The sequence below is a fragment of the Hypanus sabinus genome, chromosome 5 (genome assembly GCF_030144855.1).
Source record: "Hypanus sabinus isolate sHypSab1 chromosome 5, sHypSab1.hap1, whole genome shotgun sequence".
NCBI lineage: Eukaryota > Metazoa > Chordata > Chondrichthyes > Myliobatiformes > Dasyatidae > Hypanus > Hypanus sabinus.
Window position 1 is genome coordinate 155,199,739 of NC_082710.1, and position 136,359 is coordinate 155,336,097.

General features: G+C 43.2%; 3 protein-coding genes across 5 annotated transcripts; 2 read left to right on the plus strand and 1 right to left on the minus strand.

Annotated features, from left to right (window-relative positions):
* Nucleotides 1-9,710: 9,710 nt before the first annotated feature.
* LOC132394485 (uncharacterized) lies at nt 9,711-106,613 on the minus strand. Of its 3 annotated transcripts, XM_059970695.1 has the most exons (10): nt 106,381-106,613; nt 105,024-105,329; nt 54,618-54,878; nt 48,274-48,384; nt 33,502-33,594; nt 30,294-30,413; nt 30,121-30,204; nt 21,730-21,828; nt 12,304-12,350; nt 9,711-9,850 (listed from the first exon to the last, which is right to left on the minus strand). In XM_059970695.1, the coding sequence occupies exons 1-10, from the start codon at nt 106,427-106,429 to the stop codon at nt 9,827-9,829; spliced, it is 1,194 nt and encodes a 397-aa protein (XP_059826678.1). In that variant the 5' UTR covers nt 106,430-106,613; the 3' UTR covers nt 9,711-9,826. The 3 variants fall into 3 exon arrangements, with proteins under 3 accessions (XP_059826678.1, XP_059826680.1, XP_059826679.1); XM_059970697.1 differs by lacking the exon at nt 54,618-54,878; XM_059970696.1 differs by lacking the exon at nt 21,730-21,828.
* A 451-nt stretch (nt 106,614-107,064) lies between these two features.
* Nucleotides 107,065-109,867, plus strand: LOC132393795 (uncharacterized). Its single transcript, XM_059969190.1, has 2 exons — nt 107,065-107,543; nt 107,712-109,867. Exons 1-2 carry the CDS (start codon nt 107,444-107,446, stop codon nt 108,707-108,709), a joined length of 1,098 nt encoding a protein of 365 aa, XP_059825173.1. The 5' UTR covers nt 107,065-107,443; the 3' UTR covers nt 108,710-109,867.
* Nucleotides 109,868-110,067: 200 nt separating this feature from the next.
* On the plus strand, nt 110,068-114,079 carry LOC132393796 (general transcription factor II-I repeat domain-containing protein 2-like). The gene is made up of 2 exons (XM_059969191.1): nt 110,068-111,327; nt 111,726-114,079. The coding sequence occupies exon 1, from the start codon at nt 110,111-110,113 to the stop codon at nt 111,047-111,049; it is 939 nt and encodes a 312-aa protein (XP_059825174.1). The 5' UTR covers nt 110,068-110,110; the 3' UTR covers nt 111,050-111,327; nt 111,726-114,079.
* Nucleotides 114,080-136,359: the final 22,280 nt, after the last annotated feature.

Here is a 136,359-nt window from a genome sequence, read left to right on the forward strand (position 1 = left end):
CAAGCAATGAAACACCTCCCCCTCTTGACCCTCCGATTCAATCACACCTGAAGCAATGAAATCCAGGAATATTTAGTTGCCAATCACACCCCTCCTGCAACCATTTAAGCTTCTCCATCTCAAACTGCAACATGCGTTCAATCAGATTATGATCACTGCCTCCTAAAGGGTTTCTTTACATCAAGCTCCCTAATAAGATCTGGGTTATTACACAAAACCCAATCTAAGAGAGCATTTCCCCTAGTAGGCTTGAACACAAGCTGCTTTAAAAAGCCAGTGATTGAATAAATTTCCTCTCTTGCGATTGACACCAACCTGATTTTCCCTATCTTCTTGCATATTGAAGTCCCCATTGTGACATTACCCTTATTATATGCTCTTTCTAGCTCCTGTTGCAATCTCAACCCCACATTTTTGCTACTATCTGGAGGCCTATATACGATTCCATTAATTGTTTTTTACCCTTGCAGTTTCTGAATTCCAGGTACAAAGATTTGACATTCTCTGACCCTATGTCACGTCTTTCTAATAATGTAATTCCGTCTGTTACAAATAGAGCCACACCACCGTCTACACCTTACTGCCTGTCCTTTCAATGCAAAGTATATCCTTTGATGTTAAACTCCCAACTCTGACCTTTCAGCGACAACTCAGTGAGGTGCACAACTTCATACTGAGAAATCTCTAATTGCACCATGAGTTCATCCACCTTATTCTGAATGCTACGTGCATTGAAATACAGTCCTGCATTCTTCACCCTTATGAATTTTGCCTCTGTGGTATAACTTAACTCTTTGCTCTGTCTGGAGTTGTACCCAATCATTGGCTTGTCCTTCCTTACATTCATATTACATCATCTACTTGTAAATCTGCTGCTCATCCTCAGCTCTGTCATACTTGTTTCCACCCCCCTAGTCATAAAGACATTAAGGAATGGTTTAAATGCATTAATTACTGATAAAATGTGGTCTGATCTTCATATAAGTCACAATAATAGACAAACACAAATCTGCCTAAACTAATAACACACAAATAATTGTACCTCTTGCTAATACTGAGTATACCATTTAAACAATCACAGTCTAGGTTCAATAATTATGTGACCCTCCGGGGTAATAGCTGCTACAAAAGCTATTTGCAGTCAGGTGTTACAGTCAATGAGATGAGATTATAGGTGTAGGTTGTAGAAGTGATCTGCCATATAAAAAAAGACATACAAAGTCAGGTTCATGACAGAGCCTGCTCTTCTCAAAAGGATCTGTTTGTGTCCCATGCCTCGACTGAAACAATTTTCAGAATACTTAAGGAAAAAAAAGCTATAGAGAAGCATGAAGCTGGAAAGGCTAAAAAAGCATTTCTGAAGACCTGAATGTTCATCCATCCACAGTATGAGAATTTGTCTACAAATGGAAGAAATTTAGTACTGTTGCTACTCTCCCTAGAAGTGGGTATCCTGCAAAGATCGTATCAAGGCCACAAAATGCAAAGCTGAAGGAGGTGATAAAGAACCCACAGGTAACAGCAAAAGCTCTTTAGAGATATCTATAACTTGCCAAAGTCCTTCTTCACGTCCACAGTAAGAAAAACTCCGAAGCAGAATGGTGTTCATGGAAGGACACCGCAGAGGAAACCACTGCTCTCCAAAAGAAAACAACTTTGCTGCTCATCTCAAGTTTGCAAAAGACCACTTGGATGTTTCACAACACTTCTGGGATGATGTTCTGTTCAACCTTTTGGCAGAAATGAACACCACTATGTTTGGAGGAAAAAGGGCACTGCACACCAACTCCATAAATGCATTTCGACTGTGAAGCATGGTAGAAGGAGCGTCATGGCTTGGGGCTACTTTGGGGTCTGGACAGCTTGCAATTGTTGAGGCAATACTGAAATCAATATTGTATCAAAACATTTTACAGGAGAATGTCAAGTTAGCAGTCCATCACCTGAAGCTTAATATAAGTTGGATGATGCAACAAGACAATGATCTTAAACATAAGAGTAGATCAACAACAGAAGGGCTTAAAAAGAAGAAAATTCTGGAATGGCCAAGTCACAGTCCAGATCTTAACCCAGTTGAGATGCTGTGGCATGACCTGAAGAGGGCTGTTCATGCAAGGTATGCCAGAAATATTGATGAACTGGGAGTTTTGTAAGGAGAATGCTCTAAAATTCCTCCTCGCCATTGTGCGAGTCTGATTAGCAGCTACAGGAAATGTTTGGTCGAGGCTATTGCTGCTAAAGGAGGTTCTGCCAGGTATTAAATACAAGGGTTCACATACATTTTCCAGTCTGGACTGTGAATGATTAAAAATGTGTTCAATAAAAGACATGAAAAGTACAATTGTTTGTGTGTTATTAGTTTTGGGAGATATTGTTTGTCCATTATTGTGACTTAGATGAAGATCAGACCACGTTTTATGAGTAATGAATGCAGGACACAAGTTAGGGTTCACAATCTTTTTTTTGCAACTGTATATACTGTACACTCAGTGGCCACTTTATTAGGTACATATGTACACCTGGTTGTTCATGCAAATATCTAATCAACTAATCATGTAGCAGAAACTCAATGCATAAAATCACGCAGATTTTGTGACTGTCAATGAAAGGCACAGACATGCAGCTGGTAGTACAAGAGTCTTTATTTGGCACACAAGTTGGCAGAGTTTGGAATCACACTGGCGAACTGCCCACTGACCCCAAAACACATCACTTTTTATATGCTAGAGATCTTGTAGTAGTGTAATGTTGAATCAGGTTCAGCAAGTGAGGCAGAAAATATACTGGACTGTCGATGGGTTATGCTATTCAATAACTTAGAAGCAGTAAAAATTCAACCAAAGATTACAGACACTACAAAATTGAATATTTGACATACATCCATATAAATATATTTAACTTAAAAACAGAGCATTTTCCTTGTCCACAGTTTCTGTTAAAGGGAGAGACAGAACTTCCAACATGTGCCGCTTATATATCCAGTGACTTCCCATCAATCAGAATAAAGCACCAACCCTCCTATTGGACATGTAGGAGGATAATTTCTTAGCTACAAAATATTCATAATGCCTCCTTTGAATTCAATGTACTACTGTCCAAGTGCATAGGCAGGTCAAACAATTTAGTCTAGGAAGATCATTGTCAGAGGTAAATACAAATTTTGTAATTTAATAATAACTTTCCTATTGCTACAACATGGGTTTTGGTGAGGATTGCACACCATTAAGAAGGTGTGTACTTTAAAGATCAGCTGGCAGACTACAATAGGGCAACGTATGTCAGAGGAAAAAAATTTCGAAGAAGTGCTATAATACGGAAAAAAAGCAAAATAACAAAAATTGCTAAACAGAAAATACATATAAATAGACTTTAAGGACTTCTGCTCCAAACCGTATGCCTGAAGCCAAAGTCTTTCATGGGGATGATGTCCAATAATTATAATATGAGATGAGGTAAAATAAAACTATTACATTAAGTCCCCACGTTCAGAAAGTCTGACTTAAAGACAACTCGTACTTACAAAAGACTGCCATAAAGCCTTGACGAAGGAGAGCACCATCCGCTAATTTAAGTCGGATCAGATTGCTGTTAACACTGTGTTGAGTGTGTAACTTTGTATTTGGTTCACATTTTTCTCTTATTTACCCTTGTAACCATGCCTCCAAAGCATAAATCCTATGCAAGAGCTGGTGATGCATTAAAGAAAAGGAAAATGATCACAATTGCAAATAAAGTGGAAATAATAAAGTGATCAGAAAAAGGTGAAACGTCATTGGAAAAGCGTTAGGCTACAGTCGGTCAACGATCGGAACAATTTTAAAGGATAAAGTGAGAATAATGGAGCATGTGAAAGGCCTTGCCCTGATGAAAGGTACACTTATTACTAAACAATGCATTGGTTTAATTATTGAAATGGAAAGGCTATTGATAATTTGCTTAGACGATCAAAATCAGCGTAATATGCCAATTAGCCTTACTATACTGCAAGAAAAGGCTCAAAGCCTATTCAATGATGTAAAAGTTGCACATACAGCAAGTGAAGGTGCTTGTGATGAAGAATTTGTTGCGAGGAGGAGTTGGTTCAATCGTTTCAAAGTGAGGGCAACTTTACATAATATTAAAAGTGCAAGGTGAAGCAGCGAGTGCCGACGTAAGTGCTGTGAGTGATATTCCTGAAATGTTGAAAACAATTATTGAGGAGGGAGCTTATTTGCCAGACCAAATATTTAATGTAGATGAGACTAGCTTATTTTGGAAAAAAATGCCTGAAAGGGCCTACATTTCGATAGAGGAAAAAAGTGCACCAGGGCATAAGGCTTCGAAGAATAGGCTAACGTTATTGCTTGGGGGTAACAACTTCAAGCTCAAGCTTTTGTTTGTGTATCACTCCCTAAATCCGAGGGCACTTCACCGTATCATTAAGGCATCTCTTCCTGTTATTTGGAAGGCAAATGCAAAGGCTTGGGTTACAATTGCCATCTTTTGAATGAATGAATGAAATTTTGGTCAGTACAAATGTAACAAAAAGCATCATTCTCAACAATGATTTCATAAAACAACAAAAACAGAGATATTCTTTAAAATAGACCAAAAGGGTGTAGGCTGAACTTACAGCTTATTTGCCTACCTACCCTTCTTACTTATACAACAACATATTTGGCATCAATTTTCACATCAAAACAAAAATCTTCATAATCTTTTAATACAAAAATCTAATTTCAAGTACCATTTATTTATATTACTCCCATTCATTTTAAAGCATGTATTTTATACCTGTTCATTAAATTATTTTTAAATAATTTTTTAAACTTGTTAAGTGTGGTACATGTTTTTAAATTCTCACTACAACTGGTCCATAGATTCAACCCTCTGACTGAAATACAATGATTTTTTTACATTTGTTCTTATGCTTTGTTTTTGTTCCTCTCAAATCATGTTGACTTTGTTTCATTTTAAACAACCTTTGGATACTTCATGGTAATTGTCCATTTTTACTTTATACATAATTTGAATTATTTTAAAATCTACGAAATCTCTGAATTTTTAAGTGCTTACTGAATAAATAGTGTATTGGTTGGCTCATAAAACTCGTCTTACTTACTCGTCTTTCTTTTGGAGTAGAAAAACAGAGTTTCTATTTGTTTTGTATGTATTTCCCCATGCGATTAAGAAATCTTGTGCATTGCACATTTTTGCAATAAATTTTGAAGATTGATTCTTGAGCCATTTGTTCCCTGCTGTTGAAAGTTATTGCTTGGCTAAGAAAGATGTCTCAGTGTATTTGGAAGTGTTTCTTAAGTTTTACATAGGCACAGAAAGATAAAAAATATACTATATAAGACAAACATTTGACTAACTGATACTAAAGTATCAGTGGATACTGTAAAGTATCAGCGGAGTCTGTGGAAGCAGAGTCCTGGGCTTTGGCTAAGTGGGCTTCGGCGTAAGGGGACTTTGGTAAGCCTGTGTGATTGCTCGCTGAGGGGAAGAAGGTAAGGTCGCTAGGTGCTTTTTAGACTTATTCTATTAATCCAGTTCAGGTATGGGGGAGACAGTCAGAGCAGTGGTGTGCTCCGTATGCAGTATGTGGGAGGTCAGGGTCAACACAGTTGTCCCTGATGACCACACCTGCAAAATGTGCGTCCAGCTGCAGCTCCTATCAGACCGAGTTAGGGAGTTGGAGCTGGAGCTGGATGAACTATGGATCATTCGGGAGGCAGAGGCAGAGATAGGTAGGAGTTATCAGGAGGTAGTCACACCAAAAAACCAAGAAGTAGGCAGATGGGTGACGGTCCAGAGAGGCAGGGGGAGCAGGCAGAGATAGCAGAGCACCCCTGCGGCCATTCCCATTAACAATAAGTATACCGTACTGGATACTGTTGATGGGGATGACCTACCAGGAATGAGTTGTAGTGGTCCTGCCTCTGGCACAGAGGTTGAACCCACAACTAGAAAGGGGAGGAGGGAAGAGAAGAGAGCGATAGTTATAGGGGATTCTATACTTAGGGGGGCAGATAGGAGATTTTGTGGGGCAGATCGGGAGTCTCGGATGGTATGTTGCCTCCCTGGTGCCAGCGTCCGGGACATCTCAGATCGGGTACAGGCTATTCTTGAGAACGAGGGCATGAACCCAGATGAAGTGGTCCATGTAGGGACCAACGATGTAGGTAAGGTGAGTGAGGGGGTCCTGCTTAGAGAGTTCAGGGAGTTAGGAGTGAAGCTGAAAGGCAGGAAGGAAGGGTTCAGGTTTTTGGATAATTGGTCTTTGTTCCAGGGACATTGGGATCTGTTTTGAAGGGACGGTCTACATCTGAACCGGAGGGGTACTAACATTCTTGCAGGAGTGCTGCTCAGGGGGGTTTAAACTAGATGTGCAGGGGGCAGGGATCCAGATCCAGAGGGTTGGTCAGAAGGAGCATGGGGTTAAATGTGTAGAAGGTTTGGGTGATCTTGAGAAGGTCATCAAAATTCAGGGTGCAATTAGCCCGATGGAAGTTCAAGGAGCTGGGTTAGGTACAGTAGACAGTGTTTTAAGCAAAGAGAGGAGGAATGGGCTAAGAATTCCATACTTGAATGCGCGTAGTGTCAGAAATAAGACAGATGAGCTTGAAGCTCAGATGAAAATGGGGAACTACGATATTGTTGGGATAACGGAGACATGGCTGCAAGGGGATCAGGCCTGGGAATTGAGTGTACCAGGGTATACGTGCTATCGTAGAGACAGAAATATGGGAAGAGGGGGTGGGGTGGCCCTGTTGGTGAGGAATGAGATTCAGTCCTTAGCAAGAGGTGACTTGGGAACAGGGGAAGTAGAGTCTGTGTGGATTGAGCTGAGGAACAGTAAGGGTAAAAAGACCCTAATGGGTGTTGTGTACAGGCCCCCAAACAGTAGCGTGGATATTGGGTACGTTGATTAGGGAGTTAACATTGGCATGTGCTAAAGGTTATGCAGTCGTTATGGGAGATTTCAACATGCAGGTGAACTGGGAGAATCAGGTACGTGCTGGACCCCAGGATAGGGAGTTTGTGGAGTGTCTAAGGGATGTATTTTTGGAACAGCTTGTGCTTGAGCCAACCAGGAACGAGTCTATTTTGGACTTGGTGATGTGTAATGAACAGGAATTGATAAGTGATCTTGAAGTAAAGGAGCCATTAGGAAGTAGTGATCATAACATGATAAGTTTTTATCTACAATTTGAGAGGGATAAGGGCAGATCAGAGGTGTCAGTGTTGCAATTAAATAAAGGAGACTACGGAGCCATGAGGGAAGAGCTGGCCAAAGTTAAATGGGCGGATGCCCTGGCAGGAAAGACAATGGATCAGCAGTGGCAGATATTCTTGGGCATAATACAAAAGATGCAAAAGCAGTTCATTCCAATGAGAAGGAAGGATTCAAAGAGGGGGAAGGGGCCACAGTGGTTGACAAAGGAAGTCAGAGATTGTATAGCATTAAAGAAAAAGAAGTATGACAGGGCTAAGATGAATGGGAATACAGATGATTGGGAAAGTTTTAAGGAACAGCAGATCTTAACTAAAAAAGCAATACGGAGAGAAAAAATCAGGTATGAGCTCAGTCTAGCCAGGAATATAAAAGGGGATAGCAAAAGCTTTTTTAGCTATGTGAAGAGAAAGAAGATAGTTAAGAACAATGTTGGCCCCTTGAAAAATGAATTGGCAGAAATTGTTATGGGAAACAGGGAAATGGCAACAGAATTTAATGCGTACTTTAGATCTGTCTTCACCAGGGAGGACACAAGCAATCTCCCAGATGTATGGATGGGCCAGGGTCATAAGATATCAGAGGAATTGAGACAGATTGACATTAGGAAAGAAACTGTGATGAGTAGACTGGTAGGACTGAAGGCTAATAAATCCCCGGGTCCAGATGGTCTGCATCCGAGGGTTCTAAAAGAGGTGGCTCAGGAAATTGCGGATGCATTGGTAATCATTTTCCAATGTTCCTTAGATTCAGGATCAGTTCCTGAAGATTGGAGAGTGGCTAATGTTATCCCACTTTTCAAGAAGGGAGGGAAGGAGAAAACGGAGAACTATCGCCCTGTTAGCCTAACGTCAGTCGTGGGGAAGATGCTTGAGTCCATTATTAAGGACGAAATAGTGGCACATCTAGATGGCAGAAATAGGATTAGGCCGAGCCAGCATGGATTTACCAAGGGCAAATCATGCTTGACTAATCTGTTGGAGTTTTTTGAGGGTGTAACAAGGATGTTAGACGAGGGTAAGCCAGTGGATGTTGTGTACCTAGATTTTCAGAAGGCATTCGATAAGGTGCCACATAGGAGATTGGTGAGTAAAATCAGAGCTCAAGGCATTGGGGGCAGGGTTTCAACATGGATAGAAAACTGGTTGGCAGATAGAAAGCAAAGGGTAGCAGTGAATGGGTGTTTCTCGGACTGGCTGGAGGTGACTAGTGGGGTACCACAGGGCTCTGTATTGGGACCACAGCTCTTTACGATTTATGTCAACGATTTAGATGAGGGCATTGAAAACTATATCAGCAAGTTTGCTGACGATACTAAACTGGGTGGCAGTGTGACATGCGAAGAGGACGTTAGGAGAATACAGGGAGACTTGGATAGGCTGGGTGAGTGGGCAGATACTCAGATGTCATTCAATGTGAATAAATGTGAAGTTATCCACTTTGGAAGCAGGAACAAGAGGGCAGAGTATTGTCTGAACGGTGTAGAGTTAGGTAAGGGAGAAATGCAAAGAGACCTAGGAGTCCTAGTTCACCAGTCAATGAAGGTGAATGAGCAAGTGCAACAGGCAGTGAAGAGGGCAAATGGAATGTTGGCCTTTGTTACAAGGGGAATTGAGTACAAGAGCAAGGATGTCCTTTTGCATTTGTACAGGGCCCTGGTGAGACCACACCTGGAATATTGTGTACAGTTTTGGTCTCCAGGTTTAAGGAAGGACATTCTGGCAATTGAGGAAGTGCAGCGTAGATTCACTAGGTTGATTCCTGGGATGGCAGGGCTGTCTTACGCAGAGAGATTGGAGAGATTGGGCTTGTACACGCTGGAATTGAGGAGATTGAGAGGGGATCCGATTGAAATGTTTAAGATAATTAAAGGATTTGATAGGATTGAGGCAGGAAATATGTTCCAGATGTTGGGAGAGTCCAGTACCAGAGGGCATGGATTGAGAATAAGAGGTCAGTTATTTAAAACAGAGTTGAGGAAGAGCTTCTTCTCCCAGAGAGTTGTGGAGGTGTGGAATGCACTGCCTCGGAAGACGGTGGAGGCCAATTCTCTGGATGCTTTCAAGAAGGAGCTGGATAGATATCTGATGGATAGGGGAATCAAGGGATATGGGGACAAGGCAGGGACTGGGTATTGATAGTGAATGATCAGCCATGATCTCAGAATGGTGGTGCAGACTCGAGGGGCCGAATGGTCTACTTCTGCACCTATTGTCTATTGTCTAAATAAGAACCGTATGTACCCGTTCCAACTTAGCTACAAATTCAATTTAAAGACAGACTTAGGAGTGAATCTCATTTGTAACCCAGCTTCTGCATGTATCCCAATTGAAATTATTGCCAAGATTATACTTTGAACTACAAAATGTAAACATTTGAAAAAACAGGTGTGCAATGAAACAATACACTTATATACTTCAGGAGGAGAAGTTGTAGATTCTTATAGCCACAGAGAGAAAGGATTTTCTGCAATGTTCAGTACTGCAACTTGGTGGAATCAGTCTGTTACTAAAGGTGTTCCTCTGTGTGATGAGCAAGCAGCTTTTCAATGTCGGTCTTTCATGCCAATTTCAAAGATTGGAGATAAATGCAGGAATCTGTACAATGCTAGCTTTGCAATGCTCCGTTATCCTAAAATGAATAAAGCACATATGTTTTATGCAGTAATGAAAATTTTACACAAAAAATACCTGCAGCAGGAAGACAAAATGAACATCACTGAAGAAACTGCAAATGGACAGAGCAAATGAGCTAAAGAGATAATAATAAGCAAATTCCTGGAGGAGTAAAGGGAGGGAATGCAAGAGCAAACTCAAGGAGGAAATCAGGAAGGACAAAACAGGGCATGTGATAACTTTGGAAGAGAAGATTAAGGAGAATGCAAAAAGATTTTATGTATATTAAGGGAAAAAGTAATGAAAGAGAAAGAAAATAGATCCCCTCAAAGTGGAGAAAGAAACATCTTTCCTCTGTTTCTATCATAGAGAAAGACAGGAAAACTTCAAAAAGTATGTGGGAATAGGCTGGACATCTTAAAATGTGATAAAGTACACAAATGGGCATGTCCTGACAAATTATATCCAAGAATACTGTGGGAAGCTACAGAATACATTATATGAACCCTGGCTGAGATATGTACATCATCATTATCCATAGGTGAAGTGCTAACAGAATGGAGGATAGCAAATGTTAAGAAGAGTAGCAAAGAAAAATTGGGAATTATAGCTCAGCAATTGTATCTGTGCTATGTATGTTACTGGAAAGGATTCTAAGGTACAAGACAGATTCACATCTGGGAAGTCAAAGAAAGCAAGGAGATAATGCTAATCCTTTATAAGTCACTGGTCAGGATGCACTTGGAGTATTGTCAGCAGCTTTGGGCCCCACATCTCAGGATGTGTTGTCATTGGAGAGAGTCCAAAGGAGGTTCACGAGGATGATTTTGGGAATGAAGGGGTTAACATGAGGCACATTTGGCAGTTTTGGGGCTGTACTCACTGGAATTTAGAAGGATGAAGGATGAATTTAGAAGGATGAAGGTTGACCAGAAATTGAATTCATTCTACCCTCTACCAGTGAAATGTTCCCCCTGCCACTGGCTGCAACACAAGCCCAAAGCATGATCGATCCACCCCATGCTTTAACAGTTGGAGAGGTGTTCTTTTCATGAAATTCTGCACCCTTTTTTTCTCCAAACATACCTTTGCCCATTGCGGCCAAAAAGTTCTATTTTAACTTCATTGGTCCACAGGACTGGTTTCCAAAATGCATCAGGCTTGTTTAGATGTTCCTTTGCAAACTTCTGACGCTGAATTTTGTGGTGAGGATGCAGGAAAGGTTTTCTTCTGATGACTCTTCCATGAAGGTCATATTTGTGCAGGTGTCACTGCACAGTAGAACAGTGCACCACCACTCCAGAGTCTGCTAAATCTTGCTGAAGGTTTTTTTGCAGTCAAACAGATTTGCCTTCTAACAATCCTATGAGTAGTTCTCTCGGAAAGTTTTCTTGGTCTTCCAGACCTCGACCTCCACCATTCCTGTTAACTGCCATTTCTTAATTGCATTACAAACTGAGGAAACGGCTACCTGAAAACACTGTGCTATCTTCTTATAGCCTTCTCCTGCTTTGTGGGCATCATTTATTTTAATTTTCAGAGTGCTAGGCAGCTGCTAAGAGGAGCCCATAGCTGCTGATTGTTGGGACAAGGTTTGAGGAGTTAGGGTATTTATAAAGCTTTGAAATTTGCATCACCTGGCCTTTCCTAATGATGATTGTGAACAAGAGAAAGCCCTAACAAGCTAATTAAGGTCTGAGACCTTGGTAAAAGTTACCTGAGAGCTCAAATCTCCTAGGGTGCCCAAACTTTTGCATGGCGTTCCTTTGTTTTTTTTTTCACTTTAAAATTGTACAAAACAAAAATAATACACTAATCTTGCTTAAAATGTTGAAAAGAATGTTTCATCTTTAACTTTATGACTTTTGGAGATCAGTTCATCTTCTACTCACTTAACTATTCACAGTAACAGAAATTTTGACCGGGGTGCCCAAACTTTTGCATGCCACTGCATGGACCACACTCCTCCGGCTGTTCACCCTCCCACTTCAGAATGCTGAGGACTCAATCCTAGATGTTTCGGACCTGGCACCCGGGGAGGGCAACCTGCCATCCAGAAATCTCATTTTCATCCATAGAACATGCTTTTTGTACCCCTAACTAACAAGCCCTCTATCACCATAGCTCACTTCTTCTCTCCCCCCACTTCCCTTCTGAATCAGAGTCAGACTCAGTGCCAGAGACCCAACCACAGTTACTGTCCTCTACTAGCTGACTCCCCCCAACAGCATCTGAAGCAATGTACAACTTGTTTATAGGGATGGCTACAGGGGTACTCTGCACTGGCTGTTTAATCCCTTTTTCCTTACATTGTCACCCAGCTTCCTGTGTCCTGCACTATTGGTATAGTTACCTCTCATATGTCCTATCAATTACCCCCTCAGCCTCTGGCTTGAGTCAATGACTTTCTAAATACACTAAATTATACTTAAAATACTTTTCAAATTAACTAAAAAATTAATAACATACCCCCAGTCTTTCAGCATCAGCCATGTTGCTTTCATTGTTCCTTATGCCTGTAATAAATAATATAACAGCTTATAAATTCTGACAGTTTATTTGTGACTATTGCTTTTCACTACCAGTTTCTGTTGAAAAGTCACAGTTAACTTATTTGCTGTGATAATTTAGTACAGTTCATTGTGTTTTCCTATAGTTGCAACTGAACATCGTGATGGTATATATCTCTGCAGAAAGGGCTAAACCAGCCTTCTATTTGCAGGAGACTAGCACAGAAAATTAACTTTCAAATGTCAATACAGAGGTTGATAAAATACATGCCTTCAATGTTAATAATATTCCAGCTATGCAACTACACTACACATTATCAAAAGATGAAATGCATGCAAGTTCAATTTTACAATTATGACATCTGCTCCCAATATGTGTTATTTTCTTCAGTACCATTATAACCCTTACCTACACCTTGAGCATTACTAGGGCTACTGTAATGGGAACATTTCACTGAATTATGTCACTTGACCGTCTAAAGTCTCCTTCAGATCATGTTCCCAGAGATCCTTACCAATTTATCACAGAAATCAGCTCTTTAATATGTCCAGTAATGTGGCATTTGTGGAATGAAACACCTTCTAATCAAGAATGGGATTTTTTTTTTCTCTAGATCAATGATTATGATTGGCATGAGGATGTGGTTGAAGTAGATTATCTGCACCACAAAATGCGGAGGAAGACGTTTGGCAGTTGTTCTATGGGAGAAGATTGAGTGAGGGCCAAAGAGTAAGTTTGAAGGTCACTATTACTGAAGGATGAAGGTGGGGTCATGTTAAAAGGATATGGATATTTGCATAACACACACAAAATGCTGGAGGAACTCAGCAGGCCAGGCAGCATCTATGCAAAAGTGTAAACCAGGGGTCGGCAATCTTATTGCCTCTGTTGGCTGGATCGCGTATTAATGAGCGGACAGTGGGTGTATCCAGAGATACTGGCCACGTGACAGTTGCACTGCCACCTGGCTGGTCGGAGGACACACCACACGCCAATCAACATTTGGTCCCTCCCAACTAATCAATGCACACCTAAATTATTGGTCACCTTAATTGGATTATCGCGCCCAGCCCCATGCTATAAAAGGTGAGACTTGTGCCTGGCTCGGTCTCTCTTCCAGACCACCTCATTGAAGGTTAGTGCATTGATTTATGTTTGGAAAGGTCTATTGTTTGTCATGGTAAGGGAGCCGCAGCTATCCAAGGTCAAGGGGGATAGCTGTAGTAGTGTTTTTCCCTTGTTCTTTGTCTGTGTAACCGTACCCTGTCCCCACACCGCTTCCTGTGTATTGTAGTTGCTTGTGTTGACCCGACTTCCTCTTGTAAATAAATTCCTTATTATTAAAACTGTGTGTCCAGGCCTCTACTGTTGAGACTCAAAGAACCAGTTATTTTCCATCACAACAGTGGGCCAGATAAATGCCATAAAAAACTTGAAATATGGGAATTATCCACTTAAATACATCTAGTTATGTTTTGCCTCAAATTAATGAATATCGCATGCTGGTAAATCATTTGTGCTTAACCAAGGATGCCAATTAGTAATCAAAGAACTCAGTTTAGTTGCAATTTATTTCAATCTAGGCATCTTTTGATTTTATTAAAAGGACACAAAGAATCTTTAAATGTAAAACATATGAACATGATGCATTGAATGGTAGTAAATTAAGTATAATAAAAAAGAAAATTTTAATGCAACCAGTCGATAAATCAATGTGAAATTTGATGTTGTTTGTTGCTTGAAAGCTTCTCAATATCGGGTGTCAGACTTGTTGATGCCAAGAGCAAGACATTATCCAGATGGGCATCAGTCAATCTTGTTCTCAAATGGTTCTCGGTATGCTTCATTTTTGAAAATAATCACTCACACAGATAAGTGCTGCCAAACAATGATGCCATTCTTTTTGTATGGTCCACTAAGTTAGGATACTTCCTAATCACTTGGATGAATATATTTTCTATGGAAGTCAAGCACTGACACATCTTTAGAGTGAAATTTCAATCTTAATATGTCGTCACACTGCATCTCAAACAATTCTACTTGAAAAATTTCTGGTGCAGTGTCCACTTCCACATCAAATGGAGTAGGAAACAGCTTGAACTCATTTGCATGCAAGTGAAAATCAGCAAAACGAGATGAAAATTCTTTCCTCAATTCTTGGACCATATTCACAAAAATGCCTGGAACTTGTGCTTTACTTTTATTGAAAGTGGGAAAATGTGCACAATTTCCTTTTTGAAGCTGGTACTCCCACAATTGCAGCCTTCTTTCAGAGGCCACAATATGACCATACGTCTCAAGTATCAGCAATTTTTTTTTTTCCTTTTAGTTGTAAATTCAAGATATTTAAATGAGATGTAATATCCACAGAAATGCCAAGGTTGCAAGCCAATCAGGATCACGAAAATGTGAAGCATCCTCATTTTTGCTTTAAAGGTAGATTGTCACCTCTTCATGCAATGCAAATACTCCTTCCAGCATTGACCCTCGGCTAAGCCAGCATACATTGCAGAAATAAGCCGGGTTCCCATATTCTGCCTCTGTATCCAATAAAAATTGCTGAAACTGGCGATGATTCAATGCACGAGATAGGATCAGATTCACTGCCTTCACAAAATTGTTCATAACATCCTTTAGTTTCAAAGACTTGGCACATAATGCTTCTTGATGGATAATGCAATGAATTTTAACCAGTTTCTGTGCGATTCCAAGGTTTTCCATTTGTCCTTGCAGCAATGAGATGATGCCATTTTTCTACCCCACTATTGCTGCTGCCCCATCAGTTGTGATGCCAATTAGCTTCGACAAATTAAGTTTCATTTCTGACATCATTTTCAACAATGGTTCAAAAATGTCTGCTCCAGTAACCGTGTCCTTCATAGGAATTAATTAATAAACTCTTCAAAAATTTGAAAAGTTGAGGTCACTCCTCGTACAAACACTGCAAGTTGAGTACTGTCTCTCTTAAGTCTGTGCTCTCATCAAACACAATTGAAAAAAATTGTAATTAATTGCAGGCATCCCATAAACAACTTTTAACATCTTCTGACATTTCTTCAACTCGCCGTGTGATTGTTCTTGCTGACAGGCTGATAGATGCAAATAAAGATTTCTTTTCAAGACAAACAATATCCACCACTGCCAGTAAACATTCTTTGACAAACTCTCCATCTGTAAAAGGCTTAATCTTTTCTGCAATATGTTTTGAGACTTCATAGCTAGCACAGGTATTTCCTTCATTTTCACTGCTTTTCTTGGCAAAAAATGATGGTTGTTTTCCAAAACTAGCCTTCATACACTGAACTTCATCTTTCCTTTTTTGCCCAGTAAACTCGTTAAAATTTGCACTACGGCGGGTCTTGTAATGTCGCCTGATATTTGCCACCACCTTCACAGGAATATTTTCTAGGCAAATGAGACAAACTGGTTTCCCAGCTTGCTCGATGAAGAAGTAATCTAGTGTCAAGTGTCTTGGAAATTTCGGCACTCAGTGTCTACCTTCCTGCATTTTGCATTCATTGCCATTGGAACTTTTTTCTTCAATTTTATTTCAAAACGCGAGTTATTCAACAAGTATCACAGCACAAGTAAATATCTGGATATTTAGTGTGGATTTCTTGTTAAAACACAATGATGCTGTTTCCGTTTACAAATTTGAATGATCCCATCTGAAAACCTGCGCACGCACGGAGAGCATCTAATATATTAATAAGGTAGTCTGCCTTCCTGTCATTTGTATATACCAGTGTTTGGTTTGAAACAAAATGGGAGCTGGGGCCAGTGTAACATCAGTGTGGTTGCGTGAAACACTCAGAATAAGGAAAAACTGCTCACGGGCCGGATAAGAACAGTATCCCAATACGTGCTCGCAAGCCAGTTCTGACACACCTGGTGTAAACAGTCAACGTTTCGGGCCGAGACCCTTCATCTGAGGAATCAGACTAAGAAGGTGGGGGAGGGGAGGAAGAACCACAAGGTGACAGGTAAAGCCAGGAGATGGGGCAGGATGAAGTAAAGAGCTGGGAAGTTGGTTAGTGAAAGAGTAACAGGGCTGGCTGGAGCAGGAGAGTCTGACAGGAGAGGACAGAAGGCCATGGAAGAAAGGGAAGGGAATGGAGCACCAGAGGGATGTGAATGGCAAGTAAGGAGATAAGCTGAGGGAAGGAAATGGGAATGGGAAATTAAGGTGCGGGAGGGCAATACTAGAAGTTCAAGAAATTGATACTCAAGCCATCAGGATGGAGGCTTCGCAAGTGTTGCTACTCCAGCACATAATTCTACGTATCATCCGCCATCTCCAAGCACATCTCCCCCCGCAACTTTCTCCCTATGTGATTAACTTGTCCATTCATCCCTCCCCACTAATCTCCCTCCCGGCACTTATCCTTGCAACACCTGCCCCTACACCACCTCCCTCACTACCATTCAGGGCTCAAAACAGCCCTTCCAAGTGAGGCGACACCTCACCAAAAAGTCTTTTGGGATCATCTATTGTATCCAGTGTGGCCTCCTGTATAATCAGTGAGATCCAACGTAGATTGAGAGAGCACCTACACTCAGTCCATCAGAAAAAGCAGGATCTCCTAGTGGCCACCCATTTTAATTCTACTCCTCATTCCGACATGTCGGTCCATGGCCTCCTCTACTGTTGTGATGAGTGCTCACTCAGGTTGGAGGAGCAACACCTTATATTCCGTCTGGATAGTCTCCAACCTAATGGCATGAACATCGAGTTCTCAAAATTCTAGTGATGCCCCCCACTTCACCAGACTGATTTCCCACTCTCATCTGATCTCCTCACCTACCCACCACCTCTCTCTGGTGTTCTTCCCCCTTCTCTTTTTCCATGGTGTTCTGTCCTCTCCTATTTTTTCTTCAGTTCTGATGAACAGTCTCAGCCAAAAACATTTTGTGTGTGTTGTATGGATATTGTTGTAGGACTTTAAGGCAGATACCCGAGTAGTTCCACTTTAGCTTTCAATAATGGATCACAAGCAACACGAAAATCAATATAGGGATAGAGATAAAGATGAGGAAGAGGTTGGGAGTATTAATGCAGTACTATGTAGTGAGTCAAACTGCGGTCCTTCTTTCATCTCCCCATTTTTTTGTAATGCAGTAAGTCTGATATGCAAGATATAGAATTACAGAAACAGTTAGAAATAGGCAGGGTTGGCAGCTGAAATGTTACGGGGTACAGAAACTTGAGGCATGATAAGAGTTGGAGGTGACAAAGTGGTATGGGTTGGGGTAAAGAATTGAAATATTGATTACGAAGAACGTTACAGCTATACTTAAAGAGATGGTGTTCTAGGAGAACTTGTGGTGACACTACACGAGAAGAACTTAAAAATAAGAAGGGAGTGATCACTTTGGTGGGATTGTACTGTGAGTCTTCTAATAACAAGAATTTATGCACAGACATGTATGGAAAATTATAGTAATAGCAAGTTCTTTTAACTTACCTAATCTTAACTGGGATTGTCTTAATTATGAGACATTAGACAGGGCTGAAGTTGTTAAGTGTGTATAGAGATTACATGGAATCAGAAGGTGTAGAAAATTTGTGGGTAGATTTAAGAATTTGCAAGAGTTAAAAGACCTTGATGAGAGTTAGAGGTATATACAGACCTCCAGACAGTGGCCAGGATGAGAGGTACAAATTAGAATGGGAGATAGAAAAGTCATGTAAAAAGACAATGGTCATGGGGGATTTCAAAATGCAGGTAAATTAGGAAAAAAGAAATTTGTGGAATGCCTATGAGATGGCTTTTCAGAGCATCTTGGGTAGGGCATCTATAGAGATTGTAGAGGCATCAGTAGTGGTCTTTCCAGAATCACTAAATTCTGAAATAGTTCCAGATGCCACGAAAATTGCAAATGCCACTCCACTCTTTAAGGGAGGGACAGAGGCAAAAGAAAAAAAAATTGTAAACCAGTCCATCCTGATGAAGGGTCTCAGCCCGAAACGTCTTTTCCATAGATGCTGCCTGGCCTGCTGAGTATCTCCAACATTTTGTGGGTGTTGCTTGGATTTTCAGCATATGCAGATTTTCTCTTGCTTGAAATTACAGATCAGTTAGCCTGACTTCAATACTTGTCAAGATGTTACAGTCCATTATTTAGCAAATCCTTTGAGTACAAGGGAAGTAGATGTATACTTAAATAACACATTAGGAGAGCAAAAAAAATATACGAGATAACCCTGGCAAATAAGGTAAAGAAGAATCTATCAGCAATCTATAAGTATGTTAAGAACAGGAGGAAAAAGGTCCCCTTATGGATCATTATGCTTTATTGTATGCCCTCTCTTTTGCTTTTATGTTGGCTTTGATTTCCCTTGTCAGCCATAGTTGTATCATCCTGCCTTTCAAATACTTCTTTGGGATGTATCTATCCTGCACCTGCTGAGATGCTCCCAGAAATACCAACTATTGCTGCACTACCATCATCCTCTTCCAATCAACTTTGGCCAGCTCCTCTCTCATGCCTCTGTAATGCCCTTTACTCCACTGTAATACTGAAATATCTGACTTTGGCTTTTACCTCTCAAAATGCAGGGCGAACTGCTTCCTAAGGGTTCCACTACATTATGCTCTCTCATTATGCTGTTCAGAGGCCTGTCTTAAACTCCCATCAAGGTCTTTTTACCCACTAATTCCCATAGTTATCTCGACTATAACTCTTCCCACTGTATCTTCTGCAAAACGCTTTTCTCAGTTTCTTCGTCTCTGCCACATCTGTTCCCAGGATGGTGCTTTCCATTCCAGGACATTAGAGACATCCTTATCCTTTAAAGAAAGAGGTGATCCTTCCCTCCAATATCAATGCTGCCCTCACCTGCATCTTCATGTCCTGTAAATCCATGCTCACCCTATCTTACCACGCCGTAATAGTGATAGAGTTCCTCTTGTCCTTGTGTACTACCCTATCAGCCTTTGCATTCAATACATATTCCTCTGCCACTTCTGCCATCTGTTAATTGATCTTACCAATAAACATATCTTTATCCCCTTCCCTCCTCCCCTGCTTTCCACAGGGATTGTCTCCTCTACAACTCCCTTGTCCATTCATCCCTCCTCACGAGTCTCTTTCTTGGCACTAACCCTGCAAACAGCCAAAGCAGCCAAACCTACCCAATAACCACCTCCCTCGCTTCCTATCAGAACGCCAAACATGTCCTTCAAGGTGAGGCAACACTTTAGATTCTATAAGGGGTGATTGATGAGTTTGAAGGAACTCAGCAGGCCAGGCAGCATCTATGGAAAAGAGTACAATTGATGTTTCAGGTCAAAAACCTTTGGCAGGACCCATTTCCAAAGATGTTGCCCGTGCTGAGTTCCTCCGGCATTTTGTGCGTGTTTCTTAGGTTTACAGCATCTGCAGATTTTCTCTTTGTGATTGAATTCCAATTCCCATTCCCTTTCAGGTGACCCTTGGGGTGAAGGAGCAACACTTTATATTCCATGTCAGGAATACCGATTTCTCCTCCTGGTAAACAAATTTCACCCCCCCCCCCCATTCTGCAGTCTGACTTTTCATTTCTTTTCACCTACCTATTACTTCTTCCTGGGTCCAACTCCTCCTTCCCTTTCTCCTATAGTCAACTCTCATTATCGGATTCCTCCTTTGCCAGCCCTAGACCTTTTCCACCCACCTGACCTCACCTATCATCTTCCAACTAGCATCTTTACCCTCTCCCTATCTTATTATTCTGGCATTTTCTCCCTCCTTCCCAGTCCTGAAGAAGGGTCAACCTGAAACGTCGACTGTTTACTCTTTTCCATAAATGCTGCCTGACTTTCTGAGCTTCTCCAGCATTTTGTGTGTGTTACTTTAATTTCTAGCATCTGCAAACTTTCTAGTATTTTCTTAAACCCTTGCAGTAACTCCACTCGCAAGGATTCTCCATCTGCCGATCCTATGTCACCTCTTTCTAAGGATTTGATTTCATTTTTTATCAGAAGAACGACCCCACTTCCTCTGCTTCCCTGCCTGTCCTTTCAATACAACGTATATCCCTGGATATTAAGTTTCCAGCTATAACCTTCCTTTAGCCACAATTCAGTGATGCCCAAAACATCATGCCTGCCAATCTCTAACCATGCTACAAGATGATCTACCTTAAACACATATTGCATGTATTCAAATATATTAGTCCTGTATTTGTCACTTTTCGATTTTGTCCCTGTTGCACTACAACTCATCTCACTGACTGCAATTTTGCCCTGTCATTTGCCTGTTGACAGTCTCAATACACACTGCCTCTGCTTGTACACCAACTGCCCCCATCCTCAATCATACCACTCTGGTTCCCATCCCATGCCAAATTACTTTAACCTCTTCCCGACAGTTCTAAGAAGCCTGTCCGCAAGTATATTAGTCCTTCGCAGGTTCGGGTGTAACCTGTCCCTTCTGTACAGGTCACATTTTCCTCAGAAGAGATCCCAATGATCGAGAATATGAAGCCCATCCCCACAGCACCAGTTCTCCAGCCATGCATTCACTTGCCAAATCACCCTATTCTTACCCTCACTGGCGTGTGGCATGGGCAACAATCCTGAGATTTCTACCTTGGAAGTCCTGCTTTTCTGCTTTCTACCTAGTTCTCTGTATACTCACTTCAGGACTTCCTCCTTTTTCCTACCTTTGTCATTAGTACTAAGAATTCTGGCAGCTCCCCCTCCCCCTTAAGCATGCCTGGGATCTGACCCACTATGTCCCTGACCCCAGCACCCTACGGATAGATCTAGGGATACAAATGCATAATTGCTGAAAGTGGAAACACATAGATGGGTTGGTAAAAAACATACGGCTCATTTTTCTTTATTACTTGTGGTAATGAGTCCAAGAGTTGGGACGTCATGTTACAGCTCTACAGGATGTTGTTGAGACCATACTCAGAGTTTGTTTACAGTTTTGGGAGCAACACTATAGGAAGGATGTGATTAAGAATGTGCAGAAATCATTCACAAGATGTTACCTGGACTTGTGGGCTTGCGTTATAAGAAAAGACCTGAAAGGCTGGAACTGTTTTCCCTTTGGAGGGGTTATCTCATAGATGTTCACAAAATAATAAAGAGCATAGATAGGATTGATAATCAGAGTTTCTTTTTTTTGATGGTAGGAGCCACAGGCTTGAGAGGCAAGATTTAAGACAATCTGAAGGACATCTTGTTTTCCCCAACAAAGGACAATGGTATATGAAATGAGCTGCCACATTCTTGTCCCAACCCACCCACCCTCATTCTTCCCAAGTTCTTCTTTCTCTCCATTTCTTTCCGTTTTTAAAATAAATATTTACAATGGGGAGATTCATATAAAATAATTCAACTCTATTAGATTCTCCAGAAAGTGAAAATGGTCAAATGATTTAACACTTACTGCGACATAATGGAAGGCAGCCACAACCAATGATGACACAGCAGCAGAGAAAGGAAACAGTGATGGTCCAGGTTAAATCACTGGTGTAACAACCTTGACCTAAAAATATACAACAATGAAACCTTTGAACAATGAATATCTTCCAAGGCTAAAATAAAACAACACCCTGATTTCCCATTGCACCTTTACTAGCATTGGACAACAAAAGGCAATTTCTAGGATAATGCTCAATACCAAGCTCCGTAAGAAAATGTTATTACATATGTTCAAAGTTTGCAGAAGGCATATGGGCAACTGAAGTAATCTGGAATAAGGTTCTATGGTCTGATGAAGCTAAAGTTTGAGCTTTTTGACCATCAGACTAAATGCTATGTTTGGCGTAACACTGCACAACATCAGAAATACCCCATCTTTACTGTGAAGTATGGTGGAGGCTGCATCATGCTGTGGGGATGCTTCACTGCAGCAGGCCTGGAAGGCCTGTGAAGGTAGAGGGTAAAATGAATGCAGCAAAATACAGGAAAATCCTTGAGGGAAACCTGAAGTAGTCTGCAAGAGAACTGCAACTTGGAAGAAGATTTGTTTTCCAGCAAGATAGTAACCCCAACCATAAAGCCAAAGCTACATAGGAATGGCTTAAGAACAACAAAGTTAATTTCCTGGAGTGGTCAAGTCAGAGTCCAGATCTCAATCCAATTGAAAATTTTTGGCTGGACTTGAAAAGGGCTGTTCACTCATGATCCCCATGCAATCTGACTGAGCTTGGGCAGTTTTGTAAAGAATATATGGAAAGATTACAGTGTCCAGATTTGTTAAGCTGATAGAGACCTCTCCACGCAGATTCAACGCTGCTATTGCTGCCAAAGGTGCATCTACTAAAGACTGACTTGAAGTGGGGGCAGTGAGTAATCAATTATTTATGTTTAATAATTGTAATAAATTTAGACTAATTTGTAGAAATTTGTTTTCACTTTGACATGGAAGAGGTTTTTTTCTGTTGATCAGTGTCAAAAAAGCCAAATTAAATCCACTGAGTCAATGTTGTAAAGCGATAAAATATGAAAACTTCCAAGTGGGATGAATACTTTTTATAGGCACTGTATATCAATGATCTAGATGATAATGTGGTAAACTGCATCAGCAAATCTCTGGGGATGTAGTGGACAGCCAGGAAGGCTATCAAAGCTTGTAATGGGATCCTGGATGAGCTAGAAAAATTGGCTGAAAAATGGCAGATGTAGTCGCGCGCAAAGTGCTACTAAAGAGAAACACAGAGGCAAAGAGTGCTGAACTCAGAATGCCTTTACTAATTCAAAATCGCGCCCTTAAATCTCCCTTCCCATGGGCCCCTGTGGGTACCCTCACTGGTTGCTCAATGTCCAAGTGCGCCGGTTTGAGGCAGTCCACTGTAAAAGTCTCTTCCCGACCACCCACCTCCACGACACACGTGATTCCGTTGTGCTGGATCACCTTGAAGGATCTCTCGTACAGCCACTGTAGAGGTGACCTGTGCATGCCCCTGCGAATAAAACATACTCACATTCTCAGAGGTCTTTAGGGGTGAAGGATGGTGTGGGACCATGCCTGGAGGTCGGGCCGACACAAAATCTAGGCCGCGTCCCACCGAATCAATGAGCCTTTGGAAAGTTTGGGCTGCATTCTTGAGACCGAAAAGCATCCTCAGGAATTCGAACAAGTCAAACAGGGTGATGAGGGCTGCCTTGGGCACGTCGTCGGGGTGCACTGGGATCTGATGGTATCCCCTGACCAGGTCGATTTTCGAGAAGATGGTCACTCCGTGCAGGTTCGCTGTGAAGTCCTAGATGTGGGGTACCGGGTATCTATCGGTGGATGTGGTGTCATTGAACCTTCTGCAGTCTCTGCAGGGGGGGGGGTATTAAGCTGACATCGGCCCCAGTGTCTACCAGGAAGTGCCACCCGGTGTGTTGGTCCCAGTGTACAGGAGGCTGTTTCAGTGGCCAGCCGTCATAGCCATTAGCGAAGGCTGGCCCCAGAATTTCCCAGAAAAGCACATGGTGGACGGCTGCAGCGCGTACCTGAACCCCACTTTTGGTGATAGAAACACCATTGCTCCGAACTTTCATCTTTTTCCCCCGTGGGTCTTGACAGCTTCGGTTGTGGGGCCTGGGCTTTGAGGCGCGTGATCGTGGCTAGGCCAATGAAGGCTGCTCACGTTGCTTGCTCTGCCAAAAGACGTCTGCTTTAGCCGCGACACTGCGTGGGTCACTGAAATTCTCACTTGCGAGGAGGAGGCGAATATCCTCTGGCATTTGCTCAAGGAACAACTGTTCAAACAAAAGGCACTATGGACGTCCATTAGCGCCAACATATTGTTCATGAGCTCGGATGGTGTGCGGTCGCCCAGGCTGTCCATGTGTAGGAGCCGTGTGGCCCATTCGTGGCGGGAGAGCGAAGGTACGGATCAGGAGCGCCTTAAGCTTAGTGTACCTGTCCTCCGTTGATGGCTGGCGTAGGAAGTCGATGATCCAACCTGCCATCTCCTGGTCGAGCATGCTGACCATGTCGTAGTACCGCGTGGCGTCGGCTGTAATGTTTCTGATACTGAACTGGGCCTAAGCCTGCTCGAACCAAACGTGGGGCTGAGTGGCCCAGAGAGACTGCACTGTGCGAGTTGCTCGAACTCATGGCTGGTTGCTGAGTCACCAGCTCTAGATGCCGTCTGGAACGTCGGGGGTCACCAATGTAGTCACACGCAATGCGCTACTAAAGAAACACATGGAGGCAGAGAGTGCTAAACTTGGAATGCCTTTACTGATTCAAAATTGCACGCTTAAATCTCCCCTGCCATGGGCCCCGTGACCCGCGGGACGGACATGACGTCACTGTCCCCGGGAGGTCCGCCCCGAGCGGGTAGTTCCAAACGTGCTACCGTGTGTCTGCCCGCAGTTCCTGAAGGTGGTTCGAGTCCCACGTGTGTGGGCCACCACAAGATGGAATTTAATTCAGACAAGTTCAAGCTGTTGCACTTTGAGAAGATAAATCAATATGGGACTTGCACAGTGAACAATGCAGTAGAACTTAGGACTCCAGGAATACAGTTCCATAATTTCTTGGAAGTGGCTTCACAGGTATATAGGGTTATAAAGAGAACTTTTGGGACATCGGCCTTCATAAAACAAAGTCCTGAGTACGTGTATTGGGATGTTATGTTCAAGTTGTATGAACTGATACTGAGACCTAATTTGGAATATTCTGTGCAGTTCTGATCACTTACCTACAGGAAAGATATTAATAAGATTGAGAAAAATTACAAGGAGGAGATGCCAGAACTTGAGGACCTGAGCTATAGGGAAATGTTGAATAGGTTGGGACTTTAATTGATAGTGGTATACAAAATTATGAAAGGTACAGATAAGGTAAATGCAAGCAGGATACTTTTCCCCCCACAAAGGTTGAGTGAAACTAGAACGAGCAGTCATGGGTTAAGGGTAAAAGATGAAAAATTTTAAGGGGAACATGATGGGGAACTTCTTTGCTCAGAGGCTGGTGAGAGGTCGAGCAATATGCAAATGGAAGCAGTGGATGCAGGTTCAATTGCAACCTTTTTGAGAAGATTGGATGGGCATTGGATAGTAGGGAAATGAAAAGCTATGGTCTAGATGTAGGTCAATGGTGCTAGGCAGAATAATGTTTTGACATTGACAAAAGATCATTTCTGTGCTGTAGAGGTCTATGACAATGACTCTATGACCGCTCATCATTGATCTGAGATCCCATGACTTTCAGGACACCTGATTACAACTGTAAAAGGATATTTCCAGTTTACAATCAGGCCCTTCACTCAGCTGATGAATAAAGATTCTTCCATGTCAAAGGTTTTATAAAGATTATAAAGATTTTATAAAGTATTATAAAGATTAGCTTATTGAAACATGAAAAAAATACAGTGAAATGTGTTGATTTTTGTCAACATCCAACACAGTCCAAGGATTGTGCAAGTGTTGTGTTTTCAACAGCAACATGACATGCCTTCAACTTAACAATTCTAACTTGTATTTCTTTGCAATACGAGAGGAAACTGGAGCACCTGGAGAAAGCCCATGTGGTCATGGGAGAATGTAAAAACTCCTTGCACAGAGTGGTGGGAATTGAATCCCAAACATCAATTGCTATATCTGTAAAGTATTCCCCTAATAACTATACTAGCATGTTGTCCCACACCACTACTTCCTCTTCATAGTGCTATGATTAAGTAGTATTAAAAAGAGCAAGCTGACAATTTGGTGGGAATGTCACTGTTCTTCACCAAGAAAGTTTTATTGTTACAGCTATCTGTGTTGTAAAGTTCAGAATGACAGAGCTTATACCAGGTCTCTAACAGATGTAAAGAAAACTTCTGTGATGCATTATTATATCTGCTGTTGGTATATCTAGATCTGACATTACCAAGAAGAATAACCACCTCATGTACTTAAAGAGTACAGATGGCCCCCGTTTTTTGAACGTTCACTTTATGACAGCTTGCTGTTACGACAGACCTACATTAGTACCTGTTTTGCTAACCAAAGAGGATTTTCACTTTTACGAAGAAAAGATGCCTGCTTTATGTGTGTTTACCCCGAGAAAGACTACCATGACCGTGAAGCCTTGTGCGAGCGGTTGCGTGCGCATGCGCGTACGTGCCGATTTTTTTTCCCTCCAAATCAATCTTGGCTTGCCGTCTTCCCGTTTCTCATCAGTGAAACTACACCGTGCGTACAATATTTCAACTTTATATAGGCTGTATATTTATCATATCATTCCTGCTTTTACTATATGGTACCATGGTCAGGGATGTCTCTGATTGGGTGCTCAGCATTCTGAAATGGGAAGGTGAGCAGCCAGATGCCATGGTACACATCGGTACCAATGATGTAGAAAGAAAGAATGAGGAGGTCTTGAAGAGTGCGTATAGAGAGCTTGGTAGGAAGTTAAAAAGCTCGAGGGTGGTAATCTCAGGATTGCTGCCTGTGTCACGTGCCAGTGAGGATAAGAATGAGATACTCTGGAGGATGAACACGAGGCTGAGGAACTGGTGTAGGGGGCAGGGTTTCTAATTTCAGGATCATTGGGACCTCTTCTGGGGCAGGTGGGACCTGTACAAGAGAGACGGGTTACACCTGAATGACAGGGGAACCAATATCCTTGCAGGGAGGTTTGTTAGTGCTATTGGGGGGGGGGGGGGGTGTTTAAACTAGATTTGCAGGGGGATGGGAACCAGAGCAAATAGTGGAGCAGGGATGAAAATAAATGATGATAAAGGTTCATGCAAAGTCACAAATAGAAGGGTTGTGTATGGTGGTAATAATCTTCTGAGGTGTGTATATTTCAATGCAAGGAGTATTGTGAGGAAGGCTGACGAGCTGAGGGCGTGGATTGACACGTGGAGTTATGACATCATAGCCATTAGTTAAACTTGGCTACAGGAGGGGCAGGACTGGCAGCTTAATGTTCCAGGGTTCCGATGTTGCAGAGATGATAGAGGCAGAGTGATGGGGGGGGGGGGGGGGGCGGTGGTGGTGGCTTTGCTAGTCAGGGAAAATGTTACAGCAGTGCTCAGGCAGGACAGATTAGAGGGCTTGTCTACCGAGGCCACATGGGTGGAGCTGAGAAACAGGAAAGGTATGACCACATCTATTATAGACTACCCAATAGTCAGCAAGAATTGAAGGAGCAAATCTGCAGAGAGATAACAGACAACCACAGGAAACAAAGTTGTGATAGTAGGGGTTTTTAATTTTCCACATATTGATTGGGACTCCCATACGGTTAAAGGTCTAGATGGGTTAAAGTTTGTAAAATGTGTTCAGAAAAGTTTTCTAAATCAATATATAGAGGTACTGACTAGAGAGGATACAATATTAGATCTCCTATTAGGAAATGAGTTAGGGCAGTTGGAGGAAGTGTGTGTAGGGGAACACTTTGGTTGCAGTGATCATAACACCATTAGATTTCACTTGATCATGGATAAAGATAAATCTGGTCCTCGGGTTGAGGTTCTAAACTGGAAAAAGGCCAAATTTGAAGAAATGAGAAAGGATCTAAAAAGCGTGGATTGGGACAGGCTGTTCTCTGGCAAGGATGTCATTGGTAAGTGGGAGGCCTTCAAAGGAGAAATTCTGAGAGTGCAGAGTTTGTATGTTCCTGTCAGGATTAAAGGCAAAATGAATAAGAATAAGGAACCTTGGTTCTCTCCTGATATTGGAACTTTAATAAAGAAGAAGAAAGATGTATGACATGTATAGGAAACAGGGAGCAAATAAGGTGCTTGAGGAGTATAAAAAGTGCAAAAAAAATACTTAAAGAAATTAGGAGGGCTAAAAGAAGACATGAGGTTGCTTTAGCAGTCAAGGTAAAGGATAATCCAAAGAGCAAAAGGATAGTAAGGGATAAAATTGGTTCTCTTGAAGATCAGAGTGATCGGCTATGTATGGAACCAAAAGAAATGGGGGAGATCTTAAATGGGTTTTTTGCATCTGTATTTACTAAGAAAACTGGCATGGAGTCAATGAAAATAAGGCAAACAAGTAGTGAGGAGTGGGAAACTATATAGATTGAAGAAGAGGAGGTGCTTGCTTGCAAATCAGAGCAGATAAATCCCCAGGACCTGACAGGGTATTCCCTCGGACCTTAAAGAAGACTAGTGTTGAAACTGCAGGGGCCTTGGCAGATATATTTAAAATGTTGGTATCTATGGGTGAGGTGCCGGAGGATTGGAGGATAGCTCATATTGTTCCATTCTTTAGAACAGGCTCTAAAAGTAATATGGGAAATTATAGGCCAGTAGATTTGATGGGATCTACAAGTATTTAGATAGACAAGGAGTTAATACGGAGAGTCAACACGGCCTTGTGCCTTGTTTAACATATCTAGAGTTTTTCAAGGAGGTTACCAGGAAAGTGGATGAAGGGAAGGCAGTCGATGTTGTCTATATGGACTTCAGTAAGGCCTTTGACAAGGTCCTACATGGGAGGTTAGTTAGGAAGATTCAGTCGCTAGGTATACATGGAGAGGTAGTAAATTGGATAAGACATTGGCTCATTGGGAGAAGTCAGAGAGTGGCAATGGAGGATTGCTTCTCTGAGTGGAGGCCTGTGACCAGTGGTGTACAACAGGGATCAGTGATGGGTCCATTATGATTTGTCATCTATATCAATGATCTGGATGATATAGTGGTAATTTGGATCAGCAAATTTGCTGATGATACAAAGATTGGAGGTGTAGTGGACAGGAAGGAAGGTTTTCAAAGCTTGCAGAGGGATCTGGACCACCTGGAAAAATGGACGAAAAAATGGCAGATGGAGTTTAATACAGACAAGTGTGAAGTATTGCATGTTGGAAGGAAAAACCAACGTAGAACAAACATACAAGGTAAATGTTCGGGCACTGAGGAGTGCAGTAGAGCACAGAGATCTGGGAATACAGATACAAAATTCCCTAAAAGTGGCGTCACAGGTAGATACAGTAGTAAAGAGAGCTTTTGGTACATTGGCCTTTACAAATCAAAATATTGAGTAAAAGAGTTGGAATGTTATGGTGAGGTTGTATAAGGCATTGGTGAGTCTGAATTTGGAGTATTGTGTGCAGTTTTGGTCACCAAATTCCAGAAAAGAGATTAATAAGGTTGAAAGAGTGCAGAGAAGGTTTACTAGGTTATTGCTGGGACTTGAGAAACTGAGTTACAGAGAAAGGCTGAATACATTAGGACTTTATTCCCTAGACCGTAGAAGAATGAGGGGAGATTTGATAGAGGTATATAAAATTATGATGAATATAGTGAATGTAAGCAGGCTTTTTCCACTAAGGCTAGAGGACATGGGTTAAGGGTGAAGGGGCAAAAGTTTAAAGGGAACATTAGTGGGGGGGCGCTTCTTCACACAGAGTGGTGGGAGTGTGGAATGAGCTGCCAGATGAAGTGGTAAATGCAGGCTCACTTTTAATATTTAAGAAAAGCTTGGACAGGTACAGGATGAGAGGTGTATGGAGGGATATGGTCCAGGTGCACATCAGTGGGACTAGGCAGAAAAATGGTTTGGCACAGCCAAGAAGGGCCAAAAGGCCTGTATCTGTGCTGTAATGTTCTATAGTTCTATATGTTGGTGTTATTTTAGGTTTTATGTGTTATTTGATATGATTTGGTAGGTTATTTTCTGGGTCTGGAAACGCTCAAAATTTTTTTTCCCATTTTTCCCCAAAAATTAATGGTAATTGCTTCTTCGTTTTACGACATTTCAGCTTACAAATGGTTTACTAGGAACACTCCACCTTTGGATAGTGGGGGAAACCTGCACAACAATATCATTATGGGTTATCCAGAAGGGAATGAAGTTAGCAATTTACATCAATATCAAAGGTAGTCAATGAACTCACCGCTTTGCTGAATCTCTTTTTTTAAGATGACAAGTGAAATGGGGATCACAACAGTGGTGTCTAAGCCAACCAAAGATTGCAAACCTGTAAAGTTCAGAACATATAACAATATTGAGGGTACAGTTTTGATTTTAAACCTGAAAATGTTATGGGATAAATTAATTGATTCTTACCTTCCTTTTGTTGCTGTTGAGCAAACAAGCAGCTTAACTTCAGATTAACACAACAGGCAAACCTGATCAAAAACCAGGAGGAGATGGTTGTCAAGGCAACCACAACTAGAAAGTCAGCACCTGGAGAGCAAAGAGCAAAGAGAGCAAAGTAACTTGTAACTTTCTTTGTATTTTAAAGGAGATTAAACTAATGAACTATGTCATACCATTTACAAACACAGTATCGTTTGTTTTGCATGTTTGTTTCTAAGCTATAGGCAATACTGGTACTGGCCCAGTCCATCACACGTAAAGCCTTCCTCATCATTGAGCACATCTACCAGAGTGCTATTGCAGGAAAGCAGCACCCATCATCAGTGGCTCCTACCACCCAAATCATGCTGTTTTCTCACTGTTGCCATCAGGTGAAGGTACAGCAGCCTCAGGACTCAAACCACAAGGTTCAGGAAAGTTATTACCCCTCAACCATCACATTCTTGAACCAGAGGGGATAACCTCAATCAACTTCACTTGCCACATCACTGAACTGCTCCCACAACCTATGGATTCACTTCCAAGAACTCTGCATATCATGTTCTCAATATTTATTGCTTATTTATTATGATTTTTTTTTTTCTATTGTAGTTGCAGTTTATTGGCTTTTGGACATTGTTTGTTTGTCCATCCTGCTGGGTGCAGTCTTTCATTGATTCTATTATTGAATTGAATTGAATGATCTTTATTGTCATTATACATAGGTACAATGAAACTCTGTTTAGCTTCATCTCAGGCAATTAAACTAAATGGTAGATAAAAACAAGACAGTAATAGAAAAACAGTATTAAATAGTTAAGTCGCAGAAAATAAGTTGCAGCAGCACCAGAAAATCACAGTAATGTACAAAAGTGCCATTAGTGCAAGTATTTGAGTCCTTGTGTGTGCTCACAGATTCAGTCATTACTCTGTGGGAGTGGTGTGATGGAGGCCACAGCTCTGGGGTAGAAGCTGTTCCTCAGTCTATTTTTTCTGGCTTTTAGTGTCCTGAACCTTTTATTGGACAGCAGCGGGTCAAACAGGGAGTGGCTGGGGTTCATGGATTTACTGATATGCCTACAAGAAAACAAATCTCAATGTTGTATATGATGACATATATGTACGTTGATAATAAATTTACTTTGAACACTGACAAGACTATTGAGAGTAATCCATACAAAGAAAGGATTTCCTGGCATTGGAGAGGGTCCAGAGGAGGTTCATGCAAATGATCCCAGGAATGAAAGGGTTAACATCTGAGGAATATATGATAGCTCTAGGCCAATACTTTCCGGAGCTTAGAAGAATGAAGTACTGATCTCATTGAAACTTAATGAACACTGAAATTCCTAGAAAGATACTGGATCCCCTACAATTCGCATACCGACACAACCTATCGACAGATGAGACAATAGCCACAGCTCTACATGTCGTCCTTACACATCTGGAGAAGAGGGATGCTTACTTGAGAAGTCTGTTCTTGGACTACAGTTCAGCATTCAACACCATGATTCCCTCCAGGCTAGACCGAGAACACTCTGCTATGTACAACTGGATCCTGGACCCTGTCAGATCACTGGCAGGTGGTAAGAGTGGGCTCCCTTACCTCTACCCCTCTGACACTCAACACAGGTGCCCCTCAGGGCTGTGTCCTAAGCCCCATCCTGTACTCTCTGTACAGCCATGTCTCTGTCGCCACCCCCAGCTCCAATCTGCTAATTAAATTTGCTAACGACACTAACCTGTTGGCCTAATCTCAAATAATAATGAGGCAGCCTACAGAGAGGAAGTCATCACCCTGACACAGTGCTGTCAAGAAAACATCCTCTCCCTCAATGTCACAAAAACAAAGGAGATGGTTGTAGACTACAGGAGGAATGGAGACAGGCTAACTCCTATAGACATAAATGGATCTGGGGTTGAGAGGGTGAACAGAGTTAAGTTTCTCAGCATAAACATCACCGGGGATCTCACGTGGTCTGAACATACCTGCTGTGTAGTGAAAAAGGCACAACAGCCCTTCTTTCACCACAAATTCTAATAAATTTCTATAAGGGCACGGCTGGCTGCATCACTGCCTGGTACAGGACTTAATCACAGGAATCTGCAGAGTGGTATGGACAGCCCAGCACATCTGTAGATGTGAACTTCCTGCTATTCAAGACATTTACTGGTGTGTAAAAAGGGCCTGAAGGATCATTGGAGACCCGAGTGTCCCCATCCACAATTTATTCCTGCTGTTACCATCCGGGAAACTGTACTGCAGCATAAAAGCCAGAACCAACAGGCAGGACAGCTTCTTCCACCAGGCCATCAGACTGATTAATTTATCCTAATACTATATTTCTATGTTATATTGACTATCCTGTTGTACATATCATTTATATATAAATTACTATAATTGCACATTTAGACAGAGGTGTGAGATAAAGATTTTTACTACTCATGTATATGATGCAAGTAATAAAGTCAATTCAATTCAATTCAATTTCTTTAGCCAGAGAGCAGTGAATCCTGGGAATTAATTAGAATTCAAGAAGATGGGGCTCATCAGCTGTGGTCGGCAGCTCATCCAGAAGAAGGGAAAATGCTGAGCTCAAACCTCTGCTGCCTTGTGACTAGACCCATTCATGGGGAAGGCTTCGGGAGTAAACCCAGAGGGAAAAATCCAGAGCTCGAGTCCCTAAGACAGTCCTACATTGAGTGCCAAATTGCTTTGGTCTCAGCCGTTCTTTGGGGTTCGTCAGATGTGGAGAGGCTGAGCTTGCTCTATATTGTACTACCTTAATTTGTGTAACTAGACAGCTAGGAAGCAACAACCATGGCCAACTCTGACAAATAGAGACCTCAGAAACGTAGACAAAACAACCAGCTTGATTGTGACCTCACCTACCAATATACTCAAAAAGGCTTACTCCACTTGCACTTCATTGCCAAGAAAGTCAAGGGCAGCACCACCTGCTGGTTCCCAATGAACCCACCCTGTTCCCTATCATCTCCTGCCCAGTAATCCCCGACCCAACTCATGCACCATCTTGAGTGGAACATTCAACAATTTCCTGGCTGTTGGACTAAGGAGTTGAGGCCTCGTAGTCTACAAACAAAAGCAACTTACAAAATGGAAGAGATGCTTTCCAGATTACAGGATGCTGAACTGACTATCTCTATTAATGGAAGTGTAATTATGTGTACATACCTTTAATACCAATCCAGAAAATGAGGACAATGATGGTGGTAACAAGAGTCAGAAAAATACAAATAATCAGGGGATGGAGCAGGCGCTGGAACACTGGAAAAATATAAAATTGCTACATTAAAATTGCTTAAATTCACTGCTGAAAATGAACGTCAGAGTTGTATACAGTGATATTTACATAGATAATAAATTTACTTTGTATTTTGTTACTATTTACCTCAAATGATTAAAGCTTACAGTAACCACCAGTGTACCAGTTCATGGTGAATTACCTTCAGCTAAAGGCAAACGTGAACCAGCTTGGGATTGCACCAGACATTAGAACATTGAAAAAGATTCAGAAAGTTCATTCACAACAAGACTAAGTGTAGACCACATGAACAGGCATCATTATGGTTCAGTTGAAATTTCTGTAAACCATTTACATTTTGATTGGGAACTTCAGGAAGGGGAAGTCGAGGGAACATACATCAGTCCTCATCGAGGGATCAGCAGTGGAAAAGGGGAGCAGTTTCAAGCTATTGGGTGTCAATGTCTTTGAAGATTCATATGAAGAGTCAAATGGATGCGGTTACAAAGAAGGTAACAGCAGCAGCTATATTTCTTTAAGTGTTTGATGAGATCTGGTATGTCACAAAACACACTCGCAAATTTCTACAGATGTACCATTGAGAACATTCTAACCGCTTGCATCATTGTCCATAATGTACTGGTTAGGCACAGGAGTACATTCAGCCAGAGACTCATTCCACTGAGATGCAACAATGAGCGTCATAGGAAGTCATTCCTGCCTATGGCTATCAAACTTTACGACTCCTCTCTCGGAGTGTCAGACACCCTGAGCCAATAGGCTGGTCCTGGACTTATTTCCACGGCATAATTTACCTATCATTATTTAATTATTTATGGTTTTATATTGCTATATTTCTACACTATTCTTGATTGGTGCGACTGTAACGAAACCCAGTTTCCCTCGGGATCAATAAGGTATGTCTGTCTGTCTGCTATAGATGGGACATTACACAGGGTGAGAAAAAGTTGCAGAAAGTTGTAAAATCAGTCAGCCCAGACACTAGTCTCTTCAGCACCAAAGACACCTTCAAAAGGAGATACCCAAAAAAAGTGGAATCCATGATTAAGGATCCCCATCACCCAGGACATGCCCTCTTCTCTTTGCTACCATCGAGGAGGTGGAACAGGAAACTGTAGGCACACATTGAGCATTTCAGGAACAGCCTGTTCCCTCCATCTGCTTTTAATTTATATATATTGTAATTTACAGTTTGTTTTTATTTATTACAGTGTACTGCTGCAACAAATAACACATTTCTTGACACATGCCAGTGATGTTAAACCTGATTCTGATTGTATGAAGTGTTTTGCTACCAAAGAGGATCTGCCAATTCAGTTAATCTGTTTAAATCACACTGGAGTCATTCCACACTCTCCTCAGAGCTTACAGCCCCTCGCTTTTGTCTGGAAACTTAATATATTCATTCCATTTAATTCTCTGGGTATTGACACTGGCACTTGGTCTCCCCTTTCTTTCTGAACAACAGAGCCAGACTCTGTGCCCAAGACCTGGACACTGTGACTTACCCCTGGCAGGTCATTGTCACTCAACAGTATCCAAAACAGTACTATTAATATTGAGTGGACAGCCACACATATACTATATTAACTGCCTATTCCTTTTACCTTCTCTTGACAGTCACCCAACTGCCTGCTCCTGTAGCATAGGTGCGACTACCTCCCTGTGGCTTCAAGCTATCACCTCCTCATTCTACTGGAGATCATCCAGCTCTAGCTCCAGATCCTCATGATGTGTAAGGAGCTGCAGCTGCATGCACTTCACGCAGATGTAGCAATCAGGGAGTCTGGAGGGCTCCCAGGTGGGTCTCCCACATCTTGCAAGGCACACTACTGCCTTGGGATCCATTCTTACTAATCTAGTTGGTCACTGATAAAGAATGAAAGAGAAACCTGTCAAAATATCAGCCCAGCCTCAGCCTCTTGAGCCAAAGCCTTAGCTTCCCACTCCAAAAATTGCAGCTGCCACAATTGGTGCTCCACTTAAACCTCATTTTTTTTTAAATTGGCCCTTGCCAAGTGCCTAATAATTTTAGCAAACACTCCTCCCAGTATTTGAGTCTGGGTCCTCCCAGATACAGCTTGACTAACTTGAACTGGTCTTACCTCCTCGGGAACCATTCTCGAAGTCCCAGGAATTCTAATCCTTTCCCTTTACACCACTTCTTTGGACAGTTTCTCATCTTGAGATTACTACCTTTGAAGTCCTCCGGTTTCATTTCCTCAGAGCTCCCTACATTCTGTTTGGAAGTCCTCATCTTTTTTTATATAAATCTATTTCATTAGTACAGGTACATGCTACAGCAAATGCCTTGTCCCCCTGCTCGACAGTTCATTTAAGACTCCCTTGACCACGGCACCTGGGTCACAACCATTCTGAAGTCTAAATCAGAATAGAATGTGCCGGAAATGCTCAACAGGTTAGGGACACCTGTGGAATGATCAAAGACCCTCCAAAGAATTCTAACAAGCTTTTGGATCTTAAAAGAATAACTTTCTCTCTTTATATACACTACTGTTATCATCTCAGATTTTGAGCATTACTGGTTTCTTTTTTTTGGGTATAACAGAGGCATAAACGTCTGACCTTTCCAGAACTAAGAGGATGTCCTTCTTCAAAGAAAGTGGCTTCCCTTCCTCTACCATCAACGTTGCCCTCAACCACATCTCCTCTCACCCCTTCCTCCGGCCACCCAACCAGGGATAGTGTTCCTCTGTCCTCACCTACCACCCCACCAACCTCTGCTTCCAGCACACAATTCAGAACTTCTGCCTTCTCCAATGGGATTCCCACCACCAAGCACATCTTTCCCTCACCCCCCCCACTTACTTCTTTCCGCAGGGATCACTGCTTACGTAACTCCCTTGTCTACTTGTCCCTCCCCATTGATCTCCCTCCTGACACTTACCCTTGCAAGAGGAACAACTGCTACACCTCCTCCCTCACTTCCATTCAGGGCCCCAAACAGACCTTCCAGGTGAGGCAACACTTCACCTGTGAGTCTGTTGCGGTCATTTACGGTATCTTGTGTAAAAGGGCCTTTTTACACATATATCTTGCCTTTTATATGTGTGGCCTCCTGCATATCAGTAAGATCTGACACGGAGTGGGAGACTGCTTCGCCAAGCATCTATGCTCTGTCCGCCAGAAAAAGTGGGGTCTCCCAGTGGCCACTCATTTTAGTTCCCATTCCCATTCTGACATGCCAGTCTATGGTCTCCTCAATGAGGCCACACTCAGGTTGGAGGAGCAACACCTTATATTCTGTCTGGGTGGCCTGCAACCTGATGGCATGAACATCGATTTCTCAAACTTACATAATGCCCCCCTCTTCTCCTTCACCATTCTCCTTTCCCATTTCTCTCTCGTCTTATCTAACCATCACCTCCCTTTGTGCTCCAACCCCTTTTGTTTCTTGCATGGTCTTCTGTCCTCTCCTATCAGATTCCCCCCTTTTCAAACCATGTATCTCATTCACCAATCAATTTCCCAACTCTTTACTTCACCCAACCCCCCCCCCACTCCCATTTCACCTATTACCTTGTGGTTCTTCCTCCCCTCCCTCCACTTTCTTCCTCTGACTCATCCTCTCCCCACCCCCCCCCAGTCTTGATGAAGGACCTCTGCCCCAAAACATTGACTAAACTGATTCCCAGAGATGCTGCCTAGCCTGCTGAGTTTAGCATTTTGTGTGTGACCTTGCATCTTACTGGTTACCTTACAACTGAATCTCCTGTCACTACTGTCCTCAGTTCTTTCTCCCCTATTCAACAAAGCCAGCTGTCATAACATAAATAGTCTACGACTGCTTTCCCTGATAAGCCATCAAAAATGCTTATCTGTTAGATTCCAAATTTGCTTGACACGTGGAAACTGAAGGAAAATAAAACAAGGTCTAAGTACACTCTACATTTATCTAAAGATAAAACAATGTCCTAGGTGTAGGACAAGGCCTCTCTGCTGCCAATATCCTAGTAAATGACCTTAGGCTCATACAGGAAAATGAGGTCTTAGACAGGAGCTGCACAGAGGTACTCACCCCTGGATTACAGGAGAAGTCAGGAGAAGGAAAAGAAATGGGCAGCCAGTGCAGAGTACACCTGTCACCCCTGTGCTCGTTCCCGTCAATAATAATTATACTGTTTGGGGGGGCTGGGGAAGAAGGGAAACAACCCATCACACCATGTATGACACTGTGGCTCAGAAATGAAGTGAGGGAGAAGAGGACTGCAATAGTGCTAGGGGATTCCGTAATTAGAGTAGACTTGAGATCCTACGGATGTGAGAGAAATATTTGATGGTATGTTGCCTTCCAGGTGCCAGGGTCAGGGATGTCTTGGACTGTATCTACACCATTCTAAAGGAGGGGTGAGCAGCCAGAGGTCTTGGAAAATTGACCAATGACATAGGTGGAAAAAGAGAAGAGGTCCTAAAAAGAGAATTCAGGGAGTTAGATAGAAAGCTGAAAAGCAGGACCCCAGGGCAGTAATCTCTGGATTGCTGCCTGTGTCACACATCAGTAAAAGGTAAGAATGGGATAATTTGGCAGATGAATGCTTAACTAGGAATTGGTGTACGAGGCAAGGTTTCACATTTCTGGATCATTGAGATCTCTTCTGGGGAAGGTATGACCTGTACAAAAGGGAGGGTTTAAAAGCTGAATCTGAGGGGGACCAATATCCAAGTGGACAGGTTTGCTAAATCTCTTGGGGAGGGATTAAACTAATTTGGTAGACAAATGGGAAACAGAGTGATAGGGCAGAGGATGTGGCATTGGCACACAAGATGCAGTGTGCAGTGATTGTCAGGAAAGATAAATAAGTGGTAGGGCCAAATTGTAATCAGTGAGATGAATTGCAATGAGATGGACCAATTCAATATCACAGAATGCATCCTGAAATTAGGGCCATACTTAACTCCCTCTGAAATATAGCCAATGAACTGGCCTCAACTGTTTCCTGCGGCAGAGAATTCCACAGATTCACCACTCTCTGTGTGAAGAAGTTTTTCCTTATCTCGGTCCAAAAAGGCTTCCCCTTTATCCTTAAACTGTGACCCCTCGTTCTGGACATTCCCCATCATCAGGAACAATCTTCCTGCATTGAGCCTCTCAAATCCCTTTAGAATTTTATATGTTTCAATAAGATCCCCCCTCAATCTTCTCAATTCCAATCTAAATTTCAATCTTCTAAATGAGGTAAGACACACTGGTCTATAACTTCTTGTGCTATCTCTACTCCCTTTCTTGAATAAAGGAACAACATCTGCAACCCTCCAATCCTCCAGAACCACTCCCGTCCTCATTGATGAAGCAAAGATCATCGCCAGAGGCTCAGCAATATCCTCCCTCACCTCCCACAGTAGCCTGGGATACACCTCATCCAGTCCCTGCGACATACCCAACTGGATGTTTTCCAAAAGCTCCAGCACAGCTTCCTTCTTAATATCTACATGCTCAAGCTTTTCAGTCTAATGAAAATCATCACTATAATCACCAAGATAATTTTCCATAGTGGATATTGAAGTAATGTATTCATTCAGTACCTCTGCTATTTCCTCCAGTTCCATACACACTTTCCCACTGTCACACTTGATAGGTCCTAGTCTTTCATGTTTTATCCTCCTGGTCTTTACATACTTGTAGAACACCTTGGGGTTTTCCTACATCCTGCCCGCCAAGGTCTTCTCATGGCCCCTTCTGGCTCTCCTAATTTCCTTCTTAAGCCCCTTCCTAATAGCCTTATAATCTTCTAGATCTGTAACATTGCTTAGCTCTCTGAACCTTTTGTAAGCTTTTCTTACCTTATTGACTAGATTTATTACAGCCTTTGTACACCACGGTTCCTGTCCTCTGCCATAAATTCCCTGTTTCATTGGACCGTACCTATACAGATCTCCACACAAATATCCCCTGAACATTTGCCACATCTCTTCGGTACTTTACCCTGAGAACATCTGTTCCCAATTTAAGCTTCCAATTTTCTGCCTAATAGCCTCATAATTCCCCTTACTCCAGTTAAACACTTTTCTAACTTGTCTGTTCCTATCTCTCTCCAATGCAATGGTAAGGGAGATAGAATTATGATCACTATCTCGAAAATGCTCTCCCACTGAGAGGTCTGACACCTGACCAGGTTCATTTTCCAACACCAAATCAAGTACAGTCTCTCCTTTTGTAGGCTTATCTACATACTGTGTCAAGAAACCTTACTGAACACACCTAACAAACTCCACCCCATCTAAACCCATTGCTCTAGGGAGATGCCAATCAATAATTGGGAAATTAAAATCTCCCATCATGACAACTCTGTTATTTTTACACTTATCGAGGATCTCTTTACCTATCTGCTCTTCCAATATCCCTGTTACTATTCAGCAGCCTATGAAAAACACCCAGTAACATTATTGACCCCTTCCTGTTCCTAACCTCCACCCATAGAGACTCCATAGATAATCCCTCCATGGCGTCTGTCTTTTCTGCAGCCGTGACACTCTGATCAACAGTGCCAAGGCCCCACCTATTTTGCCTCCCTCCCTGTCCTTTCTGAAACATCTAAAATCCGGCACTTGAAGTAACCATTCCTGTCCTTGAACCATCCAAGTCACCACATCATATCTCCAAGTACTGATCCATGCCCTAAGCTCATCCGCTTTGTTCACAACACTCCTTGCGTTAAAATAGACACATCTCAAACGTTCAGTTTGAGAGCGTCCCTTCTCTATCACCTGTCTATCCTCTCTCTCACATTGTCTATAAGCTTACTCTATTTGTGAGCCAACCTACTTTTCCCCAGTGCGGTTCCCACCCCCAACAATTCTAGTTTAAACTCTCCCCAGTGGCCTCAACAAACCTCCCCACCAGGATATTGGTCCCCCTGGGATTCAAGTGCAACCCATCCTATTTGTACAGGTCGCACCTGCCCCAAAGGACGTCCCAATGATCCAGTAATCTGAATCCCTGCCCCCTGCTCCAATCCTTCAGCCATGCATTTATCTTCCACCTCATTCTATTCCTATTCTATCGCATGGCACATGCAGTAATCCTGAGAATACTACCTTTGCAGTCCTGCTTCTCAACATCCTTCCCAACTCCCTGTACTCTTTTTTTCAGGACCTCGTCCCTTTTCCTACCCACGTCATTGGTACCAATATGTACCATGACCTCTGGTTGTTCTCCCTCCCACTGCAAAATATCTTGGACGCGATTTGAAATATCCTGGACCCTGGCACCTGGGAGGCAAGCTACCATCCGAGTTTCTTTCCTGCGTCCACAGAATCACCTGTCTGACCCCCAAACTATAGAGTTCCCTATCACTACTGCCTTCCTCTTCCCTTCCTTACTCTTCTGAGCCACAGGGCCAGACTCTGTGCCAGAGGCACGACCACTGTTGCTTCCCCCAGGTAGGCTGTCCCCACCAACAGTATTCAAACAGGAGCATATATTGTCAAGGGGTACAGCCACAGGGGTACTCTCTAGTACCTGACTCTTCCCCTTCCCCCTCCTGACTGTGACCTACTTGTTTGAAACCCATGGCCCCGGTGTGACCACCTGCCTGTAATTCCTCTCTGTCACCTCCTCGCTCTCCCTGACCAGACGAAGGTCATCAAGCTGCATCTCCTGTTCCCTAACTCGGTCCCTCAGGAGCTGCAGCTCTACACACCGGGTGCAGATATGGCCGTTCAGGAGGCTGGGAGACTCCAGGACTTTCCACATCTGACACCGAGCACAGAAAACTGGTCTCACACACATACATCCCCCTTTCCGCAATTAGCACAGGTAGACCTACCTCGCCTCGTCCCGTTACCCCTAAGCTCTTTAAATCAAAGCCTTACCACTCTGCTGGCTCTCACTCCGCTGCCAGCTCCAAATCCTGCCCGCTGGATATGGCAGTCTTTTTTTTTACAGCAGCAGTAATTTCCATCAGGATAAAAAAAAATTTATCTTATATGGAATAAGGTAGATGATCTTGCATGGCAGTAAGAGATTGGTAGGTGCAGTTGAAGTCAGCAGTTTACATACACCATAGCCAAATACATTTAAACTCATTTTTTCACAATTCCTGCCATTTAATCCTAGAAAACATTCCCTGTCTTAGGTAAGTTAGGATCACTATTTTAAGAATGTGAAATGTCAGAATAATAGTAGAGAGAATGATTTATTTCAGCTTTTATTTTGTTTATTACATTCCCAATGGGTTAGAAGTTTACATACACCTTGTTAGAATTAGGTTTTGGGTAGCCTTCCATAAGCTTCTCATGAGTAATTTTTCCAACAATTGTTTACAGACAGATTATTTCACTTTTAGTTGACTATATCACAATTCCAGTGGGTCAGAAGTTTACAAACAAAATCAAAAGAAATCAGCCAGGACCTCAGAAAAAAAAATTGTGGACCTCCACAAGTCTGGTGCATCCTTGGGAGCAATTTCCAAACACCTGAAGGTACCACGTTCATCTGTACAAACAATAGTATGCAAGTATAAACACCATGAGACCATGCAGCCGTCATACCGCTCAGGAAGGAGACGAATTCTGACTCCTTGAGATGAACGTACTTTGGTGCAAAAAGTGCAAATCAATTCCAGAACAACAGCAAAGGACCTTGTGAAGATGCTGGAGGAAACGGGTAGACGAGAATCTATATCCACAGTAAAACGAGTCCTATATCGACATAACCTGAAAGGCTGCTCATCAAGGAAGAAGCCACTGCTCCAAAACCGGCATAAAAAAGCCAGGCTACAGTTTGCAATTGCACATGGGGACAAAGATCTTATTTTTTGGAGAAATATCCTCTGGTCTGATGAAACAAAAATTGAACTGTTTGGCCAGAATGACCATCATTATGTTTGGAGGAAAAAAGGGTGAGGCTTGCAAGCCGAAGAACACCAGCACAACCGTGAAGCATGGAGATGGCAGCATCATGTTGTGGGGGTGCTTTGCTGCAAAAGGGACTGGTGCACTTCACAAAATAGAAGGCATCATGAGGAAGGAAAATTATGCAGAAATATTGATGCAACATCTCAAGACATCAGTCAGGAAGTTAAATCTCGGTCGTAAATGGGTCTTCCAAATGGACAACGACCCCAAGCATACCTCCAAAGTTGTGGCAAAATTGATTAAGGACAACAAAGTCAAGGTACTGGAGTGGCCATCACAAAGCCCTGACCTCAATCCGATAGAAAATTTGTGGGCAGAACTTAAAAAGCATGTGTGAGCAAGGAGGCTTACAAACCTGACTCAGTTACACCAGTTCTGTCTGGAGGAATGGAACAAAATTCCAGCAACTTATTGTGAGAAGCTTGTGGAAGGCTACCCAAAACGTTTGACCCAAGTTAAACAATTTAAAGGCAATGCTACCAAATACTAATAAAGTGTATGTAAACTTCTAACCCACTGGGAATGTGATGAAAGAAATAAAAGCTGAAATAAATCATTCTCTCTGCTATTATTCTGACATTTCACATTCTTAAAATGAAGTAGTGATCCTAACCGACCTAAGACAAGGAATGTTTTCTAGGATTAAATGTTAGGAATTGTGAAAAACTGACTTTAAATGTATTTGGCTACAGTGTATGTAAACTTTAGACTTCAACTGTATATTGTTGTGGGCATCACTGAATTGTGGCTGAAATAGCTGGGAGCTTTACATCCAAGGATATACAATACAGTATATTGAAAAGACAGGCAGGTAAGCAGAGGGGGTGGGGTGGCTCTGTAGGTAAAAATTAAATCAAATCCTTAGAAAGACATAGGATTGAAAGGTGTAGAACCCTTGAAAGTAGAGTTGAGAAACCGCAAGTGTAAAGACACAAACATCAGGAATTGTGCAAATGCTGGAACTGAAAAGCAACACACACAAAATGCTGGAAGAACACAGCAGGCCAGATAGTATATATGGAAAAGAGTGAGCAGTCAATGTTTTGGGCCTTGTAAAAAGGGCAATGGGAAATTTCAACATGCAATTAGATTGGTATGATCAGGTTGACACTGGAACCCAACAGAGAATTTATATCAAGTCTACAGAATAGCATTTTAGAGCAGCTTGTGGTTGAGCCCACCAGGGAAAAGACAATTCTGGATTGGGAGTTGTGTCATGAACTCAATTTTATTAGGGATCGTAAAGGACCACTTAGGCAGCAGTGATCATAAATGAACCCACCTGCAGTCTGAGAGGGAGAAGCTAAAGTCAGATATATCAGTATTATAGTGGAGGGAAGGAAATTACAAAACCACAAAAGAGGAGCAGGCCAAAGTTGATTGGAAGGGGACACTAGCAGGGATGATGGCAGAGCACCAATGGCTGGAGTTTTTGGGACAATTAGGAAGGTGTAGGATAGATATATATCCCAAAGAAGAATTCTAAAGGATGACCAAAAATAAAAACAAAAGAGAGGGCATATAATCGAGCAAAAATTAGTGGGAAGTTTGAGGAGTGGGAAACTTTTAAAAACCAACAGGAGGAAACTGGAAAGCCATAATGAGGGAAAAAATGAAGCTAGCCAATAACATCAAAGAGGATACAAAGTTTTTTTCCAGATACATAAAGAGTAAAAGAAAGGTGAGAGTAGATATCAGACTGCTGGCAAATACCACTAGAAAAGTAGTACTGGGGGACGAGGAAATGGCGGATGAATCAAGTAAGTATTTTGCATCAGTCTTTACTGTGGTAAATACTAGCAGTATGCCAGAAATGTCAGGGGGCAGAAATGTGTGAATTTGATATTACTAGGGAGAAGGTTCCTGGACTAAATGGTCTACACCAAATGTTTCTGAAAGAGGTGGCTGAAGAGATTTTGGAGGCATTAGTAATGACCTTTCAAGAATCAAGGGATTCTGGCATGGTTCCAGAGAACTGGAAAATTGCAAAAGTCACCCCATTCCTCAAAATGGGAGGGAGGCAGTCAAGAGGAAATTATAGGCCAAGTTACCCTAACCGCAGTGGTTGGGAAGATTGTCAAGAATCAGGTTTCAGGGTACTTGAAGGAACATGATAAAATAAGCCAAGGTCAGCATCGTTTCCTTGAGGGAAAATCTGTTGTAATTATTTTAGGAAGTAATAGGCAGGACAGACAAAGGAGAGTTGTCAAAGGATGTTGCTTACTTGGATTTCAGAAGATCTTTCACAAGCTGCTGAATGTGAGGCTGCTTAACAAAATCAGAATCCATGGTATTACAGGAAATAATACCTGATTGGGTGGAGGGGAAGGGGTAAAGAAAAGAGTTGAGAAATTGATTGCTGAAAGAGATACAGGGCTGGAGAAGGTTTAGTCTGATAGGAGAGGACAGAAGGTCTTGAAAGAAAAAAAAGGGGCAGGAGCACCAGAGGGAGGTAATGGGTAGGTAAGGAGATAAGGTGAAAGAGGGGAAAGGGTATAGTGAATGGTGAAGGGAGGGGTGGGCATTACCGGAGGTTCTAGAAATCTATGTTCATACCATCAGGTTGGAGGCTACCCAAATGGAATACAATGTGTTGTTGCTCCAACCTAAGTGTGGCCTCATCACGACAGTGGAGGAGGCCATGGATGGACATACCAGAATGGGAAGTGGAATTAAATAGGTGGCCACTGGAAGATCCTGCTTTTTCTGGCTCGGCAAAGTAGTCTCCCAATCTCAATGGCTCACCACACAGCGTTAGACCACCTGGATAACACAAACACCTATGTCGGGATGCTGTTCATCGACTATAGCTCAGCACTTAATACCATCATTTGCACAATCCCGATTAAGAAGTTGCAGAACCTTGGCCTCTGTACCTCCCTCTGCAATTGGATCCTTGCCTTCCTAACCAGAAGACCACAGTCTGTGCAGATTGGTGATAACATATTCTCCTCACTGATGATCAACACTGGCGTACCTCAAAGGTGTGTACTTAGCCCACTGCTCTACCCTCTATATACACATGACTCTGTGGCTAGGCATAGCTCAAATACCATCTACAAATTCGCTAACAATACAACCATTGTTGGGAGAATCTCAGGTGGTGACGAGAGTGTGTACAGGAGTGAAATATGCCAACTAGTGGAGTGGTGCCCCAGCAACAACCTGGCACTCAACGTCAGTAAGACGTAAGAGCTGATTGTGAACCTCAGGAAGGGCAAGATGAAGGAACACTTACCAATCCTCATAGAGGGATCAGAAATGAAGAGAGTGAGCAGTTTCAAGTTCCTGGGTGTCAAGATCTCTGAGGATCTAATCTGGTCCCAACATATCAATGTAGTTATAAAAAAGGCAAGACAGCGGCTATACTTCATTAGAAGTTTGAAGAGATTTGGTATGTCAACAAATACACTCAAAAACTTCTATAGTTGTACAGTGGAGAGTTCTGACAGGCTGCATCACTGTCTGGTATGGAATGGCTACTGCACAGGACCGATAGCAGCTGCAAAAAGGAGTAAATCTAGTCAGTTCCATCCTGGGTACTAGCCTACAAAATACCCAGGACATCTTCAAGGACCGGTGTCTCAGAAAAGCAGCGTCCATTATTAAAGACCTCCAGCACCCAGGGGCATGTCCTTTTCTCACTGTTACCGTCAGGTAGGAGGTACAGAAGCCTGAAGACACATACTCAATGATTCAGGGACAGTTTCTTTCCCTCTGCCATCTGATTCCTAAATGGACATTGAATCTTTGGACACCACCTTACTTTTTACAGTATTTCTGTGTTTGCAATTTTAAAAAATGTATTCAATATATTATACTGTAATTGTAATACTTGTTATTCTTATTTTATTTATTTTTTTCCCTGCTAGATTACGTATTGCATTGAACTGCTGCTGCTAAGGTAACAAATTTCACGTCACATGTCAGTGATAATAAACCTGATTCTGATTCTACATCGGTCTCACCAATATACAAGAGGCTACACCGGGAGTACTGGACACAGTATACAACCCTACAAACTCAAAGGCGAAATACTCCCTCACCTGGAAGGACTGTTTGGGGCCCTGAAGGTAGTGAGGGAGGTGGTGTAGGGGCAGGTGTAGCATTTGTTCCGCTTGCAAGGATAAGTGCCAGGAGGGAGATCAGTGGGAGGGACAAATGGACAAGGGAGTTGCGTAGAGAGCGATTCCTACAAAGTACTCCTGGTGTGGCCTCTTGTAGATCGGTGAGACCTGACATCAACTGGGAGATCGCTTTGCTGAGCACCTACGTTCTGTCCAGCAGAAAAAAAACCAGAATCTCCCAGAGGCCACCCATTTTAATTCCACTTCCCATTCCGACATGTCCATCCATGGCCTCCTCTACTGTGATGATAAGGCCATACTCAGGTTGGAGGAGCAACCCCTTATATTCCATCTGTGTACACTCCCAGCTGGTGGCATGAACATCGAATTTTCGAACTACTGGTTATTCCCCCCCCCATTCCCCATCTCCTTCCTCTGGTGCTCCTCCCCACTTTTCTTTCTTCCATGGCCTTATATCCTCTCCTATCAGATTCCACCTTCTCCAGCCCTTTATCTCTTACACCAATCGACTTCCCAACTATTTCCTTAACCCCCCTCCCCAGTTTCACCTATCACCCTGTGTTTCTCTTTTCCCTTCCCCCACCCTCTAAACCTGACTCCTGATTTTTTTTCTCCAGTCCTGCCGAAGGGTCTTGGGCCAAAACATCGACTGTACTCTTTTCCATAGATGCTGCCTGGCCTGTTGAGTTCCTCTGAGGAATTGAGGATATAAAAAAATCATTTTGAACCTATATAACCTCTGCCTAAAAGAATAGTTGGGATTGAATAGGAATTTTTTAACTGAAGGTAGACTCTGCCTTCAGCAGTCAGCTAAACAGGCTTATACCAGTTCTCCATGGATTGCAGAGAGACACTGAGAGTTTGATAACATTGTACATTGTACCCTCATTTGAGCAGGAGTAGGAGGGCTCACCAGTAAAGACAGGAAGGAACATCCAGCTGTAATTAAGTCAGGGCCTAGCAAAGGGAATAACTGATGAGGACTGGACAGCACATCCATCTGAAATTAAGCCTTGATCTAGTAGAATCTCTTACCTGTAACTAAGTTTCCATCAACAGATTTGGTGGGCATACCAGTTCAAATAACATCTTGCAACAGTAATGTATGGGGCTTACTATGTATAAATATACAGCTGTAACCTGAGGGATCAGGCCTACTTGTCGGACTGTGACAACTGGGTCTCAAACTCTTGCAGGAGGGTGCACAATAGACTGCGTTAATTATAAGAAGCTGGTCTCTTGAGTTTTATTCAGATTCGACTTTAATACCTCCAGCATTTTGTGTATGTTACTTAGATTTCCAGCATCTGCAGATTTTCTTGTTTGTCTTGATAGAGAATTAGTTGATTAGCAGGAGGCAAAGAGTGGGAATAAATGGAGCCTTTTCTGTTGGCTACTTGTGACTAGTGGTGTTCTGCAGTGGTCAGGGTTGTGACTGCTACTTTTTAATGTTATATATCAATGTGTTTGATGATGAAATTGATGATCAGGATTGCAGGCAATACAAAGACAGTGGAGTTGCAGATAGTGTTGAGGAATCAGGGAGGGATTGAGGCTTATGATATGATGAGTATTTGATGGCTCTCGGCCAGTACTCACCGGAATTTAGAAGAATGAGGGTATCTCATTGAAACCAAAAGTTTAAAACGAGTCATGAATAAACATTAATTGGAAGGTTTCTACAACTTGTAAGTAAATTGTGAACATAGCAGATACCTTGATTTCGTTGTTTCTTTTGCAGAATCCACCATGCAACATGAGAAATTGAAGATACCACCAGTCCTATGATTGCTGCACCAACAATTAAATAATCTGCCCAGATAAAGCCTGCAATTGAAACATACAGATCATGAAATATATAACAGAGCACTAGAAAAAATGAACGTAAAAGCTCCAATATTAGTTTCAAGACAAGTTCCACAATAGTCCTTAGGGATGGCCACCTGCTGCCCATTTCTAATGTGGTTTTAAATTCCCAGTTGTTAATTCAACAAGCAGGTAGTGTTACGCCTGCAGCCCCCTCCTTTCTTTCTGAGAATCGCAGGATCGCTATTGATTTGGGTCAGGAGACCCAGGAAATGAGAGAGAGACGTTCGGAATGTCTTGACCCCCCCCCCAGCGATATAAAAGCTACAGGAAACGGCCATTGTATTACAATACTGTGCTACGTGGAAGCCCTCAGGAAAAGTGGGCTGGTTGAGGGAGGGATTGCATCACCCCCAACCTGATCGACATCTGAGACCCTGTGAGTCAGGATAAAAGAGGGTCTGTGGGAACAGCCCCTCAGACGCACCAGACGAAACGCTAGTGATCCCGTAATAGTGGAAGCCGGTGGGAGGAGGCCATGTGCATTCAGTTCCATTTACCCCGGAACCGGTGGCTTTTACCGGTGGGAGAATGGCTTTCAGCTAACAATGGGGAAACCAACTCCCGACTCTCGAAGGATTGACATCATAAATGGACTGGGCAAGTTTTAACCCATCTTTCTCTCAAACCAAAATGCTGCATCTTGAACGAACTAACAGTGACTTTTATATTTCCATCAGACAATACATTATCCCCTAGACAACAATAGAGCTATTTCTTATTATTATTATAGCCACGCTTTTAGATTTAGTATTGACGACGTATATTATCTGTATGTTTGCATTGATATTATTTTCTGTATTTTTATCAATAAATACTGTCAAAATAGTACCATCAGACTTCAACGGACCCCTCTATCTTTGCTGGTAAGTGACCCAGTTATGGGGTTCGTAACAACTTGGGATTCTCGTCTCGGGATTTGATACCAAATTGGGAGGCCAGTGAATCGGGATTGTAAGTCCAAACTTGGATCTGGTTACACGGGTAGCCAGACGGGAAACCAGCAAAGATGGACGTGGGTGAATTTATAGAAAACCCGACTCTGGAGGCGCTAGAGGCGGCCACCAAATCAGACTTGATAAATTTGGCGAAGGGGTTAAACCTCGCAGAGGTGAGATTGTCAATGAAAAAGCGGGAGGTGCGAAGGGCAATAACTCAGTATTATTTTGGGAAGAATGTGTTTGCAGCTGAGGTGTTGGAAAATATCCCTGAAAAGGTACCAGCTAGTGGGACGGCTCAGTTAGAGTTGGAGAAATTAAGGTTGGAACATGCAATTAAGGTAAAGCAGCAGGAAAGAGCTGAGAGGGAGAAAGAAAGGGAGCATGCGCTCCAGCTAAAGGAGTTAGAGGTGAAACGGGAGAGGGAAAGAGCTGAGAAACAAAGACAGCATGAAATTCAGTTAAAACAGCTGGAAGCAGCTAAGAAAGAGAGGGAAAGAGCTGAGGAACAAAGAGAGCATGAAATTCAGTTAAAACCGCTGGAAGCAGCTGAGAAAGAGAAGGAGAGAGAGTATGGGGAGGCAGAGAAAAAAGGAAACATGACTTGGAGATGGAGAAGTTACGGCAAGAGCCACGAGTTCCGGGGTCAGACCGAGAGGAGCGGTTCAATGTTAGTCGAGAGTTGAAGTTGGTACCTCCGTTTGAGGAGACGGATATTGATAGTTATTTCTTGCTTTTTGAAAAGGTGGCAGTGAATCAGAAGTGGCCCAGAGATCAGTGGGTGGCGCTGTTACAAAGTGTATTAAAAGGGAAGGCACAGTGGGCATATACGGCGTTGGCCATGGAGGAGGGAGAGGAGGAGAGTTATGACAAAGTAAAGGCGGCCATTCTCTAGAGTTATGAGCTAGTACCTGAAGTGTATAGACAAAAGTTCAGAACTTTAAAGAAAGGGTGGAATCAGATGTATACCGAGTTTGCCTATGAGAAGGGTGTGCTCTTAGACCGTTGGTGCACAGCAGAGATAGCGGAGGAGGATTATTGTCGTCTCAGGGAGTTAATTCTGATTGAGGAATTTAAAGGTTGTGTTTCGGAGGATATCCAGATGTATTTGAATGAGAAGCCGAATAAGTCCATCTCAGAATTTGCTAGGTTCGCAGATGAATATGCCCTAACCCAAAAGACAAAGTTTTCCTCGAATAAAAGCTCCCAGAGAGACCATGGGAACGATCAAGAAAGCCCGCCGGCTGAGGCTGAGGTCCCGCCGGGAGCTAGTGGTAAGGTTGAGGGGGAAAGGCCAGACGGCCAGAGATTTCCGGGCTTGACCTGTTTTAATTGTGGAAAGGGGGGGCATATTGCATCTAGGTGCTTTGCTCCGAGGAAAGAGAAAGGAAAAGGGAAAGCAGCAGTCCCTTTCGGATGTGCCGTGGTAATCAGTAAATCAACAAGAGAGCCCCAGGTAGACAGAGTACGAGAAGGGTCTGAGACTTGTCTGTCAAACGGAACTGTGTCTGTGAGGAAGGGAGACATACCAGTTCCAGTACGGATCTGGAGAGATACGGGGGCTGAGCTATCATTGATCAGCAGTAAGGTACTAGAGTTTGGTCGCAAGACGGGAACGGTAGCTGTGAAAGGAATAAGCAAAGGGACGGAAATGGTGCCCTTACATAGGGTCATTATGGATTGTGAGCTGGTGTCTGGACCAGTTGAAATAGGGGTGCGATCAGACTTCCCGAGAACTGACGCGGACGTCCTTCTTGGTAACGATTTAGCAGGTGGTAAGGTTTGGTCAGCAATGACGAAGACAAGCCGGCTGGTGAGTGTTGCGGCCCCGCCCCTAGATTCCAAGATCTATCCCGCATGCACGATCACTCGCAGCACGTCGAGAGAGGCAGCTGAGAAAGGGAGCAGTTTAAATCCGGCCAGTTTTGAATTGGCCAAGATGTTTTTACCGACCCTGTACCACGTGGGTTTAGAGGGTGGTAAAACGAAGAGTAGTAAAGTGAAAGAGAGTAAGGGAGAGGAGGTAGACCTGCCCTTAGCGAGGAGAAAAGTTCTAGAGGCAGAAGATAAAGATGAGAAACAGATAGAGCTGTTAAAAGGTCCAGGGTTGGACATGGATGATCTGTCTGGTTTGGCAGAACTGTTTGAAGAAGTTGAAAATGCTAGAGGTGTTCCCGATAATGAAATGAGGGCAGTCCTAGATGAAGAGGGTGCCCTTACCTTGAAGAAGTCTGCTGGGTTGGCAGATGAGGTTGTTTCAGCCCGCGGGGTTGAGTTTACTCCGAAAGGGAGTTGCCCGAGAGTAGCTGGGAGAATCAGGGGAATTTAGAATTTGGACCAGGTACGGGTATTGAAAGCCTGAAAGAGGCAAATGTCCCGTTTGAGTGTGTCCAAGATGTGGATGCACGTGGTACTGAACCTAGTAATGGAGCTCAGAACAAGTCTGAGGTATTTGATTCAGTGGAACGAGATGGCCGTCCTTGTGGGTCAGATAGACTTGGTTCAGTGAAGAAAGGGTTAACCTTGGTCATAGTAGGAAGTGAGAATTCCCAGGTGTTTGTGCTTGACGGTGTGTTAAAAGTTAATGCGGAGACCAAAAGTGGGGAGATAAATATTATTGTTGAAGGAAACGGGAAATATGTAGTTCCCAAATCAAATGAAGAAAATTTAAAGCCTGCGGATTGCTTACAGATTGAGTTGGAAGATGACGGGGCCCCCCATGCTATTGTTATTCCAGAGTGGGGTGTGAAAAGGCAGAATTTGAAATGCTGCTTGAACAAAGAGTTCGAACTGAAAACTAATAGCCTGAAGGGTCCTGAAGAGAGGGCTAGCAACCTGTGCAAAATTAAAGAATTGGGTGGAAATTCTGAAGATGGTCTAAGTTTGGGACACGGTGTTGATAAAATAACTCCTATGAAAGAAGCGGGCGAGAGCCTATTTCACCAGGGTACCCAAGCTCCCCATGTGGGAACTAACCGGAAAAGAGGCGACGGTTAATGAGGACGCCATTTTAAATAGCAAAAGCCGGTTTTACGGGATTTCGACAAAGCACGTGAATAATAAAGACAACCCCATGGAAGCCTGCCTGTTAAGTTTGAAAGCAACAGAAAGATGAGTATTTGTATGAACTTTTGTAGTATACACGTAAGCTAAGATCCTTAGTTTTTGTTTGCTGAAGGAAAGAAATAAAGATAGGTGGTTATTAAATTGAAGTCTAATGCTACAAGAATTTAGTAAGGTACAAGATGTTAAGATATTAAAGGAAGTGACACTGTAATAGTTAACTGTTTAGATGCTGAATTGAATGTTTAGCTGTATTACTCTGTAGTGAAAAGGAAGAGCTTTATTCTAAAATCCTGTAAGACTCTGTACTACTTCGTTTTCACTGCTGGAGAAAACGCTTTGAAGAAAGGGGGTGTTACGCCTGCAGCCCCCTCCTTTTTGAGAATCGCAGGATCGCTATTGATTTGGGACAGGAGACCCAGGAAATGAGAGAGAGACGTGCGGAATGTCTTGACCCCCCCCCCCCCCAGCGATATAAAAGCTACAGGAAATGGCCATTGTCTCTTCGAGACAGACTTGTGTATTACAATACTGTGCCACGTGGAAGCCCTCAGGCAAAGTGGGCTGGTTGAGGGAGGGATTGCATCACCCCCAACCTGATCGACATCTGAGACCCTGTGAGTCAGGATAAAAGAGGGTCTGTGGGAACAGCCCCTCAGACGCACCAGACGAAAAGCTAGCGATCCCGTAATAGTGGAAGCCGGTGGGAGGAGGCCACGTGCATTCAGTTCCATTTACCCTGGAACCGGTGGCTTTTACCATGGGAGAATGGCTTTCAGCTAACAACGGGGAAACCAACTCCCAACGACTCTCGAAGGATTGACATCATAAACGGACTGGGCAAGTTTTAACCCGTCTTTCTCTCAAACCAAAACGCTGCAGCTTGAACAAACTAAGAGTGACTTTTATATTTCCATCGGACAATACATTATCCCCTAGACAACGATAGAGCTATTTCTTATTGATTATTATTATACCCGCGCTTTTAGATTTAGTATTGACGACGTATATTATCTGTATGTTTGCATTGATATTATTTTGTGTATTTTTATCAATAAATACTGTTAAAGTAGTATCATCAGACTTCAACGAACCCCTCTATCTTTGCTGGTAAGTGACCCATTTACAGGGTTCGTAACAGTAGAAACAATCACCAAGTTGTCATGGGAGGGAAAAACACATGGCCTATTCAGTGATGCCTACAAAAACTGAAAAAAATCAGTTGACTGAGCAGAATGTACTAGTGATTTCATGTGGGGACGGGGTGGGGGATAAGGGGGGGGGGGGGGTAAAAGAAACATTACTTCAAACACAACCCTGAGTATGGCTTGGATCCACAATGCATTAGACTTCAGAAAGTGCAATATCATAAAATTTAACAGCTTCAATAGTGCGGCTTCAACTAGTTGAAGAATCAAGGCTTCAATAGCCACTAGTAAGTAATTTCTCTCACCTCCTTCCTCCTCATTCTGAGTGTAACTTTGACAAGACATGAGAGACTGCAGATGCAGCAATCTGGTGAGAAATAGACAATTTCAAGTCAAGACCCTTAATCTTGGATGAATGGAGGAGAGGGAAATAGCTGATATAAAATGGAGGGGTGGGACCAGCTCAGAGAGAGCAGACAAGTGATATGGATCCAAGCAAAAAATATAGATGAGTTAAGTAGGGAACAATGGGTGGAAATAGCGAGAGGCTAGGAGGTAACAAAGGGCTATGGATAATGAAATCTGATAGGAAAGGAAGGTACAACCATACAAGCTTGACTAGAGCAGTGGGAGGAGAGTGCGAGTGATGGCAAATGCAGTAATTGGGAGAGCCGAAAGAAATTAGGTGACAGGGAGAGCTGGTATTAAGTGTGTGTAAGAGGAACTGACTAGATCAGAAGAGAGAAAGGGATGAATGTAGCAGGTTACTGGAAATTAGAGAATTTAGTGTTCATGCTGTAGGTTGTAGGCAAAGATCCTCCAGCAATTAATTTCTAACTTATAACTGACAATTCCATTTAATAAGCTCTGTAGTCTGAAGAGCCTTGCTAATGTTCATTTTCATTTAGCCTTTAAAGTTACTGGAAAAACTTTTAAAGTTAGTTGGCTGTCTCTGCAACAATGCAACTTTCACATTCCTGCATTAGAAGTCATTCAAAAGCAGAAAGTCAAAATCTATTCTCAAGATATTATCCATAAACCATACCATATATAATCAGTGTATATTTTTCCTGGACAATGCGGTCAGTTGAATTTGCAATACAAGTATATGTTCCACAGTCATTTTTCAAAGCGCTTGGGATAACAAGTCTTCTGTTATTATCCACTAGCTGGTAACGTTGGGGTATTTCTTTTCCATCTTTCTGCCATTGGTACTCAAGAATACATCTAGCGATCTCACAGCTCAACTGGATAGTGGAACTAGCGATGTTGGAATTGCTCCTTGTCAGGTTGTTTGTCAGTTTACCTAGAGGAGAAACATAGGAACATAGAACTTATTTTATTGTGGCACTGTTCTTCAGCCCACCGTGATACCAAATTAAACAATTCCCTTCTGCCTGCATATGGTGATTATTCCTCAGTTCCCTCCCTGTTCAGGTATCTGTCTAAATGCCTCTTTAACCTTTGCCATCAAATCTAGTTTCTCCACCTCCCAGCACATTCCAGGTACCAAGCTGAAAAAAACTTGCTAATAAATCTTCAGAGTTCTACTCTTTCGCCTTAAACCTATGCTCGCTAGTATTTGACTTGTCTACCCTAAGAAAGTCCCTAAGCAGTGGGGCTCATTACTAACAATGATGAGAAGGCCTACAGAGAGGAGTTGAAAGAGCTCGAGACCTGCTGCCAGGCAAATAACCTCTTCCTTAATGACAACAAAACAAATAAAATGCTTATTGACTTCAGGAGGACTCGCACCACTCACGTACCCCGCTGTTTCATCAGTAGCACAGTGGCGGAAACTACAAGCAGTTTCAAACTCCCAGGAGTGCACATCACATACAACCTCTCATGGTCCAAGAACACATGTCAGGAAAGCTCACCAGCACCTCTGATTTCTGAGGAGTCCGAAGTGAGCTAGACTTTGTACATCCACACTCACGTAATTCTATGGATGCAAAGTGGACAGCATCCTACCAAGCTGCATCACACACAAATGCTGGACCTGATGAAGGGACTCGGCCTGAAACTTCGACTGTTTACCCTTTTCCATAGCTGCTGCCCAGCCTGCTGAGTTCCTCCAGCATTTTGTGAGTGTTATGTGGATTTCCAGCATTTGATTTTCTCATGTTTGTACTAACAAGCTACATCACTGCTTGGTATGGAAAATGTACCATGACAGGCAGGAAGGTTCTACAACGGGTAGCCAAAAAATGCTCAACGCATCACTGGCACCAGCCTACCCACCATCAAGGACATATATACAGAAAGGTGCTGGAAAACATCATGAAGAATCCCACACGCCCCTCTCATAAACTGTTTAATCCCACTTCCATCAAGGAGGAGGCTACGTGATATTTATGCCAGGACCTTGTTGGCTCCATATATCTCGAGAGATGATGGTGTGACACTTTTCTGATGGTTCTTGTAGTCGTAGACTTGGGGTTATATGCACTAAGAATAATTTGAGCTGCCTTAATGACTATCGCCCAGTAGCACTCACATCAACAGTGATGAAATGCTTTGAGAGGTTGGTCATGACTAGACTGAACTCCTGCCTCAGCAAGGACCTGGACCCATTGCAATTTGCCTATAGGTCAATGGCAGATGCAATCTCAATGGCTCTCCACATGGCTTTAGACCACCTGGACAACACGGACCCCTACGTCAGGATGCTTTTCATCGATTATAGCTCAGCATCTAATACCATCATTCCCACCTTCCTAACTGAGAAGTTGCAGAACCTGGACCTCTATACCTCCCTCTGAAATTGGATCCTCGGCCTCCGAACTGCAAGACCACAATCTGTATGGATTGGTGATAACATAACCTCCTCGCTGACGATCAACACTGGCGCAGCTCAAAGGATGTATGCTTAGCTCACCGGTCTACTCTGTATATACACAGGACTGTGTGGCTAGGCATAGCACAAATACAATGTATAAATTTGCTGACGATACAACCATTGTTGGTAGAATTTCAGGTGGTGATGAGGGGGCGTACAGGAGTGAGATATGCCAATTAGTGGAGTGGTGCCCCAGCAACAACCTGGCACTCAACATCAAGAAGATGAAAGAGCTGACTGTGAACTTCAGGAAGGGTAAGATGAAGGAACACATACCAATCCTCATAGACAGATCAGAAGTGGAGAGAGTGAGCAGCTTCAAGTTCCTGGGTGTCAAGATGTCTGAGGATCTTACCTGGTCCCACCATATCGATGTAGTTATAAAGAAGGTAGAACAGCGGCAATACTTCATTAGGAGTTTGAAGAGATTTGGCATGTCAACAAATACACTCAAAAACTTCTATAGTTGTACCATGGAGAGCATTCTGACAGGTTGCATCACTGTCTGGTATGGAGGGGCTACTGTACAGGACCAAAAGAAGCTGCAGAAGGTTGTAAATCTAGTCAGCTCCATCTTGGGTACTAGCCTACAAAGTACCCAGGACATCTTTAAGGAGCAGTGTCTCAGAAAGGCAGTGTCCATTATTAAGGACCTCCAGCACCCACAACATGCCTTTTTCTCACTGTTACCATCAGGTAGGAGGTACAGAAGCCTGAAGGCACACACTCAGTGATTCAGGAACAGCTTCTTCCCCTCTGCCAACCGATTCCTAAATGGTCATTGAATCTTTGGACACTACCTCACTTTTTGTTAAATGTATAGTATTTGTATTTTTGCACGTTTAAAAAAAACTATTCAATATATGTATCCGTAATTGAATTACTTGTTTGTTTAATTATTATTATTATTTTTTTCTCTCTGCTAGATTATGTATTGCATTGAACTGCTGTTAACACGTCACATGCCGGTGATAATAAACCTGATTCTGATTCTTTCTAGAGTGGCTGTACAGCTCCATTCTAGAGTCACAGTGGTTGCAGGTGAAGGAGGAAGGTGCGCTGGGTGATGCAGATCTGGCTTTTCTTGTTGATAGATTGTTGATCCTTTTATCTCAACACGTTGTACACCACTTTTGTTTGCAGCCCTCCATGCTGTCCAGTCTTCAACTGGTTCCTCCCATGTGTTGAGGTTGATGCATGCTAACTTCATATCATGCTTGCAGACATCTCTGTAGCAGAGGCATGGTCTTCCTCGTGGGCAATAGCTGTCGCTCAGCTCGCCATGCATCACATCCTTGGGAATGCGCCCCTGGTCAATCCATTTGACTTGGCCCAACCATCTGAGGCATCTGTGGCTGAGTAGTGTGTGGAGGTAGAATTGCTGGAGGTGTCAGCCCACTGCAGAACCTCTGTGATGGTGATTCTGTTTTGCCAAAAGATGTGCAAGCTGCACCTGAGGCAGTGAAGGTGTAACGAGTTTAGCCTCTTCTCTTGACTGATGTATTACTTCCAAGCCTTGCTGGGGTAGAGGAGTTTGCTGTTCACCTCTGCTTCGAGGGACGGGGAGCTAATGATGGTCTACCCAATTCAGGTGAAGGAGTCGACTACATCAAGACAGCAACCATCAATGGTGATGTTTGAGGAGATTATGCACCCTGGGCCATGATGTTTGTCTTCTTCAGACTGATGGTTAACTCAAACTCCTTGCCAACATGGGTGAAACGGTTAATCATTTGTTGGAGTCTGCCTTCAGTGTGTGACATCAATGCTGCATCTTCTGCAAACAGCGTCTCGTGGATGAGGGCAGTCCTAACTTGGAGCGCAAGCAAGCAGTGTTGAGCAGCTTGCCATCAGCTCTTGTGCAAAGGTAGATGCCTTTAAAGCAGTCTGCGAAAGCAAAGTGAAGGAGCATGGAGAAGAAGATTCCAAAAACAGGCCACAACCTTGTTTCACTCCACTGCTCACTGGGAAAGCATTAGAAGTTGCTCCACTGAAGCATACAGTGTTGTGCATGTCCTCATGGAAGGATGATATGATGCTGCAAAGTCTTGCGGGCAGCCAATCTTTAGCAGGAGCTTGAATGACTACCCCATTTCTGCTGATGAGGTTGAACGCCTTGGTCAGATCAATGAGGTCCATGAACAGTGGCTTCTGCTGCTCTCAACACTTCTCCTGCAGCTGGTTCAGTGAGAAGACCATGTCCACTGAATCTGCACTGGGACTCTGGGTAGATTCTGAAATTGTGCCAAGACGATGCGGGTGAACAATTTCCCCACAATACTAAGGACAGAGATGCCACGGTAGATGTTACAATCACCTGTCACCCTTGTTTTTGTACAGTGTGACAATGTTGGCCTCTTGCATGTCTTGGGGACGTGGCCTTTCTCCCAGCAGAGACACAGAAGCTTGTGTAGATGATGCAGAAATGCAGAAAGCCAGGCTTCTGACTCTTCACGACGTCGGGGGGGGGGGGGGTGGAATTCCATCTTTCCCTGGGCTTCCCCCCCCCCCCCCACCCCGTGAGACAGTCAATGGCTTTGCTGAGCTCCTCCATAGATGGCAATGCAACAAGTTCTTCCATGATTGGGAAGTCAGGCAGTGCCTCCAAGGCAGCATTGGTCACCATGTTCTGGGTTGCATAGAGCTCCAGTACTCTACCCAATGTTCAAGCTGCTTGCACCAGTCTGTGATCACTACCCCACTGTTTGACTTCAATGGGGCCGATTTGATGGTTGAAGGGCCTGTTGCTCACTTGATGCTGTGAAACATTCCTCTTGCATTCCCACTGTCGGCAGCTGATTGGATCTTGCTGCACAAGTTCAGCCAGGATTTGTTTGCACAACGACATGCAGTTTGTTGTTCCTTGTTTCTAGCAGATCTGATATGTGTGTATGCTGGTGCAGGGGTTTTGCTTGTAGGCCTCAGTCATTTGTGCCATTTCTACTCAGTGTGCCCCATACCAGTCTGCATTCTTGCTCCTTTTCTCCAAATTCTGTTATGGATGAGCTGCAGATGGCATCATGGAGTTGCACCCACTTGGAGTCAATGGAGGTATTGTCACCAGAACGGTTCTTCATTGCGGCTTCAAATGCATCCACGAACTGCTGTGCTCTGTCAGAGTTCGCTGTACATCAGGTGTTGATGCAAGAACGGCCCTTAGTCATGGAATGATGAAGTCTCTTTGGCGTTAGCCCCACTTTACTGACAAGAAGGGAGTGGTCTGTGTCGCAGTCTGCACTGTGGTAACTGTGAGTGCCAAGGACACTGTTCACGTCCCTGCAGCTGGTGATGATAAAGTTGAGCTGACGCCAGTGGTGGGACCGCAGATGTTTCCAGGAGACCTTGTGCTGTTGCTTACACTGAAAATATGTGTTGGTGATGCACAGTCCATGCTGGCAGCACAGCTCTAGCAGTCTCTGCCTGTCCTCGTTCATCTTGCTGATGCCATGATGGCCAAGGCAAGAAGGCATGCTTCGTGGTCAGCTCCAACTCTAACACTGAAGTCTCCCAGCAAGTACAGTCCTTCAGTTCTTGGGATTCTGGATATTGTCTCATTCAGAGCCTTGTAAAACTGGTCTTTGGCCTCTGGTGACAAACAAATTGTTGGTGCATCGATGCTCAGGAGGTTGACTGGGCCGAAAAGTGATGATAAGCAGAGCGCAAGGATCTTTACTGTTCCGCTTTTTGGCGGTTCCATCGTGGCGATGATGAAGTTCTTCATCGCAAAACCAACCCCATACTTTCTTGGGTCTTCATGAGGTAGACCCTGCCACAAAGAAGTGTAATTGGACTCTCTCATGGGACCACTATCTGCCAAATGGGTCTCCTGGAGGCAGGCAATGTCAATGTTCTGCCCAGTGAGCTCCCTGTCAATGATTGCTGTTCTGCGGGTGTTGTCAATCGCTGGAGTCGTCAGCTAGTCAAGGACACATGGGTCCGGATGTTCTATTTTAAAAGGTGAAGAGCTGGCGTCTTCCTAGTTTTAATTCTTCTGTAATATTAGGAAGTTAGCATCTCGTAGGCCACTTGTGACCCTGGCTATTTTTTGTAAGGGTCATAGCAGCTATGAGCTTGAGAAAAAGAGTATAAACGCACAAATGCTTTCCCATAAAATAAGCTGAGCGGGTGACATCATCCTTGATATGCAATCTGCGCTTAACTTCGGTTTTGCTTAGGGTAACTTGTATCATTACCTGGTTAATTGCTGTGAGAAACCTATTGTGTCTGGTATTCCTTATGGCACCTGCAAGATTAGCATAAAAAAAGAGTGGCTATTTCCAAGGGCAGGAGGCTTTGGATGGTAAGCCTGTGCCTGTCTGCATCCAGACATAGTAGCAATTAAAAATGTTATACAAACAATTTATGACTGATAAAGTTAACAATACTCATCTGTAAAGAAACTAAGGGGGTTGAACCCACATGTACCCATGTATGTGACTGCATGATATAAAAAAATCTGTATTTGCTTCAGGAGAGAGAGAGAGACCCTCAAAGCAGCCTCCGACAGAGAGTGCTTAAGGAGGGTTCCCTCGAGTAACTTGCTAATAAAGAGTTGAAGTTACTTTCACCGTAGTACATGGTGTCTTTGCATTGGGTAGATCGAAAGAAGTAAACAACACTTCTACCTAGTGCAAACTCACAGCCAGGTGAACTCTGAGCTCCACACACCCAGTGAGGCAGGCAAGCAGTGGTGGGACAGCACCTTACTGGCTGGGGGCTGCCCAACATGAGGCGGGCAGTAGCTGTCCAGTGAGATGATATGATCTCTCCCACCGTCTGAAGTGGTCCCTGGCGCTAGGTTCCTCTGCCAATTGGTTGAGCTTATAACTGGTAACGGTCACTTCCCGTATCATGCCGATATCTTGCTACATCGATGGATGGTCCATAGTGCTGTGGACCACCAGACACAAAAACAGTTACTTTGACCAAGCAGTAAGACTGATCAACACTTCCACCCACTAACTCCACCACTACATTATTTCCCATTAGTCACCTTGTGTACAGGCTAATGTCATTTTATGGGTATACTCAATGCATATAAGGTATATTATTTATAGAACATAGAAATCTCCAGCACATGACAAGCCCTTCAGCCCACAATGTTGTGCCGACCATGCAACCTACTCTAGAAACTTCCTAAAACATCCCTGCCACATAGCCCTCTATTTTTCTAAGCATCTAAGAATCTCTTAAAAGACTCTATTGTACCCACCTCTACCACTGTCACTGGCAGTGCATTCCATGCACCCACCACTGTGTGAAAAAATTACCTCTGACATCCCCCTTGAACCTACTTTCAAGCACCTTAAAACTGTGCCCCCTCGTGTTAACCATATTGCCCTCTCATGTTAGCCATTTATATTTATGTTTTTTCAAATAATTATTGTGTTCTTTATCTTGTTTTTTGGTGCTGTATCGGATCTGGAGTAACAATTATTATGTTCTCCTTACACTGAGTACAGGAAATAACATTAAACAATCTTGAAAACAACTCTTGACTATTATGCATCTCAATTTTATATACTTCAATTAGTCACCCTTCAGTTGCCAACTTACCAGAGAAAATTCTAAAATGGAAAAACAAAAATTTCAAATTCCAAAGCTTCAGTAAAAAACATGTCACATTCCTGAAGTTATGGACTTCCACCCCAAGATCCCTCTGCTCATCAATGCTCTTAACTGTCTTGCCATTTACTGTATACTTTCTGCTTGCGCTTGACCTCCCAAAATGCAACATTTCACACTTGCCTGATTAAAGTCCCTCTCTACCCAAATTTCAACTGATATATACTCTGATGCAATCTTTGACAAAACTTTCTCACTACCCATTGAAAGTTTTGTCCATTATTGTTGTATTGTACTGCAGACTTACATTCGCATCTAAATCAAGTACATGTCATTACAAACTGAAGTACCTGTACTGATTCCCACAGGACTCTACTTCTCATTGATCTTTTGTCGGAATAGAACCTTCATCTATACCCTCCATTTTTTAAGTTCAAGACAATTTTGAATCCGATCATCATGCCACCGTGCAGCAAAAAGCAGGTCAGATGTCTGTGAATGGCTAAACAAGATTATGAGCTAAAAGGACTCCTTCAGTTCAATATGCAACAGATTCCAAGTCACATTTGGGTGAACAATATTATCTAGTAGGTATACAAAGACAGGAATGAGAACAATCGATCATTTTGTATACTGAACCGCAGGACACATTAAATTCAGTTATCTAGGAAATAAGTTGCATATCTGTGTTTTCGACATTTTTCGGTGTAACATTTAAGTCATTCTGGAAAGATAAGCAGTGTCTGGTTCTTTGCGATTTTAGACAATAGACAATAGGTGCAGAAGTAGACCATTCGGCCCTTCAAGCCTGCACCGCCATTCTGAGATCATGGCTGATCATCTACTATCAATACCCGGTTCCTGCCTTGTCCCCATATCCCTTGATTCCCCTATCCATATGATACCTATCTAGCTCCTTCTTGAAAGCATCCAGAGAATTGGCCTCCACTGCCTTCCGAGGCAGTGCATTCCAGACCTCCACAACTCTCTGGGAGAAGAAGTTTTTCCTTAACTCTGTCCTAAATGACCTACCCCTTATTCTCAAACCATGCCCTCTGGTACTGGACTCTCCCAGCATCTGGAACATATTTCCTGCCTCTATCTTGTCCAATCCCTTAATAATCTTATATGTTGCAATCAGATCCCCTCTCAATCTCAATTCCAGCGTGTACAAGCCCAGTCTCTCTAACCTCTCTGCGTAAGACAGTCCGGACATCCCAGGAATTAACCTCGTGAATCTACACTGCACTTCCTCTACAGCCAGGATGTCCTTCCTTAACCCTGGAGACCAAAACTGTACACAATACTCCAGGTGTGGTCTCACCAGGGCCCTGTACAAATGCAAAAGGATCTCCTTGCTCTTGTACTCAATTGCCTTTGTAATAAAGGCCAACATTCCATTAGCCTTCTTCACTGCCTGCTGCACTTGCTCATTCACCTTCAGTGACTGATGAACAAGGACTCCTAGATCTCTTTGTATTACTCTCTTACCTAACTCTACACCGTTCAGATAATAATCTGCCTTCCTGTTCTTACTCCCAAAGTGGATAACCTCACACTTAATTCACATTAAACGTCATCTGCCAAGTATCTGCCCACTCACTCACCCTATCCAAGTCACCAAGTCATCACATGTCACGCTGCCACCCAGCTTAGTATCATCAGCAAACTTGCTGATGTTATTCTCAATGCCTTCATCTAAATCGTTGATGTAAATCATAAACTGCTCTGGTCCCAAAACCGAGTCCTGTGGCACCCCACTAGTCGCCACCTGCCATTCCGAGAAACACCCATTCACCATTACTCTTTGCTTTTTATCTGCCAACCAGTTTTCTATCTATGTCAATATCTTCCCCCCAATGCCATGAGCTCTGATTTTCCCACCAATCTCCTATGTGGGACCTTATCAAATGCCTTCTGAAAATCAAGGTACAGTACATCCACTGGATCTCCCTTGTCTAACTTCCTGGTTACATCCTCAAAAAACTCCAATAGATTAGTCAAGCATGATTTGCCCTTGGTAAATCCATGCTGGCTCGGCCCAATCCTATCACTGCTATCTAGATATGCCACTATTTCATCTTTAATAATGGACTTTAGCATCTTCCCCACTACTGATGTTAGGCTGACAGGACGATAGTTCTCTGTTTTCTCCCTCCCTCCTTTCATAAAAAGTGGGATAACATTAGCCATTCTCCAATCCTCAGGAACTGATCCTGAATCTAAGGAACATTGGAAAATGATTACCAATGCATCCGCAATTTCCAGAGCCACCTCCTTTAGTACTCTAGGATGCAGACCATGTGGACCTGGGGATTTGTCAGCCTTCAGTCCCATCAGTCTACTCATCACTGTTTCCTTCCTAATGTCAATCTGTTTCATTTCCTCTCTTACCCTATGTCCTTGGCCCATCCATACATCTGGGAGATTGCTTGTGTCTTCCCTAGTGAAGACAGATCTAAAGAACTTATTAAATTCTTCTGCCATTTCTCTGTTTCACATAACAAATTCACCCAATTCATTCTTCAAGGGCCCAACATTGTTCTTAACTATCTTCTTTCTCTTCACATACCTAATAAAGCTTTTGCTATCCTCCTTTATATTCCTGGCTAGCTTGCATTCGTACCTCATTTTTTCTCCCTGTATTGCCTTTTTAGTTAAGTTCTATTGTTCCTTAACAATTTCCCAATCATCTGTCTTCCCACTCACCTTAGCTCTGTCATACTGTTTTTTTAATGCTATCCAATCTCTGACTTCCTTTGTCAACCACTGTGGCCCGTTTCCCCTCTTTGAATCCTTCCTTCGCCGGGGGATGAACTGATTTTGCACCTTGTCATTATTCCCAAGAATACCTGCCATTGCTGTTCCACTGTCTTTTCTGCTAGGCTATCCATCCATTTAACTTTGGCCAGCTCCTCCCTCATGGCTCCATTGTCTCCTTTGTTCAACTGCAACACTGCCACCTTCGATCTGCCCGTATCCTTCTCAAATTGCAGATAAAAACTTATCATATTATGGTCACTACCTCCTAATGGCTCCTTTACTTCAAGATCGCTTATCAAATCCTGTTCATTACACTACACTAAATCCAGAATAGCCTTGTCCCTGGTCGGCTCTCATAAAAACTGTTCCAAGAATGCATCCTGTAGGCACTCTACAAACTCCCTATCCTGGGGTCTAGCACCAACCTGATTCTCCCAGTTCACCTGCATGTTGAAATCCCCCATAACTACTGCGACATTACCTTTGCCACATGCCAATGTTAACTCCCTATTCAACTTGCATCCAATATCCATGCTACTGTTTGGTGGCCTGTAGACAACACCCATTAAGGTCTTTTTGCCCTTACTGTTCCTCAGTTCTATCCACACAGACTCTACTTCTCCTGATCCTATGTCCCCCCTTGCAAAGGACTGAAATCTCATTCCTCAGCAACAGGGCCACCCCACCCCCTCTGCCCACATTTCTGTCCCTACGATAGCACGTATACCCTTGTACATTCATATCTCAGGTTTGATCTCCCTGCAGCCACGTCTCCGTTATCTCAACAACATCATAGTTACTCATTCGCACCTGAGCTTCAAGCTCATCCGTCTTATTTCTGACACCGCGCATTCAGATATAGAATTTTTGGCCTATTTCTCCTCTCTCTGTTTAAATCGCTGCCTATTGTGCTTAACCCAGCTCCCCGAACCCCCATCGGGCTATACACCTCTTGAATTTTGTTGTCCTTCCTAAATTTACTTATTCTTTCTACACATTTAACTCCATGTTCCGTCAGACCATCCCTCTGTACATGTGTCTTCATCACTTGTTCCGCCTCACCTACTACACACTTAATATTCCAGAACCGTGTAGTCCCCACCTGTCCTTTAATCTTCATCTCACTATCCTCTCTCGCATTCTGGATCCCTGCCCCCTCACACATTAACCCTTTCAACCCCAAGTTCAATCTTGTTAAAATCCTCTGGATCCCCTCCAATGCCAGCACATCCTGTTTTAGATTTGGGGCCCAAACTCCATATGGTACTCAAAGATAAAAAGTAAAAGTACATATATGCCACCATAAACAACCCCAAGATTTGTTTTTTTGCAGGCATACTCAGTAAATACAAAGAACATACCTATTAATGTTATTGGTAACATCATCCATTTATCAAGATCCTCCTTTCTTTTTAATAATGGCAAATAATTTTGTTTATATAAATTTTTTACATCATTATCAACTCTAATACCTAAATATTTTATCCCATTTATTGACCATCTAAATTGAGTCACTAATCGACATTGATTGTAATTTCCTTTGGTGAGGGGATTTACGAGAAAAGCTGGGACAAACAATGTTGATACCAAAAACTAGTGAAATAGAAATATTGATTCAGAAAGGAAGAATTAAAAAATTTACATCTTGTATGTATAATTTGATTCAAAAGCAAATAATTAAATTAGGAATTCATAAATCAAGACAAAAATGGGAATCTGATTTGAATGTTAAAATTGATGGGAAAAACTGGTCAAGATTATGTTTTGATAGTATGAGAAATACAATAAATGTTCAACTTAGATTAATACAATATAATTTTTTACATCAATTATATATAACATCACAGAAAATAAATAGATTAAATTCAAATATGTCTGACCAATGTTTTCGATGTAATCAAGAAATTGGTACCTTTTTGCATTCTACTTGGTCTTGTTTTAAAATTCAACCATTTTGGATAAATTTAAGACTTTTATTGGAACAAATTATTGGAGTACAACTCCCACATAGTCCACTATTATTTTTATTAGGAGACATTGAAGGGACAATACCGAAACTTAAATTGAACAAGTATCAGAAAAAATTCATAAAAATTGCATTGGCAGTAGCCAAAAAAGTTATCGCAGTTAGTTGGAAATCTGATTTATATTTAACTATGGATCGTTGGAATAATGAAATACATAGTTGTATTCCACTTGAAAAAATTACGTATAATTTAAAAAATGAATATGATATATTTTTGAAAATTTGGCTCCCATACTTACAAAAGATAGGATTAAATACATAGGTCCTTTGAAGATAAAATTATAGTAATTGGAGAAAGTAAAAAATAAATATCAAAATTATTTTGAACTCCATGGAGCATGTGGGGATCCTCCGATATCCAGGCAATCTTTCTCTTCTTTCTTTTTTTTTCTTTAGATAAGGGTTAAGGGGAGGGGGGAGGGTTAATGTTATCTTTCTTACTATTTTACAATTACATTTATTCTTTGTAATTTCTATAATTTAATAAATAAATAAATAAAAAGAATTACCATACCCAACAAGATGGATAAATAACCAATGTGCGAAGAAAACAAACTGTGCAAAAGGAAAAAAGAGGGAAATAACAATAAGTAAGAAATAATCATTGAGAAGATAGATGAAGAGTCCTTGAAAGTGAGTCTCTAAGTTGTGGGAACAGTTCAGTGATGGGGCTAGTGAAGTTGAATGAAAGTATCCCCAGTGGTTCGAGAGCCTGATGGTTGAGGAGTAATAACTGTTCCTGATCCTGGACTGTTAGTAAGTCCTGAGGCTCCTGTATTTTCTTCCTGATGACAGCAGTGAGAAGATATCATGACCTGGGTGGTGGAGGTCCTGGATAATGGATGCTGCTTTTCTGCAACAGTGCTCCATGTAGATGTGCTTAGTGGTAGGAGGGCTTTACCCATGTTGGACTGGGCCATATCCACGACATTTTGTAGGTTTTTCTGCGTTTCCATACAAGGCCATGAGACATCCAGTCAATGTACTCTCCATCATACGTCTATAGAAATTTATCATAGTTTTAGATGTCATTCCAAAATTTCACAAACTTTAAAGGAAGGAGGGGTGCTGCCATGCTTCATTTGTAATGGCACTTTCATGCTGGGTCTGCAACGGATCCACTGGAATGTTAGCGCAAGCAATTTAAACTTGCTGACCCTCTCCATCTCTGATCTTCCAATGAGGACTGGCTGATGGCCTCCGGTTTTCTCCTCCTGAAGTCAATAATCAGCTCCTTGGTCTTGCTGGCAGATGGATGTTGTGGCACCACTTCAGCCAGATTTCAACCTCCCTCCTATAAGCTGACTATTCACCACCTTTAATTCGGGCAGTGACAGTGGTGTCATCAACAAACTTCAATATGGCATTGAAGCTGTGCTCAGCTACACAGTCAAAAAGTGTAAAGCGAGTACAGCAGAGGGCCAAGCACACAGCCTTGTAGCACACCTGTGCTGATGAAGATTGTGGAGATGTTGCCAACCTGAACTGACTGGAGTCTGTCAGTGAGGAAATCGAAGATCCAATTGCACAAGAAGGCATTGAGGCCAAGGTCTTGAAGCTTATTGATCAGTTTTGAGAGAATGATAGTTTTGAATGCCAAGCTGTGGCCAATAATAAGCATCTTTACTGTCCAGATATCCCGGGATTGAATGAAGAGTCAATGAAATGGCATCTGCTGTGGACCTGTTGCATCAATAGGCAAATTGGAGCGGATTCAAGTCACTTCTCAAGCAAGAGTTAATGGGTTCCTTCATGAACCTCTCAAAGCACTTAATCACAGTGAATGTACCTTAGTAAGTGCTACAAGACGATAGTAATTGGGACAGGCTATTATGTTCTTCTTAGGCACCGGTACAATTGAAGCCTTTATGATGCAGGTGGATATCTCAGACTGCCAAAGTGAGAGATTAAAGATATTGGTGAACACTCCAGCCAGTTGATCAGCACAAATCTTTAGTACTCGGCCAGGTACAATGTTTGGGCTGGATTCTTTCCCAGGGATCACCCTCCTAAAGGATGCTCTCACATCAGCCTCAGAGACTAAAATCACAGGGTCTCTGAGGGCTATGGGAATTTGTGATGGTTTCTCCAAGTTTTGATGGTTAACACAAGCATGGAGGGCATGGTTAATATGGAAGTAAACCCCCGTTGTCACCTATGTTACTTGGTTTCACTTTGTCAGAGGTGAAACAGTTCAAGCCCTGCAACAGTTGTTCAGCATCCTTCAGTGATTCACATTAGTCCAGAATTGGCATTCACCTGTGAGATGGCTTTCTGAAGATCATCTCCCTACCTCTTATATCTTACTTGGTCACCAGACCTGAATGCCACAAATAAACTGGTGAAAGGTTAAAGTAAAGAACTGTGTGTGGTGTAGTTATTTGGTCCGGCAAATTTAAGTTTACCGTACTGCAAGTAAATGGGCAGAGATTTCTTCAAACAGGCCTGATTGAAATCCCTGACTATGATCTGAAATGCTTAGGGGTGGACTGTTTTTTGTTTGGTAAAGCAGTATTCAGTATCTCCAGTGCCTCATTTGGTGGTGTGTAAACTCCCATCAGGATCATGGAGGAGAACTCTCTTGGTAAGCAGAACAGTCAACACATAAGCATTATATGTTCCAGGTCAGGGGAACAAAGTACAACAAAAGCAACTCATCAGAGCACCACAGAGAGTTTATTGTGAAACACACAACCACATGAATCAGCAGTTTGGTCTAACCTGTGTATCAAGAAGCTTCCGTTTGCACTGGGACTGTCCAGAGTGAGTCATGTCTTCGTGAAACACACAACACAGCAATTCCTCATTTCCCTCCAATACAGCAATCTTGTCCTTGCATCCTCAGTCGTATTGTCCAGCAAATGTACATTTACTAACAAGATGCTAGGTACAGGGGTTCGCATTCCTCTGTGTTTTAGCCTAGATTGGAGTCTGTCCCTCTTGCCTCGCTTCCAGCCATAGTGATGTACCTTCATCCTTAAAGGTGCCGTAACCTGTATGTTTGAGAATTAAATCCACCATGTCCTTCAGGAAATAGTGAAATAACTAGTTCACTAAGATGGTTCAAAAGTACATGGCTTAGAGGAAAATTACATGCTGCAGACTGCAGTGAGAGTAATTCAAAACAGATATATTTAGAAACTTTGTAAACAGTCCACTGCATGCTACCATAGTTCACTAGTGCCATCTTATATTTGAGGCAGTCCAAATGTCACCTAACCAAAGCCTTTTCAAACATTAGCATTACTTCCTTGTGTTTATATTCTAGAGCTTTTGAAATGAATCCTCTCTCTCTTCTTAAAGAGTGCAATGACATTAGTGATTTTTCAGCCCTCTAGAACTATTCCTGTGTAAAACTCAAATTGCTGGACCAATAAGTACACTACACGATATTTTCTTTCAACTCTTCACCAGTTAATTGTTCGAGCTCAGCCGGCGAGAAACTTGAAGCCGAACATCAAAGAGACAGAGTTACACTCTCATTCTCTGGCGGCTCAAACGAGCTTCTGACTTGACACGCAGAAACACTACAACTTATAGGAATAGCTGACAAAGAAGACTCAGTTACCAGGATACTCCCACCAAGTCAGTTTAGAGCAAAACTTAATTAGATAAGAGAATACACTAAATCACGGTTTTTTAATTACAGACAAATTCTTGCCTTATCAGTAAAATTGATTAGACAAAGCTGGGAACATAGATCAGTGATGTTACATGAGAGGCATGATGTATGCAACCGTATGTGAATACAGTCCACAGGTTTCTCTCCGAGGGACAGCTATGGACCGTTAATGTAAACAAACCAAAAGCAGTTTTCCACCCAAGGACAGTCTCTGTAACTTTTCACAGAACAGAGCATACACATGCTGGCAGTTAATTTTTAACCCACTATTTACCAGAATAAGTGGATCATTTCTTATGTCACCCAATTCCGTTAAAATTTCATCACCTGAATCCAGTGACTCTTGAATGATTGCTACTGATCCCTCCACAATCTCTTCAGCTACCTCTTTCAGAACTCTGGGGTGTAATACATAACGATCAGGTAACTTATTGGCATATAGGAGAGAGATTGTAAATCTGACCGAATGGTACCATACGGACAAGTTCTCACTCAATGCCAACAAAATCAAACAAAGAGCTGATTATTAACTACAGAAGAAAGAAACTGGTGGTCCATGAGCCAATCCTCATTAGGGGATTGGAGGTGGAGAGGGTTAATAACTTCAAATTCGTTAGTGTCATCACTTCAGAGGATCTTTTCTAGAACCAGCAAAAATGTCATTATAAAGAAGGCAGTGCAATATTTCTATTAGAGGCTTATGGATTCAGTGTGTCATCTAAATCTTTGGAAAACTTCTAAAGATGCACAGTGGAGTATCCTGAGAGGTTGTTTCATGGTCAAGAATAGAAAATCCTAGAAAAAGTAGTGAATATAGCGCAGTCCATCACAGGAAAAGCCCTCCGCACCATTGAGGAGCACTGCCACAAGAAAGGAACATCCACCATCAAAAACTCCCACCACCATCTCTTCTCACAGCTGCTACGGGGCAAAAGGTAGAGGAGCTTCGTGAACCACATAACTAAATTCAGGAACTGTTATTACCCTTGCAACCAGCGTAGATAACTTCACTCACGTCAACACTGAACTGAAACTACAACCTATGAATTCATTTTAAAGGACTCTACAACTCATTGCCTCAATATTATTCATTTATTTATTTTATTTTATTTTATTTATTTGTATTTGACCAGTTTGTCATCTTTTACACAACAGTTGATTTGTGTAGTTTTTCATTGCTTCTCTTGTAGTTCTTTATTCAGCTCAGAATATTAATAAGCATCTCAGGATACATACTTTGAAAATAAATCATAAGACCACAAGATATAGAAGAAGTAAGCCATTTGGCCCAGAGTCTGTTCTGCCAATCCAATTCTTCCAGTTATCCCCACTCCCCTGCCTTCTCCCCATACTCTTTGATGCCCTATCTCAGGGGTCAGCAACCTTTACCACTGAAAGAGCCACTTGGACCCGTTTCCCACAGAAAAGAAAACACTGGGAGCCGCAAAACCCGTTTGACATTTAAAATGAAATAACACTGCATACAACGTTTTTTTTGCCTTTATGCTATGTATAAACAAACTATAATGTGTTGCATTTATGAAATTGATGAACTCCTGCAGAGAAAACGAAATTACATTTCTGCATGCAACAAAAACATTTTGAACTCCGAAAAAAAGACGTTGGGTTGAAAGTTACTTTTAAGTAAAATATTCAATGTCTATTTGAGTCCTTCTTGTATTTATGAAAAACGCCGAACTTAAATTTTCCGCCAGCAGCAAACCAAAAATAACGTCAATGAAAGGACTATTTCACTGAACAATGAAAAAATATGAATATAAGTAAAATAATAGGCAATTAAAATATTTATCATACTTGGTTAATGGGATTTCTGCTCCTGGACCTCCGCGCACAGCGTCTGCACATCAGGGCTGTATGATGTCACCTTCATCTTTACACAGGATCGCAAGCTGTCATCTGTGAGGTTTTCAATATCACTCCATTTGTGTTTCTGAGCAAGAACGGCCTTCTGACGGGCAACATCTTCAAGGTCTGCTGTCAAGCGTCTAAACTTGGACACCCATATGTCTTTGTCGGCTATGTCGGCCAGTTCCATCTCAAGATCAGGTTGACTCACACCTGCCAATGCAGTCGTATTCAGTAGGGAAGGATCGATGCTTAAGGGAGTGACCGGGAAGGATAATGTGTTTTTTTCCTCTCTGAACTCACAGAAGCGTTTCCCAACCGATGTTTGCATTGCGATGATTGCAGAATGTAAATACTCCGAAATTATCATGTCGTGACCTTGTTTGAACTCTCTCAAATTGGGGAAGTGAGACAAAGTGCCTTTCTGTAAATCTCTGGCAAGCACTGTCAACTTGCGCTCGAATGCCAAAACATCCTCCAACATGTGCAGGGCTGTACGTCCTTTCCCCTGAAGAGCTGTGTTCAGCGTGTTCAGGTGCGCTGTTATGTCTACCATGAAGTGTAGCTTTTCCAGCCACTCTGGCTGTTCCAGCTCAGGAAAGGTGAGCCCTTTGCTGCCCAGGAAAGTTTTCACTTCTTCCAGACACGCGACAAAGCGTTTCAGCACCTTCCGTCTGGACAGCCAGCGATAAAAACACGTTGTAGCGGTGTCAGTAAACTGCAGTCAAAGATAGCTTTATTCGAACTAAATAGCCTTGCTTTTAAGCCTCCCTCAACCCAGCCCCCATGGACGCAGATGCTGCAAAAGACGCGTACTCACAAACCCCCGTAGGCTATCTCCCTTAGCCGGAATGCTGGCTAATTGTGAGCCGTTTCGGATGTGGCAGGAAATGTGTCGCTACACTTAGGTTGTACAAGATCACTATAATTACATTTCAAAAGCTAACAAACTAACATAAAATACATTTTAATTAAATACTGACCAATTATTTCCCAAAGCCACAGGGAGCCGCAGCACAGAGGTGAAAGAGCCACAAATGGCTCGGGAGCCGCAGGTTGCCGACCCCCGCCCTATCTATTTCTGCCTTAAATGCATCCAATGATTTGGCCTCCAGAGCCATTCATGGCAACAAATTCCACGTATTTACCACCCTCTTGGATCTAAATTTACTTGGATCTTTGAACTTCAGGACTCTTAGCTTTCCAAGCACTTTATCCTTAGTAAGAGTAACTACACTCAATTCTGCCTCCGCATGAACCTCTAATTTCTGGATTGCTGCTGGTGTCTTCCACAGTGAAGACTGGTGCAGTCAGAGTGTCAGGAAGAGAAGGCAGATGACGGGACAAAATTGCAACCAGCAGGATGAGTATCAGTACATTAGGGATGCAGAATCAAAAAGGGTAGCAAACACAACGCACAAAGTGTTATATCTCAATGCATAGAGTACAAAAAACAAGGTGGATTATCTTTTTGCACTATTACAGATTGTCAGGCATGTTGTTATGGCCATTACTGAATTGTGGCTGAATGATGGCTGTAGTTGAAAGCTAAACGTCCAAGGTTACCTGTTGTATCAGAGGGACAAGAAGATTGGCAGAGGGAGAGTTGTGGCTCTGCTGATAAAGAATGGCATCAAATCAGTGGAAAGATGTGAGATAGGACTGGAAGATGTTGAAACCTTGGGGGCTGAGCTAAGAAACTGCAAGGGTACAAGGACCCTGATGGCAGTTATATACAGGCCTCCCAACTGTAGCTGGAATGTGGACCACAGATTACAACAGGAAATAGAAAAGGTGTGTCAAAAGGGCAATGTTATGATAATCATGGAAGATTTTAACATTCAGATTGATTGGGAAAATCAGTTTAATAATGGATCTCAAGAGAGTGACTTTGTTGAATGCCTACGAGATGGCTTTTTAGAGCAGTTTGTCATTGAGCCTACCAGGGGATCAGCTATACTGGATTGGATGTTAAGTAATGAACTGGAAATGATTAGGGAGGTTAAGGTAAAGGAACCCTTTACCTTAGGAAACAGTGATCACAATATGATTAGAGTTCAAATTGAAGTTTGATAGGGAGAAAGTAAACCCTGACATAGCAATATTTCAGTGGAGTAAAGAAAATTACAGTGGTATGGGAGAGGAGTTGGCCAGAGCAAATAGGAAGGAGATGCTGGCAGGGAAGACAGCAGAGCAGCAATGGCTTGAGTTTCTGGGGGAAATGAGTAAGCTGCAGGATAAATGTATTCCAAAAATGAAGAAATACCCAAATGGCAAAATAGCACAACCATAGCTGATAAGGGAAGTGAAAGCAAATGTAAAAGCAAACAAGAGGGCATACAACAAAACAAAAATTAGAAGGAAGATTGTGAAGCTTTTTAAAAACCTACAGAGAGTAACTAAGAAAAAAAATCAAAAATCTAAGATGCAAAGGGACTTGGGACCCTTGTGCAGAACACCCTGAAGGTTAACTTACAGGTGACGAAGGCAAATGCAATGTTAGCATTCATTTTAAGAGCTCTTGAATACAAGAGCAGAGATGTAATGCTATGGCTTTTTAAGGCACTGGTGAGGCCTCACCATGAGTATTGTGAACAGTTTTGGGCTCCTCATTTAAGAAAATATGTGCCGGCATGGGGGAGGGTTCAGAGGAGATTCACCAGGATGATTCTGGGAATGAAAGGGTTATCATATAAGGAGTGTTTAATAGCTTTTCGCCTGTACTCACCGGAATTTAGAAGGATGAGGGGGGGATCTCATTGAAACTTTTCAAATGTTGGAAAGTATGTTTCCCTTGGTGGGGGAAGTCTAGGACAAGAGGGCACAGCCTCAGGTTAGAGGAGCATCCATTTAAAACAGAGATGCAGAGAAATTTCTCTGCACCCTTTAGCCAGAGGGTGGTGAATTTGTGGAATTTGTTACCACAGGCAGCCGTGGAGGCCAGCTCACTGGGTGTCTTTAAGGCAGAGATTGATAGGTTCTTGATTGGACATGACATGAAAGGTTATGGGGAGAAGGGCAGAGAGTGGGGCTGAGGAGGGAAAAAATGGATCAGCCATGATTGAATGGCAGAGCAGACTTGAAGGGCCAAATGACCCATTTCTGCTCCTTTGTTTTAGTCTAAAATATTTATTCAGTCCACCTCCCTTCCCATTTATTTTCCCCATCACTGGTTTTCCAGCATTATTTTCATGCAGTCCAATGTCCACTTTTGCCTCTCTTTCACTCTTAATACAGGTTTCCCCGCTACTCGAAGGTACAGCGTTCCTATGAAATGGTTCATAAGCCGGAATGTCGTAAGGTGAAGAAGCAATTACCATTTATTTATATGGGAAAAATTTGTGAGCGTTCGCAGACCCAAAGAATAACCTACCAAATCATGCCAAATAACACATAAAACCTAAAATAACAGTAACATGTAGTAAAAGCAGGAATGACCCTATTATAAAAGACCCTATTATATCCGCCTCCACCGCCTTTGCCGGCAGCCCATTCCATGCACTCACCTCACTCTGCGTAAAAAAAAATTTACCCCTGACATCTCCTGTGTACCTACTCCCCAGCACCTTCAACCTGTGTCCTCTTGTGGCAACCATTTCAGCCCAGGAAAAAAGCCTCTGACTATCCACATGATCAATGCCTTTTATCATCTTATACACCTCTATCAGGTCACCCCTCATCTCCCATCGCTCCAAGGAGAAAGGGCCAAGTTCACTCAACCATATATCCAAAAAACTTTTGCTATCCTCTTATATAACTGGCTAGCTAACCTTCGCATTTCATCTTTTCTCTTACTGCTTTTGTAGATGCCTCGAGTTACTTTTGAAAAGCTTCCCAATCATCTAGCTTTCCTCTAATTTTTGTTATATTGTTTTGCTTTTGTGCTGTCTTTGTCTTCCCTTGTCAGCCACAGTTGCCTCATTCTTCCTTTAAAATACTTTGGGATGAAATGATCATGCATCTTCCAAATTACCCTGAAATTCTTACAATTTCTGCTCTACCACCATCCCTACTAGGTTCTCCTTCCAATCAACTTTGGCTAGCTCCTCTCTCATGCTTTTATTGCTACCTTTACTCAAAGTTAATATCGATACATCCAATTTTAGCATCTTCCTCCACAGAAATTGGAATGAATTCATTATTGTCATATTGGCCAAGGTACAATGAACACCCAATGTTTCTAACTGTTCATACAATTTATTATACATTGCACTGAGGAAAATTAATAACAGATGCTGAGTAAAGTACAACAGCTACAGAGAACGTGCAGTGCAGGCAAACAATAAGATACCAGATCATAATGAGATAGCTTGTGAGGTCAAGTGTCTGTTTTATCCTTCTAGTAACTATTCAATATCCTTACAAAAGGTAGAGCAATCCTGAGGATTGTTCCAGAGGGTCTTCAGCCCTTCCCCTTGTCAAACCAGTATGAGGTTCTTGCTCAGGGAGGATGTGCACACTGTTCAGAGCACCATGGGGCAGGAACCTACTGGATTAGACGACAACTATAATGAGTCATTGCAGATAGCACAGTTAAGGAAACAAACATTGTTCTCTGCCACAGAGTCCAAAAGGCTATCTGATGCTACAGTTAAAGGCATCTCTTCTGCATTGCAGAAAAGCTTACAGACGGAGGGGGAGAATCCACTTTCTGTGATTCTGGAAGACACAACTGACACAGACACAGCCAGGAAGGATATTCTGCTGAAGGATTATGAAGTGTTACGAACCTCGTAACTGGGTGTCTTACTAGCAAAGATAGGAGTATCCGTTGGAGTCTGGTGATACTATTTTTAACAGTATTTATTAATAAAAATACACAAAAATAGTATCAATGCAAATATACAGATCATATACGTCATCAATACTAAACCTAAAAGTGCGGGTATAATAATAATCAATAAGAAATAAGCTCTGTCGTTGTCTAGGGGATAATGAATTGTCCGATGGAAATATAAAGTTCAGTTCAGTTCATGCAGGCTGCAGTAGTTGTTGGTCGCTGTGTTGCAATTGTTGGAGAGAGAGAGAGAGAGAGAGAACAGTAACAGCTATTGACTTGCCGACTTTCCTTTACGATCTTGATCCGTCGATGCGTTGTTGTTGTGGCCATTCACGTATGATCCCTCCATTCTTTAGCTAGACCGTTCCGTGGTGGACTCGTCACCCAGGCAAGGGTGGACACACACACAAGCCCCCACCGGTCTCGTAGCGTCTCTCCTGGTGTGTCTGAGGGGTGTTCCCCAGACCTTACTTTTATCCCCACTCACGGGGTCTCAATGGTCAATCAGGTTGGGATGATGCAACCCATCAAACCCGCCCCTCTGGTTGCCCCCTGAGGGGTTTCAATGAATAGAACAGTACTCAATACACAATCCTTCTCCAAGAGACAATAACAGTAATCAGTGGTTCCGTTCCGCTTTTGTTAGGAGGAGACATTCCACTTTAGTGTATCTCTGCGTTGTCTCTCTCTCATTTCCTGGGTATCAGACCCAAAATAGTAGCGATTTTGCGATTCCAAAAAGGGGGGGGGGGGGCTTTGCACCCTTCTGCCCATCAGAGTTGCTCCTCATTCGTAACAGAAGAGCTTGTGGAACAATTGAAATTCAGAACTACAAGGATGACAACACCCAGATTGAGAGAGGTAACTGTCTGGCTCAAAGCATGGTGTAGTTGAAATATGTTCTAAGTTTATGGGATACAGGGATCAGTACTGGGAAAGGAGACAACCGTTTTGTTGGGATGGGCTTCATGTAAGCATGCTGGTATCAGTGCCAGGGCAAATCACATGAAACAGAATTGTAGACAGGACCTTAAAATAAATAGGAGTTAGTAAATCATGTGGAAATCAGTGAGCAGTGACATGAAAGCAGAAGGAGCTGATCTAGAGTTACAGCTAACAGTCTTTATTTGACTGCAAGTAGCATAGAGGAGCTTACAGCACACATAGTAATACAAGAATATTCTAATAGCAATTATGTAGGTGTAATTCCAGTGACCCGGGCAGGGTTCTCAGAATTCAGGGTTATACCATGATGCAGAGCATCAGCAACTTTAAATTCCTCGATGTTATAATTTCTGAGGACCTATCGTGGGCCCAGCACTTAAGCTCAATTACAAAGAAAGTATCTCAAGGCCTCTACTTCCTTAGAAGTTTGGAAAGATTCAGCATGACATCCAAAACTTTGATAACTTCTATAGATGTGTGGTGCAGAGTATATTTACTCTAACATAGGACGGTCTGGTAACACCAATGTCCTTGAACAGAAAATCCTACAATAAATAGTGGCTATGACCTGGTCTGTTACGGGTAAAGCCTTCCCACCACTGAGCACAACTACAGAGTGCTGTCGCAGGAAAGCAGCATCCATCATCAGGGCCCCCCACCACCAAGGTCATGCTCTCTTCTCACTTTTGATGGTCCCAGATAATGCATGCTGCTTTTCTGCGACAGCACTCTAAGTAGTTGTGCTCAGTGAAGGCGAGGGCTTTACCTGTGATGGACCAGGCCATATTCAATATTTATTGATGAAGCAGATGGCCGCTAAATTTCATCAGGAGTTTTGCGGAGAATTGGTATGTCACCAAAGGCACTTGCAAATTTCTACAGATGTATCTTGGAAAGCAATCTGATTGGTTGCATCACTGTCTGGTACGAAGAGGCCACTGCACAGATCTGGAAAATCTGCAGAAAGTTGTAAACTCAACCAGCTCAACCATAGGCACTAGGCTCCCCAGCATCCAGGACACCTTTAAAAAGCGATGCCTCAGAAAGGTTACATCCATCATTAAGGACCCCCATCATCCATAAGCTTGATTCTGATTATTTTTCTACCAGTCTTCAACATGGAAGACACCTTGTGTATCCATAAGATAACAGATGGGGTAATTTCACAATAACGGGAAGGAACCTAAAAAAAAGAAAATTCAATCACAAGGGAAAGATTCACAAGGTTAGAGATAGACAAATCACTGGGACCTGTTTGCCTGCACCCAAGGGTTTTATATGAGGCAGCTGCACGGACAGTGGGCCTATTAGGATAAACATTTAAAAATGCAGTTAATTCTAGGAGGGAGCCAAAAATTGGGAAAACAATTAATATGACTCCCTTGTTCCAAAAGTGAGAAATACAGAAGACAGGAAGTACAGGCCAGATTAACATTTATTTCTGGCAAGATGCCAGATTTAAAATTCATGGAGGAAACAACTACTTAAAAAATGTAAAACTCAATATAATCAGATCTGAAAAACAATTTATTTTATGAAAAGTGAACAATGTTTGACAAATTTGCTGATGCAAAAGGGACACCTGAGAGCAGAACTTGCAAATGTAGTTATATTTAGATTTCCAAAATGCATTGGACAAGGTGCCATATGAACATCTAGTGCAGAAATTTAAATTTCTAAGGTGTGTTAGCATGGATTGAAATCACAGAAAAATAATGAATTGGAATAAATGGATCCTTCTCATGCTGGAGTAGTGTACCAGGGAGTACCCCAGGGATCAATTATTGTTTCTCAGTTGTTTAACATTTACATTAATGACTTGAAGAGAACAAAACATAATGTATCCCAGTTAGCCATTGATGAGAACTTTGCAATTCTGCACAGGATTATACATACATGGGATGATTGGGTATGCATAGCAGTGCCGTGACTAAGAGAAGTCCTTAAGGACAGGATCTTCAATGATAAATAGTACATGGCTGGGTCATTAAGTCCATAGTATTGAATCATGGCTCATTTGTGAGCCATGCATAAACAAGAGAAAAGGAATTACTGAGAGCTCAAAACAGATATGGACATTTTCAAACAGACCCAAAATGAATACAATGTCTTCCCATCACAGGCACACACAAGTACAGTTTAAAAGCGCATTGTAACAGTAATTCAATTCTACAATGCATTTACACAGTCACTTTACAAGACAGGTCAAAGGACTTTATTCTGCATGAATGGTCAAGTTATAATTGATTTATAGTTTGTCTAAATTAGAACCCAATATACTGTAAACTCAATGAGGAAAAGCCTCTGTTATTTTTGGATTCACATCAGTTATAGGTGTGATTTCCTAGGAGAATCACACAACCAGAAGTTACCGATTTGGATTTCTGGTCACAGGATAAATTCCACAGATACTGTTGGTGGTTTTATGATCACCACAAACCAACAGGATGGGGCGTATAATATGTTATAATAATTATTATTTCTATTTAAACAATGAAGCAAACATACCTGTTATGCTCAGATGAACTATTTGAAGAAAAGTTTCTGGCTGGTTGATGGAAAGTTGATAAATGCCTTTATCTCCAAATATTATATCTTGAAGAATAAATGATGCATTGGACAGGTCACAGTCAATGCTTTTTTTGTAGTTTAGTGATATGGCAGGTTCTGAAGATCCTGTGAGAGACTGCCACACTATATTCATACTGAATTTATTTTTTATATTTTCACTGATCTTTTGCCATTGAAACATTCTTGCCCATGTTTCCCATGGTGGGAGAGTCTAGGACTGGAGGGCACAGCCTCAGGACAGAGGGGGGCCCTTTGAAAACAGAGATGTGGAGAAATTTCTTTAGCCAAAGAGCCATGAATTTGTGTAATTTGTTGCCACACGCAGTTGTGGAGGCCAGGTCGTTGGGTGTATTTAAGGCAGAGATTGATAGGTTCTTGATTGGACATGGCATCAAAGGTTACAGGGAAGAGGCTGGGAACTGGGGTTGAGGAGGCAAAGAAAAAAATGATCAGCCATAATTGAATGGTGGAGCACAACTGAAGGGCCAGATGGGCTAATTCTGCTCCTATGTCTTATGTTCTAACAACTTTTAGTCTCTTGTGTTCCTGGGAGAAACACAGACCGCCCAGATGTACATGAAAAGTTTGTTATGATGGGATCTGTAATAAAGAAAGGTCACTATTATTCATCTGGGTACAGAACTGACTCTTAGTGGAAACCATTTCTCCTTCTGGATCAAAACTACTGTTTTGAAGAGCACCATTAAGTTTCTCCTCTGTGGTGATCAATATCAGTTTACCTGTTCCATTGGCAACTGAAGTTCTGCATACTTGGTTTCATTCTGATAAATCTACACACTTAGAGCCCTAGTATTGTTAACATGATGTGCAAAGGATTGGACATTGTTCTAGGTGTTTTGTTACTATTTCTGAGCATCACTGACAAGGCCAACTTTTATTGTCCAAGGAACGTGAACTACTTCTGAATTAAAAGCAACACACATGAAATGTTGGAGGAACTCAGCAAGCCAGGCAGCATCTATGGAAATAAACAGTTGACGTTTCAAACCATGACGTTTCAAACCATGACCCTTCATCAGTGCAATGCATTTGGTTTCAGCCCAAAACATCAACTGTTCACTTATTTCCATAGATGCTGCCTGGCCTGCTGAGTTCCTCCAGCATTTTGTTTGTGTTGCTCACTACTTCCAGCATCTGCAGATCTTTCCGTGTTTGTGATTTACAACCTCAAGTTGTTTAATTTCTTTTGTAGAAGGTATTTCCAGTTCTCTTTAGTAGGAATTCCAGGATTTGTACCTAGCACATGACCAGGATAAGAGTGTAGTAGAAGTTGCAGCAACTACTTGATCCAATTAGTTGTCATCACTTTCCAGTGACAAATGCTGATCAAAGGACAAATCACTGAGAGTGCCACTGCCCACTAACCAATTACTGAAAGTCCCCCTCAGAATTACAAACTATCCATGATTTATTTCACCCACTGTGATCATTCACCAACTGCAACTGGCAATAAAGTCATCGTCCTAATCACTCCTTCTCTTTCACCACTGGTGGACAGTGCCTACCATCAACCAAATACACCACGCCTAGACAACTCTGACTTGATCATTGTAATTGTGACCACCAGTTCCTTCAGGGACATTTAAAAAATCCTGTAGTAGTGGTTCAATTAATGACACCCCAACACCATCCCACCACATCAAGAGCATGATCTCAGCATCCCAGAACGATTGCAGCTCTAACAATACCCTTGCGGGCACATCTGCTGGGGCTATTGGGGAGAGTTTAAACTAGTTTGGCTGGGAGATGGGAATCACAAAGTTGAATCAGATGATAGGGCAGTTGGTAGAGAGACTGTCAAGTATCAGGAACAAGGGTGATGAGCTTACAGCATGGGTCAGTACATGATATGATGTTGTGGCCATTACAGAGATTTGGCAGTCATAAGGGCTGGAATGGCTCTGGAATGCTCCACGATTTAGATGTTTCAAAAGTGAGAGGTAAAATTGGTTTCACAATTGTGATGCTAATCAGGCATGGTATCACAGCTACAGAAAGGGAGGAGGATTGTCTAATGAGACTGAGAGTTGAAGTCATAAAGATGAAAAGAAAAATCACTATTAGGAATATTCAATAGCCCCCCCCCCCCCCATAGCAACTAAAACACTCAAGAGCAGATCAGGAGGCAGATTTTGAAAAGGTGTAGTTGTCATGGGCAATTTAAATTTCCCCAATTTTGATTGGCAGTTCCTGAATCCAAACGGTTTAGCTGGAGCAGAATTTGTTAGGTGTATAAAGGATTTCTGATGCAATTTGAAGGCATGCTGACTAAAGAAGAGGTCAAACTCAATCTGGTACTAGACAATGAACCTGCTTAGATCTCTTACTTTGGAGAAAGTGTTTACAACTCCATGACCTTTTCATAGCTTTGGATAGGAATAGAAGCAGACAGTATTGAAAAGTATTTAATTAGGAAAGAGTTAATTATGATGCTAGTAGGTAGAAACTGAGGAGCGTGAATTGGGAACAGATATGCACAGGAATATGCACAACAGAAATGTGGAGATTGTTTAGGAGCACTTGGGTGCATATGGCTTTGGAGAGGTTTGACCCACTGAGGCAGGGAAAGGATGGTAGCGTGAAGGAACCATGGTTGACAAGAGATGTGGAACGTGGAGTTAAGAGGAAGAAAGAAGATTACTTGAAGTTTAGGAAGCAAGGATCATACAGAGCTTGATACAAAGTAGCCAGGAAGGAGCTTAAGAAAGGACTTTGGAGAGCTGGATGGATGTATAAGAAGGCCTTGGTTGGTAAGATTAAAGAAACCCCAAGGCATTCTCCACTATGCGAAGAACAAAAGCGTAACTAAGCGAGGGTAGAACCCATCAGGGATAGAAGAGGAAATATGTGCCTGGAATCAAAGAAGGTAAAGGAGGTCCTTAATGAATAATTTGTTTTAGTCTTACCAGTGAGACAGACCTTGGTGTTCGTGAGGTCAGTGTAAATCCGGTTGATAAGCTAGTCCATGTCAATTTTAAGTCAGACAATGCAAAGGAACTTTTACAAACATTAGGATTCGTAAGTCCACAGGGTGGCTAGAATACACCCTAGGTTACTACAAGAAGTAGCATTGCTAATCAGGGATCATCTCGCAGCTGCAGAAAAGGCAGATGTTGTGGAGGTCAATTCTACTGAGTCAGTGTGGGTGGTGGTTAGAAACAGAAAGGGAACAATCACTCTATTGGGGCTATTCAATATCCCACCACCCACCACCAATATAGCAACACAGGCACTGAGGAATCGACTGGGAAGCAGATTTTGGAAGCATGCAATAATAACAGGGTTGGTGTTGTTAGGGATCACATAAATTTGATTGGCACCTCCTTAGTGCAAAATGTTTAGATTGGGCAGAATTTTTTTAAGGCTCCAGGAAGACTTCCTGGCACAATAAGTAGACAGGTTGACTAGAGGAGAGGCCATACTGGATGTAGTGCTCTAAGCAATGAACTAAGAAAGGTGTCAGATCTGAGGAAACCTGGAATGAACTTTTTAAACTGGTTAATACTTCATCTCTATGCGCTCATCATTCCCTCATACAATTTAAGGTGGTACATAGAGCTGACATGACTCGTTTTTATTCGGATATATCTCCCTACTGTGACAGATGTAATAATGGAGAAGCTTCATTAATTCATTTGTTTTGGACTTGTCCAAATCTTGAAAAATATTGAAAGGAAGTTTTTCAAACTTTTTCCTTACTTTTTAAAGCTAATTTTAAGCCTAACCCTCTGACGGCCCTATTCGGTATTGTTGCAGGACAAGATATTAAGCTGAAGGCATCTGATTTACATATTTTGGCCTTCAGCTCTTACAGATAGGACACTTTTGTTTAAATGGAAAGATGTTTTTCCTCCTACTCATGCTCAATGGTCATGTGACGTTATGTCATGTTTAGATTTAGAGAGGATTCGTTCTTCAATTTCTGAATCTCGTCAAGACTTTCAAACATTGTGGGGACCTTTCCTGAATTATTTTCAAAACCTTCAATTCATTGTTTAAACTCAGATGTTAGCTATTACTAATTTTTATTATATGAGAAGGTAGTTTACCTTCTTTTCTCCTTAACGAACATCTTCTGTCTTGGTAGGGGTTAGACTCTTTTATTTAGTAATAAATTAGTATAGTTCAATATAACTATTGATTAACATATGAATACAGGATAATGAGGGTTATTATGAACAGATATAATGTAACTGGTAGTCTTTTTTAATCTTTTTTGACCTTTTATATACACTTCCTTGTACTCTGTATTCTTCTACGTAGAAACTAATAAAAATATTGGAAAAGAAAGAAAGCTTCCATGGTACATCTGCAGAAATTTGTGTCTTTGGTGACATACTAAGTCTCCTAAAACTCCTGATGAAATATAGCCACCATTGAGCCTTCTTTGTAATTGCATCAATATTTTGGGCTCAGGATAGATCCTCAGAGATGTTGATACCCAGGAACTTAAAACTGCTCACCCTTCCACTGCTGATCCCTCAGTGAGGATTAGAGGGTGTTCTCTTGACTTCTCTTCCTGAAGTCCACAGTAAATACTTACATAATCAACTCTTAATGCCATTGAGTGCAAGGTTGTGCTGTAACGTCACTCAACCAGCTGATCTATTTCATTCCCATATGCCTCATCATCCCTGAAATTCTATCAACAAAAGTTGCATTGTTAGCAGAATTTATAGGTGGCCCTTCAGCTTTGCTAAGCCACACAATCATGGGCACAGAGATCATGAACAGTGGGCTCTTCTGTGAGGTGCATCAGTGTTGATTGTCAATAAGGAGATGTTATTTCCAATCTACAAAGACTTACCTACTGGTAAGGAAGTTATGGATCCAGTTGCAGAGGGAGGTACAGAGGCACAGGTTTAGCAGTTTTTTAAAAATTAGAACTGAGGGAGTGATGTTGTTGAACAATGAGCTGAAGTCAATAGATACCAGCCTGATGTGGGAATTACTATTGTCCAGGTGATCCTGTCAGGAAGCAGTCTGTTCGAGGGAAGTGCTGGTCTTTGGCTCAAGAGATTCTGGCAGTTTTGGCAGTTTTGGCAGTTGGATTGTGCAATCAAGAATTGAATAGCTCAGACTCAGCAGAAAACAGCTGATTGGGCAATCGAGGACAGGTGACCAAGCAGCTGGCAAAGCTCCAGCAAACAAAAAGAGGGAGAGCTCTGGCAGAGCAGCCTGTTGGGAAATGGCCTGGTATGAAAAGTGTTGGTCTTTGGCTTGAGAGATTTTGGCAGTTGGATTGTGCAATCAAGAATTGATTATCAGTTGATTGGCAATCAAGATTTGAATAGGAAAGGCAGTGGAGGGACCCAAGTCAAAACCTCCCTCTTCATGGACGACATCACCGTCTTCTGCTCTGATCCAAGGTCAGTTCGCAGGCTGATCGGCATCTGCGAACAATTCGAGCAGGTGTCGGGGGTCAGGGTCAACCACACGAAGAGTGAAGCCATCCTCTTCGGCAACTGGCCCGACCGATCCAGCGTCCCCTTCACCATCAGGGCTGATCACGTGAAGGTGCTGGGGATCTGGTTTGGAGGGGCCGAGGCATGCAGCAGGAACTGACTGCCAAGGTCAAACAGAAACTGGGGCTGTGTGGTGGCTGCTCCTTATCGATAGCGGGCAAGAACCTGGTCATCAGGTATGAGGTGCTCTCAGGGCTGCTGTACTTGGTGCAGGTGTGGCCAGTCGAAGGACAGGGGTATGGCGGCAGTGACCATCTGACAGGGGTGTTGTGCAGGAAAGGGACCAGACCCATCCTTCGTAGCCAGGGTGACAGGTAGAACCTGGGCACATTGTGGTACTTGGTGCCCATGTACCTGGGATCCACACACAACCTGATGCAGCCACACACGAGAAGTTCTTTCGGGTCAACACCTTTGACCCCAGGGCCATCAGGCAGTGGTCAGCACGTAAGGTCCTGCAGGCACTGCAGGAGAAGGACGTGATGGACACAGTGGGGTGGTTCCCTGAGCAGACTGTCCAGTTCATCTGGCAAAATGCCTCATCGCCAGACCTCACCAACAGGCACCAAGACCTCGCCTGGCTGGCGGTGAGAGGGGCCCTCCCAGTCCGATCCCTCCTGTACGCCCGGAACATCGTCTCCACAGCCCTCTGCCCGTGGGAGGACTGCAGTGAGGAGGAGTCGGTGACCCACCTCTTTGCACACTGTGGGTTCGTGGAGAAGGTGTGGAGGAGGATGGAAGGGGCATTGAGGTTCATCCCCAGCCGCTGCGTAACAGAGGACTCTCTGATCTACAGGCTGTTCCTGGGGACACACATGGAGACCAACATCTGGTGCTGCTGGCAGATCATCAACTCGGTCAAAGACGCTCTTTGGTCAGCCCGAAACTTGATGGTCGACCAGCACACGGAGATGTCCGTGGGGGAATGCTGCCGACTGGCACATTCTCGGCTGCAGGAGTACGTGCTGAGGGACGCACTCAAACTCGGTGCAGCCACCGCAAGGGCCCGGTGGGGAAGGACCACAGTCTAGGGTTCTTCTCCCGCGGGGGGGTATACCCCCTGAATGTAAATATGAAAGAACAGAGTGCCTCGTGGGTGGCAAAAATTTTGAATTTTGAAAATGTAAAAAAAATGGTAACAACTGTAAAGAATTGAAAGTCATTGAATGGTTGTTGTATTTAATTTTGAATAAAGTATATTTTGTTTTTTAAAAAAAAATCAAGATTTGAATAGCTCAGACTCAGCAGAAAACAGCTGATTAGGCAATCAAGGTCAGGTGACCAAGCAGCTTGCAAAGCTCAAGCAAATAAAAGGAGGGAGAGCTCCAGCAGAGCAGCCTGTTGGGAAGTGGCCTGGTGTGAAAAGTGCTGTTCTTTGGCTCAAGAGTCTTTGGCGAGGAGGTTGAGGGAGGAGACTACGCCACAATTGGTGAGGGTGAAGACATGACCGCTAAGCTGAGCCATTCGGCTCTACAATTCAACCACCAGGGGCAAGACATGTTAAAGTGCCGGGGTTAGGACTGAGCTTAAGTTACCACTCAATGCACTTTAGTAACTATTTAAGAACTTTTTAAAAGTATTTATTAAAGCTTTTCGGGAGGGTGATTTTAGATGCATATATTTATATTCAGTTAAATACTTATGTAATTAGTTTTGCTACAATAAGTGTATCGGACACTGGAAAAATGTTGAATTTCCCCTTGGGGATGAATAAAGTATCTATCTATCTATCTAAGCGATTCAGTGTGCTATGTGCATGATGTGGGAAGTCAGGGACACTGATGCTGCCCCTGGCTCCTACAGTTGTGGAAAGTGTGTCCAGATTCAGCTTCTGAAGGAGCATGTTGCAACACTGAAGAAAGAACTGGATGACCTCAGGTTCATCTGCGAAAACGAGAGTTTTCTGGACAGGACCTACAGTGAGGTCGCTATACCGAGGATACCGGAAGAGAGAAAGGGGGTGATGATGAGGAAGGAAAGGATGCTTGAAGTACAGGAGACCCCGGGGGATGTACCTCTCATAAATAGGTTCACCCTCTTGGAAGCTGTCAGGACAGAAGATACTGCCAGTCTGAGAGGCGGACAGGTCTGCGAGTCGAAAACTGGTGCAGAAGCAGAGCCGAGGAGTCAGACATCAGGAAGAGCCTTGGTAGTAGGGGACTCCATAGCAAGAGGTACAGAAAGGGTTTTCTGCGGCAACAGGCGAGATTTAAGAATGGTGTGTTGCCTCCCTGGTGCTAGGATCTAGGACATCATGGGCCGATTGCAGGGAATACTCGAAGGTGAAGATGAACAGCCGGAAGTGGTAGTGCATGTTGGCACAAATGACATCGGGAAGAAGAGGAAGGACATTCTGCAGCGGAACTTCAGAGAACTCGGAAGAAGGCTGAGAAGCAGATCTTCCAGGGTGGTTATCTCCGGGTTGCTTCCAGTTCCTCGTGCTGGAGAAGACAGGAACAGGGAGATAATGGATCTGAATGTGTGGCTGAGGAACTGGTGCAGGAAGCAAGGAATATGCATTCTTGGACCACTGGGGTATGTTTTGGGGTAAGGATAAATTGTACAAAAGGGACGGGTTGCACCTCAGTAGGTGGGGGACCAGCATTCTGGCAAGCAGGTTTGCCACTGCAACATGGATGTGTTTAAACTAAGTAGTGGGGGGGAGGAGGAGATGAACTGGAAATATAAAGATAGTCAAAGGGAAAGTGAAAATAAGTTAAAAAGGACCACAGAATCAATGGAGCAGAAAGCTCAAGAACAGATCATACAGTATGGCCAAGTGAAATAGGAATTGATATGAAAGGTGAGGGGAGTAACAAATTAAAAATATTATATATGAATGCACAAAGTATAAGGAATAAAGTAGATGAGCTTGAGGCTCAGTTGGAAATTGGCAAGTACGATGTTGTGGGAATAACAGAGACATGGCTTCAAGCGGACAGGGCCTGGGAAATGAATATTCAAGGATATACGTCTTATCGAAAGGACAGACTGACGGGCAGAGGGGGTGGGGTGGCTCTGTTAATGAGGAATGATTTTCAGTCCCTTGCGAGGGGGAACATAGAATCAGGGGATGTAGAGTCAGTATGGATAGAACTGAGAAATTCTAAGGGTAGAAAGTCTCTAATGGGAGTTATCTACAGACCCCAAGTAGCAGTCTGGATGTAAGTTGAATGAAGAGTTAAAAGTGGCATGTCGCAAAGGTTGTCACGGGGGATTTCAACATGCAGGTAGACTGGAAGAATCAGTACGGTACTGGACCCCAAGAAAGGGTTTTTAACTCCGAGATGTTCTCTTAGAACAGCTTGTACTGGAGCCTACCAGGGAGAAAGCAATTCTATACTTAGTGTTGTGCAATGAACCGGATTTGATCAGGGACCTCGAGCTAAAGGAGCCATTAGGAGGTAGTGACCATAATATGATATGTTTTAATCTACAATTTGAGAAGAAGGGAAAATCGGATGTGTCAGTATTACAGTTGAACAATGGGAACTATGGAGCTATGAGGGAGGAGCTGGCCAAAGTTCAATGGTACAATACCCTAGCAGGGAAGACAGTGGAACAATGGCAGGTATTTCTGGGAATAATGCAGAAAGTGCAGGATCAGTTCATTCCAAAGAGGAAGAAATATCCTAAGGGCTGACGAGGGAAGTAAAGGACAGTATAAGAATAAAAGAGAATAAAAATTGCTGCATGAGAATGCAGGGTGACTTGGACAGGCTAGGTGAGTGGGTGAATGTATGGCAGATGCGGTTTAATGTGGATAAATGTGAGGTAATCCACTTTGGTGGCAAGAACAGGAAGGCAGATTACTATCTAAATGGAGTCAAGTTAGGAAAAGCGGAAGTACGAGATCTAGGTGTTCTTGTACATCAGTCAATGAAAGCAGGCATGCAGGTACAGCAGACAGTGAAGGAAGCTAATGGCATGCTGGCCTTTATAACAAGAGGATTTGCGTATAGGAGTAAAGAGGTCCTTCTGCAACAGTACAGGGCCCCGGTGAGACCCCACCTGGGGTGCAGTTTTGGTTTCCAAATTTGAGGAAGGACATTCTTGCCATTGAGGGAGTGCAGCGTAGGTTCACAAGGTTAATTCCCGGAATGGCGGGACTGTCATATGTTGAAAGATTGGGGCAACTGGGCTTGTATACACTGGAATTTAGAAGGATGAGAGGGGATCTGATTGAAACATACAAGATTATTAAGGGATTGGACACTCTGGAGGCAGGAAGCATGTTCCCGCTGATGTGTGAGTCCAGAACTAGAGGCCACAGTTTAAGAATAAGGTGTAGGCCATTTAGAACTGAGATGAGGAAAAGCTTTTCAACTAGAGAGTGGTGGATATGTGGAATGCTCTGCCCCAGAAGGCAGTGGAGGCCAAGTCTCTGGATGCTTTCAAGAGAGAGTTAGATAGAGCTCTTATCGATAGCGGGGTCAAGGGATATGGGGAGAGGGCAGGAACGGGGAACTGATTGTGTATGATCAGCCATGATAGTGAATGGCGGTGCTGGCTAGAGGGGCCGAATGGCCTACTCCTGCACCTACTGTCTATTGATCCAAGGCCAAGTGGAAGGCCAGTGAGTCTGGTGTAGACAAATTGTGATATTAGGCTAATAGCAGCGGGTTCAGTTCCATGCTTAGGCATGAGATGATTGTAGCCATAATCAACCTCTCAAAGCTCCACCACAGTAGATATGAGAATCACTCAGCAACAGTTGTTGAGGCAGCGCACCCTGTTCTTCTTAGGCTCTGGTATGATTATCTCTCTGGAAGGAGGTAAGAACCTCTAACTGTAGCAGTGAGAGATTGAAGATGTCCTTGAACACTCCCACCAGTTACTTGGCGCAGGTTTTTCAGAGCCCTACTAGGAACACCATCAGGGCCTGATGTCTGGCGAGGGTTCACCCTCTTGAAAGAAGTTCTGATGTCAGCCTCCAAGACAGATTAGTGTCACCAGATGCTGCAGGGATTTGTACAGATGTAACTTTCAAAGTGTGCATAAAAGGTGTTAAGCTCATCTGGGAGTGAAGCATCACAGCCATTCATGATGGCAGGTTCCGTTCTGTAGGAAACAATGGCCTGTAAAGCCTGCCAGAGCTGATATGTATCTGACTCTATCTCTCATCTCAACTGGAATTGTTTTTTCACCCTTATAACACCTGGACGACTTGTATAGTTCTGGATTACTAGTCTTGGATACCAGAGATCTAGTCCCCAGAAGACTACGAATTTGATTAATCCACAACTTCTGGTTTGGGAATGTCAAACCAAATCCTCTCCACATCTATTCTATTAAGGCCTTTCACCATTTGATAGGTTTCAATTTGGTCACCCCTCATTCTTCAAGATCTATAAATGACTTTGTTGAGGAAGTGATAAGGTGGATGAGTAAATTTGTAGATTACACTAAAGTTGTGGATAATGTTAAAGGTTGTCGTAGGTTACAATAGTACATTGACAGAATGCATAGCTGGGCTGAAACATGGCAGATGGAGTTCAACCAGACAAGTGTGAAGTGATTCACTTTGGAAGGTCAAATTTGGAGGCAGAATACAGAGTTAATAGCAAGATTCATGGCAATGTGTAAGGAACACAGGCTCCACATCCAGAGGTCCCTTAAAGTTGCTGCGCAAGTTGGTTAGGTAGTTATGAGGCATTGATTGGTTTTCATTATTCAGGAGACTAAGTTCAAGAGCTAGGAGGTAACGATGCTGGTCTAGAAAACACTGGTTAAACCTCACTTGGAATACTGCGCATAGTTCTGGTCAGATCATTAATTGAAAGATGGCAAATCTTTAGAAGGTACAGTAGCGGTGTACCAGGATGATGCCTCGATTAGAGAGCATACCATATGAAGACGGGTTTAGTGAACTAAGGCTTTTCTCTTTGAAGCCAAAGAGGATGAGAGGTGACTTGATAAGAGGTGTACCACATTTTTCAAGTGGATTGCCAAACACCATCGGAGCACTGAGTTTGGGATGTTATGTTGAAGTTGTGCAAGACATTATTCAGGCCAAATTAAGAATATTATATGCAGTTCAGGTCACCTACCTACATGAGAGATTAGTAAGCTTAAAGTATAGGGAAAATTTACAGGGTTGCAGCGGCACATGAGGACCTGCATTACAGAATAATTTGAATAGGTTATGACTTTCCCTCTGCAAATGGATCCTCAACTTCCTAACCGGAAGACCACAAACTGTGCAGATTGGTGATTATATCTCCTCCTCGCTGACTGATGCACTTCAAAGTGTGCACTGATCCCACTCTCTATATACCCATGACTGTGTGGCTAGGCATAGCTCAAATACCATCTATAAACTCGCTGATGTTACAACTATTGGTGGTAGAATCTCAGATGGAGATGAGAGGGCGTATAGGAGCGAGATATGCCAACTAGTGTAGTGGTGTCACAGCAACAGCCTTGCACTCAACGTCAGTAAGACAAAAGAGCTGATTGTGGACTTCAGGAAGGGTAAGATGAAGGAACAGATACCAATCCACATAGAGGGATCAGAAGTGGAGAGAGTGAGCAGTTTCATGTTCCTGGATGTCAAGATCTCTGAGGACCTAACCTAGTCCTAACATATCAATGCGGTTATAAAGAAGTCAAGACAGAGGCCATATTTTATTAGGAGTTTGAAGAGATTTGGTATGACAACAAAAACACCTACAGATGTACATGGAGAGCATTCTGACAAGGCGGCATCACTGTCTTGTATAGGGAGTGCTACTGCACAGGACTGAAAGAAACTGCAGAGGGTTATAAATTTAATTGGCTCCATCTTGGGCACTAGCCTACAAAGTACCCAAGACATCTTCAGGGAGCAGTGTCTCAGAAAGGCAGTGTCCATTATTAAGAACGTCCAGTACCCAGGGCATGCCCTTTTCTCACGTTACCATCAGGAAGGAGGTACAGAAGCCTGAGGAGATACACTCAGTGAATCAGGAACAGCTTCTTCCCCCTTTGCCATCCAATTCCTAAATGGAAATTGAACCCATGAACACTACCTTATTTTTAAAATATATATTATTTCTGTTTTTTTACACAATGTTTAATCTATTCAATACATGTATACTGTAATTGATTTACTTATTTATCTATGTATTTTTTCTTCAATAGATTATGTATTGCATTGAACCGCTGCAGCTAAGTTAACAAATTTCACAACACACGCTGGTGATGACAAACCTAATTCTGATTTACCCCCTGGGGCACAGGAGAATTAGAGAAGATAGTTCAGAGTTATACAACACTATGAGGGGTATAGAAAAGGGGTAAAGACATACAAGCTTTCCCTCTCACCAAGGTTGTGTGAGACTAGAACTATAGATCATAGGTTTAGGGTAAAAAGTTAAAAATTCACGGTGAATCTGAGGGGGAACTCAGACTGGTGAGCCTGTGGAATGAACTGACAGTAGATGTGTTTGAATCTGGTTCAACTGAAACTTTTAAGACCAGTTTGGACAGATAAGTGAATGAGAGGTCCCCAGCATTCTAAAAGGGAGGGTGAGCAGCCGGAAATCTTGATACACACTGGCACCAATGACATAGGTAGAAAAGGTTAGGAAAGATTTTAGGGAGCTAGGTAGAAAGCTGAAAAACAGGACCTCCAGGGTAGTAATCACTGGATTTCTGTTCATGCCACACGCCAGTGAGGGTAAGAATAGGGTGATTTGGCAACTGAATGTGTGGCTGAGGAACTGGTGAAGAGAGCAGCGGGTTCAGATTTATGGATCATTGGAATCTCTTCTGGGAAGTTATGACCTGTACAAAAGGGACAGGTCAGACCTGAATCTGAGGGGGACCGATATCCTTGCAGGGAGGTTTGCTAGAGTTGTTTGGAAGGGTTTAAGCGAATTTGGCAAGGGGATGGGAACCGGAGTGAAAGTGCTGAGGATGAGATAGTTGGTTTACAGAGATAGTGTGTAGTGGACTGCTACCAAGGAGAGACTGATGATAGGGTAAATTCGCAATCAACAGGATAAGTTGCAATGTAAAAGGTGGACAAAATCGAAAAGTGTAAATATAGGAGCGGAGGTATTATATTTGAATGCACACAGTATACGTAATAAGGTAGATGAACCTGTACAACAGTTATAGATTGGCATGCATGATGTAGTGGGTATCACTGAATTGCTGCTTGAAAGAAGATTATAGCTGGGAGCATAACATCTAATTATACAAATTGCATCAAAAGGACAAACCAGGTAGTCAGAGAAGGGTACCATGGCACTGTAGGTAAAAATAAATGAAATCAAATCATTAGAAAAAGATGACAGAAGACATTGAATGTTTGTGGGTAGACCCAAGGATCTGCAAAGGTAAAAAGACCCTGATAGGAGTTATACATAGACCCCCAAACAGTGGTAATGCAGTGGTAAGGATGTGGTCTGCAAATTACAATAGGAGACAGAAAATGCATGCCAAAAGGGCAACGTGAAAATAGCCATGGGGGATTTCGATATGCAGGTAGATTGGGAAATTCAGGTTAGTGCTGGATCTAAGGAGGGGGAATTCCTAAAATGCCTACAAGATAGCTTTTTAGAGCAGCTCATGGTTGAGCACACGTGCGGAATTGAGGATATAGTATAAAAAAAATCATTTTGAACCTATGTAACCTCTGGCTAAAAGAATAATTGGGACTTAATATAATTTTTGAACTGAAGGTAGACTCTGCCTTCAGCAGCCAGCTAAGACAGGCTCAGTACCAGTTCTCCTCGGCTTGTAGAGAGACATTGAGAGTTTGATAACATTGTACATTGTACCCTCATTTGAGTAGGAGGGCTCACCAGTAAAGACAGTTACAGATCCATCTGTAATTAAGTCAGGGCCTAGCAAAGGGAATAACTGATAAGGACTGGACAGCACATCCATCTGTAATTAAGCCTTGATCTAGCAGAATCTCTTATCTGTAACTAAGTTTCCACCAACAGACTTGGTGGGCGTACCAGTTGAAATAACATCTTGTAACAGTAATGTATGGCTGTAACCTGGGGGAGCGGACCCACTTGTCTGATGCTGGCAGTACTTACGTGCCTTCCCTTTGACAAATGGGTCACAAACTCCTGCAGGAGGGTGCACAATAAACTGTTGTAACTATAAGAAGCTGGTCTCCGGAGTTCTATTCAGATTCAACTTTAACACACTAGGGTCAGTTATTCTGGATTGGATGTTGTGCAATGAACCAGATTTAATTAGAGAGCTTAATATAAAGAAACCCTCAGGAGTGAGTGAAGTAAAGGGAATTACAGAGGCATAAGAGAGGAGCTGGCCAGAATTGACTGGAAAAGAACACTGGCAGGGATGAGGCACAGTAGCAATAACTGAATTTCTGGAAGCAATTCAGAAAGCACAAAAGTAGGCATTCTAAAAGGCAAGATGACACAACTGTGGCTAACAGAAGTCAAAGCCAACTTAAGTCCAAAGAGAGGTCAGATAATAGAGCAAAAATAAGTGTTAAGTTACAGGATTGGGAAGCTTTTAATAACCAAAAGGCAACTAAAGAAGTCATTAAGAAAAAGATGGAATACTAAAGTAAGCTAGCCAAAAATATTAAAGAGGATACCAAAAGTTCTCTCAAATACAACAAAGTGTAAATGAGAGGCAAGAGTAAATATTGGACTGCTGTAAGTGATGGTGGAGAGGTAGTGATGGGGGTCAAGGAAATGGCAAGTGAACTGAATGAGATCTTTTTCATCAGTCTTCACTGTGGAAAGCAACAGCATAATGCTAGAAGTTCAAAAATGACAGGGACAGAAGTGTGTGAAGTTACCATCACTAGGACGGGGATTATTGGGAAGCCCAGAAGTCTGAAGGTGGATACGTCACCTGCACAGATGATGTACACCCCAGGGTTCTGAATGAGGTGAGTGAAGGGATTGTGGAGCCATTAGTAATGATCTTTTAAGAATCACTAGATTCTGGAATTGTTCCAGAAGACTGAAGAATTGTAAATGTCACTCCACTCTTCAAAAAGCGAGAGAGACAGAAAGGAAACCAGACAATCTGACCTCAGTGATTGGGAAGATGTTGGAGTAAATTATTAAGGATGAGGTCTCAGGGTACTTGGAGGCACATGATAAAGTAGGCCACAGCCATGGTTTCTTTAAGGGATAGTCATGGTTTCCCTACAGGAAAATCTTGCCTGACAGATCTGTTGGAATTCTTTGAAGAAATAACAAGCAAGATAAACAAATAATTGGTGGATGTTGTGGACTGGGATTTTCAGGAGGCCTTTCAAAAGGTGCCACACATTATGCTGCTTAACAGATTAGGAGCCCACAGTATTACAGGAAAGATACTGGCCTGGATAAAGCAGTGGCTGATTGGTAGGAGGCAAAGAGTGGAAATAAATGGAGCCTTCTCTGGTTGGCTGCCAGTGACTAGTGGTGTTCCACAGGGGTCTGTGTTGGGACCAAATCTTTTTACATTATATATCAATGACTTGGATGACGGAATTGATGGCTTTTTAGCAGCATTTGCGAATGATAAAAGGATAGTTGGAGGGGGCAGGTAGATTTGAGGAAGAAGAGAGGCTAAACAAGAACTTAGATTAGGAGTTTGGGCAAAAAAGCAGTAGGTATAGTAGGGTAAACTATTTTCTAAGTGGAGAGAAAATTTTATAAATCTGAGGTGAAAAGGGACTAGGGAGACCTTGAGCAGGATTCTCTAAAGGTTAATTTGCAGGTTGAGTCAGTGGTGAAGACGACAAATGCAATGTTGGCATTCATTTCAAGAAGACTAGAATATAAAAATACAGCTGCAATATTGAGTCTTTATAAAGCACTAGTGAGACATCACTTGGAGTACAGGTGTCCCCCACTTTACGAAAGTTCGCTTTACGCCATTCCGCTTTTATGAAAGACTGACATTAGTACCTGTTTTCACTAACCGAAAGAAATCCAAAGAGGATTTTTGCTTTCACAAAAAAAGCCACCCGCTTTAAACTTGTGTTTCCCTGAGAAAGACTACCATGACCGTGAAGCCTTGCGCAGGCAGGTGTGTGCCAATTTTTTTTCTACAAATCGGTTTTGGCTAAATCTTCCCGATTCTGCTAAGTGAAACTACACTGTACATACATTTTATAGGCTGTGTGACCCAACTGGTGGCGTAGTGGCATCAGCGTTGGACTGCGGGGTGGGAGGTCCCGAGTTCGAAACCAGCCGGCTCCCCTGCACGTTTTTCATCCGTACTGGCTTAAGAGCAAGTGATCTCTTTGGGGGAAAAAAAAGAAAAACCTCCGTTTCTTAAAAGAAAACCCAGCAGAAGGCAATGGCACTCGTACGCGATTTCCCGCTACGTCAGTGTGATCGTCACAGCAGGAGGAGTGAGGGGCTCAGGAGAGCGCTGAATGCAGCTGAGGTGCTAAGGGAGTTGAGTGGAGCGGAGTGGAGTGGTGGTGAAAACGGAGTGGAGTGGAGGTGAAAGCAGAGTGGAATGGAGTGGAGTAGTGGAGAAAGTGGAATGGAGTGGTGGTGAAAGCGGAGCTTGAATTGAGTTGAGTTGAGTTAGATGTTGGCTTCAATGCAGCGCCGGTTGGAATGCTGAGTTGGTTGTGGGTCGGAGATGACTGGATGGTGGAAGTGAGTTAGAGATGGAGGCCAGCGGGAAAGAGGAATGGAGTGGACAGAGTAAGAAAACAGGTATGAGATTTTGAACTCTGAGGAATCAGGGGATGATCAAAATAGGACAGCAAAACAATGGAAAGAAGATGAGATTAAAGCAATTATAAAATTGAGTAAAAATGGGGTGTCTTTTGGTGATTGGGACCTAATTCATTTGATGAAGATATCAACAAACTTATTGGCAAGGTCAAAAGAGCAAAGATTTTACGAAATGGATCGCTATTAGTGATTTGTCAGTATCGTGCTCAGCAAGGCTAAGTGATACGATTGAATAAAATAGACGGTAAAAAAGTACTATGCTCAATTCCCAGCAATAGAAAGTGAACTAGAAGAGTTATTTCGAGGATACCAATGAAAGTTAATATGGATGAACATAAAAAGAGCAAAAATTATTGAGGCCAAATGTTTGAAAGTTACAAGAAAAGGGAAAAAGTGTAATAGTTTAGAGGTTATGATTAAGTTTGATGAAGAGAGATTGCTGACTAAAGTTTATTTAGGGTATGTGTGTTATGAAGTTAGAATATATATTCCACCGCCCTTAAGATGCTTCGAATGTCAGAGATTTGGGCATATTGCGGCAGTCTGCAGAGGGAAACAAAGATGTGGGAGATGTGCTGGAGAACGTGAATACAGGAAATGTGATGCGGGAGCTAGGCTGAAATGCTGCAACGGTGGCGAGGAACACAGCGCGGCTTATCGAGGGTGCATTAATAGCAAGAAGGCAGCTGAGATACAATATGTAAAAATAACTCAAGGTATCAGTTACACAGAGGCAGTGAAAGCATTTGCAGAAAAAGTGAAGACTATCAAGCGAACAAATACAGGGAATAATAAACCAGTGAACTGTGACGGTGTGGCGGCCCGCACACGCGGAACTCCAACCGCCATTGAGAGCCGCGGGTAGACATGCACTAGCGCGTTTGGAACTACCCACTTGGGGCAGACCTTCCAGGGACAGTCTGACGTCACGTCTGCCCCGTGGATCGCAGGGGCCCATGGCAAGGGAGATTTAAGCGTGCGATTTTGAATCAGTAAAGGCATTCCGAGTTCAGCTCTCTCTGCTTCCGTGTGGTTCTTTAGTAGCTTGATGCATGCGACTACATTGGTGACCCCTGACGTTCCAGACGGCATCTAGAGCTGGTGACTCAGTGACCAGCCATGAGTTCGAGCAACTTGCACAGTGCAGTCTCTCCGAGCCACTCAGCCCCACGTTTGGTTCGAGCGGGCTGAGGCCCAGTTCAGTATCAGAGACATTACAGCCGACGCCACGCGGTACTACGACATGGTCAGCATGCTCGACCCCGAGACGGCAGGCCAGATCATCGACTTCCTACGCCAGCCATCAACGGAGGACAGGTACACTAAGCTTAAGGCGCTAATTAACTTAGAAGTAGGTAATGGAGACAGCAGTTAGGGCAGTTGGGTACTCCGTTTGCAGTATGGCAAGCACAATTGTTCCTGATAACTACACCTACAAAATGTGCATCCAGCTGCAGCTCCTGACAAACTGAGTTAGGGAACTGGAGCTGGAGCTGGATGAACTTCGGATCATTCGGGAGGCAGAGGCAGAAATTAACAGGAGTTACAGGGAGATAGTTACCCCTAAAAGTCAGGAAGGACAGGTAGCTGGGTGACTGTCAGGAGAGGGAAGGATATTAAACAGAATAAGCAGAGCACACCTGTGGCCGTTCCCATCAACAATAAGTATACCGTTTTGGATACTGCTGGTGGGGACTACCTACCAGGGACAAGTTGCAGAGCTTGCTTCTCTGGCACCAAGACTGGACCCTCAGCTCAGAAGGGAAGGAGGGAAAAGAGGAGAGCAGTAGTGATAGGGGATTCGATAGTTATGGGGACAGATAAGAAGTTCTGCAGGAGAGATAGAGAATCCCAGATGATCTGTTGCCTCCCTGGTGCCAGGGTCCACGATATCTTGGATCGAGTTCTCAATATTCTCAAGAGGGAGGGTGAGCAGCCAGATGTCGTGGTCCATGTCGGGACCAATGACTTGGATAGGAAGGAGGAGGAGGTCCTGCAAAGAGAGTTTAGGGATTTAGGTGCAAAGTTGAAGTACAGGACCTCCAGGGTTACAATCCATTGCTGTCCATGCCACATGCTAGTGAGGCTAGGAATAGGAAAATAATGCAGCTAAATATGTGGCTAAGGAGATGGTGCAGGAGGGAGGGCTTCATGTTTGTGGACAATTGGGCTTTGTTCCAGGAAAGGTGGCACCTGTTCTGATGGGACAGTTTGCAGCTGAACTGGAGGGTGACTAACATCCTTGTGGGTAGATTTGCTAGTTCTGCTCAGGGGGGTTTAAACTATATTTGCAGGGGGAGGGGAAACAGAGTGTTAGAGCAGATAGTGAGGTGGAGGGGGATAAAGGTCATGCAAGGACTGCATGTATAGACAGAAATAAAAGGTTTGTACATGATAGTAATGTTCTCAGGTGCATCTATTTCAATGAAAGGAGTACTGTAGGTAAGGTAGATGAGCTTAGGGCGTGGAGTGACACGTGAGATTTTGACATTATTGCTATTAGTGAGAGTCAGTTGCAGGAGGGGCAGGACTGGAAGCTTAATAATCCAGGATTCCATTGTTTCAGACGTGATAGAGGGGGAAGGATGAAAGGGGGAGGAGTGGCATTACTAGTCAGGGAAAATATCACAGCTGTGTGTAGACAGGACAGCCCGGAGGGCTTGTCCACAGAGGCCATATGGGTGGAGCTGAGGAACGGGAAAGGTGTGACCACACTAATAGGATTGTATTATAGACCGCCCAAAAGTCAGAGCAAATTGGAAGAGCAAATCTGTAGAGAGATAGCAGATTAAGAAACAGGAAGTTCTATTAGTATGGGATTTTAACTTGCCACATATTGACTGGGACTCCCACAATGTGAAAGGGCTAGATGGCTTGGGGTTTGTCAAATGTGTTCAGGAAAGTTTTCTAAATTCATATTTAGAGGTACCAATGAGGGAGGATGCAATGCTTGATCTCCTATTATGGAACCAGACAGGTCAGGTAACAGAAGTATGCGTAGGCGAACGTTTTGGGTCCAGTGACCATAATGTCATTGGTATCAAGTTAATTATGGATAAGGATAGGTCTGGTCCTCGAGTTGAGGTTCTAAATTGGAGAAAGGCCAATTTTGTGGAAATGAGAAAGGATCTAGGAAGAGTGGATTGGGATAAGTTGTTTTCTGGCAAGGATGTGTTCAGTAAATGGAAAGCCTTCAAAAGGCAAAATTTTGAGAGTGCAGAGTTTGCATGTTCCTGCCAGGATTAAAGGCAAAGTTAACCTTGGTTTTCAAGGGATATTGGTGATCTGATTAAGAAAAAGAGAGAGGTGTATATAGCAGGTATAGGCAAAAGGAACAAATGAGATAATTGAAGAGTATAGAAAATGTAAGAAAATACTAAAGAAGAAAATTGGGAAGACAAAAAGAAGAAATTAGGTTGCTTTGGCAGATAATGTGAAGGTAAACTCGAAGGGTTTCTACATTAAGAGTAAAAGGATAGTAAGGGACAAAATTGGTCCCCTAGAAGATCAGAATGGTCTATGTGTGGAGCCTCACGAGATGGGGGGATGGGGGGGGGGATCTTAAACAGTTTTTTTGCATCAGTATTTACTCAGGAAACTGGCATAGTGTATATGGAAGGAAGGGAAACAAGCAGTAGTGTCCTGAAACCATATAGGGATTAAAGAGGAGGAGTTGCTTGCTGCCTTACAGCGAATGAAGGTAGATAAATCTCCCGGGCATGACATGATATTTCCTTGGACCTTGAGAGACTAGTGTAAAAATTGCAGGGGCCCTGGCATAAATATTTAACATGTTCTTAGCCACGGGTGAGGTGCCAGAGGATTGGAGGATAGCTCATGTTGTTCCATTTTTTAAAAAGGGCTCCAAAAGTAAACCAGGTAATTACAGGCCAGAGAACCTGACATCAGTAATAGGAAAATTATTGTAAGGTGTTCTGAGAGATCGGATATTCAAATATTTGGACAGCCGAGGGCTGATTAAGGATAGTCAGCATGGCTTTGTGCGTGGTAGATCGTGTTTAATGAAACTTGTAGAGATTTTCAAGTAGGGTACCAAGAAAGTAGATGAAGGAAAGGCTGTGGATGTTGTCTACATGGACTTTAGTAAGGCTTTTGACAAGGTCCCACATGGGAGGTTAGTTCAGAAGGTTCAGTCACTGGGTATCCATAGAGAGGTTGTAAACTGGATTTGAAATTGGCTGTGTGGGAGCAGACAGAGAGTGGTAATGGATGATTGTTTCTCAGACTGGAGGCCTGTGACTAGTGGTGTGCCTCAGGGACCTATGCTGGGACCATTGTTTGTTGTCTATATCAATGATCCAGATGATAATGTGGTAAATTGGATCAGCAAGTTTGCTGATGACACTAAGATGGAGGCGTTGTGGATAGTAAGGAAGGCTTTCAAAGCTTGAAGAGCGATCTGGACCAACTGGAAAAATGGGCCAGGAAATGGCAGATGGAATTTAATGCAGACAAGTGTGAGGTGTTGCATTTTGGAAAGTCAAATCAAGGTAGGACATACACAGTAAATGGTAGAACACTGAGGGGTGTGGAGGAACAAAGATCTGGGAGTTCAGATACATAATTCCCTAAAAGTGACATCACAGGTAGACAGGGTTATAAAGAAGGCTTTTGGCATCCTGGCATTCATAAATCAAAGTATTGAGTATAGGAGTTGGGATGTTATGGTGAGGTTGTATAAGACATTGGTGAGGCCAAATTTGGAGTATTGTGTGCAGTTCTGATCACCTAACTATAGGAAGGATATCAGTAAGATTGAAAGAGTGCAGAGAAGATTTACTAAGATGTTGCCGGGTCCTCAGGAGTTGAGTTGCAGGGAAAGATTGAACAGGTTAGGACTTTATTCCTTGGAGCATAGAAGAATGAGGAGGGTATTTGATAGATGTTTACAAAATTATGAAGGGTATAGACAGAAAATGTGAATGGGCTCTTTTCACTCAGATTAGGAGAGATGAATACAAAAGGACATGGCTTTAGGGTGAAAGGGGGAACTAGGGAGAACTTCAGAGTGGTGGGAGTGTGGAACAAGCTGCCACCTGACGTGGTAAATGCAGGCTCACTCTTAAGTTTTAAGAATAAATTGGATAGATAAATGGACGGGAGCAGTCTGGAAGGTGACTCCAAGTCAATGGGACCAGCGGAATAATATTTCGGTACAAACTAGAAGGGCCGAATGGCCTGTTTTCTGTGCTGTGGTGTTCTATGGTTCTATGGTCACAGTGGCGCGGAAGGAAGTCATCCGCTAACTGCAGAAATTCCGGATGCAGTGCACCTTTCCTTTTTTAGACTGTGTATTTGTCATATAATTCCTGCTTCTACTATATGTTCGTGTTACCTTAGGTTTTATGTGTTATTTGGTATGATTTGGTAGGTTATTCTTTGGGTGTGGGAACGCTCAAAATTTTTTCACATAAATTAATGGTAATTGTTTCTTCGCTTTATGCCGTATCAGCTTACGAAAGGTTTCATAGGAACGCTCTTTCAGATCGCGGGGGAAACCTGTATTGTGAGCAGTTTTAGGCCCCTTTTCAAAGAAAGGATGTGCTGACTTTGGAGAGTTCAAAGGAGGTTCATGGAAATGATTCAGGGATTGAAACGCATGTTATACGAGGAGTGTTTGATGGCTCTGGGCCTGTACTCACTGGAATTCAGAAGAATAAGAGGTGACCGCATTGAAACCTCTCAAATGTTGAAAGGCCTCGAGAGTGAATGTGGAGAGAATATTTCCTATGGTGTGGAAGTCTAAGTCCAGACGTCACAGCTTTAGAACAGAGGGATGTGCTTTTAGAATGGAGATGAGGAGGAATTTATTTAGCTAGAGAGCGGTGAATCTGTGGAATTCTTTGCCACAGGCAGCTGTGGAGCCCATGTCTTTAAGTACATTTAAGGCAGAGGTTGATAGGTTCTTGATCAGTCAGGGAATGAAGGAGACGGGGAGAAGTCAGGAGATTGGGACTGAGAGGGAAAATGGCTCAGCCATGATGAAATGGTAGATCAGACTCTGAAGGCTAAATGGTCTAATTCCACCCATAGGCCTTCTGCCTACCTGCCTGTTCCTTGATACTATGTGTATCACTGAATGTTAAGCTCACAATGATCTTCTTTCAGCCACGACTCTGTAATGTCCATAACATCAAAGCTGCCAGTCACTAAGTTTCCTGATTGGTAGTGCCTTAAAACTTGCATCACTTAATATTTAGTGTGCTCTTTACCAAACTATCTGTATGGCAAAAACCACAATTACAAGAAATCAAAAGGAAAATATTACAACTTCTGGAAGTCTTAAAAACCAAGAGGTGCTGTGCATTGTTCCCTCTAATTTGTAATGAGCAGTGTGCTGTGCGCAAAAATCTTGTGCTGTGCAATTTATTTGTCCAGTGACAACATGTGCGCACTGAATAATTTCTTCAATAAAAACAGTATAAATAAGCCAGTTCTAAAATCTTCAGACAAATCAACCCAAACTCCACGTTGTCAACACGGTCCGTATCAGAAATCGAAAAAGGAAACGTGATTGTGTACAATCATATACGTGATTGTGTACAATCATATACTTAACAGGCCAACAAGGTAGAGGGTGTCAACCTTTTGTGTGCAGTTTAAATTCCCTTGTGCACTAGTAGCAAAAGATGTGTGCGCACACACACATAGACACGCACCTCTGAGGGAACATTGGTGCTGGGAACACAACAGTTCAGGTAGCTTCTGGGGAGGGATAAGAAGAGGTAGAATAACAGGTTAGTGGCCTCTCATCAGAGTTAATGAAAGGACATTAAACTAAGGGATTAACTATTTATTGTCTCTCCACCAATGCTCCACGGTATTTCCAGCAATTTAGAGAAAGACAATGAGACCACACCAGGCAGGGTGCCACAGTACATGTGTCACACAGACAATTAAGTTCTCTTTATCCATGACAGCTGTTATGCTTTCCACATCCTTTCCCCCAGAATTTCAATCCATCTCCCAATCAATTCCAGACTGTTCTGCATGCTCCTTCACATTACTATTCCAACAAGCTCTCACAACCTCAACTTCCACCATTCTGATTTGTCTCTGGTTCAGCCCAGTGATGCAGCTAGGTTGATAATCATAATACCATGGGAACAATAACGTGGCACTGGAGATATATCATAGCCAGGAAGGCTGATTCATTCATTTTCAAGTATCTTTTTCTGTTGGAGGATTTATGCATTTCAGTGTTTGGTGAAACATAAATTGACAACCAAAAATGGTATGTGCACAGTTCTTAAATAACTGACTGATGCAAGGCTTATCTACTTCCAAAATTTACTTACTGTTAACAATCAAGTTCACTGTGCTTTTATCTTTCCCATTCACACGAAAGATAAAATTCCCTTGATCTTCAGGTCTTAAGTCCAGCACCCGCATGCCGCCACTAGAAGCATTATATTGTAAACGGGAATTGAATTGTCCATTTGGATACTCTGTAGATCTTCCCGGGTAATAATCCAAAATATTGACAGAATTTTTGTTGCCGTGAATGAAGATCCATAAAGTTTCATTCTTACTGATGTCACCAAGGTAGCCAGGATTCAGAAAAACTGCTTGACCAACGATGCCACATATTCTTTGTTTTACAGCTGATTAAGGTAAAGGAAAATGCATTCAATAAACTGTGAGAGCAAAATACTGATACTCAAAAGCAATAAGAACATGTTACATGAGCATCTATTCATCCACTGACATACTAGGGTTTCAGGACATGCCTATGGGACCAGAGTTTCCACCTGATTGAAGTCAGACAACACAATGCTAACCCTAAGAACCAAGTAGATCAGGAAAATGTAAATACAAGTTAAATCTAAAATAATTCAGGTTGCTGTTAATTCATCAGGTTGGTTTTAGATTTAATTTTCCCAGGCTAGATCTTGGCTCAAATTAGCTCTACCCAAAATCAGCATTGTAAACGTCCACAACTCACAACACCAGGAAGGCCTAGGTGACTCGAACACCAGGTTTAGGAACAGTTCAACCATCAGGCTCGCAACCAGAGAGGGTAACTTCACTCTCCCCATCGCTGAACTAATGGCCTCACTTTAAACGGCTCATCTCGTTTTCTCAATATTCATTATTTTCTTCTTTTGTGTTTGCATAGTTTGTTTGACCGCCCTGTACGATGTGGTCTTTCGTTCATTCTATCTACTGTTTCCTGGTTTACTGTGTATGACCTTAACAAAATGAATCTCGGGAATGTATATATGATATCTTTACGTGCTGATAATAAATTTACTTGGAACTATTAGCCCCATTTCGGTTTGCAGGAATGTTAACGTCCCGCCACGATTATCGCAATGGCTTTGTTATATGCACCTCCAGTTTTCTGGATTACACTGCATCTCACATAACCACTGCTATAGTGGAGGCTATGTACTCTCAATATCTGCTGTTCCTTAATATTTCTTCGCTAAAAAAAACTAAATCTTTACTTTCGAGGCTTTGACGCTTTTCTCTCTACTGCGTTTGTTACTGTTATTTATCATTAGGCCTACGAGATGAAATAAGACAAAATGGAAAGGCACGATAATATTTTCCAAAAATATCGATGTAACCGAGGCAGTGAAAGCTCACACACCCTTGCCCGGGCCCAGCATCGGCTGTATTTAAAACCTAATCCCATTTGCAGATCTTTACCTGTGGCGAATGGCACTGACAGAACCAAGAAGAAAACACACAGAAGCATGGTAGATGGCCAAATTAAATTCCTCCGGTTAATACTCCAAACTGAACTCAAAACCAAAAGCGACCACCACCGCTCCCCGGTTAAAAACAAAGAGATCGTTATAATCCTTTTCAGACCGCGAACACAGGGACTCAAGTTCCAAAACTCCTCACTTCCAACTTTCGTCAAAACAAACTCTTCCGAAGCCCAGGGGTCACCCAATCAAAATCGAGTACACCCGGAAGTAATCTTAAAGACAGTGGACCGTCTCCGAATTGGCTTTTTCTGAGCCAAATTTCAGAAAATTGTTTTTCACAATTTGGTCGGCTTCAGAAATTTTTTTTGGCTTTTCCCTGGCTTTTTTACATGCTAAAAATTATCTACACGAAAATTACCCCTCTGCTGACCGCTTCTGCGGCTCCCCCCTCAGTCTCCGAGATGTTGTGGTCGCTTCTGCTGCTAATAACAGCCTATCGTTCACCTCCCGTCTCCGAGAGTTATTGATCGTGCATCAGTTGGTCACGTGCGTCCAGGTCCAGTTTGTCTCAGACCTCCGAAGTGTTTGGATGTGATTTATAGTCAGACAAATCAACCGGGAAGTGTACTTTCTATTAGTAATAACGTTTTGTAGAACATAGAATAGTACAGCACATTACAAGCCCTTCGGCCCACAGTGTTGTGCTGACCCTCAAACGCTGCCTCCCATATATTCCCCCACCTTAAATTCCTCCATATACCTGTCTCGTAGTCTCTTAAACTTAACTAGTGTATCTGCCTCCACCACTGACTCAGGCAGTGTATTCCATGCACCAACCACTCTGAGTGAAATCCTTCCTCTAATATCCCCCTTGAACTTCCCTTCCCTTACCTTAATTCCATCAAGGTGGCGGCGCACATGGACGCAGCGGCCCTTCAGGGAGCGATAAGTGTATCTAGTGTTTGTTCTGTTTGTCCTAGATGCAAAACATACAGTCGGAATATGCTCGTTAACATCAGGGCATACTATGTTGAAAAACTGATGACTTCTGGTGTGACATGGACAGTTTACGCCGCTACGGACCACTATCCACTACCAAGCCGGTTGCTTCCCGAGGGAGGAGGAAACGAAAGCGCTGTGAGAGAAGACAGAGGAGGGGTAAGAGGGCCGGCATCCACGCTAGGCTAAAAGCTAACCCCACCAGGCCAGCGGTACCGTCCCTCCTGCTCTCAAATGTCCGCTCCATCGACAAAAAGCTGGATGAGCTGCATCTGCGGAGAGAAACACGCAAGGAATTTAAAGACTGCTGTGTGTATGTCTTAACAGAATCCCGGCTCCATGACAACATACCGGACGCTGCAAAACAGCTGGAGGGAATGACATCGTTTTGTGCGGACAGAGAGGCAGCTAGCTCCGGTAAGAGCAGAGGAGGAGGTCTGTGTGTTTATATAAACAAAGACTGGTGTGTGAACACTACGGTAGCTGCTAAACACTGCTCACCGCTGGCTGAATTTCTCATTGTGAAATTCCGGCTGATCTATCTGCCGAGGGAATTCACCATCATGCTTGTGGTAGCTGTTAACGTAGCTCCCAGTGCCAATGCTGAGGCTAATGCTAACGAAGCAGTGGGAGGCCTACATGAAGCCATCAGTGAGCTACTGACTACGCATCCTGACAGCTTTGTGGTGATTGCTGGGGACTTTAACCACACCAGCTTAAAGACTGTGTTCCCCAAATTCCTGCAATATGTGGATTTCAAAACCAGGGCAGACAACACACTGGACTTGGTTTATACAAACACACCACAGGCATACAAAGCAGCCCCCCGCCCCCATCTTGGCCACTCTGACCACATATCTGTCATGTTAACACCAGCATATAAACCACTGCTTAAACATGTGAGAGCAGAGAAAAGACAGAGAAGGGTCTGGCCAAAAGGAGCAGCCTCAGCACTACAAGACTGTTTTTTGCACACAGACTGGGACATATTCAAAACAGCAGCCTCCTATGATGACCATACAGACATTGAGGAGTATGCTGAGGAAGTAATCAGCTACATAGCCAAATGCACGGAGGATGTCACTGTGATGAAAACCTTCACCGCACGTGGTTATAAAAAGCCATGGATGACAACAGAGGTGCGTTCACTACTGAAGGCCCGTGACACAGCCTACAGATTGGGGGACAGGAGTGCGCTTCGCTCAGCCAGGTCTGCACTTTCACTAGGGATCAGGAAAGCGAAAAGGGCCTACGTGGGCAAAATACATGGACACTTCTTGACACAGGTGACACCAGACGGATGTGACAGGGAATTAAAGCTCTGACAGACTACAAGATCAGGCAGAAAATTGATGACAGCGAGGCCTCTCTTCCAAACAGGCTTATCAAATTCTTTGCACGCTTCAAAGCATCAAACACTACAGCAAGGGGGAGAGCCAGTCCCTTCTTACCATCTGACCAGCCGGCTCAAATCACTGATTCAGAGCAAACACAAAGGACCCTTTCCAGGGTTAACCCACGAAAAGCGGGAGGTCCCGACAACATCCCTGGATGTGTGCTCAAGGAATGTGCTGTTATATTAGCAGATGTCCTGACAGACATTTTCAACATCTCCCTCAGTCAAGCCATTGTCCCCAGATGCTTCAAAATCTCCACAATCATCCTTGTAGCAAAGAAATCAGTTGTAGCCTGTCTGAATGATTACCGTCCTGTTGCCCTGACCCCCCATAGTGATGAAATGTTTTGAACGGCTTGTCAAGCCTCATATCACAGCCAGCCTCCCCTCATCGCTGGATCCTCTACAGTTTGCTTATCGCCCAAATCACTCTGGAGGATGCAATATCCACCACACTGCACACAGTTCTCTCTCACTTGGACAAGAAAGACACTTATGCCAGAATCCTGTACATTGATTTCAGTTCAGTGTTCAATACCATCATCCCGCAGAGACTAGTGGAGAAACTGTCGCTGCCTGGCCTTTACACTGCCATGTGTCGCTGGATTCTGGATTTCTTGACAGAGAGACCACAGTCAGTCCATGCTGGCAGGAACATCCCTGACTCTATCACACTGAGCACTGGATCCCCACAAGGCTGTGTGATTAGTCCATTGCTGTTTACACTGCTAACACATGACTGTGCAGCCAGATTCAGGGAGAACCTGATCATTATATTTGCCGATGATACCACAGTGGTGGGGCTCATCAGCAAAAATGATGAAACAATCTACAGGGAGGAGGTCAAACACCTAGAGCGGGGGTCGGCAACCTGCGGCTCCCGAGCCATTTGTGGCTCTTTCACCTCTGTGCTGCGGCTCCCTGTGGCTTTGGGAAATAATTGGTCAGTATTTAATTAAAATGTATTTTATGTTAGTTTGTTAGCTTTTGAAATGTAATTCTAAATTTGAAGATTATGGTGATCTTGTACAATCTAAGTGTGGCGACACATTTCCTCACAATTAGCCAGCATTCCGGCTAAGGGAGATAGCCTACGGGGGTTTGTGAGTACGCGTCTTTTGCAGCATCTGCGTCCATGGGGGCTGGGTTGAGGGAGGCTTAAAAGCAAGGCTGTTTAGTTCGAATAAAGTTATTCGACTGCAGTTTACTGACTGCGTGAGCACACCGCTACAACGTGTTTTTATCGCTATTAATATACGTCACCACTGCCAATACCTGACACCCGCCAGTGCGCGATTTCTTTAATTTTTCGATCCAAGGTAAGCCAACTATGGAGAATTCTAAAAAAAGAAAAGTGACTGAAGAAAACAGAACGTTTAATGATACGTGGACAGATTCATTTGCTTTCACTGTTGACGAGACTGGTTTACCGGTATGCTTAATATGCAATGAGAAACTAGCAAACAACAAAAAGTCAAATGTCGCAAGGCATTTCCAGAATAAACACGCAGCCTTTGCTCAAAAATATCCGGATGGAGATGAGAGAAAAAAAGCCGTTTCAGAACTGATGCGGAAGGTTGATCTGAGCAAAAATCATTTCCAGAAATGGATGAAGTCTGGAAAATCAACGACATACGCCAGTTATATTGCCGCTCAGGAAATAGTCAGGCACGGGAAGCAGTTTACAGATGGTGAATATATAAAAGAATCTTTCATTAAGATTTCAGAACATCTATTCACGGACTTTAAAAACAAGAGTGAAATTGTGCAGAAAATCAGGGATATGCCCCTCTCTGCAAAGACTGTCAAAGACAGAACCATAAAAATGGCAGAAGACATCACAAGACAGCAAATTAAAGACATCAATTCAGCTGTGGCCTACTCGATTGCCTGTGACGAGTCTAAAGACAAAGGTGATATTGAACAAATAGCGTTGTTCTGCCGGTATGTAAACTCTGCCGGGCCACAGGAAGAACTGATTGAGTTGATACCTCTAAAAGACCAAACACGGGGGGAGGACATCTGTGAGGCTGTCTTGAATTGTTTAAGAGCCAAAGGAATAAAGACCACCCATCTGGTGTCAGTAGCTACTGATGGGGGCACCGAATATGACGGGAACGCACAAGGGAATTGTGGCTTTACTGCAGAAGTCGCTGGACAGAAAGCTGCTGACTTTTCACTGCATCTTGCACCAAGAGGCACTGTGCGCTCAAACATTTCCTCCGGAATGCACAGAAGTAATGGATGTTGTCATTCAGATTGTCAATAAAATAATGGCAAAAAGTTTAAATCACCGTCAATTCCGTTTGTTACTGGACGAGCTGGAAATTGCATATTCTGATCTCCTGCTGCACAACAAAGTCTGATGGTTGTCCAGGGGGGAGGTGCTGAAATGCTTTGTCGCGTGTCTGGAAGAAGTGAAAACTTTCCTGGGCAGCAAAGGGCTCAACTTTCCTGAGCTGGAACAGCCAGATTGGCTGGAAAAGCTACACTTCATGGTAGACATGACAGCGCACCTGAACACGCTGAACACAGCTCTTCAACGGGGTAAGGACGTACAGCCCTGCACATGTTGGAGGATGTTTTGGCATTTGAGCGCAAGTTGACGTTGCTTGCCAGAGATTTACAGAAAGGCACATTGTCTCACTTCCCCAATTTGAGAGAGTTCAAACAAGGTCACGACATGATAAATTCGGAGTATTTACATTCTGCAATCATCGCAATGCAAACATCGTTTGGGAAACGCTTCTGTGAGTTCAGAGAGGAAAAAAACACATTATCCTTCCCGGTCACTCCCCTAAGCATCGATCCATCCCTACTAAATACGACTGCATTGTCAGGTGTGAGTCAACCTGAACAAGTATGATAAATATTTTAATTGCCTATTATTTTACGTATATTCATATGTTTTCATTGTTCAGTGAAATAGTCCTTTTATTTTTCAGGTTGACGGCTGGCTGACGTTATTTTTGGTTTGCTGCTGGCGGCAAATTTAAGTTTGGCATTTTTCATAAATACAAGAAGGACTCAAATAGACGTTGAGTATTTTACTTAAAAGTAACCTTCAACCCAACGTCTTTTTTTCGGAGTTCAAAATGTTTTTGTTGCATGTAGAAATGTAATTTCATTTTCTCTGCAGGAGTTCATCAATTTCATAAATGCAACACATTATAGTTTGTTTATACATAGCATAAAGGCAAAACAAAACGTTGTATGCAGTGTTATTTCATTTTAAATGTCAAGCGGGTTTTGCGGCTCCCAGTGTTTTCTTTTCTGTGGGAAACGGGTCCAAGTGGCTCTTTCAGTGGTAAAGGTTGCTGACCCCTGTGCTAGACAGTTAGAGTGCTGGAGCGAACGGTGCTGGGTCAGTTGATTGTCATCTATAACAATGAACTGGATGATAATGTGGTTAACAAGTACGCGGATGACACCGAGATTGGTGGTGTAGTGGACAGAGATTGGGAGTGTAGTGGACAGATAGGAAGGCTATCAGATCTTGCAATGGGATCTGGATCAGATGAAAAAATGGGCTGAAAAATGGCAGATGGAGGTTAATGCTCACTTCAGTAGGACCAACTAGGATAGGTTACTGAGGAATGCGATAGAACAAAGGGATCTGAGAATACAAGTCCATAATTCAATGAATGTGGTGTCACAGGTAGGTAGGGTCTTAAAGAAAGCTTTAGGTACATTGGCCTTCATAAATCCAGATGTTGAATACAGGAAATGAAATGTAATGTTGAAGTTGTATAAGACATTAATGAGGCCTAACTTGGAGTATTGTGCTGTTTTGGTCACCTGGCTACAGGCAATATGTAAATAAAATTGAAAGACTACAGAAAAAATATACAACAATGTTGCTGGGACTGAAGGACTGAGTTATAGGGAATGATTGAATATGTTATGACTTTGTTCCTTGGAACATAGAAGATTGAGGGGAGATTTGGTAAAATTATGAGGAGTAAACGCTAGCATGCTTTTTTCCCCACTGATGTCATGTAGAACTACAACTAGAGGTCATGGATTATAAGTGAAAGGAGACAAGTTTAAGGGAAACTTGAGGGGAAATTTGTTACCACAGGCAGCTGTGGAGGCCAGGTCATTGGGTATATTTAAGGCTGAGTTTGATAGGTTCTTGATTGGAAATGGCATCAAAGGTTACAGGGAGAGGGCTGGAGAATAGGGGCTGTGGAGGGGAAAATAGGATCAGCCATGATCGATTGGTGGAGTAGACTCGATGGGCCAAATGGCCTAATTCTGCTCCTATGTCTTATGGTCTGATGGTCTAAGCTTTTTCACTCAGAGGGTCGTGAGAGTGTGGAACATGCTGCCAGCACAAGTGGTTCATGTGAGGTCGATTGCAACATTTTAAGAAGAGTTTAGATAGATATATGGATGGCAGGTCATGGAGTGCTATGGTCCGGGGTCAGGTCGATGGGATTAGGCTTCGGCATGAACCAAATGGACCGAAGGGTATGTTTCTGTGCGGTACTTTTCTAGGACATCTTACTTGCAGCAGCATCATAGGCATGCAGCGTCAGGTACACAACAGTTACAAGAAAAAACTTAATTTCGACACAGATTTTTTACAAGAGAGATCACAATTGTAAGAAAAAGTATATTAAAATACAAAATAGGTACGTTGCTGGGTATTTTTGATATTTAAATAATCAAAGAAGACTTTGATAGTATCTGATTACTTTAATTGTTTAATGGAAATGTTATATAGGACAATTGTGGCAAGATCTGAAGGATTATTAAATATGGACTGTTCCTTTAAAAAGAGATCGCGGAGAGTGTGTGTGCTATTTCAGAGATAAGCGAGAAAGCCTGTGAGCTGCCTTGGAAATGGCAAGGTGGAGCTATATGACGGACAGCTGGTGTTCAGCAGTTGTGGAATATATACAGGGTCAACGGGCTTTGAAATCAGACACACGGAAGATACTGACACTGGTTGGGCTTTTTGCTCACAGTGTGGACAAAGGGGTGACCGGTGGGGAGCTATCGGCGCGTTTAATCCTCTCCTGGGTTGATAGCTTTACCGCGTGAAAATGGCATCGTCTTTTGTGTGGTCACGGTCGGTGACTTCAATAAGTTATGGGAGCAGGAGGACAACATGGAAGATTCGACGGCATCGGCACTGGGAAGACAAAACATCTCCCTCTCTCTCTTCAATCAACTCAATTCAATATCCAGAACTGAACTGACTTCATACCTATACCACTGTAAGACTGTATCATTTATCATCTGAGCTGAGAGAAGTTTGGGGACTTTATTTACTCACTTATATATGCATATACTCGGCTAACCTGTTTACCTTATCTGGTTTTATATTACTTTATTACATAGTTACTAATAAAATAGTATTTATAATGGATGACTCAGACGCCAGGTGTGTCCATTTCTGCTGGTCCTTTTTAACCCGTTACGGGGTACGTAACACAATAAAACAAATAGTGAAGGTGATGCAAAGACCATTTTGATTGTATATTCTCTGTCACAAACTGGGAAGTTTTCCAAAAATATACTTGAGTGTGAGGAAACCTGATATAATTCACTTACTTTGTCGGATTTTGAAATTAAAGGTAAAACAGGGCTAATTAAGAAGAATTATTTATTCCCTCCCTTTATGACCATGTTGCTTTTCAAAATTCCTATTTAATCACCTGACCACTGCCTGTGGGATGAAGGGATGTGCCTGGATCTCCAGACTCTTGCCTGAAAAGGAAAGGGTGTTTTGATGGCTCAGGTGGCACGATATTGCGATCCCACTCTCTGTGCGAGTGTGTGTGCGTATGCGCGTAAATCAGAATTAGAATCAGGTTTATTAATACTATCAGGCCTGCTCCTGCAGGCACATTCCAGTCTCCACCCATCTGATAGGATTCAGCTGTCTCTCATCCAGGCTCATCACCTGTAGCCTATTTAACCCTAGTTGTCCTGGTTCACTAATCAAACCAGCCAGCCTCAATTAGTTGCTCCTCGCCTCCGCTCTCCTTGCCTAAAGTTCATCTTATTCCTTGTAGTGTTCATTTTGTCTCTTTTCTCCAGTCTATCAATATAGTTAACACTTGCTGCTTATTTGTTTCTGCTGCTCTGCTCTACATTTCCTGAGAGGGTGACTGAGCCATTGAGTGACCAGTACACTCCCCTGAGGGAAGTCATCTGCTAACATGAGCACACAATCCAGAAGCAGCAGGAAACCATCTGTCTGCCATTCTTGTCCAACACTGGACCTCAGTGCAGCAACTCTGCACCAGTCAACCTCCTCCCTCTGAATCCCAGATTCCAGTGCCTGAAGACTCTGGTGGATCTCCTGTCCTAAGGTGTCTTACACTTTCAACTCCAGTCATCATCATATTCTGCAGACCGGGCCAAGATTGCCTTCCCCATTCTCTCGACTGAGCGAGCTCTGACCTGGGCCACCGCTAACTGGGACAAAAAATCCACCATTTACAAAAATATGAGGATTTCACTGCAGAGATTCACTAGCTTTTCAACCATCCAAGAAGTAGAAGGGAGGCAGGAGATCAGATTCTTTGCCTGTGTTGACGCTCCCGCTCCATGCTGGATTGCACTGTGGAATTCAGGATCCTTGCGGCAGAGTGTTGCTGTAATGTGGAAGCGCTCCTGGCCCATTACCAGCAACGCCTAGCAGAGCACCTAAAAGTTGAGCTGTATACCCAGAGGCTGCCCAGCAATGTAAAAAAGCCTCATCGTTCCCTATGGATAACATCTTGTGATATCAGCTTGACTCCCAGTTCCATTCCTTGAACCAGGAAAAGGGAGGAGGTGCTGAAAGCAGACTACAAGGAGTTAGGAAGGAAGTTGAGAAGCAGGACCGCAAAGGTAGTAATCTCAGGATTACTGCCTGTGCCACGCGACAGAGAGAATAGGAATAGTGTGAGGTGGAGGATAAATGCGTGGCTGACAGATTGGATCAGGGGCCAGGAATTCAGATCTCTGGATTATTGAGACCTCTTTTGGGGCAGGAATGACATGTACAATGAGGACAGATTGCACTCGAATCCTGGGGGACCAATATCCTGGCAGGGAGGTTTGCTAAGGCTATTGGGGAGAGTTTAAACTAGGATTGCTAGGGGGTGGGAACCAAACAAAAGAGATGGAGGAAGAGGTGGTTGGCTCACAAATAGAGAAAGCTTGGAGACAGTGTGAGAGGGAGGATAAGCAAATGATAGAGAAGGTTTGAGATGTGTCTATTTTAATGCAAGGAGTATTATGAACAAAGCAGATGAGCTTAGAGCATGTATTAGTACTTGGAGCTATGACGTTGTGTCCAGTATAGAGACTTGGATAGCTCAGGGACAAGAATGGTTACTTTGGGTGCCAGGATGGTTTGGATGCTTTAAAAAAGGCAGGGATAAAGGCAAAAATGGTGGAAACATGGCACTGTTGATCAGAGATAGTGTCACAGCTGCAGAAAAGGAGGAAGACATGGAGGGATTATCTATGGAGTCTCTGTGGGTGGAAGCTAGGAACAGGAAGGGGTCAATAACTCTACTGGGTATTTTTAAAAACCACCCAATAGTAACAGGGAGACCCAAGAGCAGATAAGGAGACAGATTCTGGAAAGGTGTAATAATAACAGAATTGTCGTGATGGGAGATTTTAATTTCCCAAATATTGATTGGCATCTCCCTAGAGTGAGGGGTTTAGATGGGGTGGAGTTTGTTAGCTATGTTCAGGAAGGTTTCTTCACACAATATTTAGATAAGCCTGTAAGAGGAGAGGCTATACTTGATCTGGTATTGGGAAATGAACCTAGTCAGGTGTCAGATCTCTCAGTGGGAGAGCATTTTGGAGACAGTGATCACAATTATATCTCCTTTGCCATAGCATTAGAGAGGGATTGGAACAGATAAGATAGGAGAGCATTTAATTGGAGTAAGGGGAAATATGAGGCTATCAGGCAAGAACTTCGAAGCGTAAATTGGGAATAGATGTTCTCAGGGAAATGTACAGCAGAAATGTGACAAATGTTCAGGGGATATTTATTTGGGGTTCTGTCTAGATACATTCCAATGAGACATGTAAAGGATGGTAGGGTACAGGAACCATGGTGTAAATCTTGTCAAGAAGGAAAGAGCTTACGAAAGGTTCAAAAAACTAGGTAATGATAGAGATCTAGAAGATTATAAGGCTAGCAGGAAGCAGCTTAAGAAAGAAATTAGGGGAGCCAGAAGGGGCCATGAGAAGGCCTTGGTGGAGAGGATTAAGGAAAGCCTCAAGGTTTTATCCAAGCATGTGAGGAGCAAGAGGATAAGACATGAGAGAATAGGACCAATCAAGTGTGACAGTGGGAAAGTGTGTATGGAACCAGAGGAAATAGCAGAGATACCTCATGAATACTTTACTTCAGTATTCACTATGGAAAAGGATCTTAGAGATTGGAGTGATGAATTGCAGCAGACTGAAAAGCTTGAGCATGTAGATATTAAGAAAGAGGATGTGCTAGAGCTTTTGGAAAACATCAAGTTGGGTAAGTCACCAGGACTGGACGAGATGTACCCCAGGCTACTGTGGGAAGTGAGGGAGGAGACTGCTGAGCCTCTGGCAATGATCTTTGCATCATCAATGGGGATGGGAGAGGTTCCGGAAGTTTGGAGGGTTCTGGATGTTGTTCCTTTATTCAAGAAAGGGAGTAGAGGTAGCCCAGGAAATTGTAGACCAGTGAGACTTACTTCAGTGGTTGGTAAGTTGAGGGAGAAGATCCTGAGAGGTATCATTTATGAACAGGCATAATATGATTAGGCATAGTCAGCACAGCTTTGTGAAAGGCAGGTCGTGCCTTATGAGCCTGATTTAATTTTTTGTGGATGTGACTAAACACATTGATGAAGGAAGGGTTATAGATATAGTGTATATAGATTTCAGCTAGGTTTTTGATAAGGTACCCCATGCAAGGCTTATTGAGAAAGTAAGCAGGCATGAGATCCAAGGGGACATTGATTTGTAGATCCAGAACTGGCTTACCCACAGAAGGCAAAGAGAGATTGCAGATGGGTCATTTTCTGCATGGAAGTTGGTAACCAGTGGAGTGCCTCAGGGATCTGTTCTGGGATCCCTTCTCTTTGTGAATTTTATAAATTACCTGGATGAGGAAGTGGAGGGATGGGTTAGTAAATTTGCAGATGACAAAAAGGTTGGAGGTGTTATGGATAGTGTGGAGAGCTGTCAGAGGTTACAGTGGAACATTGACAAGATGCAAAATGGGGCTGGGAAGTGGCAGATGGAGTTCAACCCAGATAAGTGTGAAGTGGTTCATTTTGGTAGGTCAAATATGATGGCATAATATAGCATTAATGGTAAGACTCTTGGCAGTGTGGGGGATCAGAGGGATCTTGGGGTCTGAGTCCATAGGACACTCAAAGCTGCTGCACAGATTGACTCTGTGATTAAGAAAGCATACGGTGCATTGGCCTTTATCAATTGTGGGTTTGAGTTTAAGAACTGAGAGGTAATGTTGCAACTATATAGGACCTGGTCAGTCCCCACTTGGAGTACTGTGCTCAGTTCTGGTCGCCTCACTATAGGAAGGATATGGAAACCATAGAAAGGGTGCAGAGGAGATTTACAAGGATGTTGACTGGATTGGGGAGCATGCCTTATGAGAATAGGTTGAGTGAACTTGGTCTTTGATCAACGGAGGATGAGAAGTGACCTGATAGAGGTGTATAAGATGATGAGAGGAATTGATCATATGGATAGTCAAAGGCTTTTTCCCAGGGCTGAAGTGGTTAACATGAGAGGGCACAGCTTTAAGGTGCTTGGAAGTAGGTACAGAGGATATAGACAATAGGTGCAGAAGTAGACCATTCGGCCCCTCGAGTCAGTATTTTACGCAGAGTGGTGAGCACATGGAATGGACAGCTGGCGACAGTGGTGTAGGCAGATATGATGGGGTCTTTTAAGAGACTCCTGGACAGGTACATGAAACTCAGAAAGATAGAGGGCTATGGTAACCCTAGGTAATTTCTAAGGTAAGGACACGTTTGGCACAGCTTCGTGGGCCAAAGAGCCTGTATTGTGCTGTAGGTTTTTTTTTCACATTTCTAACCATTTCTGGCTGCAGAGCTCTCAACATCCATGCCTTCCAAACCCATGAAGTTAAGGAGAGCTCCCTCAACCCCCAACCCTGAACACAAGCATCATGGAGAATAAACTTGTGAGGCTACTGCAGAGCAGTTGACCACCGTCATATCAAATGCCCACTGTGTTGGAGTAAAGGCACCTCCAGGTAGAGACGGACAGGTTCTCCCTGGCCCCTCATTGCAGCACCATAGACTGTTTCACTCTCATTGTTCTCCTGTACACTCCGTTGGCTCTACACACACAAGAGGCTCTGATGGATTCTCATGTAGTAGAATCTGTGTATGCAGCTTGGAGTCCCTACTGAATCTATCTCGTACACCATCAATATCATGGCCATTGACCGACATCACTGGGGTCTCGGATAGTCACACTGCACACATGGCCTACGCACATGAGAATTGGAGACTCCACCAACGCTCCTCTAATCTTGGGCTAGTTGGGCTACTCCTGATTCTCCACTCATGACCCTCACTCACCTGGTCTGCACTGCTGAGCTGGGGACCCACTTGCCTACAATTCAGTTGAACTCACCCGGTAAATCTGTGGAGGGGGAAGAAACCCTCCTCCTCACCAAGCTCCTATGGGAATACCAGCATTTAGCTATTGCCTTCACCCTGCACCTCACAGACCACACAACTGCAGGGTTGACCTCCTCCAGGGCACCATCCTTCACTGAGGCCATTTCTTCTCCGTCTACCCTCCTGAGACCCAAGCCATGGATGACCACATTGTAAAGTGCTACAGCATGGCTTCATTCGACTATCCCACTCCCCAGCCAGTATAGGATTCTTCTTTTCCAAGAATAAAAATGGGGTCTTTGCCCCTGCACTGACAATTGTGGATTCAACAAATCATTAAAAAATGTTACTCTCTCACCTTGATGGCTAGCATATTCAAAACACTTCACTAAACTGTATCTATGGGGTGCATAGAAACTGATCTACATCTGCCAGGGGGCGAGTGGAACGTGGGGGGAACGAGGGTGGACACAAATACATTGTGATACCTTTTGGACTTTCCAACAGTCCAGCCGTTCTTCAAGTCTTCATTTACAAGACTAATTGAGCTCCCAGTTGCATTCCATTCTGACTCCTGTTCTCATTCCTACACCAACCTGTCCATCCTTTCCTGTTCCAAGGCCACCGTTAAGCCCAACACAAACCAGAGGTATGACTGCTCATATTCTGTTGGGGTAGACTACAACCTACTGAGTTTACCAGTTTCAGATAACCCACACCTCTGGTGTTCCCTGCTCTGCCCGCAGTCCTCCCATTTTTCAGATTCATTTATTTATCACATGGACATCGAAATACACAGTGAAATACATCACTTGCGTTAACAACCAACACAACCAAAGGATGTACTGGGGACAGCCTGCAGGTGTCTCCACATATTCTTGTGCCAACACAGAATGTTCACAATATTCAGCCAGACAACGCAGGTTACAACAGCAACAAATCATCAACAGCTCCTTTCCTCCCTCCCTCCTTCCCACCCTCCCACTAACATGGACACTCCTCCAAAACCAGGACAGGCCTCTAGGCCATCGGTCTCCAGTCTTTGGCTATCAGGGTTCAACTTCTAAACTTCCTAACAACCTTCTAGTTTCAATCTTCAGTAACGATTCCCCCAACTGGCTGATGACAGCACCCCATAATCAAGGTCTATCCATACGTGGATAGAGCATTGGTTGATTGGCAGGAAACAGAGAGTGGGAATAAAGGGATCCCATTCTGGTTGGCTGTCGGTTACCATTGGAGTTCTGCAGGGGTCTGTGTTGGGGCTGCTTCTTTTTACGTTGTATATCAACGATTTGGATTATGGAATAGCTGGCTTGGTGGCTAAGTTTGCTGATGATACAAAGATAGGTGGAGGGGCCAGTAGTGTTGAGGAAACAGAGAGTCTGCAGGGAGACTTAGATAGATTGGGGGAATGGGCAAAGAAGTGGCAAATGAATTACAAAGTCAGAAAGTGTATGGTCATGCACTTTGGTAGAAGAAATAAACAGGCAGACTATTATATAAATGGGGAGAGAATTCAAAGTTCTGAGATGCAGTGGGACTTCGGAGTTCTCGTGCAGGATACCCTTAAGGCTAGCCTCCAGGTTGAGTCGGTGGTTAAGAAGGTGAATGCAATGTTGGCATTCATTTCTAGAGGAATAGAGTATAGGAGCAGGGATGTGATGTTGAGGCTCTATAAGGCACTGGTAAGACCTCACTTGGAATACAGTGTGCAGTTTTGGGCTCCTTATTTAAGAAAGGATGTGCTGACGTTGGAGGGAGTTCAGAAAAGATTCACTAGAATGATTCCGGGAATGAGAGGGTTAACATATGAGGAACGTTTGACTGCTCTTAGACTGTACTCCTTGGAGTTTAGAAGAATGAGGGGGGACCTCATAGAAACATTTCGAATGTTGAAGGGCATGGACAGAGTGGATGTGGCAAAGCTGTTTCCCATGGTGGGGGAGTCTAGTACGAGAGGACATGAATGAGGATTGCAGGGTGCCCATTCAGAATGGAGATGTGAAAAAATTTTTTTAGCCAGAGGGTGGTGAATCTGTGGAATTTGTTGCCACGGGTGGCAGTGGAGGCCAAGTCATTGGGTGTACTTAAGGCAGAGATTGAGAGGTATCTGAGTAGTCAGGGCATCAAAGGTTATGGTGAGACGGTGGGGGAATGGGACTAAGGGGGAGATTGGATCAGCTCATGATGAAATGGCAGAGCAGACTCGATGGGCCGAATGGCCGACTTCTGCTCCTTTGTCATAAACCCATTGGCCTTCATCCTTCCTGTCTGGACAGATATCCAAAGTTTTTATTGACTTTCCCATTTGTTTCTGCCCCCCCAACCCCACCACCCCACCCACAATCCATTCTTATCCCTGCACTGGTTCTTCAACCCTCTACCCATCATATCATCTCACCACCTGGTTCTGTCTGCCCTTCACCTCTGCCTCATGTTTCACCTTCCTTAATAATAATAATAATGTACATTCTTGATCTTGAGTGGGAAATTCTTTTGTTACTGCAGCAACATTTAAATAATTTACCAATCTGCAATAATAATGTATGAAATAATAAAGCAGAGACTATTGTATTATAATATGTGTTCTCCTGTCAAAGATGAATTGTTGGATATGCTAATTGCAATTGGTAGGCAAGATTTTCTGTGACAATTCTTGTGACAGCAGGGCTGAATTTTCAGATCCCAACACTGGTAGCCTTTGTGTTATCTGATCAGCCACCAGCTGCTGTTACCTACCCGCCCCTCGCACCAGGTCTTGCGCACCCTAGCCCTCATTCCTCTTTATCGTCCTGGTGCAGGGTCTCCGCCCTCTGAGCCCTCCAGCAGTGTGTTTCATTGGTGTTGGTGACCTTCCAATGTGTGTCCTTGGAAACAGCCCATAGGTCAGTCATCAGCCCTTTGGTCTGACTGTAACTCCAGCACAGCGACCTGCCTGTAAAGAAGCGCTGCTGGTGGAACATTCCAGGTTATGGGAGTATGTGTGTGCTGAGGGATGCACTGCGGTTGGTGCAGCCCATGGGAAATGTGGGGAAAGACCACAGTCTGCGCTCCTCCATGACTGGCCATGGAGAGGTTAAGTTCCTTCTTGTAATGTTTAATGGCAGTTGACAGGCCAACATGCAGTGCATTACTGCCACCTATTGAGTGGGAGTGTGGAGCAAAGAGAGAGGAAGTATGTCCACTAACACCCCGCTCCAAAATTCAAATGTCCAGCCTACAATTTGAAATACCTGTTTTAATAGATCTCTAAACTGAGAATGAATCAGAGCACATAAATATATAATCAGGGGGCACTTCTTCAGCCCATTCCAAAGCTACAATAATAGCAAACTTTTCAGACATGCTACTTTGTCTGGTAATCTTTTCTGAAGTCACCTGAAACTTTGTAACAGAAATGGAAACATCTGAATACGCTGAGGTTCTGTGGGAGAGATCGAGAAACTGGGATGGTCTATTGCCTCATTGGTGCCAGGGTTTGTGATATCTCGGATCGAGTTCTCAGTATTCTCAGTTGAGAGGCTGAGCAGCCAGATGTCATGGTCCATGTGGGGGCCAATGACATAGATAGGAGTAGGGATGAGGTGCTGAAGAAGGAATATAGGGAGTTAGGATAGAAGTTAAAAAGCAGGACCTCAAGGGTGGTATTCTTGGGATTGCTGCCTGTTCCACGAGACAGAGGGTAGAAACAGGAAGGTATGGCAGATGAATGCGTGGCTGAAGAGTTGGTGCAGGGGGCAGGGGTTCAGATTTCTGGATCATTGGGATCTCTTCTAGGGAAGGTCTGACCTGCACAAAAAGGACGGGCTGCTCCTGAACTGGAAAGGGACCAATATCCTGGCAGGCAGGTTTGCTACAGCTGTTAGGGAGGGTTTAACTAGTTTGGCAGGGGTGTGGAAATCAGAATGTGAGTGCGGAGATTAGGGTAGAAAGATAAGGGCATGATGCTATGTGTTCTGAGTTGGTGAGGAAGGACAGGCAAGGGACAAAACATAAATGTAGCCAGTTAGAGGGGTTGAAATGTGTCTATTTCAATGCTAGGTGTTTTAGGAATAAAGGGATGAACTTAGAGCATGGATCAGTACATGCAACTACGATGTTGTGGCCATTACTGAAACTTGGCTGGAGGAAAGGCAGGATTGGATGATGCAGGTACCGGGATTTAGAAAGGAAGGACGCTGCAGAGGCAGTGTCCACTGTGTCAGTGTGGGTGGAAGTCAGAAATAGGAAGGGATCAATGATTGTGCTGGGAATAGTCTATAGGCCCCCAAATAGTCCTCGGGACACCAAGGAGCAGATAAACAGGCAGATTTTAGAATGGTGCAGGAAATACAGGGTCATAGTTATGGACGATTTCAACTTCCCTCATATTGACTGTCACCACCTGACTGTAAAAGGGTAGATGAGGCTGGATTTGTCAGGTGTGTTCAAGAAGAATTCCTGACACAGTATGTGGACTGGCCGCCGAGAGGAGAGGCCATACTGGATTTAGTTCTGGGTAATGAACCTGGTCAGGTGGCAGAGCTCTTGGTGGGGGAGCATTTTGGTGAGAGTGACCACAAATCCCTTAGCTTCAGCATAGACAGACAGACAGACATACTTTATTGATCCCGATGGAAATTGGGTTTCGTTACAACTGCACCACCAAGGATAGTGAAGAAATATAGCAATATAAAACCATAAATAATTCAATAATAATAAGTCAATCATGCCAAGCGGAAAAATAAGTCCAGGACCAGCCTATTGGCTCAGGGTGTCTGACACCAAAGTTGTAAAGTTTGATGGCCACAGGTAGAAATGACTTCCTATGACGCTCAGTGTTACATCTCGGTGGAATGAGTCTCTGGCTGAATGTACTCCTGTGCCTAACCAGTACATTATGGAGTGGATGGGAGACATTGTCCATGCTATGGAAAAGGATGAAAACAGACAAAATGGGAAAGTGCATAACTAGGGAATGGCTAACTATGAAGGGATGGCAGCAACTAGCGAGAGTAAATTGGAAACAGATGTTCAAAGGGGAAAGCACAGAAGTAATGTGGAGGAAGATTAGGGACCACTTGTGCTGGGTTCAGGATAGGTTTGTCCCACCGAGACAAGGGAAGAAATGGTAGGAAAAGGGAACCGTGGCTGATGAAACATGTGAGGCAACTCCTCATGAGGAAGAAGGAAGCGTATGTTAGATATAAGAAGCAGGAAGCAAGAGGGGCTCATGAGAAATATAGGGTAGCCAGGAAGGAGCTTAAGAAAGGAGTTAGGAGAGCTTGAAGTGGGCAAGAGAAGGCCTTGGCATGTAGGATTAAGAACCCCAAGGCATTCTATGCATATGTGAAGAACAGAGGGATGACAAGAATGAAGGTCGGGCTGCTAAAAGATAAAGAAGGCAACATGTGCCTCGAGGCAGAGGAGGTTGGGGAGGCCCTAAATTAATACTTTGCTTCAGTATTCACAAGTGAAAAGGACCTTGGTCAGGTGAGGTCAAAATAGAACAGGCCTGTGTGCTCGACAATGTGGAGATTAAGGAAGAAGAAGTGTTGAATGTTCTTAAAAACATCAAGATTGTTAAGTCCCCAGGGCTGGATGTGATATACCCCAGGTTTCTGTGGGAAGTGAGAGAGAGAGAGATTGCTGGAGCAGTAGCTATGATCTTTGAATCCACTTTGGCTGCGGGGAGGTGCCAGAGGATTGAAGAATAGCAAATGTAATTCCCTGGTTTAAAAAAGGTAATAGGGAGAATCTTGGGAACTATAGACCGGTGAGCCTTACGTCTGTGGTCTGCAAACTATTGGAAAGGATTCTTAAGGATAGGAACTATGAGCACTTGGAGAACTACAGTCTACTCAAGGATAGTCAACATGGCTTTGTGAAGGGAAGGTATTGCCTCATGAGCCTAATTCAGTTTTTTGAAGAGGCATCAAAAGAAATTGATGAGGGTAGGGTGGTAGATGTGGTCTACATGGATTTTAGCAAGGCATTTGACAAGGTCCCCCAGGAAAGACTCATCCAAAAAGTCATGAGGCATGGGTTGAATGGAACCTTGGCTGTTTGGATAAAAAATTGGCTTACAGGAAGAAAGCAGAGTGTAGTAACCATATAACCATCTAAAATTACAGCACCGAAACAGGCCACCCCGGCCATTCTAGTCCATGCCAAACACATACTCTCACCTAGTCCCACCGACCTGCACTCAGCCCATAACCCTCCATTCCTTTCCTGTCCATATACTTATCTAATTTTTTTTTAGTAATAGTGGAAGGGAAGTGTTCTGCCTGGAGGTCAGTGACTTGCGGAGTGCCGCAAGGATCTGTCCTGGGACCCCTGCTCTTTGTGATTTTTATGAATGACCTGGATGAAGAGGCAGAAGTATGAGTGATAAGTTTGCAGATGGCACGAAGATTGGAGGAGTTGTGGATGGAGCTGTAGGTTGTAAAGGTTTCAAGAGGATATAGACAAGATGCAGAGTTGGGCAGAAAAGTGGCAGATGGAGTTCAATCTGGATAAGTGTGAGGTGATGCATTTTGGAAGGACAAACCAGAAGGCAGAGTATAGAGTTAATTGTCGGTTACTTAAGAGTGTGGATGAACAGAGGGACCTTGGGGTTCAAATCTATACATCCCTCAAGGTCACTGCACAGGTTTATAGGATATTTAAGAAGGCCTATGTGATGCTAGGCTTCATTAACAGGGGGATTGAATTCAAGAGTAGAGAGGTCATGTTGCAACTCTATAAATCTCTGGTGAGACCACACTTAGAGTATTGTGTTCAGTTCTGGTAACCTCATTGTAGGAAGGATGTGGAAGTCATGGAGAGGGTGCAGAGAAGATTTACCAGGATGTTGCCTTGATTGGAAAACAAGTCTTATGAGGCAAGGTTAGCAGAGCTGGGACTTTTCTCTTTGAAGCGTAGAAGAATGAGAGGGGGCTCGATAAAGGTCTACAAGATTATGAGAGGCATAGCTAGGGTGACATGTCAGTACCTGTTTCCCAGGGAATGAATAGCAAACAGCAGAGGGCATATGCACAAAGTTAAGGGGAGTTTAGTGGAGTCATCAGGGGTAAGTTTTTTACAGCGGGTTGTGGGTGCCTGGAATGACTTGCCAGGGATGGTGGTGGAGGCTAAAACATTAGGGGTATTTAAAAGCATCTTGGACAGGGACATGGATGAAAGAAAAATAGAGGGTTACAGGGTAGTGTGGGTTTAGTACCTTTTTTTTTACTGACTCTTTGGGTTGGCACAACATAGAGGGTTGAAGGGCCTGTACTGTGCTGTAGTATCCTAGTGTCTGCGGTGTTGGTTTGTTCGAGCAGACGCCACCACAGCATAATCTCAGTCATCAATTTAACTATCTCAATTTTTGAGTTTGCATTTCATCTTGGGGCTTCAGGACCACTGGTGAGACTGACCCATAAGCGACATATCAATAATCAAAGACAGATCTGATTGAACTAATATAAATTGTTCCAGTGACTTCCTGCTCATGCCGCAATCACACCCAACTAAGCGCTTGAACACGTAAAAATTTTTAGAAACATAAAAAACATTCAGCGTAATACAGGCCCTTCAGCCCACAGGGCTGTGCCGAACATGTCCCTACCTTAGAACTACCTAGGCTTTATCCATAGCCCTCTATTCTTCTAAGTTTCATGTAGCCATCAAAGAGTCTCTTAAAGGACTATCATTTCTGCATCCACCACCACCGCCGGCAGCCCATTCCACGCACTTACCACTCTCTACGTAAAAGAACTTAACCCTGACATCTCCTCTGTACCTACTTTCAAGCACCTTATGCCCTCCCATGCTAGCCATTGCAACCCTGGAGAAAAGCCTCTGACTATCCACACAATCAATGCCTCTCATTATCTTGTACACCTCTATCAGGTCACCCCTTATCCTCCGTCAGTCCAAGGAGAAAAGGCCGAGTTTATTTTACACTTCTCTAGAATTTTGTTCACATGCACTTCAAATGTTATCCTTGTGTCCATCCACGCATGTAGAAACTTTATCACTGACTCTTGTTTAAAAGATTTACCATATAACTGGGGATCAAGTGTGTGTATAATGATCTTTTTTAGAAAAACGAACAACTTGAGTCTTTACAACAGAAAACTGATTCCCCCATCAATGTTCCAATTCCAAGACTTCATTAATAGCTATCTGCATTTTCCTAACAACATAATTTATAAATCTGCAGCTACGCCAGACTGCATCATCAGAGTTGTGTACAGTGCTCGATATTTCAATAATATTTGCGTAATCTTGCTTAAAGAAAGTAATCTCAAACTAATACAGCAGGGCGATGGGAACCAGTATGAGAGAGCTGAGGATGAGCTAGCAGGTATATAAGTAGATGATGTATGTAATATGGATATAAGTAAGGACAAGCCAATGATTGGGTACAAATGCAGACAGAGCAAAGAGTTAAATTGTACCACAGAGACCAAATTTAAAAGGGCGACAAAATCAGGACTGAAAGTGTTGCATTTAAATACATGAGGCATTTAGCATGAAGTCGACTGACACATGGCGCAGTTAGAGATTGGTCTGTATGACGTTGTGGGCATCATTGAGTTGTGGCTGAAAGAAGGCTATATTTGGGAGATTAACATCAAAGCATCTACTTTGTATTGAAAGGATAGGAAGGGAGGCAGAGCCAGTGGTGTGGCTCTGTTGGTAAGAGATGGAATTACACCCTATGTCAGAGAATGTTGAAGCTTTGTGGGTGGAGTTCAGAAACTGCATAAAAAAATCATTATGGGATTCATATACAGTTCTGCAAACAGTAGCTAAGATGTGGGGTTCAGATTGCAAAGGGAGCTGGAAAAGACATGTCATAAGTGTAATGACACAATTGTAATGGGGGACTTCAATATGAAAGAGGATTGGGAAAATCAGGTTAGTGTTGGATCGCAAGAGAAGGAATTTGTTGAATTCCTTGAATTCTATGAGATGGCTTTTTAGAGCAGCTTGTGCTTGAATCTTCTTGGGGAAAGGTTATCTCAGATTGGGTATTGCGTAATAACCAGAAATTATTAGGGAGAATAATGTAAAGGAACCCTGAGGATATACCGATAATATTGAGATTGAATTCATACTGCAATTCGAGAGGGATAAGCACAAGTCACATGTAACAGTATTGCAATAGAATAAAGGGAATTACAGGTTCCTGAGAGAGGAGCCAGGTGGATTGGAGGGGGATACTGGTGGGAGTGACGGCAGAGCAGAGATGGCTGAAATTTCTGGGAATAGTTCACAAGGTGCAGGGTGGATATGTCCCACAAAATAAGTTCTCAAATGGCAGGGGAAGGCAACCATGGCTGACAAGGGAAGTTAAGGACTGCAGAAAAGTAAAGTAAAAGGGCATATAATCTAGCAATAGTGAGTAGGAAGTTGGATAATTGGGACAAATGTAAAATCCAACAAAAAACAACTAAAAAAGCTATATGAAGGGAAAAGATGAGATATGAGGGTCAACCATCCAGTAATATAAAGTAGGACACTGAAAGTTTCTTGAGTTCATATATAAGGGAATTGAGAGTTAATACTGGATCACTGGAAAATGATGCTGGGGAGGTAGTAATGGAGGACAAAGAAATGGCAGATGAACTTGTTGGGGACTTTACATTAGTCTTCACTGTGGAAGACACTAGCAGAGTGCCAGAGGCGTAACTGTCAGGGAGGAGAAGTGAGTGTCATTGGAATTACAAAGGAAAAGGTGGTAAGCAAACTCAAAGGTCCTAAGGTGGATAAGTCACCTGGTCCAGATGGACTACATCCCAGAGTTCTGAGAGAGATTCTGGCATAGTCCTGGAGGACTGGAAGATTGCAAATGTCACTCCATTCTTTAAAAAGGGAGGAAGGCAAAAGAAAGAAAATTACAGGCCAGTCAGCCGAACCTCAGTGGTTGGAAGAACGTTGGAGTCTATTATTAAGGCTTTTTTTCAGGTACTTGGAGACTACTAAAATAAGTCAAAGTCAGCATGGTTTCTGGCAATGGAAATCTTGCTTGCCAAATCTGTTAGAATTCTTCAAGGAAGTAACAAGCAGAGTGGACAAAAGAGAGGCAATAGGCGTCATTCACTTTGATTTTCAGAAGGCACTTGATAAAGTGCCACACATGAGGCTGCTTAACAAGATAAAATACTATGGTGTTACAGGAAAGATACTGGCATGTACAGAGTTACGGCTGATAGACAGGAGGCAATAAGTGGGAAGGTGCTTTTTCTGTTTGACTGCCAGTGACTAGTGGTGATCCTCAGGGGTCAGTATTGGGACCGCTACTTTTCACATTGTTAGTCCAATTTAGATAATGGAATTGTTGGCTTTGTGGCAAAGTTTGCAGATGATACAAAAATAGGTGGAGGGGAGCAAGTGCTGAGGAAGCAATGTGATGGCAGCAGGACTTAGAGAAATTGGAAAAATGGGCAAAAAATGGCAGATGGAATACAGTGCTGGGAAATGTATGGTCATGCATTTTGGTAAAAGAAACAATAGTGGGAAAAATTCTCTAAATGGGGAGAAGGTTCAAACATTAGAGGTGCAGAGGGTCTTGGGGGTCCTTGGGCAAAACTCCCTGAAAGTTAATTTACAGGTTGAGTCTGTGGTAGAGAAGGCAAATGCAATGTTGGCATTTATTTAAAGGGGAACAGAATATAGAGCGAGGAGATAATGCTGGGGTTTCATAACTGTAGTCAGGCTGCACTTGGAGTGTTGTCAACACTTTCAGGGCCGCATGTCTCAAAAAAGATGTGTTGTCATTGGAGAGAGTCCAGAAGAGGTTCAGAAGTATGAGTCTGGGAATGAAGGGGTTATTCTATGAGGGGTATTTGGCAGCTTTGGGCCTGTACTCACTGGAATTTAGAAGAATGCATGGGGATCTCATAGAAACGTAGAAAAGCTACAGCACGATACAGGCCCTTCAGCCCACAAAGCTGTGCTGAACATGCACTTACCTTAGAAATTATCTAGGGTTACCCATAGCCCTCTATTTTTCTAAGTTCCATGTACCTATCCAGGAGTCTCTTAAAAGACTACACACTCACCACTCTCTGCATAAAAAAACTTACCCCTGAAGTCTCCTCTGTAACTACTTCCAAGCACCTTAAAACTGTGCCCTCCCAGGGACAAAGCCTCTGACTATCCACACGATCAATGCCTCTCATCGTCTTATACACATCTATCAGCTCACCTCTCATCCTCCATCACTGCAAGGGAAAAAAGCTGAATTCACTCAACCTATTCTCATAAGGCATGCTCCCCAATCCAGGCAACATCCTTGCAAAATCTCCTCTGCACCCTTTCTATGGTTTCCACATCCTTCCTATAGTGAGGCAACCTGAATTGAAACTTCCCGAATGTTGAAAGAACTAGATAGGGTGGATGTGGAGAGGATGTTTCCTGTGGTGGGGTATCCAGAACCAGAGGGCACAGCCTCAAAATTGAGGGGCGACCTTTTAGAACGGGGAAAAGGATCTTTTTTTAAGCCGGGGAGTAGTGAATTTGTGGAATACTCTGCCACAGACAGCGGTGGAGGCCAAGTCCGTGGGTATATTTAAAGTGGAAGTTGATCGTTTCCTGATCAGTCAGGGCATCAAAGATTATGGCGAGAAGGCGGGTGTATGGGATCCAGGATCAGCCACGATGGAATGGCGGAGCAGACACGATGGGCTGAATGGCCTATTTCTGCTCCTATGCCTTATGGTTTACACCAGTGTTTTCGCAGATCCGTGAGTTTCTTTGAGTTAGCTTAACGGTTTGAAGCTTCCAGACATAACACTGGCGACGAGGTATTTTTAAACCGAACCCGTCACGGTTACCGACCGGTTGAAGCGGAAAGAGACGTTCGAACTGAAAACAACAGCGGGTGAATCAGTCTGCACGTCAGAGACGGGTCAAGTTTTTAATTTGAAAGCAGTGTTCTTCGTAAGGGAGGACAGGGTTTTTTAAAAGAAAACTCGGAAAACAGAAGAATTCAGGGTTCTGAAAGAGTGAGGACCGGATGATAATAAGCATTAAAAAATTAGAAATTGCTGACTAAATCGGGGACTTTGGCGAGTTTGACTGCACGACGGGCAATTGGCTGACGTTCAGTGTTTCCATTTAATAATCAGAAAATGTATGCAGTATAAGATCTGAAATGAATCTTTGGGAAAACCCAAAGAATGACTGTTGTATAAGACGTTACCGTGTGCAGTTTTAGTCACCTACGCACAGGAAAGATGTAAAGGCAGTTGGAAGGGTAGAGGAATTTTACAAGGATGTTTTCGGGTCTGGACGTTCTGAGTGAGGAGGAACGATTAAGTGGGTAAGGACTGTATTCTTTAGAATGTAGAAGATTGAGGGGAGATTTGATAGAGGTACACAAAATTATGATGGGTATAGATAGGGTAAGTGCAAGTAGGCTTTTGCCACCGAGGTTGGGTGGGACTACAATCAGAGATCACGGTTGGAAGTCTAAGGGGAACGTGAGGAGAAACTTTTCACTCAGAGGGTTGTGAGAGTGTGAAATGAGCTGCCAGCACAAGTGGTGCATGTGAGCTCACTTTCAACGTTTAAGAGAAGTTTTGATAGGTACATGGATAGTAGGGATATGAAGGGCTGGGATCCCGGTGCAGGTCGATGGGAGTAAGCAGTTTAAAAGTTTTCGGCACGGACTAAATAGGTAGAAAGTCCCGTTCCTGTGCTGTACTTCTCTACGACTCTACTAGAGCCAAAGCTATTCTCCCACTCCCACGCTCAAACAGCAGGAAGGCATCAAATCTCCCCCTCGCCCTCTTTCCACTTATTCCAGCAAGGCATCAACACCCCCCCCCCCACCAGCACCAAGACGCATGCAAGCTAAGCCCCCCAAAGAGACCATGATCTAGAGTCGATCATAACCATTCACTTCGACATGCCACAGGCTCTCTCGCCCTCTGGTGAGGAAGAACGGTATCACTCCTTCCACAGCGAGAGAGGCCAACAGCTCGCTGCGTGGATGTTACAGTCTGCAGCATCGCTTTAATTCGAGTTCCCTGGAGAGAGATCGGGAGCGAGAGAGTGCCGAGACCTACGACAACCGCACCCGCCGTCTCGATGTACCGATCTCCCTTGACGCTCCGGATGGCAACAGCGGCGAGCAATAGGGCCCCGAAGGCGCAAATCTTCCCGTCCACTCCTGATTAACAGTGTGAAAGTTAACCAGAGGCAAGCAAGCAACACACACAAAATGCTGGCGGAACGCAGCAGGCCAGGCAGCATCTATAGGGAGAAGTACTGTCGACGTTTCGGGCCGAGACTCTTCGTCAGGACTAACTGAAAGGAAAGTTAGTAAGAGATTTGAAAGTAGGAGGGGGAAATCCGAAATGATAGGAGAAGACCGGCGGGGGTGGGGTGAAGCTGAGAGCTGGAAAGGTGATTGGCAAAAGTGATACAGAGCTGGAGAAGGGAAAGGATCATGGGACGGGAGGCCCCTAGGGAGAAAGAAAGGGGAAGGGGAGCACCAGAGGGAGATGGAGAACAGGCAAAGAGTGATTGTGAGAGGGACAGAGAGGGAAAAGTGGGGGGGGGGGGAATAAATAAATAAGGGATGGGATAAGAAGGGAGGAGGGGCATTAACAGAAGTTAGAGAAATCAATGTTCATGCCATCAGGTTGGAGACTACCCAGACAGAGTATAAGGTGTAGTTCCTCCAACCTGAGTGTGGCTTCATCTTGACAGTCCAGGAGGTCATGGACAGAAGCAACAGAATGGGAATGGGAAATGGAACTGAAATGTGTGGCCTCTGGGAGATACTGCTTTCTCTGGTGGACAGAGCATAGGTGTTCAGCAAAACAGTCTTCCAGGCTGTGTCAGGTCTCACCAATATATAGAAGGCCACACCGGGAGCACTGGACGCAGTATACCACACCAGCCGACTCACAGGTGAAGTGTTGCCTCACCTGGAAGGACTTTCTCTGTCCACCAGAGAAAGCAGGATCTCCCAGTGGTCACCTACACTCTCCGTGCATTAAAGTTATCACATGAACTTCAAGAGGGAGACAAAAAGTTGCCTGTAAAATTATATGCAAAGACCACAGCCCAGCTTGATGAATGGAAGCCCCTACCCACCCCGCCAAATGAGTAACTGGAGGTATGAAAACAGAAGATTTATCAGATGACGCCTGTGGAGAGGGAAACCACGGGGAGAGACGAGATTGTAAAGGGAGCAATAAAATGACTAACAAGAGAAAACTCCAGTGAACTACGTGCACCTTCCCAACCAGAATAAGAAAAAGAAAGGTGGCTACCACCGTCAGAACCACTTCAGTCTCAGAGCCAACTCCTGCAAACACAGCAGAAGAGTTCCCTGAACCTGAGGTTGTTTTCACCGCCAACCAGACTGCACACACAAAATGCCAGAGTTACTCAGCAAGCCAGGCAGCATCTATGGACAGTCGACCTTTCGGGCCAAGACACTCCGGCAGGACTGGAGGAAAAAAAGATGAGGAGTAGATTTAAAAGGTGGGGGGAGGGGAGAGAGAAGCGCAAGGTGATAGGTGAAACCAGGAGAGGTGGGATGAAGTAAAGAGCTGGGAAGTTGATTGTTGGAAGAGATACGGGGCTGGAGAAGGGGGAATCTAATAGGACAGGACCGGATGCATTGCGGGAATTCAAGACAGCTGGTGAGGCTGTCGTAGGTCTCTGCACTCAGTGATCTTTCTCCCTGTCTTTCTTTTCAGGGAACTTGAACTAAAGTGATGCTGCAGACTGTAACATTCACACAGTGAGCTGTTGGTCTCCCTCTTGCTGTGGAAGGAGTGATACCATGGAAGAAAGTAAAGGGGGGGAGGAGCAACGGTGGGAGGCAATGGGCAGGCAAAGAGATTACCGGAAGTTGGAGAAATTGATGTTCATGCCATCAGGTTGGAGGCTACCCAGACGGAATATAAGATGTTGTTCCTCCAACCTGAGTCTGGCCTCATCAAGACAGTAGAGGTGGTCATGGATTGATGTATCGGAATGGGAATGGGAACTGGGAATAAAATGTGTCGCCACTGCGAGATCCCGCTTCTTCTGGCAGACAGAGTGCAGGTGCAATGACATTGTGGCCATTACAGAGACTTGGATGAATCAGGGGCAGAGTTGGTTACTTAAGAGTTCCAGGCTTTAGATGTTTCAGAAAGGAGAAGGAAGGAGGCAAAAAAGGTGGGGGCATGGAACTGTTGATCAGAGATAGTGTCACGGCTGCAGAAAAGGAGGAAGTCATGGAGGCATTGTCTACTGAGTCTCTGTGAGTGCAAGTTAGAAAAAGGAAGGGGCCAATAACTCTACTGGGTGTTTTTGTAGACCACCCATTAGTAACAGAGACATCAAGGAACAGATAGGGAGACAGATTCTGGAAAGAAATATTAATAGCAGTTGTTGTGGTGGGAGATTTTAATTTCCCAAATATTTATTGGCATCTCCCAAAAGTAAAGGGTTTAGATGGGGTGGAGTTTGTTAGGTGTGTTCAGGAAGGTTTCCTGACACAAGAGAAAAGACTGTACTTGATCTGGTATTGGGAAATGAACACGGTCTCTCAGAGGGGGAGCATTTTGGAGATAGTGATTGTAATTTTATCTCCTTTATCATAGCATTGGAGAGGGATTGGAATATGGCAAATGTTCGGGGGATATTTGCATGGCGTTCTGCATAGGTACATTCCAGTGAGACAGGGAAAGGATGGTAGGGTACAGGAACTGTGGTGTACAAAGGCTGTTGAAAATCTAATCAAGAAGAAAAGCTGATGAAAGTTTCAGAAAACTAGTTAATGATAGAGAATTAGAAGATTATAAGGCTAGCAGGAAGGATCTTAAGAATGAAATTAGGAGATCCAGAAGGGGCCATGAGAAGGCCTTGGCAGGCAGAATTAAGGAAAACCCCAAGGCATTCTACAAGTATGTGAAGAGCAAAAGGATAAGGCATGAAAGAATAGGACCAATCAAGTGTGACAGTGGAAAAGTGTGTATGGAACCAGAGGAGATAGCAGAGGTACTTAATGAATACTTTGCTTCAGTGTTCACTATGGAAAAGGATCTTGGCGATTGTATGGATGACTTACAGTGGACTGAAAAGCTTGAGCTTATAGACATTAAGAAAGAGGATGTGCAGGAGTTTTTGGAAAGCATTAAGTTGGATAAGTCACCGGGACCAGAAGAGGCCTACTTCAGGCTACTGTGGGAGGCGAGGGAGAAGAATGCTGAGACTCTGGCAATGATCTTTGCATCATCAATGGGGATGGAGGAGATTCCAGAGGATTGGAGGGTTGCAATATTCAAGAAAGGGAATAGAGATAGCCCAGGAAATTATAGACCAGTGAGTCTTACTTCAGTGTTGGTAACTTGATGGAAAAGATCCCAAGAGGCAGTGCTTATGAATATTTGGAAAAGCATAATATGATCAGGAATAGTCAGCATGGCTTTGTAAAAGGCAGGTCATGCCTTATGAGGCTGTTTGAAGTTTTTGAAGATGTGACTAAACACATTGATAAAGGAAGAGCAGTAAATGTAGAGTATATGGATTTCAGTAATGCATTTGTTAAGGTACCCCATGTAAGGCATATTGAGAAAATAAGGTGGCATGGGATCCAAGGGGACATTGCCTTGTGGATCCAGAACTGGCTTGCCCACAGAAGGCAAAAAGTGGTTGTAGACAGGTCATATTCTGCATGGAGGTTGGTGACCAGTGGTGTGCCTCAGAGATCTGTTCTGTGACTCTTACTCTTCATGATTTTTATAAATGATCTGGATGAGGAAGTGGAGGGATGGGGGAGTGAATTTGCTGATGACACAAAGGTTGGGGGTGTTGTGGATAGTGTGGAGGGCGGTCAGAGGATACATTGGGACTTTGATAGGATGCAAAACTGGGCTGAGAAGTGGCAGATGGAGTTCAACCCAGATAAGTGTGAGCTGGTTCATTTCAGTAGGTCAAACATGATGGCAGAATATAG

Coding starts and splice junctions, on each gene's coding strand:
- LOC132393796 (XM_059969191.1), top strand. CDS start 110,111: ATGGAGAATTCTAAAAAAAGAAAAGTGACTGAAGAAAACAGAACGTTT.
- LOC132394485 (XM_059970695.1), bottom strand. CDS start 106,429: ATGCTTCTGTGTGTTTTCTTCTTGGTTCTGTCAGTGCCATTCGCCACA. Junction 48,385..54,617: donor ATATACACTGATTATATATG/GTATGGTTTATG, acceptor TTTCAATTGCAG/GCTTTATCTGGGCAGATTAT. Junction 30,205..30,293: donor TCAACAGCAACAAAAGGAAG/GTAAGAATCAAT, acceptor TGAACTTTACAG/GTTTGCAATCTTTGGTTGGC.
- LOC132393795 (XM_059969190.1), top strand. CDS start 107,444: ATGGACAGTTTACGCCGCTACGGACCACTATCCACTACCAAGCCGGTT. Junction 107,544..107,711: donor TGAGAGAAGACAGAGGAGGG/GTAAGAGGGCCG, acceptor ATGTCTTAACAG/AATCCCGGCTCCATGACAAC.